The 144,179-nt window shown below is 40.4% G+C and overlaps 6 protein-coding genes and 1 long non-coding RNA gene across 17 annotated transcripts in view; 2 read left to right on the plus strand and 5 right to left on the minus strand.

The window, feature by feature from the left end:
- map3k7cl (map3k7 C-terminal like) overlaps positions 1-8,481 on the minus strand; it is a 10,529-nt gene extending 2,048 nt beyond the window's left edge. Inside the window, exons 1-4 of one of the 2 annotated variants that reach the window (XM_068716504.1) lie at positions 7,990-8,481; positions 7,005-7,086; positions 4,403-4,461; positions 3,038-3,153 (exon numbers count right to left, since the gene is read on the minus strand). In XM_068716504.1, the coding sequence (XP_068572605.1) occupies positions 3,038-3,153; positions 4,403-4,461; positions 7,005-7,080 (251 nt within the window). In that variant the 5' untranslated portion in view covers positions 7,081-7,086; positions 7,990-8,481. Of the gene's footprint in view, positions 1-3,037; positions 3,154-4,402; positions 4,462-7,004; positions 7,087-7,469; positions 7,510-7,989 lie in introns of those variants that run through there. The other variant, XM_068716505.1, reaches the window with a different exon arrangement.
- Positions 8,482-8,535: 54 nt separating this feature from the next.
- On the plus strand, positions 8,536-13,516 carry LOC137876827 (uncharacterized). Its single transcript, XR_011103466.1, has 5 exons — positions 8,536-8,597; positions 10,027-10,116; positions 10,296-10,423; positions 10,543-10,644; positions 13,371-13,516. It is a non-coding gene; the product is annotated as an uncharacterized lncRNA (long non-coding RNA).
- Positions 13,517-17,813: 4,297 nt separating this feature from the next.
- Positions 17,814-53,142, minus strand: grik1a (glutamate receptor, ionotropic, kainate 1a). Of its 3 annotated transcripts, XM_068715932.1 has the most exons (18): positions 52,767-53,142; positions 43,381-43,548; positions 42,594-42,851; positions 41,266-41,447; positions 40,738-40,791; positions 40,278-40,448; positions 40,016-40,159; positions 37,804-37,911; positions 37,417-37,461; positions 32,449-32,565; positions 31,208-31,411; positions 29,872-30,095; positions 29,524-29,642; positions 27,772-27,989; positions 26,191-26,416; positions 23,010-23,260; positions 22,020-22,188; positions 19,743-19,832 (listed from the first exon to the last, which is right to left on the minus strand). In XM_068715932.1, the coding sequence occupies exons 1-17, from the start codon at positions 52,846-52,848 to the stop codon at positions 22,063-22,065; spliced, it is 2,697 nt and encodes an 898-aa protein (XP_068572033.1). In that variant the 5' UTR covers positions 52,849-53,142; the 3' UTR covers positions 19,743-19,832; positions 22,020-22,062. The 3 variants fall into 3 exon arrangements, with proteins under 3 accessions (XP_068572032.1, XP_068572034.1, XP_068572033.1); XM_068715931.1 differs by lacking the exon at positions 22,020-22,188 and having other exon boundaries at positions 17,814-19,832; XM_068715933.1 differs by lacking the exons at positions 22,020-22,188; positions 37,417-37,461 and having other exon boundaries at positions 17,814-19,832.
- Positions 53,143-55,026: 1,884 nt separating this feature from the next.
- Positions 55,027-106,868, minus strand: LOC137876407 (rho guanine nucleotide exchange factor TIAM1-like). Of its 7 annotated transcripts, none has more exons than XM_068715935.1 (29): positions 106,661-106,868; positions 91,909-92,013; positions 90,103-90,764; positions 88,963-89,249; positions 87,541-87,813; positions 87,210-87,441; positions 86,316-86,488; positions 85,451-85,675; positions 83,733-83,918; positions 81,137-81,283; positions 80,806-80,880; positions 77,768-77,938; positions 76,653-76,757; positions 75,692-75,773; positions 75,332-75,418; positions 72,588-72,800; positions 71,218-71,351; positions 62,910-63,134; positions 62,467-62,535; positions 62,205-62,330; positions 61,937-62,045; positions 61,362-61,541; positions 61,090-61,208; positions 60,866-60,974; positions 59,696-59,754; positions 59,187-59,283; positions 58,061-58,148; positions 57,792-57,964; positions 55,027-57,682 (listed from the first exon to the last, which is right to left on the minus strand). In XM_068715935.1, the coding sequence occupies exons 3-29, from the start codon at positions 90,755-90,757 to the stop codon at positions 57,090-57,092; spliced, it is 4,992 nt and encodes a 1,663-aa protein (XP_068572036.1). In that variant the 5' UTR covers positions 90,758-90,764; positions 91,909-92,013; positions 106,661-106,868; the 3' UTR covers positions 55,027-57,089. The 7 variants fall into 7 exon arrangements, with proteins under 7 accessions (XP_068572036.1, XP_068572037.1, XP_068572039.1 ...); XM_068715936.1 differs by lacking the exon at positions 106,661-106,868 and adding an exon at positions 97,629-97,705; XM_068715938.1 differs by lacking the exons at positions 71,218-71,351; positions 72,588-72,800; positions 75,332-75,418; ... (12 more) ...; positions 91,909-92,013; positions 106,661-106,868 and adding an exon at positions 67,146-67,229.
- A 17,206-nt stretch (positions 106,869-124,074) lies between these two features.
- sod1 (superoxide dismutase 1, soluble) lies at positions 124,075-126,367 on the minus strand. The gene is made up of 5 exons (XM_068715942.1): positions 126,227-126,367; positions 124,962-125,058; positions 124,734-124,803; positions 124,496-124,613; positions 124,075-124,410 (listed from the first exon to the last, which is right to left on the minus strand). Exons 1-5 carry the CDS (start codon positions 126,296-126,298, stop codon positions 124,303-124,305), a joined length of 465 nt encoding a protein of 154 aa, XP_068572043.1. The 5' UTR covers positions 126,299-126,367; the 3' UTR covers positions 124,075-124,302.
- Positions 126,368-127,166: 799 nt separating this feature from the next.
- scaf4a (SR-related CTD-associated factor 4a) lies at positions 127,167-137,825 on the minus strand. 2 transcript variants are annotated; one of them, XM_068715945.1, is made up of 19 exons: positions 137,679-137,825; positions 136,282-136,365; positions 136,112-136,156; positions 135,854-136,015; positions 135,565-135,697; positions 135,162-135,298; positions 134,779-134,964; positions 134,500-134,579; positions 134,314-134,389; positions 133,829-134,005; positions 133,581-133,654; positions 133,262-133,452; positions 132,999-133,099; positions 132,756-132,869; positions 132,499-132,655; positions 132,157-132,284; positions 131,425-131,578; positions 130,939-131,094; positions 127,167-130,651 (listed from the first exon to the last, which is right to left on the minus strand). In XM_068715945.1, exons 1-19 carry the CDS (start codon positions 137,706-137,708, stop codon positions 129,495-129,497), a joined length of 3,342 nt encoding a protein of 1,113 aa, XP_068572046.1. In that variant the 5' UTR covers positions 137,709-137,825; the 3' UTR covers positions 127,167-129,494. The 2 variants fall into 2 exon arrangements, with proteins under 2 accessions (XP_068572046.1, XP_068572045.1); XM_068715944.1 differs by having other exon boundaries at positions 134,773-134,964.
- A 2,051-nt stretch (positions 137,826-139,876) lies between these two features.
- hunk (hormonally up-regulated Neu-associated kinase) overlaps positions 139,877-144,179 on the plus strand; it is a 10,102-nt gene continuing 5,799 nt past the window's right edge. The window contains exons 1-3 of the mRNA XM_068715946.1: positions 139,877-140,482; positions 143,142-143,434; positions 144,138-144,179. The exon at positions 144,138-144,179 is cut by the window's right edge and continues 14 nt beyond it. Coding sequence (XP_068572047.1) covers positions 140,243-140,482; positions 143,142-143,434; positions 144,138-144,179 — 575 coding nt within the window. The 5' untranslated portion in view covers positions 139,877-140,242. The remainder of the gene's footprint in view (positions 140,483-143,141; positions 143,435-144,137) is intronic.

A 144,179-nucleotide genomic window follows, 5' to 3' on the forward strand; every position in this document is an offset into this window, starting at 1 on the left:
CACATGCACAGAAATGTATGTGTGCAACATGCTTGTCATGTCCTCACGCTTGAGAGTGTGTGAATGTCAGTGTTGTATTACTGCTGGTAAGTGCCAAGTCACATAACAGCAGCATCAACAAGGAAGAAAAAGAGTCTCTATTCTACAATATAGGCTGTCTGTGGAGCTTTTATGCCATAACTTATTAACTAATATGACAGAAGATGACATATTGGTTTGAGATAAGCCCAAATGATTTAAAGGCCTAATACTTAATTTGGTTGAGGTAAATTTACACATACATTTGATAGGTTTGCCATAATTTTGAACACTTTCTCCAGCTGTGTTTATTAAAAGCACAACTGATTTAAACAAATGACTTAGGTTGAGTTTTGTCCAGGGTTTTCCCCAATATTAAAAATGTATTAATTTCAGCTTAATAGCGGGATGCAAGTGTTTTGAATTTTGTTAGTGGGGCTACTCTTTTATTTGGATCACAAATGAACCTTTTCAAACTTGTCTAAAACTACATGTTTGTCATTATTATTTGAATTAACTTAAGTAAAAAATACATTTACTTTAGAATTAATATGGTATGCAATATGTAATTTTCCTATGGATAAATGTACCTTATTGAGTCCAAAATGATGCATCATTAAAATTCAGCTTTCTGAAATAATTAACTGATGATTACAATGGACTATTCATAAGAAATTGTCTTGTCCAATGTCTAAAAAATGTGAAAAAAATGTTCAGACTATTCATTTCCTGTTAGACCAGAAAAAAATTGATTTAAATAGACATAACTGCTGAATGGAAACTATGATGTTTACTTCATCTTATCTTATCTCTGTGTATTTCCTCATCCACAATCTATTTTCAGCTTTTACACATTTCCCTAAGACTGGTAATTCCATCTGAGTTGGTAAGCATAACTTTATTTATCTTTTAATACTTTATGAAACACATGCAAAACACACAGATATGTGATATGTGGCTTCTCTAATATACCATTTTATAATCGTACATCATTTTACTGGTTTTAGGGTTAAATGACTGTTGTAACTCAAATTAAAAAACTACGTTTTGAACAACGAGTAAAATACAGTGTCATTTGCAGATAAAGATCAGTGATTGAGATACATTACTTTAGTGCTGAGTTTCTCCTTTCTTTATCAGAAGCAAGTTCAAACCTGTATGTCCATATGTATGTATGCGTGTGTGGGTATGCATGTTTATGTGACATAGGGAGCTTGAAAAAGAGGAAGAGATCTTTTTCAGTCCAAAAAATTCCATCCGGAAAACAAAAGAAGCCAGATCAAATCTGATAAAAATTGTACAGAACACCTTTTTTCTTATTTAATAAAAAGGGTATACATTTTCAAATTTGAAAAAATACCTTCGGATGTTTAAAAAAATTTCAAAACTTCGAATATGGATGTTTTATAATTCTTTCACAATTGGGGATTTTTCTTGTGTAATCTCTTTGTGTCATGATTCTGTTCACTGGTATTACAGGACTGATCGAACTGACAAAATGGATCGTTAACAAGTTTAAGTTCAATGTTACAGTATGCACTTGTTTGATACTGATCAAAAGTAGACTATGTGGATTTTGGAAAATCCCTCTGCAGTGTGTTAGAGTGTTGTTCCTGTTGTCGTCCATGCAACACTTCACTGTAAGTCTGAAAATCTCCTTTCTATCTTTGTGTAGTGATATGGGAAGTAACAAAACTGTCATTGTATCATGCCTCTCTATGGTCGATAACCAAAAGCTAAAAATATTCACTCTTCCACAAAATATATTCAATGTTCAAAATGAAGTATCGGTATCAGTCATACTGTACCTTAATTGCATTTTTAGTATCGGCCTAAAAGCACAATTGGTATTGTTGTCACTTCTGTCTAGTCTAACTTTACTTTAAGTGTGAATCTAACTTTGTGTGTGTCAGTGGATGTTGGCATGAGCTACAGTGTGAAAAAAGAGAACCAAGAGTTTCTACCAGCCTGACTCATCATGTTCTTATCCAAACTCAAGGCTATACTCATCACATCAGAGTCTGCGCCATGCTGTTCTCTATTTAGGAGCTGCCAAGTGGTGTAGGTTGTGTGCGTGATTGTGTGTGTGTGTGTGTGTGTGTGTGTGTGTGTGTGTGTGTGTGTGTGTATGTAGGTGTGGTGGTGGGGTAGCAGCAAGGGCCTTGAAAATCCTACTGCTAAAACTACCCACAGCTGCTGAGGGCATAGGGGACAGTGTGCACTGTGTGTGTGTGTGTGTGTGTGCGTGTGTGTGTGTGTGTGTGTGTGTGTGTGTGTGTGTGTGTGTATGTGTTATACACTTCTGTTTATGTGCAAGCACACACACACAGTACATACTCTATGTGCATTATAGCATACAGCATGTCTCACTCAATTACATCTGACAAGGGCTGCAGTGTAATATTCGCCACAGTGAAGATGTTACTTTTTCCTAAATACGATCCAGAATCAAACAAAGAAACAGCAGAGCAACCTTCACATTCACACTCATTGCTGTTTACATCACACATGCTTGATCTTGTTTCTAATTTTAAAGTAATTATAATAGTGAAGAAATACATCTGAAATCAAAGTCATACATTATCAGCTGTTCAAATATCACATTATGGAAAGGGCTCGCTGTAGATTATGTGGTAAATGCTGTGGGAAAGCTATAAACATGTGCCATCTGGTGGACATTTTGATCCAAAATGCCTTGTGGTCCTCCAGTACAAGAGTTGCAATTCATTATGGTCTAAGTTTATGTTCCAAACTTGCACTGATATTACAATAAATTATTATTATAATTATAAAAGCACATTCTTATTTGTTCTCCTTGAATCAATATTACCCAATAGTGTACCAGTAAGGAAATATTTGAATATTTCATTAAGCCAAGAAGTCGACAGGCACAGCTATGAGTGACACCAAACGTAATTTGAACATGCATCCTTCTGATTAGATGTGCTCCCAATGCAACCATTACAAGCTCCTGTTTGTTCTTTTCCATTTTTTTAAAAAGGCATTCACAGGGACTCACTTGCGGTCCTCAAGCACAGCGATCTCATGTTTGACCTGGTGGAATTCTCTCGCCATCCTGCAGTGCTCCTTGTACACCTGAACACTGTCTCTCAGAGACCCACAGGGGGGCACTGGCTGCAAGAGGTTAGAGAGAGATGCCATGTTAGTTTAGGGTCAGGCAAAACAAAACAAAAGAGATTATAATATATACAAATCTGGACCTGTTATTTGAAACAGCACTTTCCAAGAAGCTCCATGAAATTTGCTATAGATATCACTTCTGGTGAAACAAGAGATTGCTGTATGTGAGGACAACAATTGAGACCTAAATTAACTTGTCTCCATATTACTTGTACAAGACCTACAGATGCTTTTTTTTCACACCGTGGAAGGCCTTACAGTGGGAGACCTTGTGGAGCAATGGTAGCATGTCGGACGCCAGATAAGAATATTGCATGTTCAAATCAAGTTACTGTCATTAAAAATGTTTACAGTCCTATAAATTGAATATGAATATTGATTATAAAAAAAGCATACGTAACTACGATTAATGGGAATGAAACAGATACCTCTATTAGCCTGTGGTACAGTGCATGAAAGCTGTCATTCATTGGCCTGCTACTGCTGTTCTCATTTGATACTCTAAAAACCAGCATGCACTTTATGTGACCCTGGCTCTGGCACTCGTTGAAGGATAATTCAATGACAACACTAATAGCAGATTGAGCGCACACAGTAAAGACATTGATTTACAAGGTTGATAAGCTTAACCCAAGCTTCTCCTGATGTATACTCTGTTTCTACCGTCAACAGAATAATGCTTTAGAGGGAAATTTCAACATCACATACATTTTTTAGAGGGTTATGGCCACTTTAATTCAGGATTTATTTCATTATGAAGTACATTTTCAATATTTCCCTCTCAACCTGCCCCCAGCTCTTTAACAGTTAGTGCTTTCCAGAATAATTTCTCTGAGCTGGCTTTAGATGTAAAATAGTTGTACAGTAAAAGGAAAGAGCAATAATGACAGCAACAGTATAATTTATAGAGCAAAAACATTCAAAATCAAAGAGGGAATTCATTTGGCATTTGACTATCCATTAGATCCATAAAAACAAATAAGCATTAAAACACAAACCAGAGCTGCAAAAATTAAATGCATTGAAAATGAAATGCAAAAAGCATAAGAGTGCAGGGTAGGATTTTGACTTTTCCTTTAAAAGGCACCCAATGCGATCCTTTACCAGCGCTGTGGATTTAAAATCATTGCCATCTCTTCAATACTCTGTCTATCATCTCTTGTGCTGCTTTGCCAACAAAACAAGGTGTGTGTTCAAAGCAATGTGATGCCACAGTATGTACAAGTATAGTAGTACTGTATACCTGCAGTCGCTGTTCAAGATCCGGGAAAGTCTTAGGAAGGTCCTCCACATCTTTTACATCTATAGAAACAGAATGCAATTTTCAGATATGAACAATCAGTATAATGATGGATTTATACTGACATACCAAAACACAATATTGTATATTCTTAATGATACCAACTATTTAAAAATGTTTGGTTTGACATTACTACAATTTGTGTATGCTTTACTGCTTACTAATTTCCAAAGCATACTGAGGGTATTCAGATCTTCCACTTGATTAAAAGTAGCAGTAAACTGTAACTGTAAAAACATTCTGTTACAAGTGAAAGTCCTGCAGTTTAATTTAAGTAAATGTATAGAAGTTTTAGCAAAAAAAAATACTTAAAGTATCAAAAGTAAAATCACTTATTATACAGAATGATTCCTTTCAGAGCATCATGTTATTATTTATATTGTATTATTAGCTCATTATTATTGATGTATAAACCGGTAAGGGGCATGTTAATGTTGTTGCCGGTTGTGCTAAACACTTTATTTATTGGTGAGTATTCTTATCTATAACAATGCATCTGATGCATCAGATGATCAATATTGTTTCGTATAAAATCTTAATATGTAAAGTAAAGATGTCAGATAAATGTGGTGAAGTTTCAAGTAACAAAAGTTTAAAATACTCACGTAAAGTAAATGTACCTCAAAACTGTACTTTAGTAAACTACTTGTGGAAATGTACATAGTTACTGGACTCTCCACCAATAGTCTTTTGATTGATTTACTTTCTTCCATCAAAGTACTCTATGATAATCAGCCTGCAGAGATTTTAAACTTGTGGAAGAGAGATTATTTTGTCAAATGTAGGTCCAAATGATGGGGTGATCAAACAAGCAGTTGCTTTTTCGCCTCTTAAATTGAACCAAAATGAAACACTATAGGGGCCTCTTATACGTCCCCACTGCCACACGTTACTACACGTATAAATGAGCCGTGTCCTTTTACTATACAACAGTAATGAGCTGTCACACTGAAAGACATGAAGGGTATGAATACAAACAAACAAACACAGTGGGCAGAAAGAACAGACAGGCCAGATGTATGGACAGATAGGTATTCAGACAGACAAGCCGCCTGCCAGACATACAGACAGACGGAAACAGACAGGTTGTCTGGACCAGCCTCTGCCTCGCCAGTAATGTCCCCCTGGAGTTGTGGAACACATGTGGAGAATCCTAGGATGATGCAACTTTCTAAAAGCAGAAGTATCAGTGGGCCAGCCTACAGCCATGGGGCCAATTATGATGCGGAATAAATACAGTTCTAATGCTTAGGATTGACACCGTGTGGGGTTATAACTATGGCTGGCATGAAGTCATGAGAGCCCTAGAGGATGATCCCTAGATGGAGCACAGGTCTTAGTCCCCCTGCTGAGAAACACAAGTTCAAAGAGGCAACAACATGATCGTCCAGGGAATATCTAAAATTTGATCTTGGAGGGTGGGGTCAAATTGCCTGAACAGCTCTGGAAGCAACCACTGCCACTAAAACAAAGCTTACAGGCATGCTACCAACTAAAGCCGGCCATGTACAGTTACTTACATAAAATTAACCAGCGCACAACTAAACAAAAACACGTATTGGAAAACTAGGTGAAAATAAACTGAATCCACACAAATGGATGGTTGAGCTGAGAAGAAATGGCAAGATAGAAAACAAAAGTACACCAATAAGAATGATTAAGAAATGAAAAAGTGATTTCAGGAGGACATGTTGCCATGTGAGAATGACAGGCAGAATGCCATGGGGTTCAATGAATCACTGCTTCGAGTGGGATTTGAGTGTAGTTCCTGCTACAGCCCTTCATCTCACTTCCTAAGAGAAAGACAAGAGGGATCAGAGATGGGCGGAGTAGGACTGGACGTGTTAACTGCTTATAAATATAGGCCAGTGTTCTAAAAGCTGAACAGTGAATCAGGCAGTATGACACTGTTAGTATTAGAGGGGAAACCTGACTCTGCCATTGCATAGCTGCAGCTGCTGTCCCAGTGCCTGGCCCCTCTGCAGTGAAACATCCTGACAGACACTACCTTGCACCATAGGTAGGGTAGACCTTTGAGCTTTGATTGAAGATTAAAAAAATAAATAATACTGGTCCCATGAGCAATTGCTTGTGTGTGTGCATACTTGTGCGTTTCGCAAGTGCACAGCTGTGCACATGCATGTGTGGTCACTTTTTAATATGCTGTGGTCCTACAAAAATAGAGGGAGCACCTGTCTCCGCTACAGCGTAGAAGAATGAACACAGTTAAAGTGATAGGGTGTGAGGCGGGAAGGGGGGGGTGCCTGGTCTGTTTTGGTGGGAGGAATGCCGTGCATGTGTTCCACACATACTGTAAATGCAGTGAGAGTAGAGCTCCAAGCAACGTCAGGTGTTAAATGATCAATTGAGTAATAGGTGCAACTACACTCAAAATAAGTTGTTACCATAATTTTTGAGATGACGAGACACACGTGTACGTGCAGGGGCCTTAGTGTGTGAGGGGAGCACACGTATGGCTACAGTACGTGTGTATGTGTGTGTGTGGGGGTGTGTGTGCACAGTTTGCTACTGATCATGTGTTTACCTGATGTTTCGTCGAGGCTGAAGGCGATTCTAACTTCAGATTTATCAGGAGACACTCTTCTGGTTGAGGTGATCATTTATCCCTTCATGAGGCCACAGGCACAAAACAGAGCTGTTAGCACAATAACAAGGGCCTAATGAAAGACACGGGACGATGTAATAATGAAAATGATGTCGGATATTTTTACAATTGTGGTGATTTCCTACATTTCTCTGTTTTATGTGACTGTAAATTGATTATCTCTGGGTTTTAAACTGTTGCTTGGACAGAACAAGAAATTTGGAGATGCCACCTTAGCTTCTTTGAAATTATGAAGGGCACTTTTGTCACTATTTTATTTATGGACCAGACAATCAGCAGATGAATAGTATAAGTCCTAATTTGATGTGTAAGCTAAGTATACCATTTTGTATTCCGACCCAGTGCATTGTTGGGATTTTATCCACTCTTAACTAAATACTTAACTCAGCAGGTGCTGTTATCAGTTGGAATGAAAGTCTTGCTTTGATAAATCATGTGATTAATCCACACCTAGAAAAGTACAGGGCTTTATGAACACACACACTCAGTCTCCAGTTTCATCATGCATTTAGAGTTGCAGTGGGGTTAAATAATTAAAAAACTTTGACAGACATAAGGTCTGGATTTTGCATGCCCCCCTCCAGTACAGGCTTTTTATATCGGGGCATATGCCTGCTTTAACTCTGGTAAACCCTCTGTCTCACTCAACAAACCTCAATGACCTTCTACACCAGCAAATAAAGCCTTTTTATTTAGGCTCTTTCGGTTGCTGGAAAAGCAAATCATGCCTAATGCTGTCAAAATATAACATTATTAGTAGATGGAATAGCATAATAGTACACCTATTGTTGTCATATAATCCGCATTATGATGGAGAGAGACTACTTTATTACAGACATGGACTATCTCCAGCATATACTGGGTAACTGAAAATGAATCACCTGAGCCAACAAGTCATTGTTACCTGAAGCAGCACGAGCCCGACGCAGGAAATTCCGTAAAAATAAAGATTAAAATCAGGTAGAAGTCTACGTCCTCAATATTGATAGCCGCCTTTTCCCCGTCGGACCACCGCTGAGGTCTCTTCAGAAATAGTATAAGGCGTCTCTCGGCCGCACCATGGCATAACTATCTCTCCAAAAGTTGACCTCCACTTCCCTCTTGAGACTCCAACTATATTATTTAGAATTCAGAAGTTCTCCACCATAATCAATGCATCAGTCAGAGGGACTCCAGCAGCTCAAGTTTGCGTTGGCATTGACATGTTATCCACGGACTGTAGCAGCCATGCGGTGAAGAGCAACACAACAGGGCGCAGGCAGTCGAGGAATGTCGTCCTCTGTCCCCCCGTGGGGACCGGGGCCCAATTAAATGTCTCAGATGACATGACTTTAGCCCGCAAAAATGCCCATAGCTGCGGCACTGTTTTGAGTGACACGGTCGCCGGGATGGTCTTTGGCTTTGCAATAGCTGTGCAATGAGACAGTTGCTCAGAATGAACATCTCATGCTATAAATGCTCTGGAGGAAGAAGCATCCCCGACTGTTTTCCTGCGGGGAGGTCGTAACGCAGGTAATATGAGTGTTATACCAATAGGGGGAGTTTCTTACAATACATGGGCTACTTCAAAGGGTAGGCTTTTTAATGGGACACGGCGAATTTACACATAGATCAGTTTACTCAGGAGTACCTCTCTGTAGGCCTACTCTCTCTACCCTATAGGCTGTGAAAAATTGTTATATAGTGATGTCTGTGGCGCTGTAGCTTAGTCTAGAAAACATATTCTTGGTGATGTCATCAGTCCAAAAAAGATTAAGGGATAATGATTGATTTCCTTTTAAAACAAAGACAAAACTTGTGGGTGGGAGTTTGAGAGGTTGGGAATTTAACGGGCAGGAAGGATTTAATGAAAGTGTGAGGTACTCAAATGTCTGGTCACAATTTGTGGTTAAAAGGATTAATTTGTGTACAAAGATGGACATCATGACAGCTCCCCTGAGGTGCAGCCAAAACGTATCGACCGCCCCCTCGTGGCCGTTTGCAATATAGGTCATGAACCCCGCCCCCTCCATGTAAGCGGATGTAACCATAGACTGGGATGTACTGTAACTAGTACATTCAAGTAAACTTAAAACACATTTCTCCCAATAATGTTTTCTGTCATTTATGTAGTTCTAATCACGATGATGTTTGTTCAAATGTTTATTCTGCTAATAAATTTGGTTGTAATTAGTTATTTGACGCTACAAAAAGGGGAATTGACGTCATGATAAACAGCCGGGTTTCTCTCGGGCTAACAAGCTGCGGATATGTCCCGCTCCCGATTGCGAGGCTTCTGCGCGGCAGCACACACCGCCCTGTGTGTATAGCGCCTTGTGGCAGCTCCTTCATACGGGGTATTTTAAAAACATGTGAGACGTTTGCCTACAGGGGTTTGAAGCTCCCCGCCTGACAGAAATCTCCTCAAATGAAGGCAACAAACTTACTTGGTCAGGTTTAAGAAATCATCAAGGTTTGTTTTAAAATATTCACATTCAGCCCTGAAGGCAAACTTTCCCCATGTGCAGGTATTTGGGCTGCACTTCTGTACAGCAGCAGTATGTTGGGATGTGTACATGTCAATACAAAGAAGACCTTTTTTTATATGATACAATTGGCCACAAAGCCTGACTATTATTCCTATAATTGTAGGCAGATGCAGAGTCCCAATGTCACAGAAATGGATCATTTAGTGTTTGTTAAAAATACACTTTCATACAAGCTTAATTGTATTACAATTTTGTGGACCATTTCCTACACAAGAAAAAATATGACAAAATAGAAACACTAGTGTGCTCTTTTTTTAAATTTGCATCTGGAAAAATGTAAACAGTTGCAAGAAAAATATTCTCTCTGCAGCATCTTAACATTTAAAATCAACATCAGGGAAACATTGTCCATCATTTTGACGGTTTACGCACCAAGCAGATGTAAGACGGGCACTTTTATTTGTCACTCGTAGATATGCTGCTTCAATGGATGACGTCTGTGAGGAGGAAAAGCGTTATACAGAACAACTTTGACAACATCTTCTCTGGGCTGAAGCTCTGAGGTAGGATATTTTTTCTCATTACCGTTATGTTAAATGTTGAATATTTCAAATCAACATTTAAAATTTAGTGGCCTCTCAAGCTTAATTACGAGCTTGTTGAAAATTCATGAACTTAAAAGATATGGTCTGTAATGAACATAGACATTCAGACATCATTCAGTGTGATTTACATTTCCCAGGAACATAATTTCCTCTGATGTCCAGCACTTCAGAATACCTTAAGCTGAAATTTAAGCCCATTTCTCAGAGAAAAACGTGAGGTGTTAGGGGGAGGAACATCAGACTGGATGAAGATGAGGACATCTCGGTGAGGAGAGACGGACCTGAAAAACACTAATATCTGCACACAGCTGGAAATTGCAACAGTCAAATTACAGGATTTTTATATTTGAATGATTGTGTGTCTATATGTTTTTTGCTTCTCAGCGCTCAAGACAATGCTGGAGGAGCAGCTGGGGAACTCATAAGAAGCAGATCAGCCACTTCCTTGAAGTCTAAGAAGAGCAGAGGGTGCTGGCGAAACTCAGAGTGAGGAAACACCAGCAAAGCAAAACATGGTCTTGATACTTTATTATTGTTTAAGTAAGCATAATATGCCACATATTTCATAATATAGTATGTCATGAACATCATGAAAACAGTCATAGTGTAGTATGTCATTAAAATGTCATAAAAATGTCATAGAATAGTATGCCAAAAAAATGTAATCCCAATTATATTTTATTTGTATCAATATCACAAATTTGCCTCTGACATAAAAAAGTGAAATGTCTTAAAAATAGTATGCTATAAGTCATCAACAATATATGATACAAAAACTATTTAAAAAAAACATTGCATAGTATGCCATAAATAGTAGTAGTAGTTTTCCATAAAAATGTAATACAAATATAGTATAACATGCCATAAAAATGTCATTGTATAGTATGCCTTGAAAGAGACTGATTTTCTTTATACATTCTTCATACATTCATATTCTTTAGACATTTTATTGACTTTTTTCGACATACTATACAATGACTTTCTTATATATATTATACTATGACCTATTAATGACTATTTTCGACATACTATTACTATTTCGACATACTATACTGATGTATTTTTTTTACTTCTTTCAACATACTATACAATTATTTTTTTGGTGTACTATACGATGACTATACTGATGTAAGATTCTGTGACTTTTACATTTTATTGACTTTTTTTAACATACTATACTGTGACTTTATTGACTTTTTTCAACATTCTCTACTATGACTTTTTATTTACTTTTTTTTTACATAACTGTCTTTGGTATACTATACTATAATATTTTTGTTCTTTTTTGACATACGACGTGACTTTTTATTGACTTCTTTCAACATACTATACCATGACTTTATATTGACTTTTTCAACATACTGTAATGATACTTTTTTGACATACTTTACTATGACTTATTCATTACTTTTGTCAACATTATAAAATATGATATAATATAGCCATTTCCACGTCTCCTGGCTTCTTTTCCGATTCCCTCGATAGCGCGATCGGATTTAAGATTAACATCCTCATTTTCTTTTCTGAATTAATGAATAGTTTAAATTCCTCTCTGACAACACAACAACTCGACTGCCTTCATCTGAACAGCTTTTTTTACGGCCTTAATTTGCAAACAAACGTTCTCCCACTACAAACAGGACTCCAGTCATCAAAATACATATCGTCATCGTAGTTGCCATCCTGATCCAGTTACAAGTGTATGCCAACCGATAGGTCCAAAGTCCAGAACAACTTTGGCAGAAGCCAAAAATGTATCCCGACAAACTGTTTATGCGGAAACAACCAATTTGAAAGCGCCGCTGTCTGTCGGTCTCTTCCGGTCTGACAAACTGTTTCCTGCCCTCGACTGCATTACCTGCCTCCCCTCACCTGGATGTAGCGATGCAGGCGGGGCTGCTGCTGCCAGTCATAGAAAGACAGACAAGGACCGCAGGTTTGCGTGTTATGACTACATTTCGTCATTGATTAAGTGGCATCATTGTGAATCACCATCAAATAAGGTCTGACACTCCTGGGCTATTTTTATGTTATGGAAGTTCATTTCAGCCCTACAGTTAACAGTATTTTTACACAGTATTGCTAAATGCCTTAAAGCCCAACTACACGGTGAAGCAGGAAATGTCCATGCCTGACATTTTCTCTGTTGTTGAAGAGGACCTTTTCAGAAATTCTGTGTTTTGTTATGCCCATCATCTAGCTAAAACTGTAATAGTGTATGTGATGGCTGATAGATTTCAATATGTTATGTTATTGAAAATAACACTTGTAGCATCAGTGCTCTACTTTACCTTTGTCTGTGCTCATCCTAAGGTCTTCTCTCTTTCCACCCCAGCCTCCAGTACTTACATCAATTGTAGTACTCGCTTTTTAAACTATGCAATACAAATACACGTAACAATACTATTTCTGTACTGCGAGTTATCATGATAACTATTTTTATATTGATGCTTTTACTATTTGTGATGTAGTATCGAAAGCCTACCTTATTTCAGTATGTAAATTTGTCTATGGGAAATTAAGCTCACCTTGAAAGATTTCTCTGGTCATTACATACAAAAGTCAAAAGAGAGGTATAAAGTTAGTTTTTTTGACTGTACTAACAAAACAATTTACAATTCATTCAAGTGTGTGACAAATCTGCAAAACTAGGTAAGAATAGTCAGTAGTTTATAGAAAATGTACTAATTTATTTTTGATCTTACTGTTTATTTCAAATTATTCAACCTGATGACAAAAAACATTCCCAATGTCTCATTTATCACATTCTTAAACTAAATATAATTTATACTCAGCTATAAATACAACTCAGCTTTAATATACTAACATATTTGAAAATAAGAGTGAAAATCTAGTAGGCCAGCTCCAGATGTTTCTGAATCTAGATCCTGCTAATCTTAAACTGTAAAGTACTTTTCAATTGTGTGAACTAGGGCACTGGGGTAATTTCAGCTTGTAAACAGTACATCTATCTGTTTCTCCTTGAATGAATGAGTGAATGTGTTCTGGTGAATAAAGCAACAAGTTGCCACAACAAGTTGTGGCTTTGCCACAACAAGTTGTGGCTTTGCCACATCGTCTAAACACGCAGCTATACTTGTTCACCACATGGTGGAGTAGTCAAACACCCTGAAGGAGCAGCAATATACTAAAAACAATAATATAACACTCTGGTTTCTCAGCTTAAACTACTGTCACCGATCTGTGCACAGGCATCCATGCACACCTTCAGCTCTGTGAGAAGTTGGATTGTGGTGTCAGAAGCCGTAGACACTCTTCATACAGGATGGAGGCACATTTCTACCCATTCCGCCCTGAGTGATGTTGGGAAGCTCAGCGTTACAGTGTCAGGGGTTTCAACTGCTGGTGGCTCTGTGGCATCTGGGACGTCATGGACTGTTTCATCAACATCCTCAATGTCCTGTCAGTGCATAAAAGAAATTACATGAAAATATGTTTGTGTTATCTGTGAAAACGGATGCTCCTTGTCATTTAAAACTCTGAAGCAAGTGCTGAAGCACATACAAAGTGATAATGACACATGATACTTGCCATTCTGTTTTTTTTACTAGATGAGAATGTATGTTTTATGTTCATGCAAAAAGCATTGTGTATAATACCCACTTGGTCTGCTAAAAGTAAACCGCAACTGGACATCCCAGGGACTGGAATCAAGTGGCGCTCCAGTAGCGTGGAGGTCAGTGGTTGACTTGAATCATCCCTAAACCATTATCATCATGAAAATATAATAAGCATATTGGTGACCAGAAGCGTTAGCTATTCAGGACGAAGAGAGGAGGCAGTGCAAAGCCCTCACCTTTCTCCAAAGAACACGTGCCAGCTGTGGTAGTATAGGATAATTAATATACTGTGTACATTGTAGACTAGCTTTTTACTGCCTGTGGTGGTCTCACTTGATGGAAATGGTTCATATCTGCTGAGCAATAAATATGTGTGAAACTTTATTGTTTTAACACAATAGAAACAATTTGAATTTGATCCCTAAGTGTCGAGTTGCTGAAAAAAATCTTCATCTTCAACCCTACATCTGGTCTGTTTATAGGCTGAATGTATATGACAATACTTCAATATAGGCCTAAAAACCATAATAATTATAATGCTAAACTGACCTTAAGCAGCATTGATCAGGCCTTCGCAACTTCACGCACATCAAGGGTACTGGCTGGACTCTGGGTGACGCGGCCATGCATTTCTGTGACCATCATACACCGCGTGCAGGAGTTAGATGATATTTCCTGCGTCGACCAGCAGCATAGCAAGACCATGTTGCCAGGTCTTAAGCCTCAAATGTTTTGAGTGTACCTCCGATACAATCATAAATGTAAGCCTGTTAAGATCATTAAGAAAATTAATGTGTGTGAATGCGCTTCAGTGTTTGTAACATAACAGACTCTCAGTTTACTGGGATGGGGTTCAACTCCATGCAGTGTCCTGCTGATTGTATTTGGACTTACATGAAAGTTAACAGAACAGTAGTGTCATTTGCTTTCACTTGAACACTTTAATTTAACACTGTTTTCATTTTAAGCTCTTCTATAACTTTAGATTGTAGTGTGAAGCATTCAATGTAACATTTAACCTGATTCTCATGTAGAAGCTCTGGACAGATCATTTATACTAATGCCCACTGACATGGTTTAAGAACCACTGTTGTCTAACTTTTGCTCTCCAAACATCTTAGTTTGCACATATTTAGATCAGAGAAGTCTTTTTCTCATGGTGTGCCCACAAACCCTTTTAATAAGTTCAGTGTTTGGGCCGCTGTAATTATAGAATCCTGCTTACGTCCGTGGTTGCCAGTAGGTGGCGCTATGACTATGAGTTAATATTGGCATGCAGAAGTCCTAAAATCATGACGGTAATCAAGCATGTCAAGTTTGGGACAATTTTGACAAAGTACAGTTGAGTTACAACAGCTTGATGGATGATGGCGAACCATGTAAAATGGCCGCTACACCAACTCCATGTTGTTCAATGAAACCTCAAGCTTTTAGTAACTTTAATCACTAAGGTCTTTAGATTGTTCTGACCAAATTCTAAGATGATTAGATTAATTCCCTAGGAGGAGTTCGTAGTACAGCGCCTGGAAATGGACAAAAAACACGAGAAATTCATACAAAAAATGACTGACTTCCGGTTGGGTTTAGAGCATGGACCCCTCCGAGTTTTTTTATGTCTACATGTGATACATGTGATACATGCTTACCAAATTTTATACATCTAGGTGAAACGTACTGCGAGGGCTGCATCGTCAAAATAATTTTGAAATAATACATCAGAATGTCCTGTTTTTTTCTGAGTGACACCTTGAGGTGTTCTGCTATTAACCTGAAGTGAAATGATGTTGTAATTATGCAATGTTTCCTCTAAAATCAAATCTGAAATTAGACAAATTGTCTCATAAATATGATTTGAAGTTCGCTCATGCATGAGATTTTGAAGGGTATTTACTTTGAAATGCTACATCAGAATGTCCTGTTTTTTTCTGGTGTCACTCAGAAAAAAACAGGACATTCTGCTGATTTGAAGTTGGCTCGTGAATAAGATTTTGAAGGGCTTTCATTTTTAAATGCTACATCAGAATGTCCTGGTTCTGTCTGAGTGACACAAAATTCAAAATATATTAGGGGGCGCTATCGAGCAGACTTGCCACTCTGAAGCATTAAAATCACATCAGATAACTACATTCAGGATTTTAAATGTGTGTGATTATGTTTTGAGTATTGTTAACCCCTCAAAAACACTTTTGTTTTTCATGACGAAGAATGCATCGCCACAGCAACGGCCTTTCACGAAACAACAACTTTTAATCACTAAGGTCTTTAGATTGTTCTGACCAAATTCTAAGTTGATCTGATTAATTCCCTAGGAAGAGTTCGTTAAAGTACAGTGCCTGGAAATTGCAAAAACAACACTAGAAATTCATACAAAATAAAAAATGGCTGACTTCTGGTTGGATTTAGAGCTTAGACCCCTAAGACCTTTTTGTAAGTCTACATGTGATGCACCAGCTTACCAAATTGTATACATCTAGGTGAAACGTACTGCGAGGGCTGCATCGTCAAAGTATGGTAGGGGGCGCTATCGAGCCGACTTGCCACTCTGAAGCATTAAAATCACATCAGATAACTACATTCAGGATTTTCAATGTGTGTGACAAGTTTGATTATGTTTTGAGTATTTTTAGCCTCTCAAAAACACCTTTGTTTTTCATGGCAAAGAATGCGTCGCAACGGCCTTTCACAAAACAACAAGCTTTGAGTAACTTTTAATTAATCACTAAGGTCTACGTCGGTGCTCGGGCCCTAATAAGGCCCTCCGAGTCTGTGAAAGAATTACTGTTCAGGGTTTCCCCATGTTCTGATTTACTGCAATATTCTGAAGTTATACATCGGTGAGGCCAATTCACCTACACACCAGCAGATGAGAGCATTGCCCCTGAATTATTTACAGCGAGGATTTCAGATGGTAGACAGAAAGAAAGACACAGAGAGACAACGGAGAAAGAGAGATAAATGATGCTCTGCACCTCCCAGAGCCCTCCTCCTCCTCATTTGTCTTCATTGACAGGCTGTTGACACAGACCTGCCTTATCAGCCCCAGAGACTGTTCATCTCATTGTGATGGATGGGACACACTCAAACGTCTGCCACTCCTTTACATTGTCAGACTTGACAGGTTTGAACGATTTCTATGTGATATTTAAGATGCATATGAGGTAGGAATTCTGGAAGAAGGGCTTTCTGATGTCAAATGTATTGCTATAATGCAGCTGGTTTTATACAACAAATGTAAACAGACTAAATTGAACTCTATTGAGATTTTCTGTCTGTTGCTGACCTTTCCTTCAAGTGAACGCAATAAGGGCAATATACTGCCCATTTTGGACATGTTTAAAATGTCAACAACGGGCTCTTTGAGCTGTCTTTTCATCTTGATTGCTCTAGACTCTTCTCTCAATCTCTTTCTCGTCATCTGTGAAAGAGGTATAGAAGCATGGATCATAATCTCTGACCTTCTTGCTGACGGCACAAACGGACAGATGCCAATATCCCCCATATGTTTCCCATTTTTTCTTTCAACTCTCCCAACACCGCCAAGGCTGAGAGCTCTGCGTTTCAGGATTATTGAGAGAAAATAATCGTTACTGTGAGTGAAACAAACTGGATCATGAACACAAGGTGAAGAAAGAAACATTGTCCAACAGCAGAACGTTGTTCAGGTGGAGTAAGAAGGAGGAAAGTCCTGCTCAGCCGTGCAGAATGCCAAGGCCAGAGTTGTAATCCATGGCCTCATTCATGACGGATTATTTGATGATAAAAAAAAACCTGCCTTCGATTTTGATTAAGAATTATGGGGTTAGGAGATTAGAGACAACCAAATGCTATTACATTGGACTGAGCCCAATACCAGAATTAATCTGAATACCAAAAAAAATAAAACTCATTACATGAACAGATTAAGAAAAGCTCAGTCCAATTCTCTTAGGATGCACACAAACCAGTGCACACCATCCACCGGGAGAAATATCACAACAAAAGCTCTGACTCTAGCAATTTATAAAGTATTTATATCCATTTATTGCACTTTCCTGTTTGAAATGTCATGCATTTGCTGGTAAATGCTAGGTCAGCTTTGAAAGTCCTGACATTATTGATAATGAATTGTATTAAGACGTAATGCTTAGGGTGCACCATTAACATTTCCCACTACAGACATTGTCAATATAATTGTTTGTAAAGAATGATTGTGTTCTTAACCCGATTCTGATTTTATCAACGGCAGTATTTAAAAAATGTCAAGAATACTGAATTGCTTCAACAGGCTATTCCCAAAGAACACATTGTACATGTCAAGTCCATTGACAAGAGTACAAGGCAGGTGTACAGTAAGATTAAAGTGATTAAAGGGTTAGGCAAGAGGTGGCAGAGAGACAAAGAGGGTGAATCTTTTCTGATCCTTTTCTTTTACGCAGATATAGAGAAGATCCTAATGTAGCTTTATGCTCAGAACACAGTAGAAATGAGGAAGATGTAACAGACTTGTATCAAATCAAATATCAAAACATGTCAATAAAATAATAAATTGAGTATTGTAAAGGAAAATTGAATAAGAAAATTAGGCAAATAATACTACATTTAAATTGGTTCTATGGGGAACATTTTGGGAGGAACTTTTGTGGGAATTACTTGTTTGTCAAAAATAAAGGGATAGTATTATGGCTCTGTCTGTGGATCATTACAATTCCCCTTTAAATCTCCTGGTAGGTAGGCTATATAACACGTAAACTAAGCCTGTAAAGTACTTGCAGGGAAGCTTTTTACTGTTTTAGTTGCATACATCCACTGAGATCCACTGTCAATACTGGGAGACAAGATCTCCCCTCAGGCTTTCAAATTTGACAACTGCAAACAGAACAAAAATGACTGAATTGACTGATTGAAAAACAAGACTTCTACTCCCAGAGGAACAAGGAAATTGTCTTTGACCTCCTGAGAATTCATGCATTAAAAAAAATACTTCTCATTTTCTTCATCTCCTGATATATGGACCCCGTATCATGTCCTTTTTCTGATACACAGACAGCAATATGTCATGATCACAAGCATTTGTGTGTGTGTGTGTGTGTGTGTGTGTGTGTGTGTGTGTGTGTGTGTGTGTGTGTGTGTGCGTGTGCGTGCGTGTGCTGGGGAAGGAGGTGGGGTGTTTGCTGTCTGCCAATTTGGTGCTTGAAGGGTATAAAACAGCAGGTGTGTTCCTGACTTTCCTTAGAGGTCCTTATCTCTTTTCACTGTCCAGGGTTGGCTCAGCAATCCGCTCTGAAGCTACTTTGCTGCCTGCCAGTAGGCACACAAAGAAACATGCACACACACCACTGCCAAGCATAAACAACAAAAACAGCGAATCAGTCAATGGTTTAAAAAATGCAAAAATCTTTTTACTCTGAAAATCAGTGAAGTTGTTATACATTTACACAATGGGAAAATCTATAAAGTTTGCAGATTCAACTCTGCAAACTGCTCAGAAAAGGGAACTACAGGCATGGGGGAACAGCAATGGTTTACACTATGAGAGGGCTCTCATTCTCGTAGTCATCCTGTGTTTTAACATTATTATAATAATAATATAATATAATATAATAATAATATAATAATATTAAGATTTTTTACCTGTGACCTATTGCTGCTCTGTAACCTATTGCTGCTTGTAACAAAATAATTTCCCCTCGCGGGATCAATAAAGTTAGTATCTATCTATCTATCTATCTATCTATCTATCTATCTATCTAATGTTGATACAAGGCAAAGACTTTGTTAGCTAAGGTACATCTACAGTATAATTAATGCTTAATGTATTAATGTAGGGGTAGGGGTGATGAAGGAACATCTTCATATCATTTAGTGGCCCACAAACAAATCTGAGGAGTGAAGAGCGATCAGCTTGCAGTCTCTGATCAAAGTTCCATCAGTTTTTAGATCCAAGGCTCACGTGCTGGAGTCCCGTCGTGCTCCTTCCCTCTTTGCAGTGCGTTTTGGTTGACAGAGGACACAAGCTGTCCTTGCTTCGCCGTGGGGTCGCGACCTCCTCCGGATACCCTTGTAACACTGCAGGGAGATACCCAACTCCTCCATCCGGGAGCTAAAAGATACGCACTGCCAAAGAGAACAACAAGGCCTGAGTTAAGATACCAATAAAGCTGATTTTTCAAAAAGACATTATGGCCTCTTTAAACTTTGGCCATGAGTTTAAAGACTGTGTTAATGTGATAACATAAAAATTACTGCTACTGTATAATTGAATCAACTAAGAAATTATTTAAAACAATTTATTTAAACATCATTTATTGAAAAGCTATACTAATTTATACTAAAGTTATAAGCTAAGCTATACTAAAGTTTAAACTGAAGGCAATAACATTTGATTCATCTTTGCAGGAGCTTGCCTGCAGCTGAATAAAGTAAAGTAAGCAAAACGCCAGAAATAACAAAAACACACATAAAATGTAAATCTATCCAAAAGACTTGTAAAGGCTGCTGTCTCATCATAACATCCAAGAACACAATCAAGAGATGAAGGACAATCTTTGCAGTGCAACATCATAATGCAGAGAGCTATGCATTCATAATATGGTAATTATTTGAAATTATAAAAGAGAAGGCCATCTTAACGAGCCTAAGGCTTATTTGATTCTGCGGAATAATACATCGCATTGAACTCATTAATCTTCGATCATGTTTATTAGCCTTTTAGTTTGCTCTCCTCCAGAGACATTACTCGCAAAATGTATTTCACAAATTATCATTCGCAGCACAAAGTCATCTGGTTTTTATCTGTCGGTCTTTGCATCTAAAGACCATAGAAGGTCTTCCTCTTTCATCCTCAGCTTAAGGCTTTTCAAACAAATGTGGCTTCCTGCAGGGTTTCCCACGATTACCAGTAACACTCCGTATCAGTGGAAAACCTACCTGGTACAAACCTCAGACCGTAAAGACTGAGAAAGAGGAGCTAAAACTGCAGATTGAAATTCATGTATACTTTTGACTTGGTAGAACACATTAAACTCATAAATGCTTGGTTAATACTGACTCACCAAATAGGGACTGATTTAACTACTTGAACTATGATCTTGAAATGAATCTACATATAATATCCCATTATTGTTTCTTGCCACCTGGTAGTACCAGTGTAACTAAACCGAGATTCACCTTTGGACACAGAAACAACTCGGAAGAAAAACCTTGTTGATTCTGGTCATATCAGGGTCTCTATTTATTTAGTAGTTAACATAATTATCTTACATACACTGATGTTAAATACTTTAATATGATTAATTCTTCTTCATTGTAGTGGTTAATATTTTCTACAACCTACTGAATATTTTCTTCTTTTTTTTTTGTTTATTTTGGTGAGATTAATCTTGTGACTAGATGACAAGGTCAGTATCCCTCTGTGATCCCATCCATCATTACTTCATTTAAAATGTCCTGCAGTCAGCAGAAGTATCAGGGGACATCTAAACTTGACACGTTCCATCAATGTTATCCAAATTTCAGCCAACCAAACCAGTCTACCAACAAACTTAATGAGGAGGAAAATATTCAAATAACTTTTCCTATCTTTTGATTTCCCAACAGGCATTCAGAGTCTGCCTCTAAAGTATACACAAATGCCTACTGAGACTTCACTGAAGAAAACAAAACTTGTGGGACGGTTTAACTGGAGCAAGCGAGAAAGCAGCAGGGCAGCACTGCTGCAGCGTATACATGAACTTAAATGCCACATTTGTCAAACTATCCTGAGCTAAATGAATGGGTGCTAAAAAGGATACAAACAGACAACTTACATATGTCATATAATAACTTGCAACTTAAAAACAACATCTAGATTTCCTGAATGTTTCTCCAAATTAAAGCCCATATTGTAAGTGCTCCTTACATGCTCTATAACAAAAGCATGCAAATAAGAAGTGTTGTCACTTATGAGGCAGAGTTGACTGCATAAAGATAAAATGTATTCTCTTCATAAAAAACGCTTGTCAGTTCCTAAGAAAGTAGAGTATTTGACTGCTTAAATATACCTAATTAAACAGTACAAAACCATGCAGTAATCTCATTAAACGTTGTCATAATTTAATATTGGCCATAGGACAAAAGGACTTCATCTGAGGACAAAGTTTCAGTTGAAACCAGTTCAAACGATTGAAGGGAAGGAACATAGTAGTGTGAGCATGAGGGTCAGGTATTGGAGGTAAAAGAGTAATTAGGATTGGCTGACACAGGTGCAGATATACTGGGGTATTTTCAGCAGGGGGCAGAGGAAAAGGACAGCTAGTTACAAACCTATCGTCTAGAGTGAGTATGTGTTGTAAATGTGCTGCCATGGCTACTCTGTGTCATCCCCCAGCAGCCTGCCGCTCTCCAGATCAGTAGATAAGGAGGTGCCAGAGGAGGAGGTGGAGCCACGCCGCTGAAACTGATGGGACTGCACCCCATAAAAGAAACAGAAGGCCTGACACAAGCATGCACAGAAAAAAAGAATGGAGCAGAAAAGAGAACAAAACAGACATGTAAAAAACAAGAAAAATGTGACAAAGAAAAGAAAAACACAGCAAATAAGAAACAGAAGAAAAGCAAAGAAACTAATCATGTGAATGGTACAGTACTGCATCGCCTTTGATAACAGTGTGGAAATGGATGTTCTTGTTATCGAAAGCAGATAGAACACATGCTTCTGCTAAATGAGACTAATAGTTAGTCATTTTAATTCTACATTAGTGCTTGATTATCAGACAGTGAAGATGTAACTTGTTGGTGACATGAATGACATATGCCACAAATAATAGTGCGTGAATGGTTTAGTTGTCTGTCAATTTGAACTGCCAACCCATCACTTCTTTACTATATTTAACCCACTGTTTATTGTGTAGGACTGTCAGGCACTGATAAGTCATGAATCCATCTATGCACTTCCTTGATGTTTACACCAGCAAGTGCAAATATGCTTTTGAGTATTGAGTAATTACTTTTGATCAAGCAAACATCTAACAAGCACTTCCATAGTTAGAAAAATATTAATTAGCAAGTGACAAAGAAAAACTAAACAGAACATTGCTTGTCTCTGAAAATGTATGTGAGAATAAATTATATTGTAATTTCTTTCCATACTCAAGATTTTAAACAACCTAGATTTCATTTAACAGCATCTTTTCTTCCACGGAGCTTTGTTTAAAACAAAGATCTCCTTACGAACAAGAGCAGAGTCAAACCTTTAATCTGGTCATTTGCCATTATCACTCTGCACGAGTATAGCAGTTCCTCACCCTCACTCACCTCCTCTATGTCAGCGTTCCTACGAGCCTTATAGATGAACTCTCCTATAGCCACAAACACAGAGAGAACCAGACCAGCAGCCAGGACGATGAAGATACCGCCAATGTTTTCCACGCCCAGGGCATTGGCTTCCTTGTTGTCCTCCTCTGGACAGCCATTGCCTCTCCACCACTTCTCCTTCATCATGTGCAGCTTCCCTTCCTCCTGCAGCTGAAGGATGGCAATGGTCACTTTATCCCTGTATGGAGACCCTGGAGAAGGCAAATGAAAAGACATTATGCAATGACAGAGTATATATAAAAACCTTTAAATGACCCATTATTAAAATAAAGCATGGCAGCCCTGCTGAGGCACCCCTCTGTTTACTTTGTTTGTTTTAGAGAACAATTTTTCTACCATGAAATTAAAGCCTTTGCTATGAACACAGAATTAACTGACAGGAAACACAAATCTACATATATCCTGAGGATATAAAAGTTCCATTTGCATTTGTAATGCTTATCGTTATTTAAAAAGCATTTCAAGTAGCATCCTCTGCAACAAGCAGACCAGAGATCAGGTGACTGCAGGACACATTGATGGGGCCAAGGAGTTGAAGGAATTTAAATCACTTTTAATAGGTTTCAGAAGGAGGCTTCCACCCCAACTCCTCTAGAGCATTCCCCTCCACTATCCAATGACACTCCAGGGCCTAAAACATATGAGACATTCAAGCCTGTTAATCAGATAAGAAAAGAGCTGAATAAAGTCGGTTTCAGTGCAGCTCAGCCGAGGCATGGCTGGATCTGCCCTGAGGGCATCAGTCAGTTCTTAAGCTTTAACCTAAACCTGAACCTGTACAGAGTCCCTGCGCTGTGGAAAACATCCTGCCAAACATACACACACACACACAAAAAAAAGAAGCCATGGGGTATTTGGAGAGGTAAAGTCACATGAACCTCAGTTAGATATAGCTCTAGAAGATGGCATCATTTTCCTGCCTTGCATGATGTTTTTGGGATTTTTGATTTGGTTTTAATGCCATATCACCTGCCCTGCTCTGGACTACACTCATGGACACATACTGTAGGTAGATGCTTCGCTTAGTGTCATAGATGAAAAATCATCCGGGTGGTCAGCCACAATATGTACCAGGTGCATCGCAGGTGTTCACCTGTCTCCTTTCTTGTTCACTCTTCACAGCTCTGCCTTCAGATCAAGCTTGCTAGCTCTTCTTGTATCAAAAAGAAAAGAGGCTGAATACAGACAAATGATGTGGGCTGAACCACCTGCAGCTCAACATTAAATTTGACTGGATGAGCAACCCCACAGCTCTCTACTACCCTCTAACCTTCTGAGGAGGATCTGGTCATTTGCCATCTGCAGTACTATGCCGCTGATATTCCTCCATCATGTGGTGGCCATCATTACATCCTTTAGTGTTAGGGTAAGAACAGCCGACAACCCTAGAATTAAAAAGCTCATAGGAAGGTTTGCTAGCTGGTGAGAGTGAAACTTGAGGCTCTGGTGGAGGTGTGTCAAACTACAGAGAATAGGCAGTACCTCTCATCACCTGCATGCCATATGTCTGCTTGAATATGACAGGAAGCCCTATGTTTCTGAAGCCATCAAACTGTACAACTTCTCCCCGTGCTGCTGGGAAGAGAGCCTTGCAACCTTTGAACTTTGGCTTTTGTTTGCGCCGGACAATATTGCAAAAATCTTCTTTCCCGCATGTTTTCTGGTTATCAAATATAGAAATAGTCAATATGAAATAACAAATGGAAAAGCCTTTTTTGTATAGTCTTGTGTGAATTAAAGTATTTTCTCATTTAACTAAGAACTTTAGTGCAAAATGAGTGAGATCAAGAATCAAGTGAGATTACAGAAAGAAAAAAGAATCTATACACTAACTATCTTTACATGCATGCACACAAAATAAAGAGTTATCAGATTCTAAATTAGATACAATAGTTTAATTTAAGTACACTGGGGTATTCCCATTAGCAGAATTCATATCAATTTAGATTTTCTGAGAAAGTTGAGTTAGTATGTGCCTGTTTTTATCAATTTAGACGACAAAATTGTGTATCACTATAACTCTATATATGACATCATCATAATATGATAACATTGAAAGATTATAAATGATCATATTGAATTATCGCCCAGCCCTAGCTTTTCTATATACTTTTAGAGAACTTTTGACACACTTACACTGCACCTTCCTCGTATATGAGTAATTCCAATTATTTCCTTTTAGAATAGATTTTCTTGTATGATTCCATAGCTAGGCAAGAATAGAGTTGATAAAGGAGGTAATAATTGCTATGTAATAATATAGAATATATAATTGTCATAGGTACTGGCAGCCAGCGAACATCTCATGGTAATTATAGAAATTAAGTGGATAGAGGATGCCATACATCTAAATTAATGCCCTGTACTTGCCAAATTATGTAGTATGTTCTTGGCAAAGACAAGTTGTGTTTAGAAAAACTAACCCAGTTTAAAAAGAAATATTTTAACAGGCTCTGCATTTCTCTTTTTTAAAACATCTCAAGAGGAACAGACAAGAGAGACACAAGATGTTAAGCACTGCTTAAGTAAACATCAAAGAGTACCAACTGCACAAACGATCCAGCAGGTTGACGTGCTTCCAGTTTAAGTGCTCTATCCAACAAACTGGCCTGAAACCTTACATTTACATTTGCACAGCTGGCAGAGCTTTTGGATGGAAGTGCACTTGCATGTCGAGGATACAGCAGCTCTGTACTTTTATTCCTGAAGAATGATTATTTCAGAAGGCCCTCAGTATATTTCTACATTCTCAAAAGTCTGCATAAATGTGATTTGTTTGTATACTTGGCGATGGCTTGTTTTCACTAACTTAAAGGCTAAATGTATACAATCTACCACAGAGAACAACCAAGGAATGTTTATGCAATCTTAAACAAGTCTCACTGTATTGAAGTTACATGGGCAACTTCAAACATTTATCTCAAAGCACAATGTCAATAACTGTCTGCAACGAGACATTATGTTCTCATTTTCAATATGAGTGGAGTATTGAAAATGATTGTTCCATTACTTAGTAAGAAGACATTATATATGTTTTCTTGATCGACAGTTCTTTGGGGCTTTTCATTCTCCACAAACTGACAATCACTTTGGCAATCACTTACATTCACATTCTTCTTACCAATAGGTGTTCCCACTCCATAACCTTTGGAGTCTATGAGACCTCCAATTTGTGTGAGGTTGCAGTTTCTCTGGCTGATGTATTCGATGCTGGTGGACTCCATCAGCATGGCGTAGTCCGTCGTCAGGACCCGGGTGATGCCTTCTCTGTTGTTCTTAACCAATGCAGTGTTCTTCCTGCTGCTCATAAACGCCCACATCTTCTCATAGGTGGAGATCTTTGATTTCTGCCAAATTAGACAAACAGGCAAAAGTATGCATTTGTATTTTGTGTGACTGTGGCTACATACTGTATACACTACATGTACTTAACTATATTCAAAATACTATCATAAACTCATAACAGTTTAACAGCAGGATGTGTGGGACTCCATCTTTGTGATAGCTCGTGTATGTGTGTATGTGTATGTGTGTGTGTGTGTGTGTGTGTGTGTGTGTGTGTGTGTGTGTGTGTGTGTTTCTCCATGCTCAGTCAGAGAAAATGGGACAGCTGTGTTCTAAATCTCCTCCAGCTGATTCAATTTGTTCAAGCCATCAACACAGCCTGCTTCTTCCTATCCAGGCAGACGTAATCACTGGCTGCAATCTGGGAAGATAAAGCCCTGCATGGATCACCCCTGCTGAGCCACCAGGATGCAAGCAGAGTGGGTGGCGGTGGGGGGAAGGAAGTGACAGCCCTGCCTAAGGACATCGGTACAGCAGTATATTATATAATACAAACTAACAAGTTAACATATGCCTAACTTCAAGATAGACAGCCCAAAACCCAAACACAAGTAGTCTTAATATGCATCTTCTCCACTTCCCATCATATACTCATCTCTTGATGCATCTACGTTGCCTAATTAAAGTAAATGCTACTCTTTTTCTTTGCCTCCGTCTTTAGATTTATTTCTCTTTCATGGGATGTTTGGCAAAGATGCAGGATGATGGAGGGAGCAGTTGAGGAAACCGTCATGACTGTACTATTATGGAAGGTACTGTACAACTGATTCATACTCACATCTAAAAGTATGACAGAGATGTCAATACAAACTAACTGTTTTTTGAATTCACTTAAATTACCAGACAAGAGTAAACTTCAAATGTATCAGAAGTTTAGAAGAGGTTAATTTGGTACTAAATAACCCAAGCTATTTCTGTAATATATTAAAATACAAAAACACAGCAGAACTTTAACTTAGGATACAGAAGTAATCACAAGTTTAACTAATTTGAAACGAGAACTATTTTTTGTTTGAAAACCTGTTAAGAGATCTAACGTTCAGTGAAGCCACAGTTCAATACGAAGCATTTCACAATCTCTTTTGCTTAAGGTGACTTCAAATAAAGAGCTGTAGAATTAATTGCCTTTTGCATGTTCTTGGCGTAACTAAAAGACAAACATTTTTATCGAACAATGTAATTCAAATTAAGCATTTAATTTGGGGAAATTATACTATATATGGACTATATATGGTCTTATGACCTCTGCTGCAATACTTAAATTCATTAATGTGTGTAACATAATTTGACGGGATCTACAACTTGACATGAACTTTGGAAAAAGCAGACGCTAATTTAGAGCTTACACCAGTTGTACCTTGAAGAAGGTCATGGTGGATCCATCCCTCACTGCCCCATATTCAATCCTGGTCTGCTTTGCCAGGTCGTCTGCTGAGTCGATGGGCGCATCCATTCGTTCCACCGTTAGGAAGGCAGCCAAGTTGGCCGTGTAGGAGGAGATGATGATTAAGGTAAAGAACCACCAGATACCCCCAACTATACGAGTGGACAGAGCCTTAGGCATCAGCTCTGAGCCTGGAAGCACAGCGATGGGGAACAAAAGGTTAAAAAATAGCTTAAATGAATATGTGACAACCAGTATGATACAACCAGAATGGTAACAAGTGCACTTTGTGTGTGTACTATGTGAAGACGCTCAACTAAAAAAAAAAACAATGAAAAAACATTTCTCTTCTTCCAAAGCAAAGTCAAGTGTCATGGTCATTTTGGGGTTATCTTAAGAGTTGGATTCACACCAGAGCTCTAATTGGATTTGCACCTCAGCCCTAAATGATAAATTGTGCACCTCTTAATACAGTTATTTTCTCTCTCTGCACTACTTGTACCATGTTGCAAAACAATTAGATCCTTGTGAAAAAGTAAACATAATAGAACTAAGTACAACTTAGAAAAAGCAATTGTTACGGACAAAAAAAAGCTGAATACGAAGAAAATGTGGGAACACATGCCAAAAAACGTAATGAATCATAAAACTGAAAAAGCAGAATGAGCAACCTTCTTTATCTTTACCTCTCTGTGCAGAGAAAAGAAGCAAAGAAAAGATGAATAGGATTGAAGAATGCATTTATCACAATTAACGTGTCAGGTTTGAAACACCTGTGCCTGTTTTTATACCGTTTTACTTGTAGTGGGAAAATACTTCACTACACGTGTAAAGTAAAATATTTTCGAGGTTTGATTTAACGACCATGTATGTAATGAAGAAGTTACTCTCAGGTACAGTATCCCACGGAAAGCTCAAGGCCACTGTTAACCACCTAACAGCTTGTAATATACACCACACATATTCCACAAAATAAACCAAAATCTAAAGGCATCCAATTGTTTATGAAAGCTTCACTTGCTTGTCTCTTCCTTTATCAATACCGTTACATTTCTGAAGATCTGATAAATTTGATGACTGTAGCTTGCTGTCAGCAAAACTGGAACATTTCATCAGCATCACCATTACTTGGACTAGTGTCGTCATTAGGTTTGTTGGCCATCCAATCAGGCATGTCGGACTTATCCTGCCCAAATCTCCTGCCTCGAGGGAGGTCAAGTCCCCATGAAGTTCAACATGATTGTTATTACACGCTATGGTTGCAATTAATTGGGGACTGGATCCAGGCTATGTGGAAAGGGCATTCGCAGAAAGTAAGAGGCAAATATTGATGTTTTGAATTAAACAGCTTAGAGCACAGTTTACAGTGTTAGTACAGTGTTTACTGCTGTACAGAGTTTAATAGACAGCTCTACAGTATGGCATTTGCAGCCTTTGCTGTTATTACCTTTTAACCTTACTTTGTTGTCCTTGTTTTTATTTATTTGTCTATTTCTGTGTATGTACGTTGAGAGCAACAGAAAAACCAGAGTCAAATTGTATGTACTGTATACACATACATGGCCAATAAAGCTGATTCTGATTACAATATTATTATATTATATTATATATTCTGATTACAATAGGTTGTCTTATAATTTGAAGGACTTTTTGGAGCAACTCCTTTCACATTCAAGAAGCCATTTGATCCATTGCGAATATACAAATATTGATTGAGTTAAATACCTTGCCGCATAAGAGCTCCAACGCCAAACCAGAAACTGTTTAATAAAGTGAAATTGTTCTGTATTAGAGTCGAGGACGGGTTGCATGGATGTGGGTTGTACCACTCGTATGGAGTAAACCTGCAAGACAATAAAATGACAGAAAAACAACCGTTTACCGTTTTCTTGTCTGTGCAATTTCAAATTATTAATGAAACAGTTTGTAGCAAACCCTTGCTGTGGACACCTAGTCCACTAGTAACAGTCGCCATCTGTATATCCTACAGTATATCCACAGCAACCTCAGTGTTATTGTTTACATCCCATCATTCATCATCTCATTATCACAAGCATCAATCTATCCTCTTACCTGGCAATTACAAAGAGCACACAGCTAACCCCTGTGCAGGCTAGCAGCACGTACATCCAGATGTCCGGGGACAGGGGGTTAAGGAAGGAGAACACGCCTGGATTGGTGCCGTTAGGTTTGCGGTACAGGATGCTGATACCTAAGGTCATGAAGGGCTTGGAGAAGTCAATGACTTTCTCTCTAACATATGTGATGGTCAAGGGGGCCACAGCAAGGTCTGCAACCTTTAAAAGACAGAAAACAAAGTAAGATGCTTCACGTCTTCCAGTATTTGTTTCTGTCAATCGAACAATCAAATGTATGCGATATCCTAATAACATATATATCTTGTTAAAGGCTTTTTAACCAAGCGGATAATTCTAACTTTCCATTGAAACTGGAATCCAATGCATTTTGTGTACATATCTAGAAAGACACTCGTACAATGAGGGAGTTATATAAACATAACTTTGAAATACTACTGAAACGAACAAAAACAAGATTTCAGAAAATGGTCAACACGTAATTTCATTATCAGGCCACATTGTGAATAACAGTCTTACCTAGATTTCTCTATCTTATTCAACTGATTCCCATATTCATACCCGAGACAACTAGACAGGTTCATTTCATTGTTCAACAGCAACAATTCAAACCTCAGGATGATGAAAATGTATATGGAGGTTCCCAAGAGGACAGGGGGATTGAGTCTGCCTAACTTCATCTGTTACTACTCGCCTGAGAATATTGTAAAACGTTTACATTGGGTATCTACATATGAGAATAAACTGGGCCCAGTAAAATGAATTCATAATTCATGACTATGGCTTACCTGTTATTTGTTAAAAGCCCTGTTTAGCCAAAAGCTAAGACCATTGATTATGCAGTACAAGACTGTATCTTGTATTCTTCTGGTGCAACATGATTCTTCTGGTCTGTATATACATCACCAAGAGGAACACGAACAGGCTTTGTTACCATCTGTGAACTCAATTATAGACTAATTTATTGATTCAATGCGAATGCAGGACTGCCTCTACCACCTCTTTCTCTTCTGCCCTAACGTTAGTGTTGTACTTCTGCCGATTGCATTCACACCTTATAAATCATAAAGTGGTGATCATTTGTGAAGATTATCTTGCTAAACAAAACATGTAAGTATCATGAACTTGTATTTGCCATGGAGCTTCTTTTCGGCATTAATCCAAATACCGATGAAAAAAATCCCATTTGCTTTTTGTTGAGGGAACCAGTAAGATGCTAAATTCTGGGGTTGGCCAACAAAAATACATCATCCCTGCAGCCCTCTATAGACCTGTGAATAGAAACTCCTGTTGTGTGAATGCAGTTAACTCACGTGGTCAATCAGCTCCCGCACCATCCCATTCCACTCTCCCTTGTCATTCTGGGCGCCGTATTTCCCATCAGCCACCAGTCTGACTTCATATGTAAAACCTAAGATGTTGGAAAGCTCTTTCAAAAGGTCCAGACAGTAACCCTCAAAACGATCATTCCCAATCAGCTCCTTGTCTGACTTTTTCTGCATCACATATGGATTTTCCTGAACAGCAAAAGAAAACATATTTCACTGTTTTTCAGGCATATTCCTTTTTCTGATTCAATTATGTTTATGCAAAGTGAAAGGCAAATGAATTTGGGGTTCACCACTTCATTACATCTCAGAGCTGATGATCCTTAGCAAAACATCCGAACAGCACATCCAATTGTCTTTGAATGAGTATGTCTGAATATGACTGATGAAGCTCCTGAAACACATTTTCTACTATGCTAAAAAAATTTCTGTGTATATGCATAAGGATAAAATTGTGAAAATACAAATTCAAACTATCCATTTTAGCAACAATTTTCCATTCCTTAACACTTGTCCTTCTCATAATTTCCTTTTCCCTTCTCATGGCTGGTCCAATACCAATGTCCCCCCTAAGGCCTTAAACTCCGAACCCTCAGGGACTTAACTCACACAACCTAGTAAATGTTTGAGTGGGAGAGGCTGCAAGGGCTTGAAATGGTATAAATATGAATGGGACTGCAATTTGCAACAACATATCACATTTGATGACACCAAAACATGTACAATTGTCTGTTCTTATTTTACGTTTGTTACTGGCGGATTTGAACGTCTTCCAGATTCTTGCCTTAACTAGACGAGAGGTCAAATAATCTATTTACTTATTTTTTTTTACCAAAATGAAAATAAATGGTTGATAAGTAAACCAGGTGTATCATATAGTCTATGCTTGCATTCCACCCTGTGTTTAACATCACAACGCTATGAATTGTAGTTAGTTCCCTTAAAGTAGAGTTGCTTAAGCAAAGTACGCAGAAATGCAGACTTGCGGAAAGTGTGCTTAAAGGGTGTAAAATGTCTACGAGTAAGACCTCAAGCAATCAACGATTTGACAGTGGGACAGGCCTAAGCCCTCATGGACTTTGAAGAAATGCATCTCAAAGTCTGTGAGTGTGGACATTGGGATTGAGCCTTTTTTTACTCTGTTGACCACCTATCTGCGCTGTACACATCCCATATATCCCCCTTCCCCCTCCCTATGATGTCCTCTATTTAACCGTCCTTCTCACCAGTATCGTGGTGACAATAAGAGTCCTGTTAGCCAGAGAGTCTGTCACATTGTTATTCTTCTCTCGACTGGACTTTTCCGTCAGGTTCATCCCCCTGTACGAGTTCCACACAGCAATCTGGAAAGGCAAACAGGTCTTTAGATATATTGAGCCGCATGTTCTGCTTTGACCAGAAGAGGTAATATGGAAGACAATATTTGAAGTGTATAGACATTTGCTTCTGTTAAACTTTGAATTAAGCTGTGAATTGATCGACACTCGTTGCTGTTAAAGGAAAGAGGCTGATTGATTATTCATATTTTCTCTGACACCAAATATACAGAGCCAGATTTAGTCTATAGGTCTTAACAGGAAACTAAATTGTTTAGATACATTACATATTTATAATATTTTCTGATTTGTCAAACAGAAAAATAAAAAAAGGAGTGTTGAGGTTGAAAGACCTGGCTTATTTTCAACCTTCTCCTCCATTCACTATCCTTCAACGTTTCCCTTTGTTCGTCTTTGCTCTGATGATTCTGGGCAAAGCTCCATTTTATGTACAGTGATTATGCAAATGAAGAAGTAGTTTGCTGCTGATTGTGAGAGACTTTTCTGGAGCAAAACAATATCATACCTGTTGTGTGCATCAGGTATTGAACTGAACATTGAATGAACAACAAAGCTGTTTATTTAATAACAAATGTGAGAACAAAAACTTCTTTATCATAAATTATTGCTTTGGATTGGCATGGAAATCTATTAGCATTCATATTTCATTCTGTTTTTATCTAAAAAAATACACAGACAGTGTATATCAAAAATAGCAAACAAGTATTACTTACAATAACTGTTATAACTCACTTTTGTGCATATTATAACTCAAATATAGAGCTGAAACGATAAGATGATAAATCGATTGAGAATCTGCAACTATTTAAATCATTTTGTAATTAATACATTTTTAGGATTTACTGATTTGTTGCTTATTTGATACTAAACTGAATATCTCTAGGGTTTTCCTGCCAAATGATTAAAAAAAAAATCCACAGAGCAATCAATAATGAAAATAATGGTTAGTTGCAGCCCTACTTCAACATGATGGTTAGGGATTGGAAATTACAGCAGCAGGGACAGTAACATGAATGAAGGGCAGGATCACACAGGGTCAGGGGCGGATAGAGAACGGCATAGTGTTTCTCCTCCATACTGTCACAGTAGCTGTAAATGAGAGTGTCCGGTTCATCCAACCAGGCGGTATAATCCAGATAGTTATCAGATTAGAGCAGGCGTCTGGCAGCTGGATTTTGACCCTTTCAAATCTCCTAACTGGTTAAGAGCTGAGCAAAGGTCAAGGGGGCTCATGCATTAGTGCATTAAATGATCAGGCTTCATTGTTAATAGAACTGAAGCTTTACTCATTTTGCTGCTAAGTCTGGGAAGAAAAAAGTAATGAATTTGGATATTGTTTGTCAGAAACAATGGCATTCACTGCACAAGACGATGAGTAGTAGTGAACGCATCAGTACCTCTTATTAAACTGAGTACTACAGTCTGATTTTGCACAATATATTTTGCACAAATGGGCTATGTGGGATTACCTATTGGAAAAGATAACATGCATTTCACTCCTCATTACATTCTATCTTATTCTGTTCACCCAGTCAGACAGACACAAAATGTGCTCTCTTTTAACCTTGCTAAAAGCACTATATATCTCCACTGTGGCACTTTCGCAAGGGTCCACTCTGTGCAGGAGTCCATTAATCTGTCTTATCTCTGGACACTGCAGATGAGGAACACAGTGAATGGGGGTGGATTTAATTAATTGTTTTGTCCTCAATCTCAAAGATAAATGGACCTAGTGAGAACAATATTTTTGTTAGTGTGGAGGGTATTTTGGTCTCAGATTGTGCAGTTTCACACAATGTAGCTTGTGTTGTGTGTTGTAGAGCTGTGTTATTTTGGGAAATATCACACTATATTAAACATCAACCACACGATTAGTCAGTTTGTAGTTTAAGCAATAAAGTAATCTGAGCAAGCCAATGAAATCAATGCTAAAATATAGCCTTGGATGACTGCACAGCATACAATCATCATCTTTTAAACCCCATAGTCAAGGATTTACTGTGTATAGCCTTGCAAATGTATCATGCATACCAGAGCAGCTTCCAACAACAAAGTGTGCTATAAAACTGACAGGAATTCTCTCTTATACGCTGGGAGTAAAATATTATCTGTGAATCCTAAAGCTCATCCCCATCCAACCAAATCAGACTGGAAAACCGTTACCACAGAGCGGGAGATGTACTAAGCCAGGCCAAGAAAGCTGAGAGGGGGAGAAAGTCAACAACTTTAAGGGAAAATACTTTATTTCCTTGAAGACTCTCACTATGTATAGTCCCATCATCCTCTTCAGAGTGTATTTTACACTCCAGTGCCCAAGAACTTACACGACTGCAACGGACTGATAATTCATTTTTCATGACCATCAAGTGAAGCGTTTTATGTGATGTGCTTACTATGTTGTGGTATTTCCTCTGAGGGGAGGCTTTTGAGGACTAAAAGTACTGAATGGAATTAAAATTACAGTATGAATCACTGCTGCTGCACCTTGACAGTTGCTGCCTGCCTGTATACCTGTCTCTCTGAGAACTGAGACAGACAGAGAGGAAGAACTTTGCCAACTTCTGACAGTAGAGTATTAGTTTAGGGGGATGAATTAATTCAAAATCCCTTCTTTCACTCATCAAATACCTGGTTTAAAGCTGATAAACCGAGGTACAGTTGTGGTCAAAAGTTTACATACACTTGTAAAGAACATAATGTCATGGCTCTCTTGAGTTTCCCCGTTATTTCTACAACTCTGATTTTTCTCTGATAGAGTGATTGGAACAGATACTTCTTTGTCACAAAAAACATTCATGAAGTTTGGTTCTTTCATGACTTTATTATGGGTTAACAGAAAAAGTGATCAAATCTGCTGGGTCAAAAATATACATACAGCAGTGCTAATATTTGGTTACATGTCCCTTGGCCATTTTCACTTCAATTAGGCGCTTTTGGTAGCCATCCACAAGCTTCTGGCAAGCTTCTCGTTGAATCTTTGACCACTCCTCTTGACAGAATTGGTGCAGTTCAGTTAAATTTGATGGCTTTCTGACATGGACTTGTTTCTTCAGCATTGTCCACATGTTCTCAATGGGATTTAAGTCAGGACTTTGGGAAGGCCATTCTAAAACCCTAATTCTAGCCTGATTTAGCCATTCCATTACCACTTTTGATGTGTGTTTGGGGTCATTGTCCTGTTGGAACACCCAACTGCGCCCAAGACCCAACCTTCGGGCTGATGATTTTAGGTTATCTTGAAGAATTTGAAGGTAATCCTCCTTCTTCATTATCCCATTTACTCTCTGTAAAGCACCAGTTCCATTGGCAGCAAAACAGCCCCACAGCATAATACTACCACCACCGTGCTTGACGGTAGGCATGGTGTTCTTGGGGTTAAAGGCCTCACCTTTTCTCCTCCAAACATATTGCTGGGCATTGTGGCCAAACAGCTCGATTTTTGTTTCGTCTGACCACAGAACTTTCCTCCAGAAGGTCTTATCTTTGTCCATGTGATCAGCAGCAAACTTCAGTAAGGTGCCGCTTTTGGAGCAAGGGCTTCCTTCTTGCACGGCAGCCTCTCAGTCCATGGAGATGCAAAACACGCTTGACTGTGGACACTGACACCTGTGTTCCAGCAGCTTCTAATTCTTGGCAGATCTGCTTTTTGGTGGTTCTCGGTTGACTCTTCACCCTCCTGACCAATTTTCTCTCAGCAGCAGGTGATAGCTTGCGTTGTCTTCCTGATCGTGGCAGTGACAAAACAGTGCCATGCACTTTATACTTACAAACAATTGTTTGCACTGTTGCTCTTGGGACCTGCAGCTGCTTTGAAATGGCTCCAAGTGACTTTCCTGACTTGTTCAAGTCAATGATTCGCTTTTTCAGATCCATGCTGAGCTCCTTTGACTTTCCCATTGTAGCGTTTGTGGGCGTTTGTATCCAGTGAGCCCTATTTAAATGGCCTCAGAGAAGTCACCAGTTGTAGTCACTCATAATCACTCACAAGAAGTTAAGAGGCCATGCTATGAAGCTCATTTCATTGACACAACTTTCTAAGTCACCAAAATTGCGAATTCATGTTGCTGTATGTATATTTTTGACCCAGCAGATTTTGTCACTTTTTCTGTTAACCCATAATAAAGTCATGAAAGAACCAAACTTCATGAATGTTTTTTGTGACAAAGAAGTATCTGTTCCAATCACTCTATCAGAGAAAAATCAGAGTTGTAGAAATAACTGGAAACTCAAGAGAGCCATGACATTATGTTCTTTACAAGTGTATGTAAACTTTTGACCACAACTGTAGTTAAGTAAGACTATTTAATTTGCAGTTAAGTATTTATAGTATATTGTCTGACTTAGGATTTAAATTGTCCCCTTGCCTCCTCTTGCTTTTCAACTTCAGCTGTCTTCTCCTTTGTTAACTGGATTCCTCTAGGCTAAAATTAAATACTGCTAGTGAGTATGATTTCCATGAAAGTATGAAGACAGTCTAATAGTAAAGCATATTATTAGTAGTGGACTGACAAGACTCTGCAAAAGTGAAGGAACAGTATATTCCCTTATTTCTTTCTTATTACTCACAGGTACCAGCTGTGGGACGACACTGCATCATGTGGAATTGCAGGACAGGAATATTTTTTTCTAACACTGCTGATAAAGTTTTGACAAGAGTCAAGAGCAATGCCTGGACTCAAACACGGGTCAAACTGAATTGTCAAAGCCATGGCATTGCTGTACACAAAATCAGTGAAGAGAAACAAGGTTGACAAGGCAAAGAGCAGGGAAGTAAATGCATGGCATACAGAGTGAGAAAAGAAGGGGGGGGGGGGGGGGGGGGCAAAGGCTTAGACCAAACATGGCACTGGCACAAACCTTGATCCACCTTTTCGTGAGGCGACTTCCGCCCTCCACAATACCCTTTTGAAAATGTGAAGGCAACATGAAGCACAGACAGTGTGGAAAGAAACAATCAGTTGTTGCAGCGTTATTAATATTCATGACCGGACAAATTTAAACCAAATAATAAATGTGTGGATGGATTATGGAAAACAAAATCTCTACAGCAACTCTCTCTCATTCACAAACACACACACACATACGCACACACACACACACACACACACACACACACACACACACACACACACACACACACACACACACACACACACACACATACATGCCTTAATGGAATGAATCAGCCAGGGTGGAAGCAGCATGAGAGTGGTGTAATTGGCTGTTTCGGGCCCCTGTGCTCACCCTGGCAGTGCCGTCCTCTTTGAGGCTGATGATGTCCAAATCAAAGTCTCTCCTCAGGCCATCGGTCTTATTAAGAACAATGTGCCCCGTCAGTCCATCCCACTGTGCCTACAGAGCAGAGAAGTAGAGGGAGAAGGAAAGAGAAGTGGGGGATAGTCTCAAATGCTGTCGAGTTATTGAAGCTTTGGAGCAAACTCCCAGGAGGAGAGTGAAGGGGATTGAGGCAGAGAGAGGGAGTGAGTGTTGACAGACTGCTGGAAGACATCAAATGAAGACTGGAGGGCATTTATAGGTTGTTTCTGTGGTACAATCTCAATATGCATCAAAGTTTATGTTCATGATAGCAATAATAACTACATTTACATGCATCTTTAGAGTAGGCGTATTCAAATTGATCATTTGATCATCGAGATGCATGCATGCGTGTTGGTATGCATGCATCTCAATACAGTACATAGTTAAAAAAAAATCCCCTTGGGCAGTTCATTTTCACATCTGTACATGACAAGTCAACTATGCTTCACAACTAAATGGCTTATCTAAATATGACTGGCTGCCTGTAGCCATGTTCATTTCAAGCACAGGATTTCACGTCCTGCATAAAGGGACTTAATTTAATTATATTGTTTGAACACATAACAATTTTAATTTTTGTACTTGTTGTATACTGCATAGATTGATATTCTTATGCTTAATACTGAAAGAGAGTAAGGGAGGTATACATGAACATAAAACTTAAGTAGTACCATGTTTCACCAAGCCACTGATAATTGATATTGTTTATGAGTATGAACTCAAATTTATGTAATGCTGCAAACCAGCTTTCCCCTTTGGAACAAGATGCCTCCCGAGATGCTGCTTAGGATGGGTTATGTATGTACTTTTATGTTAGAATTGAAATAAGGTATTAATAAAGTTTTTAAGAAAGTGTTGAACCTGAACAAGAAGAATTTGTTAAAATGCCAGATTTGAGGGTAGATATTATACACTTACTATTACATAACAACATTAAGATTTATTTCTCATGTGGAAATTGAGAAAATGACAGATCTCTTGTCTGTGCTTCTCTCAATTTTAGAAAGCTAGAAGTAATCAGAGTTCCTCATGACAGAAAAGTGATAAATATTTCTGTTAAATGTCTGAGTGAAGAAATATGTCTTGCAGTACAGACATTATGAAGTTAATAAAGAAATAGAACAAAGAAACAACTTTTTTACAGTTGTAGAAATGTACATTCCTATAAAATTATAAAATGATTAAAGGTTAAAGGTTATTAAACATCTGTGTTTCCTATCATGACAAACGTGTGTCCACATATTTCAAATAGAATTCAGTTATTTTTGTCCACAGAAACACTCATTATTGTGCAATAGAATAACTAGAGGGGAGTGAAAACATGCAGGTTATAGTGCCCAGAATTTAATTTCAGCCATTGAAATGAAAGCTGTGCCCTCCTATTCTGCACTCTCCTGTTACAAATGTTTTTTTAATTGAGTGCTGTGTTAGACCTTTTACTGGTTCTTGCAATCAAAAAGGCTCTTATCTAGTGATGAATGCACAGGAGGACAGATGCTCCAGAGGTTGGGCAATGGCAAACAAAACAAAAAGCAGATGAGGAAAGAAACACTGAGATGCAAAGAGAGAAAGAGAGAGAGAGAGAGAGAGAGAGAGAGAGAGAGAGAGAGAGAGAGAGAGAGAGAAGGGGGAGAGAGAGAGTGAGAGAGTAGGATGGGGGCATGAAAAAGAGTGATGGGATTGAATGAGAATGGCAGGCAACGGCCCTCTGCTGGATTTAAGATTTATCTTAAGCAAGATGAATACAATCATGCATCAAAGGCCTCATTTCTGTCTGTAGGCATCCAGTCTGACAGTCAGGCCAAACTACATGCGTTCAACTTTTAAGTACATAAATACCGTATATTTTCATGTTGTGTACTTTGAGAAGCAATGCATGGCTTGTCAGAAGGGACCTATGATGTAACATGTCATTGGAAATGATCTGGCATGCAGTTTTGGTCAATTTCATGCTTACAACATTACATGGGAAATTTGAAGGGTCCTGCACTCACGAAGCCTTTTCAAAACAAACTGAAAAACATTGTGAAAAATGCATAGTGGTCAAGCTAAAAGCAACAGGGGTTTCTTAAGTCATGCTGCTGATGTAACACGGTTTTGGAGTTGTCTGTGATCCAAGGCCTTATCTGACACCGACCTCTTTAAAGAGGTTCATGAAGCGAGGTCCGAAGCGCCAAGGTTTGTGGCGGTGACACTGCAGGGAGCTGACGGTCATCTGAGTGGCCCGCTGCGACGCAACGGCAACCATGAACACTGCATCATACATCAAGGCTGCGTCTGTCTGTGGAGGAGGCAGTGAGAGGAAGACACAGCATACAAATGAGCATCATTGGCTATCAGCAGAGCAGGTGTTTGTATTGTCAGTGCCCTGTGATGTAAAATAACAATACGGTGCTTACAGTCATGATTCCATCCATCAAGCCACTCTCTTGTTTGGGACCCTGCATTCTTTCCATGGCCCACTTGTCCATGGTGGAGGCTACCCACGGGTCATCAACGTTCAGCAGTCGGAAGCCTGTCATGTTGACCCCGCTGTAGCGGTAAGGCTCCAGGTCCAAGGCAAACAAATCCTTTGAGGGGAGAGAGGAGCAGGAGGGAAGGAGAGATGTGTCGGTTTGTATTTATGAGTTTTCGATGGGGAGAGAAAAAGAGCAGGACAGAGATTTAAGCTCTAGCACAGGGTGTAACTTTCTGAGCCTTTTAATGTGAATCGATGAGTCACAGCAATATTTTTTAAACAATCCTAGTGAATTTACAAAGCCAGTTCAAGGCCAAATGACCACAGAAAAGATGAGCTTGGTTTCAACTTGTCGGGTATCTGCCATAAAACTACTTTATTCGTACAATTTTCTAACTCACCAAAGTTGTGAAGAAGAAATGGTAGTACTCTGTCATCATTCCCATTGATGAGAGCTGCAAATTGAGAAGAAGAAATAAAGTAATAGAAGACAATGTCAGGCCATGTTGCTTATATATGCTAAATATGATGAGTTCTCCAGTGATTTTGTCCTTGGAAATTGTTATTGATTGACAATATAGAAAAAAAAACATGAACAAATACATAAAATGTAGTTGTACAAATACTACAGAAATGGACACAAGACTTTTTACCGCTCAGTCCATCAACTGACACAAGACTGGTCACAAACAGTCTGTGTAAAATTAGCTAAATAGTAACAAATGGGAAATAAGTTGTGCACCATTTAAAATGCTGATTTTGATAAGGGAAATACTATTTTATCCTATAATTACCATATTGTTTTATGGTTGTCATTCAAAGGTAAGCCTTAGTAAACAAGGTATGTAGGTGTTTCCCCCAAAGGACACATACATGTGTTGTAAAATCTGTAGAACAAATTAATGTAAAGATGCTTAAATCAATTAAACCTGTTTGAGGAGCTCCGAAGCCATGCGATAGGAGCAGTCAAAAAGAATGAAAAATTCTTTGTCTTTTTTCAGTTCCTTAAGCAGCGGTCGGGCATCTTGGTTACCCGGGGTCAGCTGACGGATCTTGATCTTCAGGTTGAACTTTGCAGGAGCTTTGATCAATTCCTGCATCCGCATCAGACCTACAAAAAAATTACAAATTAGACGGTTAAGTTACCCCCTCTTAAACATTTGTGGAACCCTTCAGCAGGGAACATGCTTGCTCTCATGGAGACTTGGACCCCTATCCTTTAACTAAGGAATGTGATCCCTTTTCACAGCATCACCTTGTTGCCCAACATCTTGCTTAACTTCTTGCATCATCTTCTTCTCAGATACTTTGTTCTTAAACCCCTCAAAGGTATAAAACACACCTGTGTTGTATAGCGTATATATAGAGTATGTATCATGTGTGTGAACAACAGTGTGTAATTACACAGCTGTGTGTCTGCGTGACATTTCAGGAAAATACATTTCTGATCGAAAAAAAAAATCTATAAACTATGACATTTCAACAGCGGCACTTCATACTCTCTGGGTCGTTGGTAGGGACTCGCTCTATATTGGACACTGCTGGATTTGAGGCCATCTGTGTTGTGGTTTGGCTCTCTGCAGCGTAAAGGCAGAGTGCAGGGTACTATGGCAGCTGTTTGATATGAGGCTCTCGTGCCTTGTCACAGATTGGGTACACTAGCCAGTGTGAGGAAGGTGACCATGGTAGACAGTGGAATTGCATTTTGTGAGTAATCATTACCTTGACATATGAATATAGTGGTCCACAAAACACAAGCCAGCCCTTTTGACCTCTTCTCCCTCACAATTATTCCCTTCAAATGTCAATGTTATGACAGATATCCAGTAATTCAGTGGGAAATAAAAATCATTAGCTATTGTGTTTTCCTGGTCTCAAAGAATACATTACAGATTAAGATGCAATTGTTCTGTTGTAGATGAGAGAAATGATTTCTACTGTTCATCAGATCATCATATCCACCATTTTCTTTGTCAAATCAATCTCTTGTAGGTAATATATTCTCAAAGCAAAATTGTTCACACCAATATATTTGGTCAACAAATAATTTAGTTAAATTGATATCACCAGACTCCATCCGGCTGATACTACTTCTCTTCTGAAAATTTGCTTGTATTTCCACATGAAAGGCTGACTAAATAAAGTGGGCTTGCCTTCCATTATTTCCCTTTTCATGCATGGCAGAATATAATGATTTTTTGAAGTAAATCTGTGACTCAGTTTTGAAAATTTTACAATGAAAAACAGTTGGCCCTACCTGTGCTGTCCTCATAGACCACCGTCAGCTTCCGCCATTTAAAGAAAGTGACCACGTCCAGGATGGCCCTGGCGATGGCGGTATACTCGGGATACAAGTTGATGAAGAAGGTGTCTTTGTTGTCCACTGACGGGTGTTTCCAGCGGGTCTGAATGTGAGGGACCTCCAGAGCGTTGCAGATGGACTGAACAGCACTGACCGAGGAGCTGTGAGAAGGGCCGAACACTGCGACCACCCCAAGAGCTAGCTGGTCACACACTAGTGGTAGGAACACAAAGTCAGACGGTTCTTTGTACAGGTTGTTGAGATAGTTTCTCAAACAAAGTCCATTGTAAACTATTAAAACAGAAGCTATTTATATAATTTACAATACCGTGTTTTTTTTTTAAGAAACTGAACTAGCCTATGAACTAGCCTGAATGCCGACATTAGCTTCAATTCATGTGATGAAATGCGATAACAGAAAAATACACCTTTTCCAATGGTTAGTGTTTTATATTTTATTTATGGAATTAGAAACTTAATACAAATAATCCATGTTTGGAGAACTTAAAATGGATATTTATCTATCTTTGAGATGTGTTTTTGATCCCTTATATTCAGAAATTAATGTTAATCCTATTTATCCAATTATTTCACATATCTACAAAATGCATGCAGAGATATTAAAACGACATGGATTTGTTCCCCACTATGCATAAGAATGAAAATAGTAAAACAACCATTCAAAAAAAAGTAACCCTTAAACTCTAAAACTTAACATATACGTCTCATAATAATTTCCTACCTCTCCTGGAGGCCTCAAAGCCATCAAAAAGGTTGATCCTCTGAATGTCGTAGGTGAGAGTAGTGTTGGGCATCAGGCTCTTGTTGCGATTGATGTTATTTACAGCAAACTTGAACGCCAGCTCATCCATACTCACTAACTCGCTCTCCCGGGTCTCAAAAATACCACCTGCACAGGGAGATGAAGGACAAAGACACTGTCACTGAAACAGTCTCTGTGATAACAGAGATTAAATTAATGAATTCTGTGCTCCTGTCTGGGTTGAGAAATTCTACCAGCTTTGGTTAAATGAAAGCCTTTCAAAGCTACACAAAACACAAAAGAAAAACAAAAAAAGACAGGACTTCCAAAGCATCTCATGGTATTATTTTAAGGATTGATCGAGTGGTGGAAGGAGAATAACACGAAGGCCGAGGTAATCTTCAACCGGTGTAGTTTTTAATTGAAGTTTACACCAACAAGCAGTTGAGATTGGTTTAGGTGAGGTCATGAATATAGAAAATGAAAGAAAATACACTTTTCTTGAGAACATAACGAAATCCACAAGTCAACTAAAGACAGGTTAGGCTATTGGCAGCTTAGCCTGACATTAGGTGTGCACCTGAACTGAACCAACCTAGATCCCAACAAAGAAATAACTTTGAGAAGCTTCAACACCTTGATTTTGAACAAGAAGCTCCTCCCACAGACAAACCAAATATACCCCATAATCTGCTAAAACAATAGAATAACATTTCTTTGTTAAAACAACAAAACTGTGTCTTCATTATTATTTCAGAATATTTCATAATATCATATTTTCCAAACACAGATATATGAAAAACATAGAACATAAATAGACAACCCCCCGCCCCCTGCACTCTACTCAAATGGTACAGTCTGAGTCCCCTCCTATTAACTATAAAGCTCATTGGAAGCTTTGTTTGGCAGTGTGAACCCATGACCAGCAGGTAAGATGAATGAGAGCTCATGCAACATTTGATCAATCAAAGTTCTATCAATAAGTGAATTTAAATGTAATGATGTATCAATAAATGAATTAAGTGGTCACATTTCATTAAGAATGTGAAGAATGACAGTATACTGAAATGACCAGCAATTAGTTATGTTAGCAGGTTAGCACGTTATACCCACATGTGCTTATTATGCTAACATTTCCCACAGAATCAGCAGGTTAGCACTGTTACTATCATGAATATACCTTTTCCATTTAGTAAACAGGAAGCTGTACTTGTAATGGTGGAAGTATGATGAATAAATGAGTGGGATATAAAAGTGTTATGTTAAAAAGGAAAAAATGGAATTTAATTTGAATAGAGTAAGATTACGTGTGTTAAAACTAAAAGGCAGATGGATACCAGAGATGCTACTGTATGAACGTGGAAAATATCAAAATTTGTTGAATTTGGTAATAATATCCCCCAATTATTGGACTTCTGATTCAAATCAACAAGTGGTTGATTGACCCAGGCAGGTTTGAAACAGGAAAGACACATGTCTGTGATCATTCAAGTGCACAAAAACAACTTGTACTTCATTAATAAACGCTCATGGTTTTCTCACTTTTTATGAGACAACAGTTAAAAATGTGAACACAGTAAGTCGTTAAAAAGGGTTTTAATCATTAAGCCTGCAGCTGTAAATTTTGTAAGACAAATTAAAGTTTTTTAATTGTATCTGTCAAAGAGATTTTTTACAAGCTGGCAACCCAAAAAATGTTTAGAGAAAGAGTTGTTAAACGTTGATGTAAACATAGTTACAACTTATAACTCCTTTATAAAGGATGTCTCATTAAAAATCAGAAAACGTAGTATTCATCCCATTGGGCCAGACATGGAACAGATACACAAGAACAGACGCACAAGTCTTCAGTAAACCAGACGAGGTGAGCAACATCCATATATATTTGTTACAAAGCAGCACTGCAATCTGCACAATCTAAAATTACACCAAATGTTCTCTGATTTAATGAGGGTCAATTCAAATAGTTATTTTTATGCAAACCAAATCTCCTGGCCATAAACAAATCCATAAATAAATTTTGTCCACAATAAAATACATCATTTGTAGTGTCTGTTTGCAGCTTCAATATTCTACAAGAAGAGAATTAATTATAGGAATTCCCACAGAGGCATGCAAATGAAGATGAATATTAAGTACTCAAAGATGAACAATCATACATTGTCTCCAAGGCATGAAGTAAATTCTCAACACTTTGTTTCTAAAAGAGGGGAGGAGCTGCTCTTCCACTATTCTGACTTTAACTATTTGGGGACCCGGGGCCAAAAAACAACTCGCCGCATGGACCAGCTGTCAGCAGGCTTTGAAGGAACAATGCTATTCAGACAGACTTCTGAAATTGCCCTGAAACTCTTCATCAACATCCTGTCATCCGGGTGCAGAAGATGTGAAGTGTGGACTCAAAGGCAAGATGAAAAGGAAGTAGTGTAATTGCTACCGCAGTGTGAAAGGGCAGGAAATAAAAAGGCTGTAAGAGTTTCTCGTGGAGGTTCAAAACGGTCTTATGAAAGGCGAGTCAAGTCACATCAGTCAAGAGCAAAAAAAAGAAGAAGAAAAAAAACACTGGACAAGTTATTGTCTGTCTTGTAGTTACATTTTTCAGGGTAGTTTTCTCCGCAAGAAACAGCAAGATTTTGCTCCCTTACTTGTTTGCTCAAACTGACTCAACTCATAAACAACTTTTCTGTTTGTTGTTTTTTTTTTTGTTTCTAAATTGGCTTTTTTTTGTTTCTAAATCTAAATTTGTTCAGATTTAATTAAATACTTCCCGTCTGTCCTCTGCTGCTGATGTGTTATAGTGAGCAAAAGATAGCAGTGAATTCACCAGCTTGTACTTTTATAAACACTTAGATTTTAATGCTCTGAAATGATGTGTTAGGACAGAGACAACCGTACAGAAGATGTTTGGTTTGCTCAGGAGCACTACAGCAGTTAAGTACCATTGAATTAATTTACTCTAGTTCTGGTTCTAGTACAGATGCATTGGCTCATAATAATATAGCTCACAATATACTGTATAGTAGTGTGTGAATATTGTGCATGTATAAGGTGTTTCTATAAGGATGTAGCTTGGCCCAGGCCAAGCACAGATTGAGCTTATTCAAAGCCAGATAGGTTAGCTCATGCAGTACATTTGTTACTGTGTGAGTAGGTGTTAGACTTCTGCACATCCAAACAATTATAGTACACTATGGCTGAGCTTTAGAGCTGGTATCATATTTTTATCTGATATGATACCAGATTATAGGCATAAGTAAAAAAAATTATATCTTAATTGAGGAACGTTAACTGTAAAACCTCGTTTTTTTTGACTAAAGAAGACTTAGCATTTCAATAATTAAAATAATTGTTTTAATGTACCGACTTGGATTTTTGAGCCCAACAAAGTATTGAGGTTTAATACTCTGACCAAACTGCCTGACTGAAAAGTGCAACACAGAACGGGTTAACAAATCCAGTGCAAAGACTATACTTGCTGGATCTGCACTGCTTTTTAATGAACCTGGCCCCTGCAGGAACACTGTAGAGTTCTTCAGGGATTGTGTAACTGATCCTTTGAAGTATAGCCCAGAGCCAGCTTCTCATTTCCACAGACAGACAGTGATAACGGTCCAGAGGAGACATTTGAGGCATTCGGACTCATTGGGCAGCCACAACAGGTGGACGATTAACTGTTGCTTACATATAGCAAGACACAATAATATGGGAGGCAGAGGAAAAACATATCAGAACTTTGTATGCACTTAGTAACAACTGCTGGTCAAGTACTATACATGTAGTACAGCCGGAGGAGCTCCATGTGTGGTATTGAGATTAGCAGTACTCGGTCAGTCAGAGTGCACATCTTGCACACAATATAAATTACCAATGTAATTTAATGTTTGGCTGTGTAAATTGGCGAACATGATCAATAGTTGATACATGTCAATCCCTCAAAATTACCTCTCTGTTAAGTTTTGATTGGTTTTCTATGCATACTTAAAGAATATTTATTTGATTACAAACGCCGCAGACATTCATGGATTCAAAACGCACACACAAACGTACACTACCAGAATTCAAATACATAGGCAATTAGTAAATATAATCAAGAACCATTAGGCATTTAACATGAAAAAATAATAAAAGAAATCTAGTTTCTTCTGCAATTATTGAGATTATCAAATACATTGCTGTAACTAAAAGAAAACTGTGCCATTAAATTGTGAATATGTGCTACAGTACAACGGATGGATGGGAGATTTATCTCCCTGCTGCGGTAGGAGGAAAACATCAAATAAAAAGCTGAAGAACAACTCTGAGCTTTGTGCCAACCTGTCACGCAAACCTGATCAATCTCTTCCAAAACCCATGGAGAGATAAAGATGTTTGTGTGTGTGTGTGTGTGTGTGTGTGTGTGTGTGTGTGTGTGTGTGTGTGTGTATGTCACCCCATCCATCCGTCACTTCACTATTTAATTACAAATAATTATGTTTTACATTAGTCATGCATCATCCCTTCATGCTGAGCAGCTTGAACTTTACTGTGGGTTGTGACTGCTGCAATCATAAAAAAAATTCTTTTAAGCAAGGTGTTTTTTCCCCCATGCAAATTAATTAACGTACCTCTGAGCACTAAAAGCATTCATTCAGCTACCAAAATAATGAGGAATAATTCGCCCCAGGAACACGCAGCATAATGGCCTATCAGACAGCATAAATGGGCGCTAAAGGTTTCAGAGGACCCACAGAATTCCGTAAATGCCTTTTAACATGCCTTTGGAGTTTGCAGTGCAGGTGGAATTCATTTACATAAAAATATAAGCACACTCAAGATGCACTGAAGCTGCGTAAAACACAGGATGGCTCGTTATGGTCAAATTGAGGACGACTGCAATAAACATAAAATCAAAGTTTCTTTTCCATTGGCCTCAGTGGTGATTGTTGCGTTATATTTGTGTTATTTAACAATTATTTACAGTATTTCCTTTTAATTAAAAGTTTCAAAAGAGATGGAGTAGCAGTGATACAGAAAGGAGAAAACTAACATGTTCACAGTCAAGAGACGGACTGAGGACGTCACAGTTTTGTGTTTTAGTGAAGTGCACCACTGCACAATTCTGTATTTTGACTGACAGATAACAACTTGTGCTAACCTGCTATTTGCATAGAGATTACTGAGACATTTAACATCCTGCCACTATGTGGATACAAGACCGTGTTGACGTTGTCTCACATCACTTTTCATCATTAACACTCAGACTGCCACAGCCCTATTATGCTACATTAACACATTACTGATTGACAATAGAATGATTAGTGGATGATTACGTGTTAATAAGGGGCATTTGCATGTAGGTTTTATATTCCTAATTAGTTTGCCACTATGTTCCACTGACTTTCACACTTTGAACAAAAGAAAAGGAATTAAGTTTTTTTTTGTGGGGGGTGGAAAAGAATGATTTCTTCTTCATCTGTTTAACCTCCATCTTTTAATTAGCACTACATTTCAGTGGAAGACACATTAAACTGTCTCTTAGTACTTGAGATAGAAAAAATGTGGATCATTCTAACAGTACTTGAAGATCACCGGACAAGAGACTTCTCCTTTTTGCTGACAGTGACAAGAACTCCTGCCATCTGTGTCTCTCTGGAAACAGGGATGTGCACTTTGGCTCCAGGCAGGAGGAAATGCTTCTGGGAGGGTGGGGAAAAAAGGGGGTCTCAGGTGTCAAGCGGAATGACAGACTTTTCACTGCACCCTGGCTGAGAAAACACAAGGGAAACGTTTTGTTCCCGACAACAACTCAAGGGAGACGCACAAATGGGCAAACAAGGCAAAAATACAATCAGGGATGTCGAAGGTGAAAAACAGAAAAAAGAGAGACAGACGGAAATTGAAAATGACTGCAAGGGCACCAAAAAGGCTAGTGGTAGTATCTGAAAGCCAACATGTCCTACATCACTATCAGTTTTCACTTGAATTTGTGAGAGTGATGTACAAGGAGAATCATTGTTATAAAACAATGATTTTGGTCCAGAAGTCTATGCCAAATGCTATTCAGCACAATATAATTATCCTCAATTGTAGCATTTTGACAGAATTATCTCAGCTTATTATTTAACAACTTGACCATTTTCGCAAAAAAAAAAGCTAGCTATTTGTACAATGAAAGCAGTCTGTGTTGCAGTTGCAATCAGGCTGGCAAAAGAAACACAGCTTCCTTTCAGGTTGAGTCTCTCGCAGGATCCAAAATGATTTGTTATGTGCCACTAAATCAGACAAGAAAAAGGGGCATAGACGTGACTCTGTTTTTCTCACCAGCCTGAACTCAATCTGCACGTCACAAGAAAAGCCTCACGATCAATACGTACAAATTGATACCTGTGTTATCAATGCAATCCCATGACAAACTACAGCTCCCTCTCCTCTCTCACAACCAAAAGTGCTGGGTTTCTGCCAGCATGATGAACGATCACGCTACTGAGGCAGCCAACTCCACAGAATATCTGTGTATATATCTTCAACAGAAGTGAGGCCAACTTTCCAAAAAAATCCCGGCAATTTGGCTGCGGATTTGTTTACCTAATGGCCAGTTGTTGGATAGAAAGGAACTAATGAATAATATTAAGAAGGCGACCCTCATAATAAATGCAGGTTACATCTCCAACTTAACTTCCATTTAACATAAGGTGAAACCTGGAGCCAAACTTCTGAGATTTCTCTCACTCTCTTACACACTCACAGACACATGCATGAATGCACATGCACACACAGACACTGATAGTGTAAGTCTTTTAGGGTTGAGGGAATTTCTGGACTTGCGTTGAGCTGAACCATCAAAGCTGAACTTGGTCTTGAATGGTCCTGAATATTAATGTGTGACCCAGAGCTAAACTCCAGATCAGAAACGCTCTGCATGTGCAACTGTGGACCAGATAAAATGAACAAATGCTGCTCGTACTAAAACGAGATCGACAGGCGAGCGTCCATCAAGATGTTATCAATATATGCAACCTATAATAGAATTCTTATATTCTGGATAGAACAAAATATTTTTCCTGAATACCAGTTTAGAAAAACACTGAATTTTAAGCGATCACAGATATTATATATATTGATGTATACAGTATGTCAGCTGATAACTGACAATCAATTGCAATACAGAAACATCAAGATATGTTTGATGTTGTTAATGTCTTGATTAATCTTTTAACACAACAGTGACTAACTTTTCAAATCAGTAATAAGCACACATGCAGTAATGTGCTTATGTTAAAAAATCTGTTGGGTTGACTAGTTGTGAGCTACGTGTTTGGCTGGTGAATATATTCTGTAATTCAGAGACCTTTTGTCCTTTTAGCAAATTCTTTAAAGTCCCCCTCCACTCAAAATGTGTTTCAGTTATTGCTGCTTCACTTGGATGTTTGGGCTTCACTGTGCAGAATGATGTATGTGCAGAGCTTGTTGTGTTTCTTTGTGCTCTTCTTAAATCTGAGTTAAACATGTGCGTACTAAGCAGGATTCAAAACATCATAACTAGTTTGTTGTGTGATGTGGATACTTTGTGCACAAACACAGAGACATTCAGTGAACAAGTATCTTGTGTCCAGCAGTTAGAACTTTTAAAACGTTTGCACATCTGGATTTTTCAGTGAGGGAGAAAGGGTAGCTCTTAACTAGGGGATTGAACCTTTTTTTGTGGAAAAATCATATCAGACACAAATAACGAGTAAATATAAGTATTATATGTTATTTGTTATCATAGGTATTTATGTTATTAAAATGTGTATGAATAGAATCTTCGATTTGATCAGAAACCCTACATCCTACATCTTCGTTCTCCTAATCCTCCAAGCCAAAAATGGCAAGCTACTCTGTCACAAGGCACCGCCAACGGAGGGATATTTCACCTAAATGTAGACTCACAACCCAGAACCTCAAATTATTTAGGGTCATAATGGATATACAGTATGTTACTGCACCGTCATTATCAGATGCCTCATTGGGGATTGGCAAACATTATAGACTATATGGTAAAAATGCAAAACCATGGTTTCTAGTGTAAAAAAATAAGATAAAGCAAGGACTTGCATTTTTTAATTCTATCTCAATATAGTCTGTATAAATTGTTGCTGTATGATATCTGATCAAGGACCAGTACTGCATGTGAACCTCCTCTATACCTCTCCAAGATCGGAACAGGTCGCAGTGACACCAATTCTCAATTTATTCAGTCAATTACGTCCACATATTACAGTTGGACTCTGGTGTGATTCAGAGCCTGAAAATGAGACGCTTGGATAATGAACACAGCCCACAGCGTTCACCAGCCTCCTCCAGTCTAATCAAGTCCAGGTAAAGTTCCCTCACTCCTTTTAACTACACGCCAGATGACAGCAGGACTGATGATTACATCGCCCTCGCTGCCTGCATTACATCCATCTCAGGGATGGATAGGTTTCATCCGTTTGTAAAGATCAGCTGGGGAATGTATTTTGAATGAAAATGCCCCAACAGGAGTGTCCGTGGCCAGAGGAGTCTTCAGGGAGGAATCAATAATCTATTACTGTCAGCTTTTTGTTTGTCTGGGTGTGTGTAGACTTCTGTATAATGTAACTTGAAATCATATTTAAAATTTAAATGATTTAAATCAATCAGACAAACCCTCTGATAGCAAAGCTCAAAGTTGAGACAGTCATAATAAAGAAAAACTTTCCCTTTATTGATGGCATTTTTAAGACGTTTTGATAAAATTATGGTCACCAGCAAGACTCAAGACTTCAAGATTATGAATTAATCATAGTGAGTGTTTAATTTATCAGCTCAGAGGGATCTTCTACATATTTGAGCTCTTTGTGATTTTAAATGAATTTCTGACTAATGTTCCGACCTTTGTTTTCTGCATAGTAATTGAATTTGTGGACTGAATACGGAGTGATAGATGTTAACATGTATTTCCAATTAACCAGTCGGGAGTGAAGTTGTCAAAGTGTATTTTGTCCTTTGATGCAGCCAGGTAACCTTTTCCTCTGACAACATCCTCACTGACAGTATAACGAAGATAATATTAACAGCAAGCAAGTAATGCCATAATCACTTTCATAATAAGGCACGAAATACCTCGGAAGTGATACCAAATCTGATGAGTGTGTGTGTGTGTGTGTGTGTGTGTGGGGGGGGGGGGGGGGGGGGGGGGGGGGGGGTAATTTAATTTATAAATTAAAAACAACTTTAAGGTCACAACATCTGGCAAATACTTGGAATAGGATGTAGTGACAGATGCTCTCCTATTTCTGGTAGAACATTTAACAATTCATATACAGAACGCTTGGTTCAATTCAGACACGCCAACAACACCGTGCGTAAACAGCTGTTGCGCTTACCGATTCTGAGGACTTGTGTTGAGCTCAGACAGAGCTGCGCTGCAAGGAGAAGATAGAAGAAAAGTCTCTTTCTGTCCTCCATAGTGCTCCAGGCGAACTCACCGCGGGTATTGACACCATGACAAAAAGAAACGGCCTCTATTCAAGCCCTGGAACACCTGACGCGCCATGCCAGCGCGCAACACAAGTTGTATTCCCAATTCGATCCTTTGCACTCTGCATCACCCCGTCGCCCCAGTAAACGAAAAAATGATGTCTACCAGTTACGTGTATCCAACTTTCCTGCACAAAATCAATCCGAGTCACATCTTCTGAACAAAAACAGGCGGCGAAGAAACAGCGAGGCAGAGTAAGCACGTCCACTTTTACTCACTAGTCAGGCAGGAGCTGGGGAGAGTGGGAGCGCGCGGATCTGTACCACGCACGCTGAAATGTAATTGATTTCCGGTACGCCTTTTCAAAATAAAAAAATATATATTTAAGTAGGTGAGAACAGGGTTGGTAGTTACACTTTGTTCTGTATTTGGATCGCTGAAAAAAAATGTTTTGATGGGAAATAAGGGACTGAGTTATTGAGTTATTGTTACTGAAATCCAACAACCAAACGCATCTCCTGCATAGGGAAACATTATCAAGAAAATTAATTCCTATAAGTGCATTTTTATCCTTGAAGTAAAAGCCCAGAACAGAAACAGAAGAGCTGGGTATTTAGATTTTGGTATGACAAACAAAAAGTCCCCTCACCTCAGTGTCAAGTGTCTTACTTCTGAAATGTTGCATATATGTAGCCTACTTATGCTTAAGCTGTCCTTCATTGCATAATCAAACACCTTATTTTGACTTTATTGAATAAAGATTTGCGCTGTAACAAGAATGGTAGTCATCTATTTAGAAATGTATCAAGTCATGTTTTTTTCTATATATTTCCCTACAAAATAGATGTCTTCATTTTTTTTTTTGATAGACCAGTTTTTACACTAAATGTAGCCGTGGTCTAATTCTGGTTATCTCTGGATAGTTTTGCTCCATTCGGTTGGGATTAAGGAGCAGATGGATTGGCAGCGGCTCTCTCCACGGTCATGATGAGGGGAGAATAATCTTCAGGTTACAAGGCAGATGCCAGATTATCTCTCACTGCAGACAAGCAAGGTCTTTATCAGACTGGGTCACTGAATGCCTTCCCATCCTCAAATAACAACAACAGGACATGGGAATGTATTTTAAATAAAAGAGTCACCTGATGTGCTTTAACATCCACCTTCAGACATGAACATATGTAATCATCTTTATAGAACTGACTAAATACTGTATTTTTAGTATTATTTTGTTATTGGAGTAGCATAAAACATCTATTCACTGTTGAATTTCTAAAGCTTGCCAAGTCTACACTATTGTGAGATATGACATTTGAAAAAGGCAAAGATTCCAGGTGCCTGCCATCTCACAGTCTTGCTCTCCTCAAGCGAATTCTGCATTACGTCAGAACTGACATTTTTTTTATCACAATGTTTCTGAACTCTCTCAAAGCTGGCAGCCAAAGAGAAGTGAAAAAAACCTGCCAACTTCAACCTGACAAACAGCCTATGGACAAACTTAATTAACTCAGAAAATGACCATCCAGCCTCTCCAGAATGAGTCCTTGGGCAAGAGCCTGAACACCAAACTTGCCTGATATGAATACTGAGCAGAATTGTCCCTCTGTAACACGTCTGGTAAATACCATGCATGTAAATGTCTGCTTGAGCTGCAGAATGAGGACTACTTCACATTGAACTAAAGAATACATTTTAAAACACAGCATTTTCTTTCAAACATTATTGGCCCATACTGGTGAGTCAAATTTAATTTCAAAGAACTGTCTTACTTTACTGTATTTTTTTTGTCTAAATTACTTTGAAATGTATATGTGATGTCTTTAATTTTATATCATGAGCAGCTTTACTAAATCAAACCTCCACTTCCTTTTAAAGTTTCAACTGCCGCTACTTTCAGAATATTTGTTCAGTTATCCATCAAACCTGATTTGATCCTTTATTTTTTTGCAATACCTGGAATTCAACAAAATACAATTTAAGACAGCAATTGAATCTGCAAAATCATCTCTCGTCATCTCTCATTTTTATTTGATCAACTGAATGTTATCTTCCCTTCGAAGGATAAAAGTGAGTTATCTCTGCATCCGTGTTGTAGAAGAGGGAAGCCCTTTGGCTTCAGTCACGTGAGTAAAAAATGAAAAATAACTAGCACCATCACACAAAACTAAATTTAGAAAATTTATTTTAAACAAAAATGATAATACTCCACAGTTTTATGTACGAACACAGTTTTAAAAGTACAAAGGGAGGAGTCAAAGGGGTTCTCACAGGATTTGCCTCCAAGGCCAGGTGATTGTGTCTCACAGTCTGAGCGTCCATAATGGGCATCATCACCCAGAAAGCTAAATTCTAAGAAACCAGCATCATAATAAAAAGACAATAAGAACATCCAAAGTGTATTATTTCCCTCCAATGACCTCAAACTCTGAATCAGAGTAGCTATCAGATCCCCCCCCCCCCCCTCACATTAGGGTATTAAGTGCATGTTCAATACATCCATTAAGGTGTGCATGAAGGTGTCGAGCTCTGCAATCAGGGTGTTGTTGTGACGACATAGTGAAACAGCACAGCCTGGTGGAAAAAAGGAAGAAATGCAGGAGGGAGAAAGTGGAAATGTAGTAAGGATTGGCGTCAAATGTCATGGATGTAAAGTCTCTGCCAGCTTGTCCGTGGTTGTGATGCTTCTTGACATGACAAAAGGTCAGAGGAGCTGGAGAGAGAGAAGCTGAGGATGTCTGAATCGGTCAGAGGCTGACAGGTCAACTGCATGATTGACCTTCTCTGTGGAGTTACAGTGCAGTCCCTAACATGGTTCTATTGAATACCTCCTTTCAAAACAACAAAGAAAAAAGTCAAGTAAAACAGGATTGTTGGAGGAATTATTATACTATTTTAAGGATGCAAGGTATGGCATATTTAAGAATATGGGGCATGATGAGATCATGGCCTCTGGGGCAAGAGTGGATGCAGTACATTAATGACATTGATGAAATCCATTAGTTATTTGAGGAACTACATTAGAGACTGGATAGTTATGTGAAGGGCACAAGCGTTGGCTCTCTCAAGCCTGTTTCTGGCACCAAACACACAAAAGGTGGTTTGTAACACTGGGCAGCAGAGTGTGGTGTAAACATTAAAAATTACAGTAAAAAGGCAATAATTAAATAAAGAATTTGCAGACTACCTTGTACAAGAATATCCTAGGAGACAAAAGTGAGCTTCAAAATGTTTCATAGAAGAGGTTAATGGCACTCTTTTGTACTCCTGACTATACACTAATGTGCAGCTGATATTAAGTTAAAACAATAAAAAGCACAATAAAGCTAGTTATATCATCTCACCATCGTCTTACACAGCAGTCATTAAGCTAAAAGCCCCTGAAGAGAAGTTCAGTAACACACAGCCCTTGAGTGTTAAAATACAAACACAGTTTCTGAGTCAGAAAAATATAACACCCACATTCCTGTGTTGAAAAATAGACATTTTAGCCACAAGACCACAGATCAGTGATGATGTCTCTTCAGTACTACAGGTGCACAGTACAGTAGCTGCCTATAGAGTCTCTGTGTCTGTGCTCCTGTGTACTTTATGCATGTATACTTACAGTGTGCGCGCGCACGCACGCGCACACACACACACACACACACACACACACACACACACACACACACACACACACACACACACACACACACACACACACACACACACACACACACACACACACACACACACACACACACGTGTACTTGCGTGCACATGCAGTGCTGTTGTGTTCATATGTTCACATACAATTCCACAGGTGTGTGTATTGCCTGGGTGTATGTCTAAAACAGTAAGGACCATGTATTCTTTTGGCTTCACTTTTAAGCAGTTCGGGATGAGAGTACATTTTACTTTTTCTTACTCGCTGTGTTTCAGTACTTTAGGATTGTCAGCACAACGCAGATGCAGGTTAGGTGGGAAGAGGAGGGTTGTGTAGTGATACAGGGAAAACTGGCTGAGGTTTAATACCTTCTGTACACAAATACCTCAAAATTCTACATATTTAAAGCTTGTAACTAATCTCTCCCCCTTTTTATTGCCTTCCTACTTTATGTATAAAGTGGAAGAAGCCACCCTTTGTCTCCTGTCACCATCTGGTTTTCTATAATTCGCCAATCAGAAGACGTCACTGTTGCACCCGTTGGCAAAGTCGTCCCGCCGCACCCAGATGACATCATGGTCGTTATTTGTGGCCCCCCTCCACAGCACACTGCTTCAAGGGGGCAAGCTTTAGATTCGGGGTTGCACAGCGAGACAGAGAGACACCACAAGAAGTGAAGGAGTCTACCAAGCCTGAATCATCACCATGCTTTCTTCGATCAACTTCCTCCTCCTGCATGACGCTCAGCATTATCTCACTTCCAGACTCCACTCGTCCGTTCAGGTTGTGGCTCCTCAGCTCTGCGACCTTAAGGTCGAGTCCCTCCATCCTCCCCTCCAGGTCGGCCGGCTCTGCCGAAGCAGCTCGGACAGACTTGCAGTACTCATCGTCGTCGCTCAAAATGTCCGTCTCCTTCATCTGCCCCACGTCGATGCCCTCACCCCGTTCTTCATAGCAACCCAGGTCAAACTGCTCCTCCACCCAACGGTCCGTGTCCTCTCCTTGAGGTTTGTTGGATTGAGGAAGAGCATGCTGGGATAGAGGCGGGTAAGAAGACTGGTGGGACGTGTCTGAATCGTTGCCGTCTTTGTTGCCATGGAAAACCAGGTCGGTGTCGATGGTGAAGCGGTTCCTCACCAGTTTCCTGCGGGACAGCGTTCGTGATGGAGCTGATGCTAAACAGGCAGAAAAAAAGATAAAAGAAGCCGTCTTGTTAATGTCATGTACAAACATTGTAGGCCCTTCTTGTCCCGTGAACTAGAAGCTATACTTAAGCTTTGTCACCTGCTCTGTTCATGGCGGGCCGCATTCCTTTTAGGGCACACAGTCGTTTGCCCCCAAATGGGACGTACTGCTGGTTGGGTGGCAGAGTCTCTGTATTAAGAAACTGCCGGCGCTGCTTTTCCCTAAGGATGGAGTGGACTGCTTTCAGGAAGTCCTTCTTACTATCTGGAGAACTGCAGATTAGACAAAAAAAAATATTTTTAGTTCACATGATTTCAATACATGTGTACAGTTTTTGAAAAAAAAAAAAAATATAATAAAATGAATACCTGCAGCACAACTGGAAGGTTCTCTCTGGTCTTCCTTCAGATTCAGATCTTGTGTGAACTATCTCACACACCGCTGTACCCTCAGAGTCTGAGAGGTGGGGAAAATAGAGATGTTATCTACATTCATTTTAGCATTCAGTTAATTTCCGTCATCAATTTCTTCCCTCTTAAACAATAGGCCATTTGGCAGATTAAAACCACACACTACCAGGTAGTGATTTAAGGTTCATCTGGAACAGAGATTGCATGCAGACATATTAATAGGTATCCATTTGTTTTGCTTACAAAGGTTATCATATATTTTGTGGGAAAGAAAACCAGCAACACTGAGTGGACTCCAGAGCCTTTGAAGCCACTGTCAGAAAATAAGAAGTCATCACAATCAACCTCTGTGGTTTGGATGACATACTCCCTCACATGCAAATTATCTTTTACTGTGCCCTCAATATAGAAATGCTGAATACATTTATTCCTAAAGAACAATATGCTCAAGTTATAAATGAATCTATTGGGGAAAGATGCAATAATCTAGTTCAGGCACAAGCAAGATGCTATTTGTAAAGCCCAGCGCTTCCCTTGTGAGGACATATTAACTTTGATCAATATCAAAGAATAATGTGTAATACATTCATGTATTTATTAAAAAACACTATCTGTAGCCCATGCAAAAATCACCGCACAAGTTTCCCCACTTATATTCTGGATGAATGACAATATCAATTATGAGATCTTTGCTTCCCAGGCAAGACAAATTAAAGTCTCCACATGGCGCCTCAAAGAGCTTATAAACATTTCAACTCTTGTCAAATACATATCTTTTACTAAAGACCGAATAATTCAAATGTTTTGCTAATGGTATTTGATCGTACAGATGATCTATTCCAATTATGTTGGAGCTTTTTAGTCACTGATTATTTTTTTAAACACAAGAAAAAATAGTATCAGTGAGTTGTCTCCTACTCTTTATGTACTTCTTTCTTGTATAGTTTAAATACCTAAATCAATTTTCTTCAAAATCAAGTCTACTAAGTTGGGGCAAAAGAAACAACCACTCCTTAATGAGAAATGGTGATACAAGATTGGAAAATGGCATTTTCTGCACGTTACTGTATTTAAATAGACGTACTTGCAAGGGCACGGACTTGAAGCGAGTCCGTTGCGATCATGTGACGGAAACGGAAAGGATCTTTGTCATCAATCACAGATCCACGATGAGATCCAACCTGAAAAAGAGGGACTGGTTGGATATCCAATACATAACTACTGCAATACATCAAGATGACAGCAGAGAGCAGAAGAGTGCAATGACAGAAGGTTGGTTAACAGACACAACCATCCACCATACTGTACTTTATTGTAGTGTGCAAGGGGAATAGAAGTCTGCATATAAAGTCTCTTCAGTCTATTCAATTGCCAAAAACTACCCTCATTCAATTCAGTCTATTGTCCCATGATGAAAGACATTAACCTTAATTCCTTTGTATTCTCAATGTGCCACCCAAAACAAAACAAAAAGCAATTTAAAAGAAAACCACTTAAGAGAAAGCCCAGAGCCCCAATCCCCACAATACATCCAACAACAAAGTGTTTCTCTGACTGGATTCATCAACAGAAAATTGGAAAAATAGTACTTACAATTTTTTTCCTGTGCTTGGAGCTGTCTTTGTACACAAATACAACTGCTGTTTTGAACACTAAATGACGGCAAAGGAAAGATGGAAACCATTAGGAGGGGTCTGCTTTCATTCATCGCAGACATCAAAATAGACATTTTATTCCTCGATTTACTAGAGTGGCAGCTTGATGCACCATGTCAGTGGACGCTTTTAGTCCTACCTTTAGAATAGCCTCAAACTACTGGCATGCTATATCAGCAGCACCAAAGATGAATATGGACTAAAAGCCACGACATTGCAAGCACAAAGCAACCACTGCAACTCACTATCGCCTTGCCAGGAAAAGCCCTTATACCATGTACATGAAATATTTATTGCCAAAAGTGTCTGAGCAGAGTACAATTTTAAGACACAGGACACTTTTGGGTGTGTGAGAATTTCAAGCAATCCCATTAATGAAATGCTGCATTTCACATGAAAAGTAAAAAAATATGTTATATGTTATATGCCCGACTGGGTTTTTCTTTTAACAAGTCTATTTCTTCACCGTCTGAAATAGCACCCAGCCTCACACTATGCATGGCAGTATTATGCGGGATACAGTGAAGTGTCGCGTGCCTGCAAGTGTTAAGATACAGTATGCCGTGTTTCTTCAGGGCAGAGAACAGTAGACCTACAGTAGCATTGCTCTTTTGTTGCAGAGAAAACGATAACTGCATATCCAATGTATATGGAAATATTTGTCACAGTGTATTAGTATTTAATACACAGGGATGAGCGCTTTGCAGATCATGTGTCATTTGAAATCCTGCAGATGTGACAGGATTTTCAATGTTATATAATATATTGACCAATCAAATACATAAAAGTAAAAAATGCATGTCATTGTTTGAAGAGTTTGACTTAAAAATGAAGACTGTGGAACTTTTTGACTCAATATAACTCTTAAATGTACATCAAGTGGAGCTGCAATGCAACCAAAACTAATGCAATAAATTCTACTTTTAAGAAGCTTATATTATGTCTTTGGTACATCATTATACTATGTTAGGTGTCTATGCCCATTAAAGAGCTGAAACTTTTAAAATTTAAAAAAAAGATTTCAATCCCCCAAAAAATATTTTATAAGAAAGACTAGTAGAGGAGAATCAATCCTACAATATAATCCAAAACCCAAATTAAGCCTTACCAAAGGCAGCCATATCAGGGTCCTTTTTGCTCTTGATCAAAAAGGCTGGAGGGTTGAGCCACATCACAGTAGAATGTAGCAAAAGATCCCCCATCGAGAGGTCAGCCACCTGCGACATTTGGAAGTAATTCAACAGATTGTAAAATATTCATTTAAAATATTGGATAATCTGTTGGATTCACGACAGATCCAGCCTTTAATAAAATGGGCATGATCATGTTTACCTCTTTTTTATCCGCAGTCTGATCATTGATGAGCTGGTCGAAAACAGCTCCGTACTCCTCATGAAGCTTTTGCATCTCGTTGATGTGGCTCGCAACTTTATTCATGGCCTTCATTGCAACTGAATTGGACAAACATTCATCATCTCCAAATCACAATTACCATAATTTAATGCATCTTCATTACATTACAGTTCCATGGGTCTGGAGCTGATATTATACGGCTTCACAGCAGTTAAAAAGTGAATATTAATAATAAAAAAACAATGGCTTACCGTCCAGGTGGTAGTGTTCCTCACTGTCAGGGTCAGTGAGCGAGTAGAGCTCCCTTAGCAGCAGCGGGTACTTCAGGACCCTCTGGATGGGTTTGATCAAGTAAGACTCCAGAGTGGATGAATGTTGCTGTCTGGGGTTTCTCTCAGCCAAGAAAGCCTTAAAATCTGGGTCGGTTTTCGCTGGAGGAGCAGAAATATGAGCATTTGTTCATTTTGTACAAAGGGCAAGGAAACAAACAGATACAGGCAGCTGCATCTAAAAGATGAAGCCTCTGTACCTGTAAATAACTTTAATCATAAGATTCAAACCTAAACAGGTGGCCACTGAAGTGTCCGTCAAATGCCTCTCAACTCAACATTGTAAGTCTCAAGTTTATGCCTCACTGTGTGCCGATACTAGTTGCAGCTTGCCTTTCATACTGCAGGGCATGGAAATAGAACAACATGCTTCCTGTACTACACTAGCCCCTCAGCTATCGCATGCCACTGATGGTAGAGAGCAATGAACTACTGTACAACTTTCACAGGAGCATGTGGTGGCTCTGTTCTTGATGCCAGTCGATGCATGTTTTTACCTTTAGCCAGGACCTTGGGGACCTTGGTGTGGCTGGCGCAGAAGGCGCTGTAGATCTTGAAGCGATCAGCATAATACAGGAATGAACCCCCCAAGGAGAACAGCACTTTCTGCGGAAACACACAAGCATTACATGCTATCTCAATAGAAATATCTTTGCTCAGAAATCGAGGCTGCACTTTAGCAAATGGGAATTTTTTTTTGTAACAAGCAAATGTCGTCGTGAAAAAGTGAATGAACAGATTAAAAGGAGATCAACGTTCCCTTACCTTAAACTGTTCCACCCTTTCCAGTCTGTCCAGATCTGGCACCAGTCTGATCCCATCTTCCAGTGTCCGGAGAAACTCCACCTGGAACTCCACCATCTCCCCGAGGTTACCGAACAAAACGTCCAGCTACAACACACGCAAAGCATCGTTCTGACACCGTTACCACCTCAAGAGCAATGTCAGTGTTTCGGGTTATGTAAATCTACAACAATTGGTATACAGTTTTTTTATTCTTGGATTATACAGATCAGGTAGAAGGTACCTCATCCTGTGTAAGGAAGCTCTCTTTCTGCAAAGGTGTCAAGTAGCACTCTATGAGGCAGCTCAGGTCCTGATAAAGACAAGGGATAGGAACAAGATTAGCCTGTGATCAGATGTTGAAGGAAAAATGGGGAAGAGCTTGTGTGGGCGTCTATTGAAGTCAAGGCTGTTTAATTTGGCGTCTTTACTGAGGATTTTAAATTTAAAAAAGAAATCAGCTCCCTCAGGCATGAACATAACCTACCATGACACGAAAAGGATGTTAACAATCTGCATGCCTATTACAATGATGATGACACTTCAAACAAAATGTTTAATATAGTTTTACCAGCAACAATACGAGATTGAGTGTCCATTACTATCAAATAGATACAACTATGACTCACTAGGCATTGACTTGTGTAGTAAAGATTGTCTTAACGCTCCAGGAGAGCTTATACTGACTTTGACGTAAGTCTTCTCCGTCTCCACAAGTTCATTGATGACCTTGCGGAGTTTGTCTGCGTGGGAGAGCTGTCTCTGGGTGGCAAAGCCTGCTGTTGGTGGTAGAGCTGACACAGGGCTCGGGGAGAGGGATGACGAGGACGACGATGAGGAGGATGACATAGGGCACTCCAGGGGATTCATGTCATGGAGACTGCGGCAGAAAGCAGTGACCTGCTCTGTGCTCTGTACAGAAAGAGACAAAGAACATGTCACTCATCTGTAGGATTTCTTTAAGGGTGATTATACATATCAGAGAAGACTGCCATTAGTGCATTTTTGACATGATACAAAGTAGAGCTAAGCGGACGAGGAATTACAACACAAGCAAAAACAAAAGAAATCATGTAATGGGTGGAGCACAAACTCGAAAATATGCACCACCAACAAAACGTATAGTGTACAAGCTTGCAAAACCTGCCATAACACCACACCAGGTAAAAATGCCAAGCATGTGCAGACCTGCCAGGTCAAGCTGGTACCGTAGGGGGCCTAAAAAAAAAAAAGTAGAGAGCTCTTCCTCTCTGCCTATCTCTGGCTTTACACACCAATAGCAGTTAAGATTTGCTGCTACTCTTAAAAACTAAAGACTCCTACATTCCTTATTCAATACCATGCTTTGCAAAGTGAGGGTCAACAACTTCTGGAAAAAGCTTAGATGAATTTTCTTCCATACTGAGGTGCAACAGCAGTTTGAGAATGACAAACTGGAACCCACGCAACAACATAAATAGTTAGGATCAAGAGGCTCTGTCCACATTTGACTGTTTCTTTCATAGTTCCAAGGATGCGAAGGTGATGCAACAGTGCGTAGGCGAAGAAAGTGACACAGGAGCGTTATCTAAAGTGAGGCTGGATGTGCAAATCTGAAATGCACTGTGAGTAATACAGCAATAATTCCTACAACACCAAAAACAATTACAAATCGTTCCAATGTCTGTACATACAACCTAATAATCTACTTCTTAAGATCTCATATTCCATTCTCTCAGTGGATTTATATGAAACCTTGGAGAATCTGTGGTTTCATGGGATTGTTTGCGGGCCAAGTCCAAGCAGGTCTGTTATGAGACATCTTTTCACTGTCTCCACCCAGCCAGGACTAGTACATTAAAATGACAATTAGAATAAATAATCTCCTTGAAATGTGGAGGAATGAATGACTCAGCCCACACACTGAACACTAATTGCAAAAGATTTGTGTTCCATGTCTCATTTAATTTGACTTCTGTCTAAGACCTCCACTACACGCCTAATTCTTGCCTTTACACAACCCCCCCCCCCCCCCCCCCCCAAATTGTGTGACTGTCTTTTATCAAATAAACCTTTAAAGAAATTGAAAGCTCTGATCTGGTTAGGCAGGACAATCATTAACAATTCCCTGTCTTGTGAGATGTCTAAGACTCAGTGGGACATTGCAGTGGAACTCTGTTGTGTACAGCTGATCGGGTGATCTGTATCTGCAGAAAACACAAAGCAGGATCTGATTTTCAGCCATCGTTTTGTTTGATGAAACTAATGGTTCTAATTCAAAACGGCAGTCATCAGTCTTATAAATAAAAGTACTGTTGCAAATGTATGTCACACAAACATCCCACATCTGTGTGAAGTCAGTGAAGGTGTTTATTAATTGTAATCCGTGACAACATACAGCGCCTGCTTGTGTGTTTCTACTGACTGATTTGCAGACAGCTGGTCAGCTGAAAGACACGGCTTGTCTTTGCTGATTTCATGGCTGGTCTTCTCTTAAGCTGCAGCGATGACAAACACAATTTTCCATTGTGGTATTCAAACCAGTTTTGCAACACTGCTGGGTACACACGCACACACGCACGCACACACACAATTTGACAGAAATGCTGGTACTGAAATTCCTCTCATCGAGTCAAGATGAGCTCCTTACGTCACTAAAACGATAACAACAACAACAACACATGCAACCAAAAGTGTGTAAAACAAGTAAAATAAAATTAGCCAGCTTATCATAAACATAAAGCCTGTCCAAGTCATTCACGCTGCATTGTGAGCATCACTCCCAGAAGGTGAGTCATGTAAGAACATTGCCGACAATTTAAAACTCCTCCTTAAAAGAGACAAACAAACAATGTATTATTTAAGTTGGTTAACATTTAAATATGCAATTCCTGTTAAAAAATATATATTGCAGAAAAGAAATTGATGCATGGATCAATGTGCAAGAAACACTGATCAAACCTACAGTATGAATGACCCCACACCCACACACACCTTTCTAATCGGCAACCTATGGGTAGCATCAAAAAAATAAATTGTACAGATAATGTTGATACACGTCAGTAATTAGACTGATTTAACCGGATTCAATTTAAGATAAACAACTGAGTATTATCACAACAAGTGATAATACTTCCCGATTGTTAGATTTGCAGCACAGAGATGCTTTTTTAATGACACAATGAATAATGCTTTACTCATTCTATTGAAATATAAACAGGGGGATATGATAAGATCTGAACCCTTAAGTTATCACAATGTGTGATGAGTCAAAAATATTCCATTAGTTGTTAGAATGGGTTGCTCTGATGGGAATAGAACCTCTAACCTCAGCACTGTTGGTACCATCACAAAATCACTGACCTCTGCAGGATCATATCCAAAACACAAGGGAACACACACACACACACAGACACACACACACACACACACACACACACACACACCAGCTGTAACATATCATAGATGGATTCGGTCGAGCGTCTGGAGTTCCTGCTCCTCCTAATGGCTGACATGCTGGCAGGTCAAACAAAAAGGTCAAGGAGAAGTCAGGTGTCCATTTTCTGTCCCGCTTTTCCAGTCCAGGTAGCTTCCATTCTTCCTTCAATGCCTCTCAGAGCCAGGAGGAATCATTTTTACAGTATCTTCTGCCAAAATGTACGACAAATACACTGTGCAGGATGTATGGATGTTGAACGCGTCTAGCCAAACTAATAAAAAAAAAAATTAATTAAAATTTAAAAAAAAAAGTGTAAAAGTAAATACCTGCTATTCAGCTTTCACACCGCTCTGAAAAACACTATTGCTGGTAAATTCATTACCATTGCAGCTGCGCAAATAGTCAAAACACTTGAATAGAACAGATTGCAAAAAAACAGCACCCTCATGTCACTTTATCCTAAAGAGTCTATCCTATCAGTCTCAATCCCCCTACTGCCTCTGCATGTTTCCCGGTCATCTACCCACTCTCTTTTCTTCTTCTCCCGCTCCCTCTCGCTCTCTGTCTGTCCTTGTTGCTATGTCACTTCTGTCCAGGTGTTCGCGAGCAGCTTCAACGGAGAATACAACATTAAATAACAAGATCAAACATCACACGAGACATGGAAGCAAAGAGGGGAGGAGAAAGGAGGGAGGAGAGGGGGTGAGAAGGCGGTGGGTGGTGAGAGCTCAAACACAGGAATACAGGAACCGCACGAAAAGACAACAGGCATCTCTCTCTCTCTCTCTCTGAATGCAACTCAGAGACTTATATCATCACCGATGAGAAACGACAGCAGCCTTATTAAGCGATTAACGCAAATGGTATGCATGAGCTCCATCTCCTCTTTCAAAATTAAATGAAAACATACCCAGCAAAATAAGAAATGCCCTGATGCACTAAACATCTCTTCCTGGTAGTCAAAGCAGCTTGAAGTATATTCTACAAATGATATTTGTTCCAGATCTGACTGGAACTTCAAGTTCTCATGCCATAATTGCTTCCAACTGAAACCTGAAATTCACTTGTCAATCAAGTTATGGCTAACCATACCACACCTGCTGCTCACTCGTCTTTTCTGAGAAACAAGAGTTGCCTAATACATGGAGGAATACGGCTGTTTGTTACACAGTTGTTAGTTGAAATAGATCTTTGAAAAATCTGTCAAAACTTCAAGTTACGCAACCTTTTGACCAATGCAAGTGTGTTTTTTGTGAAGTCTGTTAAAAGGACAATCAATCCAGCAAATGAGCATATGTGTGCTCACGCAGTTCTACACACATGCAATGCAAAAAACTTTGACCTCAGACATGTGGAAAAGACAACAACTTAGCAGAGAATATATGAACAAAACAATTAGAGGCAGGCAACAAGTAAATAAATAAAACCCCCGGCAGCAATACCTTTTCTATCGTCAGTCCAACACATGCATTTCCTAATCATTTCCAACAGAGAGGAATTCTTACCCTTTCACAAAATGTACTACATCCCAGACTCGCCCTCGATCACAGAGAGACAGGAGTACAGCATGAGGGAGGAGCGTGGAGGCAAGCACAAACCTGCTCTCACAGCCGTCAGCTGAAACCACGAACAGTGAGAGCCAGGATAAACAGATTACACATAACCTGCCGCACACGCACACACACACACACACACACACACACACACACACACACACACACACACGGTGTATTAAATCTTGACATGTATTATACACATGTATAAGTATATATACACATTTGGATGGCATACACTTGTCAATGTCAGCGAACAGAGAAAATGGGGAGGGGAGGGAGGGGAGTCTTGAAGTTCAGTTTCATTTGAAATCAGGGAAACATGCAAATCCATAAATCCCTACGAGGAATGATGGGATATACGCCATGACACAGAGAGAGAGAGAGAGAGAGACTTTAATCATTTAATCTGAAGCTAAAGGATGTTATGACACGAGTCTTCACCAATCTACAGTATGCATGAACATTTAGACTTTGAGGCCGTTCATTTGCAGACTGCAAGCTTCCTGCTACAACTCTGGGAAGTTAGAAGGGAGAGGAAAGTGTCAAGTGCAAGGCATTTTCTTTCCTACCTTAAAACAGTAGTCACCATCGGGCATTAATAACAGAACATAAGAAAATGTATTTAAATTAATCTAAATTGGAGATCACATTATCATATATATATTACACACAAGGAATACAATCTATTGATGGCTGAATACTGAAATATTCCAATCAAAATTGTTCATCATACTTGATTAATTTTGAACCAGATCTGTTGTTATTGGTTGCATGCTTGCATGCAACATTATTGTTGTCTTGCAGTCTTCATGAGTCGGCACAGTGCTCCCTCTAGTGGAAGACTTTGAGAAGACAGTAACAACTGGGACAAAGCTGTAAGGCCCTATTAGAGGGCAGTAAGAAGAAGCAGGTTGAGGGACAATTTAAAAAGAAAAAAAGAAAGAAAAGATGATTTTAAGGCTCAAGATACACAAAATGTATGTATTCTTAGCAGTCAGTAAGTACCTTAAACAAATGCACTGACTGCAAGGAGCTAATTAACCTGAATTATACCATCAGAAGTTAATCAAAACAAATCTTGATGGAAACTGTCCCCTCCACCCTTCACACAATGAATAATGCATTTCCTATTTCAAATACCCCAAAGCCAAACTGATAGAGGTTTGTAAATTATAACCAGCACTTGTCAGTGATGATGACTACACCTTGGAGAACACTATAATCACAGTCATCTCCATTATCGCTGTTATCGCAAGCAATCACCGTCATATTCTCCAGTTGGTTTTTCATATCGAGGAGGTGGCTCTGTGCTTTGTCTAAAATAATGAACCTCCCTGTTTCCTCCGGCTAGCCAGACACTCATTTATCTCCACTAAATGATGTGAAACACTGTGGAGAATGAAGTAATTAGAATGTGGGGATAATTAAAACGGTCCCATTTTGCCTCCTTTTCCTCAATCTTGCCACCATGTGACTGCAGGCGGTGGGTGAAATGAGGTAAGACGCAATTTTCAGCACTTTGGAGGCTTTCCAAAGAGCAGAGTGTAGAAACAAAACCATGGCAAAAAATGGCAAACCAAATTGAAAAAGATACAGAACATGTTTTTTTAAGTTCCCAGGGAGTCTGTGGCAAGCTGAACTGATTTATTTTAACAAAAGTTAGCATCCAAGTGCTTCAGGTTCAGGTCAGGGCCCACAGTCGACTGGAAAGCTAGGGAGCTGAGCAGTTTGAGAGCCAACAGCAGCCTCATACTGTTTATGTTAAGGAGCAGCAGGGTGTTAGTGAGGAGGAGGAGGGTAAACAAGGAGAGGAAGTCACAAGAAAACTGGGGAGGACAGGAGAAGAGAAAGAGCGTTCAAACCAAAGATAATTAGACAGGATTATCTGAAAGGACAAATGGGGGAAAAAACACTGAGCTGTCACATCTGACAAAGAACATGGTCACATTCTTGTACTGAATTATATGGACAAAATATATGACAATTGATCAAGTAGCCAAGGAAAATGAAGGGTAGAGAGAAAGGAGGATGAAAAAAATGATGCAAAACAGACAGCAGATGGAAATTAGGAGAGATACAAGACAGCACACGTTAAGACTGGAGCAGGAGGTGAGACACTGAAAGGTGAAGATCATAGATTTCCAGAGCTTTGTTAATAAAATTGCACTGCTCTGATGTACCGTTTTGCCCTGTATTGCCTTGCAGGGCTTTTCTTCTTCTATTTGTATGTGGAACAGCATCTGATAATAAACCAAGAAGCCCATGACTAAGCATTAAAAACCAAGGGACAACATATTATAGACTTGGGTAAGCAATATCCTAGTCTCAAGCCTTACTGCATTTCCAAAAGAAACTACATTGTTTCACACGATGGATCTAGTATCATCATGAACAAACCTATTGGTTGATAAATGATAATATTGTACTCATTTTGTGCTGACTGAAGACTTGACCGTTTTTACTTCATTTGCATATACACATTTTGCTCTTGTTTAGTGGTAATAAGATACTACAATGAGTTTCTTTCACTATAGAAAACAACATATAGCTAGTCTGACACAAGTGACATTGCATAATCTTTAACACATTAAAATGATTAAACTGCACACTTTCCAAAAGGGGTTTATATAAAGATTGCATGCTGCATTTTGTGTTTCCAAGTGTTTCACTTGTTAGAATAGATTTGAATGGATTTCTTCTTGCATGTCGAAACACTATGAGCTTGGAATAGCAAAATCCCTTTAAATGTTAATTAGAAGCTGTGCGGAGGTTCAAACTATTGTAAAGTTTAACAAGTTTAGAACTGCTGGATGTTTTCCCCACATTAAGTGCACCAAATGAGACTTAAAGCCTCTCGTCCTTATTCAGCCATCCTGGCAACCCTGTCTGTCGGTATTTCTCTCATCTTCGCATACTTTGCGTCAAACAAATAATGGCACATTGGAGTCACAGAACCACCACTGTCCAACCGGACTGGAGCCGGCTCTGACCTCACCCATTAGTTTGCCCTCGAGACTGAAGCTCACTGACACATATCCGAGACAGAACACAGCGCTGTCCCTTCCCTCTCCTCTTTTGTCCATGTCTGGGCTATCGACAGAGAGGTACAAAAAAAAAGAAGAAAAAAAAAAAAAAAAAAAAAAAGGAAAAATGTTTCCTGTGGTTACTGGTTATCAGACATTGCCATGGTAATGGAAGTGACAACCGTATCCAAGGGAGACCGGCTGGCACACGGCGTGTCCCAGCAATCACTGCGCCGACCCTGATCAGACCCGACATAATCTTAATTAGACAGTGATGCCGTTCACTCACTCTTTCGCTCACCTGTCTGTCCTCATCTCTGTGCTCCAGAGTGCACGCACACACACACATCCAGTACATACTGTGCACACATCTGTTCATGTGCTAGGACTGACACACGAGCTATTCAACACACTACAAAGTAGTCATGCAATATGTTGTCTGCACTGTATAAAAACAAATCTGTTATTTATGTAAGAATATGATAATGGTTACAGTATGTTGTAGGTGTTAACAGAAATAACAAATGAACTGCATGACTTAATCATTTACTACAAAGCAACTTCAAAGCAGTTATGAGTGTGTGAACTATGGCTGTGTGTGTGTGTGTCAGATCTTTCAGTTCCAAAACAGTCTTTGTGTAAAAGGTCACAAGTATCGCATAAGAAAAAGCCTGTGAACATCTTCCAGCTTTCTCGCCACACACACACACACACACACACACACACACACACACACACACACACACACACACACACACACACACACACACACACACACACACACACACACACACACACACACACACACACACACACACACACACTAAAACCTGCCAGAGGGAACTGTTGATCTTTGTCTGCAACAACACATGACACTGACACGTTGTTTGATAGTGTGTCAAACTACTCTATTGATCCCCTGCTCTGTTGCATGCATGTGCACGTTTGTCGTAGTGTGTATGCATATCAAAGTTGTGTCTTTGCACGCCATATTCTACCTTTTGTCCAGTCCCCATGCATGTTTTGTCTTCCTGATGATCTCCAGGACTCTGCAGGGTCCGCCGAGATCCTTCCTCTAAGCTCTGATCTGGGCTCTCCACCGTCAACCCCGACACCTCATCCAGGATGTCCTCTACAGACAGAGACAAAGGGAAAATTGTACATATACGCTGTGTGTACCCAAACATCAGAACCTTCTCCCTAATGCTCAGTTACAGATCCTTATGTACAATTAATCTGTTCTAATGCATTTCATTTTCTACACTTCCTTTAATAGAAATCTGAGTGTTCAGGTGTCCTTCTGGATATATACACAATACACTTTTGTTATGAAAAACTACCCTGTAAGTAGTCATCCCTAAATTGCAATGATAATGACAGCAGTACAAACATCCCTATAACACTTATTTTTCTTGTTATGATATGACCGTGTCGTCTATTATTCCCAGCCACATCTGTGAGAAATTTAAAATTGAGTTCCTTTAAGTTGAAGGCCTCTTGTGCACACACCTCTTAAGCATGATATCATCGATAACCTCCATCTGGCTGCTGAAGTGTTTTTATTCTCTGTCTGGCCCTTTGCATACGGCATATCCTACACAATGACAGCTCTGCACTGCTGACGGATTCATATTAATATTCATAGGCCTCCGAGTCCCTGTATAAACAATGCCAGTTTGTCAGCCTGTGCACTGCAAGCCCCCAATTTATAAAAGGAATACAAATGGTGCCCTTGCACAGATGAAAAGAGCAGGGCAGAGGAAAGCTGGCGGCTGCCTGCAGGTTGGTTATCCGACAGCATAATTAGCAGATCGCCCTATTCACCCTCTGCTTTAAAAAAAAAAAAAAAAAAAAAAAAAAGCACCATCTGCATACTCCCTTTTTCACTACACAAAGTTGGGGGTTTAGAGGATTTATAATGGAACAAGACAATATATCATTTAAACTAAAAAAGTCAATTAAATTTAAAATTCCAAGAAAAAGGGTAATTTTATTATGTTTTGTTTCTTTCTAACATGCTGTCAAGCTACAGATATAATTAGTTTTGATAACCCTGATCTGATTTTAACTCCAACAGAAACACCTGTTATATAACAACATGAAGAGTTTGATAAGACTGATACCTGATGGCCCTCAACACACACACACACACACACACACACACACACACACACACACACACACACACACACACACACACACACACACACACACACACACATATGAAAAAGAATCCCCCATATTTGTCACAAGAGGACACTGTTGATGTATACATCATAATGGAAAAAGCCTTTGTTCAAAACACAAATAAGGAAAACAACTTAACCCATGCCTCCACAACGTTGTTTATGTGGGACAGGAATCTTACCTTGGCTCTGGGAGAAGATGTCTGTGGCTGGGTCCTGCTCCCCATCGGAGCGCCGCGGTGGAAGGGAGCACAGCACACGAGGGTCCAGCTGGGGCAGGGTGCTGACGCTCAAGGTCAGTGCTTGGTTTATAAACGCAGCCCTCATATCATCCATTTGGAGGGCAGATGCAGGTTTACCATTCAGCAACAGAATCTCATCACCTACTTTCAAACCTGGTGGAGAATGAAAGGACACATAACTAAGTGAGAAAATCAAGTTATACAGGCTTTAATGTAAAAAAGAAACAAAAAACTAAACAGTGATTGCATCCTTTAAAGTAGATTAAATTGTGGAGAAATACATTGCAACATAAAAGGCTGACAGTAATAAAAGCAACACACAGTGAGTGAAAGGCAACAACAAAGCACCATCCAACACAGCAGCTTTCCTGTAGGCCATCAATTCCAGAGTGCTAATGCGAACAAATGATCTACACAAACAAAACTTTGGTGCCATACTTCTCAACAGCAGCTCTGGGGCTAACCAGACACGTTGGGACTCTAATGTCTTCCAATACATAAAAAATGCATCCCTCTATGCATATTCGCTTAAGGCAAATGCAGATCTAACAAGACTGGATGGCTTTAAGAAGGAGGATGCAATGCCTGTCTATATCTGTCCTGTCATCGTGTATATCATCTGTATGGTACTATATATAAAAACAGATTCCATGGACTTCACTGCATCACAGCCTCAGTTTGAGGCTTTCTCTCTTGCCCCTCCCCTCAACCACCTGTGCCCGGCTCGGCTAATTGAGAATTAGCACTCAATCAGCCGACCAATTAGCAGACAACCTCCCCCAATAAACCTGATTGGTTGTGACAGCTGTTTAGTAGATCTGACAGCAGTCTCCCCTGCCCTCACTGCAGCATTAAGTAAGACAAAGGGTTTTGCTCCTGTTGACACAGTCACACTTAAGCACATGGTTGCTTGCTATTTTTTCTTAAGTCTCATTTTGTATCGTCTACTGTTATAGAAACAGCAGGCATTCTGTGTTATGGCTTTCGTAACTCACTGAATGCTACAGACACATGCAGGCACACACAGTTACATATATAGACACACAAAGCACACATTTAGCCCTAAGATATGACCTAGTTGTCTGGGATGTGAAATGTCAGCTGTAGCAGAGTCTTTATTGGACAGAGAGATAACCCCTCTGGCCATATACTGCTGAGTGTATGTGTACTTGGCTGTGTGTGTTGCATGGATGTGTCTCTGTGTGCCTCTGTAGGGGGAGGGGGAGCAGGAATTATAGTGAGAGAGAGAGAGAGAGAGAGAGAAAAGACCCTTTGGTGCTCCTTGTCCAGAGATGGCCTGGTTTCTGCGTATACCCTGCAGAAATTGAAGCGGGATTTCGTTCACTCCCCATTCATTCTTCTCACTCTTCGTAAAATGCACGCACACACAGGCTAATCCCAGCGTACACATGGACCTACAAATGTTGTGCCTGACATACTTTATTCTGTGATTCAGCAAAATATGGTGTAATCTTACAAAAAAGATGCATTGTGTTGTCTGGATGCCACAAGCTTTCTCTAGCTCTACTCGCCTTTAGAGGTGGAGAGTCAGTACAGCTGTATCCTCTGGCTGCTGGCAGCCTGCTAAGCTAGCAGCTTTTTAGATTGGTAATACACCAGAGGACACAATCTCACACTTGAGTAACCTTGGTCTCACCCTGGGGCGCAATAGTGGGGCATGTTATTTTCTATACATTAGTGTTGTATCTACAGAGTGGCCGTGTGTTTCTCAAACCCATTAGGTCTCTCTGGCTCAGTTAAAAAATGAGGACTAACGAATGGGGGTTGATCTCCAGACCCGGCTGTTCAAATAGCAGTCAGACGCAGACAAAGGAAAGCTGATTTTCTTCTCTGCTCTCAGGAAGGAGAAAAAAGCCACAGATTCATAGCTTCTATGCAATCTTTTTATTTTTTTTGATCAAGATTTTGGCACATCATACCTTTTTCAGGATGAAAGCCAGTAATCGTCAGACAAATATAGTGTATAGGAAAGGTGATTCAACTCGTTTTTGACTTATTGATGCAAGCACACAGATGTTTTTCCTCTTTTTGGTTGCTGGTTCATATCATGCGGCCATACTGACGTTGGAGGCCTTTCTTGGCTGTGAATGAACTCGCTTTGGACTCCATTTCTAAGTTGATGTTGATTGCCTTGTAAATCCTGAAAAGGGCAAGATGTGCCAACATTTTTATCCATATAATATAAAATAAAAAGACTGCATTAGAGTAATGCATTTGCAGCTTTCCCCTCTTTCCTTTAACCGGCGAGCCAACACCTTTCTAGACAAGGTGTTCTTTTTCTTTATCTCATCTCTACTCTGTCCAAAACCACCAGGCTTCTTCCTTACACATAACAGATTTAGCTATGCTAGCTCAGAAGCTGACGCGATGTATTCACACAAAGCTGCACTGATAAGCTGTCATGTGGGATCAGGTGTTTCTCAGGTCAGGTGTTTGGGTGTTGAGTGTGCAATGACAATTCAAGAGAAAAATATGTACCCAGCTTTCACAAACCCTTTACATAATCCCTGTTGTTACTGCACTCCGATCCAACTATGGTAACACTCCTGGATTTTTGTTTTGTTTGTTTTGTCTTCTTTGCCTAGATATAAACTCTCAGGACACTAAACGTACTATACAATACAAACTTCATGTTTGTTTATTAATTAAAAAGGAATATGTACCTTTAGCCGAGGCCAGTCCCTCTGCTTTTACGTCAGTAATATGGAGCTGCTGCATCCCCTCCTCATCGATAACTGCCACGGAAAAACCTGTAGACAAAGATAATAAGACACAGAGAGAGATTCAGCCATTCATTCTTTAAGTCCTCTTTGAAGAAATCTCAATTTGACAGTGTGCACTGCTGACTCATAACTACTGAGTGATTAAATCCACTTTACAAAATGCACTCATACTGGGTCACCCCCCTTGAGTCACTAACTGAGCATGACTCAATGAAGTCTATTAAGAAATCAATTTTATACTGAATTCGACAGTGCGACAGAAAAGGGTTCAAAAAGGGGTATTGTCAGAGACAAGCATACCATAGCCGATGGTGCAGGACTCTGCTTTGTCAAACCGAATCACCTTGGTAGCTTTGGGGCAAACCTCAATCTCTTTGTAGAGCTGCAAACACACAGAAATTATATTTAATTGGCAAAAAATTGATGGATAGCAGTGTCGTTGGATGGAGAAGGTCAAGGTCATGTTATCGCTCTTAATAAAGAATGGATAGATTCATGTATTATTCAGGCTCCTTAACAGAGCAATCTCAAGTGAAGGTTGTGGGGTCAAAATTCAAGTCAAGTCTAAGAAGTGAGTTGGTTCTCAGACAAGGGCTTGACCTCACAGCGGGCGAGAACATAGACACAGCTGTGTGTATGAAGCAACAGACAGGGACAGAAGTCTGCCGTCTGTAATTCGCCTCACTGTGGAGAAATAATAATGTAATATCATAGACTCAGGATGAAAGAGGGTGAAATGAGTCACTGATCAAAGCAGGGAGATAAAAGACCTCTTGAGGAAAAAGAGTGAGTTATACAATGACTTTACTTTGAGACAGAGTTCAGTGTATCGCCTACAAAGCACTGTCGCAAAGAGAATTCATTTTGGGGTTTACAGCGGCTGAATAATGTAGAAGTGAGGTCTTTTTCAATGAGAGTGATTGTTTATATGAATAATGGTACATATAATACACTCTGAATACTATTTTGCATAATTTATAGAATATGCGATGGTGCTTCTTTTGCATCCTGGGAATTTTGTATGCATTGCAAATCAAATCTGTCAACCAAGTCATAAAACATGCACAAGCTTGCACCCAGATCTGCCCGGAATGAAACAAAAATGAATTAGTAATAAGGTGAAAAACCCCAAATCCAAATAAGACATTGTGTCTCAGCTGAGACTGTAATACAAAAAAAACACATACAGTGAAAAAACTGAATTATTCCCTCCATTACATCACAAGGTATTATCACAGTGCTTCAGTGTGTGTTTTCTCACCAGATCAGAGATATCGTCTTCAAGTTTGGGAACATAAACAAGCATTTGGTTGTCAATCCACATCTTCAAACGCAGGTAGTGTCCGGAGGGGTCTATTTTATGGGTCTGGAGGCAACAAGACAGGAGGGCAATGAAGAAAATTAAACCAATGTATTCAGAGACATAATTTCTGTAATTATTTGTGGGGGTTTTTCTCCCTGCGATTTGAAGCCAAGCCTGTCTTCACATGTAAGACATGGGTCATATTTTAAACTCACCTATCAAAACACCATTGCCTTTACCATTACCACACTCTATAGCTCATGACATCCCCTGACAAAAGGACACAGACATACATCTATCCAATCATGTATATAATCCACATATATCTGTCTGCATGGAACACACAGGGGCCATGAATTAGATGCTCCAGTTCCTTGTGACATGCTTATAGCATACATGCACACAAACGCCCACACACACACGTCAATCAGCTTTACCCATGTGTTTCAACAGACCCGTAAGTGGAACGTATAAGTATCATTAGGCATCATTATTCCAGTGTGTCTCTGGCTGAGACCAATTAGGCAGAAGAGGAGATGGAGAGCAAGGAAAATTGAAGAAAAGATCTTTGAAACCGTCAGTGGAAGTACACTGGTGACATATAAAGTGTTCACTTTTTTGCCTTCCTAGAAATACCAGAGACAGTCTCACATCTCAGCTATTCTCAGATTTGTTTTTAGAATTTAATTCAAGAAGACAAGATTTTTTTTTAAAGTTTACTTTCACATGTCAGCTGTCAACAGCTGAAAATGTGAAATGTCATTACACAATCACAACTTTTGTAACATTATGTATTCTAAACTCCCATCAACAGAGCTGTGTGCAATTTTATGAGACTCCTTCCTCAAGATTGCATGTGTTTGACAAATCTGTTAAAATGAATTATTTGCATGCCTAACAGCTGTTGACTGTTACCAGTTTTGCTACCACATCTATGTGTGTCTTTATGTGTGTGTGCAGGCTGATGTGCAACAAAGCAAAGTGCAATGTGTAATTATCACTCTTAAATGCCATAAATTGAAGAGCGTGCACTTTTTGCACTGCTTTTTGCACCGCTATCAGCAATGACCCACCTTGCAGACGGTGCTCAGGACTTCCAGCGCTGTCTCACCGGGCTGTATGATGGCCAAGACAGGCTGATTGTTCGGCAGACACACCCAGGAGGGAGTCAGGTAATCAGGAACCCAAATGTCGCTGTCTACGTTTTGCTGAGGAAGTGTTTTCACAGAGCCCTCTCTCTCCTTCTGAAAATGCAACAAATACACACACATAGACAGTTTATGCATCTTGGAGTAACCTCTGTGCTCAGTGAAAACAGAAGGCACCCCATAATAAATTCAGTGTTATCATGAAAACCTTTTAGTTCTAATTGAAATTCTGTTGAGTGAAGAATGAGAAAAAAAACATATTTTATTACCCACAATTAGAAATTGCTAAAACCGTAAGTAATCCTCCTAATTCATCATTATTCCCGCTCACGTTCACATAACAAACACAGATTTGCTTAGATTGATTTGAATGATACGATGGACACTGGTGGTGGCCTGAAAGCAGCAGGAGATCTGATAACAAAATCTAATCCATTTGTGTTGATGAGAGCCTCCTGATACAATTGTCTCACTGCGTGGGTATGCGTTACATATCTGTGCGCATTCTGTTCTAAGCAGAGTCTGTAACCTTTAAGCCCATCAGTCTGACCTCTGACAATCTGGCAGCCATGTCAGCCTCTCTCCTCTGTTTGTCTCATCTATTCGACCTCACACTGTCTGTCACTGATACCTTATCTCCTCCTATCAAGTAACAGATTCCACAAACTCCTTTATTCTTTCATTCCTCTATTGCAACCCCCCTCACACTAATCATTGCCTCTCCTTCTGGTGCCCCTTCCCCTCTATCTGCACATCGCTCCATCATCTCCCTCCTCCCCATCTTTCACTCACGCCATACAATCTGCTGACTGTTAACAATACGGGCCGGTGGTCCCTGTTTAAATGAACTATCTGCGTGTGTGTGTGAATCTATGTATTGGCTAGAGTGAAAGTGAGACAGAGAAAGAAACAAAGGGAGCATGCTGGATGCAAAAGCACATTTTTGTATGCACAACACACACACTCATGTTCATATGCACAAACAAAAAAATTACTGTAATGTAACAAACAAAATACAGACACACACACAGTTATAAAGAAAAACACACACATTTTCTTCAGACAGACAACAGACCGGGGGCCCAAACAAGTACCTCCCCCCAACTCCCTGATCTCCCCAGCCCTGCTCGACACCATCTGGCTCCCCTCCTGGCCCAAGTAGGATGCCACTGCTGGAGGGCGGGGGTCCAAGGCGGCACACTAAACTATCTTTCTCTCTCACTCCCTTTTTCTGCCATCAGTGGGATTCCCTAGAATAAACAGATAATTAAAGAGCTGGGAAAAGCCCATCAGATGTGAACATTTGGAACTACATTAATCTTACTAGAGATTCTCATTTCTACTGATGCAGCATTTACAGCACTATCTTAGAACCAACTGAAGCATGTTACTTCCTATGCATTTCTTCACTGTCATCCCATACCCTGCCAGCTGAAGCTGGGAGTGGGTGGAAGGAAATCAATCTCCCATGGAGCCACTGGGGGCCTCCACAATCAGAGTGGGTTAGAGTTTTCTTCCATCTACTGAGTTCACACAGAGTCCCACTCCCCTCCCCATCTCTGCTGCCTTCTACCAGTTCTCATAAAATATGGAGTTGGCATGCTTGTCCTTGCACAACCCATGGGTAATTGGACATTTTTCCTTACAGTTCATCTAAATATATCATCCCCCAGCCCTGTGATAAGGTCCTCCCGGAAACCTACATTCCTATGGTAGCCTTGGATAATCTATTTTTCTCTCTGAAGATATTATTGATTATTTGCAACTGTCTGTAAATTGTGGTCAATATGACAGACATACAAAAGCACAGATGGTGTGAAGCTGCCGGGTCTTTTGGTATCAAATGTCTGCATAATTTGTTGAAACATCAGAAAGCTAATCATCAGAACATATCAGATCAAATTTGTCTCAGAGGGATTAGCAGACAGAAATATCCCCCCAGTCGAAGCCAATGATGCTGATAGAGTTGAAATTGCCTGGAGCACATGACAAGAAGAAAACGTGAATCTGTCAACACGGATCTATAAATGGTGTTTAACATGCAAAAAGATGGTAGAGAAGAAGAATAATGGCATTATTTCTGGCTGTGACGCAGAGTCGTTAGTAGCAAGAAAAAGGAGAAAGCAGTAATAAACTATAGTTAGTCCTGCAAAGTCTGGTGAAGCAAATAATTTGATGAGTGGTGCAGGAGGAGAAAGAGCTGTGGAAGATGAAAAGTGTTGTTTATCTACCACAAATAAACTCAAGAATCATCCGATAATATTGAGAAGAGATGAAATTCTGCAGCTTTCAAAGTTTTAGAGTCTGCAAATTTCTCCTTTCACTCTTCAGCTAGGAGAGAAGTGGATGTCTGAAAACATTAAAGCAGGAGCATGAAAATGACCTCAAATAAATGCTCATTGGTGCAGAAGGATGCAGGGATTTTGTGCTTCCCCCAGATAACCTACCAAATAAAGAGCAAGAGCACCAAAAGGATTTCAGTTAAGTGAACGGAGGTGGAAAATCCAGTGATGTTGCTAGCCTCGGGGTCTTAAGAAGCCAGTTATCCATTATACAAGTACAAAGGTTCATCAGATGCCCTAGTGATTTTTAAGTTGGCTTATGCGAGAGGCAAATAGCTACATTTAATCTGGTTCTCTGTAGTGAATGCCAAACTAGAAAAGGAAGGAGGAACTTAGCATTTAGCCTGAGGAAGATTATTACTGTATGGACAGAAACAGTCACCAAATTGGAAATGGTGACAAGTTGGGCCAACATTTGTTTAAATCTTACCTCTAATTTTCAGCAGCAAACATTTTCCAAGAGTTAGTTATACGTTTTTTATTTAAAAAACATTTAAATAGGGCAGATATAAAACAGCACACATCTAAAATGTCAAAGAGAACGCAATTCTGTTATGGTCCTTAATATGAAGTTACATTTGAGTCATGTTGGTACTTTTGTAAAGATTGCTGAGCTCTTACAGATTTCTCACTGGCAGAGTCTTCAAACATGCGCTCCAATGGCTTTTTCACTGGCTCCATCCCATCAACGAAGACCTGCAACCATACAGAGAACAGGACATTGCAACTGCATCCAAATATGTCACAAACATTGCAGTTAATACATCTACTAAAGTACACTCTTTAGAAACATTTATCCATCCTGAAAACCTGCATTATGTTTTTGTTGTTTTTTGAGCATTTGTATTGCATATTAAAAACCAACAGGTACCATCATATCATTTTACGACTTCAAAAGCTAAAAACTAAATTCAGTCACAAGCTAATAGTATGGATGTATCACTATGGTAACCTGGTTGATTGAAGGATGTCCCTTGGTCTTCCTCTTTGAGGTGGTGTCCAGCCCCCAGAGGGATGAGAAACGGCTACGACGTTTACTGAAGGTGCGAGGCATGGCCTGGTTCCGCCTCCTGATGCTGCTTTCAGTGCGAGCTGACACCTGTGACAGTGATTATTATAGAAAACATGAATCAATGCAAAGGGTATATAAACATGAATTAGTTGTATGAGAGTCTATCCAAATTGTTATTTTAATTCAATCCATTAAGGTTTTACTTGGACTTGATATATAAAATGGCACATACTGAACACACAACCACTCATATCTCAGTGACCCACTACTCATTCAAAGAGAAACCGCCTTTGGCATTTCTGGGTTAATTCACACATGAACTGCTGGGCTATGAACAGCTCTGACTGACTATGTGGTACACGAGTGCATACTTTAACGCACATGTATGTAATTTATGTACATACTGTACTTGTGTGGTATTGGTCTCCTCACCAGTCACTGCTCATGAGACACACACACACTTCAAACGTAATAGGTCAAACTGTCTTCAAGACTCTTCTTATATAAGCTGAGTGCAAGAAGCCTTTTTACTGCCTATTCCATTACAATGTCCTTGTTGGCTATGGATAATAACAGCCCTGATGAGTAAAAAGAATTACTGAAGAAAGTAACAAAAACATTAGAGACGTTCCTTTTGTGAAAGAGGAAAAACACTCAAGAGTTGAGAGTGAGGACAGTTATCTTTTGCTATAGGCAATATGAATTGATTCATTTTAATGTTTTTGTATTTCATTATTTAATTACCAAGATCTGTCTTTATTTTGTTAGTATATTTCATTTTCATTTAGTTTATTAATACAGCAAAGTATATAGTGCCCATTTATAGCAGTATTTGACTAATGCAATTATTCAATTTTAAATGTGGGAGAAAAAAAGATTTGATAATGAACTTAGAGGGAAAGAAGACGGAGAAAAACAGTGACGGTGTGAGACATAGAGGAGGAAAGGATGAAGAAAATAAGGCAGATATGAAGAAGGAGAGACTAAATAGAGACGGAGACAAAAGAAGTGAGGGTGTAGGCAGTGGGGGGGGGGTCAACAGAGCAGAGAGTGTTAAGCCTGTTTGTGGGAAAGCGCCTCAGGGATGGCAGCTTACTAACAGAGTTCGTATTGATCCACCAGTCACAAAAAAACACTATCAACCTCAGATGTGGTAAACGTGTGTGTGTGTATGTTTGGTGTATCCGATGGCCTGCTTGTATGAAACTGGCCTATAGAGATATAATTTGAACCTCTTTCTCTCCACTCTGCTCTTTGTTTCCTGGATGGTATTTGGCAGAGCACACAACAGCATAATACACAACAGCGTATAGATCATTCCATTTATTGTGCAGTTTTTCCCTGTACATTCTTGGAGCTCTTGAGGTGACAACGCGTGCACGGTTCATAGCTCTGGACAAATGACTTGGCTTTTAGCTTTAGGCTAAAACAGTAAACATCACAGCTTGTGAAGAGAATGATCTGAATGTGTGAGGTGAATGCAGTGTGTGCAGATATATAAATGCAAGCATGTATCTACAGTAGTTTCCTGTATACTTACAGGAAGCAAAATATCCATGAAAGAACAAAAAAAATGTTCAAATCTCTATAGTGAGGGCAGTTGTGTTTGGTTCTCCTTTTTTTAAAGGACTAGTTTAGATTCAGGTTACACTTGAATTTTGGGTTGAAATTAGAAAATAATGTTAAATAGCTATATCATTGATTTTCAACTATATTTGAAAATCTAGAGACCAATTATGTAACAGTTGCAGTGAGCTTTTGCTGTGGATTGTTTCTGATGAAATCAGGCATAAAAACCTCTTCAGAGATAACCCAAAGAAACAACCAATGCCAATATAACCAAAAGGACAATTAATTATGCTACTTATCAAAGTATATTAACTTTTAAATATTTCTATAGCCCAAAGCTGTGCTTCTTCCCAGTTAGCCAGACTCCAGCTGTGAGTCAGCACACTTGTGTTCTGGCTTTTGAAAAGTAAATGACAGAAAGCTTTGGCCCATTTTGGGCTGCAACATTTGGGCAGTATTTTGGTATGGACTTTGGTCAATTTATTCTAAGAATCAGCTACACAAGATTGTTAGACTTTCCCAAAAAGTCTAACATAGCAGCTACTGTGCAAAGCTAATATAGGGATGTTCACTATTTAGCATTTTCCATTCTGCTTGCTCCTAATTAACCATAGTTAAATTTGAGTGTTTTAACCTCAGGGTACATGTACTGTCTTTAGTTTGCTGATTTGTCAGGCAAGCAGAAATTCTTTCAGTGGGCGTATGTGACAAGATGCTCACTCTAAGAGCCAGATAAACACACCCACTCAACAAGCTGGGCTGATATTGAAGGTCAGCGGTAGGAACCTCTCACGCAATACTTACTGGGAACATGTAGAGACATGTGGGACAGAATTTGAGTTTTGGATTAAGGAGCTTTGATTAGGTTTGAGAGTCAAATTACAGCAAGTGAGTGAGACAGAATGAATAGTCACATAAAAAAACGTGTGTTCATAAATCTGAGTGGGTGCATGGACATTTTTCATACCAGTGCATGGAAGGAAGAAACAGAGAAGATGCCCAGTCGTCCCATGGCCAGCTTGGTGGGACGCGATGCAAAGCCCAGCAGGCGTTTGGGGTTGGGGGGTTCTCCGCCCTGCAGACTGGCCAGGTAGCAACGGCAGCGAAACAGATCCATGTGAAACCGCTCCAAGTTCTGCTCCCACAAGAAGATCTGACAGAGGGAAAGATGAGTTGAAAGTGAAAGGGATGGCTAGTGATTATGCAAGATAAGCAAACTTTGCGGATTAGATCCAGATTCATCCATGGAGTTGCTCCCGATTTGGTCACGGATGAAATTTTTTAATAATAATAACAGAATATGCATAACATATCACCCTTTGTTAGATGGTTATTTGGTCATTTCAGGAGGAGTGAGATGTGGGAGTGCTGAAGCCCCTGTGGAGAGGTATTACTCACCAACACAACCCCCACCAGTCGCCGACCTGCTGTGCTATGTGAAATGTATCACAGGGTGGGCCGTGGGAGGTGGAACACAGGAACACACACACACACACACACACACTTGCAATGAAACACAATCTAGGCTTAATTTGCACTGGTTCCTACCTTCACCTATTTGTTCCAGGACTTAATACAACTGCTCTTTCTTTAAGTCTTTAATTCAACGTAGATCCCAGGCCTGTCTGTTTATGTAAACTCATTTTGTAGATTAATGTTGCTCCAGATAATGATCTTGAAAAAAGTCAGACAATGATGTAATCAGCCACTCGGGTTAAGGCTTTTTCAGTGCTTTGATCCCACAATTTAGTTAATGTGCCTTTATAGTAGGCAATCAAAATCCTAGTGGGTTCTCAGAAATGGGACATGTTCTGCATGGTTGAGATTGACTACTTCCTGGTGCTTTTTTATGTAATATTGTTTTCTTTTATTGACTATCAACCATGTGCCACACACATACAAAGACACAGAGGCTTGCTCCCACAAGGAACCCTATTGTTTGAGGGCACATTCTTCAGCTCTCTTGAAATGTTTACATGCAATGCTGCTTTAACATTCATCAGCAACTCCAGACTTGCATGGAGTTAGAATAAAGCCACACGCGATGTTCCACTGAAAGTAAAAAAAATCTGATCCTAAAAGAGCTTTGAAATTCCAGCTGTGACTTGTTTCAAAACAGCTATTAAATATGGAAGTATTAGCAAAAGATTGCATGCTCACCTGCCGACTAATAGCATGCATTGCATGTGTTTCAACACGTGTTATGAACATTCTGCATTCTGCTGCACTTGAATGTGTTTATAAATGAGCACCGGTCAGAATATTTGTCGGAATATTTGTCATAACACATCTGTCGTTGCAAGTACTCCTTAAGAACATTTTGTCTGGATGACAGCATGCAGTAAAGGTGATTTCAGTGTGTGAGAGCATCAGTGCAGTTTCAAGGTACAAAGATATGCATCTGTAAAGCGCCTTAGGTGTTTTCACTCAACTCAACTGGAGGTTAAAGAATTCAGTTGGGTGTTCAACACATGAGATCACAAACCTGGTTCACATCAGCATCACATGGACATAAACTAATTTACAGTATGAAAATATATAAAAGCATTTTCACACTGATAATGATTCCTCTGTTTTTGACCATGCCTGTTATTACTGTATGAAAACAGGCTTTAATCTATTTGAGTACTTTCAGAGATCCTGACTCATAACTCCCTTTTGCCTCCTTCCGTCCCTGCTCCATACCTGCTCAAGAATGGTCTTCCTCTTCTTGGCGTCAGTGACAGTCGATAGCTGCATGTCTCCCATCTTCTTCATCTTTTCGTCCATGTCGATCTTCTGCTCCAGTTTACGGATCTCGGTTCGCAGCAGTCGCACCGTATCGTCCCTGTGGTGCTGCCGAGCCAGAGCAGCGGCGCACGCAGAGTGGATCGCCGTGATCCAGTTCTCCAGTTCTGTCTGGCCTGACGTCTGACAGGGGAGGAAATAAGGGAGAAATAATAGGTGACATCTCTGAATAATAATAATAATAAAGAAATCAAGAAGTTGACAGCTAAAAGAATACGAGCACGTGTCCCATTATTAGCCTCTGACAGAAGGTGGTCACAATAATCTCATCATCATCTTATTACTTATCTTCCCATTCATTAATTGAACGTCACTGTGGACAGCTGCCATGCATATAAATAGACACATTTTAATATTACACAATGGTCACTGTGGTGGATCACTGTCACAGTATGACAGTGTGGCCTTTAAACATGTCAGACATAAAACAAACACATGGACACTGTACACTGCACTGGCTTATCTCCCACACATGGCTAAATGTCATGTACTTGTGTGCCACACACACACACACACACACCAACACACCCCAAGAGAAATTAGATCTCTTCTTACCACCATCAATCTCTGTCTCTCTTGGTGATCTGTCACTTCATGCAGTCCCAAAAAATAATGAAATAACTGAAAAAAGTGTGGGCCCAAATACAGCTGTTTCAGCCTGAACTGTATGTTTGAGTATAGTACTTTACTTCTCCCTTTGTTTTTCCAAGAAGATGCACTGTAACATGATAATGGATAAATTAAATAACAGTGTCTCTTTTACCTGGAATAGGAAAGCGTCTCCCACTGAGTTGCTGAGGCAGAAGACAAAGTCTTTCTTGGGGTGTTCAGGTACGGCCTGGACAATGCTGTTTTCCACCCACAATGCATGTTTGGGAACGCTGTTATGGTCGATCCCCGAACGACCGTCTGACTCGTACAGAAAAAGAGTGCAGCCTGAAAGAATACATAAAAAGAAAAAAGACAGAGAGATTGAAAAGAAAGTCAGAAAATGTTCTTACTGGTGTTCTCTTAAGAACTTTATTTAGCATTATATTGAAATCAATTATGAAAACAAGGCTGTTGACCACTACATTGCAACGATCTAATGTATGTGAAAAATACCTCATAAACTGCAAAAAAATAAATAAACAAACATATATTTTATACAAATAATGTATTTAATCCCTCATTCATCATCTTCAAGCAAAAAATGTATTTTAATAATAAAAATCATGAGAGCTCGTATAACATGAGGTCAGGATGAATACTATGAGACAGTCGGATTTATTGTTAGGGGGGTGGATATGAGGACAGGAGGCAGGCAGAGATGCAGCTACAGATGCTGTATCTTGTGAATTTCAAAAGGACGAGATTGGATTCGACACGGATGCCGCCGTAAAATTAAATTGTGATGAGGCCGAGGGGAGGAAACGTAAGGCCACACAGAAGAGAGTGAGAGAGGACAATGGAGGTGACAACCAAGGGCATGGACTGTGTAAAGACTGATGAGATTACAGTCTAACAGGAGAAGGAGGGAGAGAGATTAAACAGGTTGCGGTCAGGATAAAATGTTTATCTGAATGTGACATTATGGCTGCACGACTTTGTGTAAAATCTAACACCAGTAAAAATCAGAAGAAATTTTAGACATAAAAGTAGGGGGGTCTATGCTCACCTTTCAAAGAGACCCAGTATTGTTTCCACTTGCGCCTCGTTGCAGGTTCCACCTTCTTGCTTTTCTTATGAACCAAGAAGTTCTTCACAGCCAGAGCTCCTGCTTTCCTGACTATGCCTTGTGCACAGCCAATCAGAGTGTCCGATGGATACGCACTACCGAGTGTGCAGATGCTCTGCTCGTCACTCACAGCGGAGCCAGCCTCCTCCGTGCAGTCCCGACCCAGATGTGTCTGACGAGAGAGTGACGGAAAAGTGTAAATAATAACAAACACGTTGGATCTATTATTAATACCTGTATTTTAAAAAAGACACATATAAAAGTAACCAACCCAGGCTTGATTGTCCAGCTCCTTCCGGAAATTCTCATACACTCCTCCCCGGCCTCCCTCGCCGGCTCGTCCTTCCCCTCCTCCAGCACTGCTGCTCCCGCTGTCGCTCCCGTTGAAAACGCTGCTCTCAGCAGCCGAGTATACTGAGAAAGAGGCCGACATGGCCTTACAGCGGCGTGACACCAGCTCTCCGTCCCCGTCTATCTCTGTGGTGACGCCATCGATGCCACTATCGCCATACTCACTTCCCTCGCCCAAAACACCCGAGATATCCTATGAGACAAAAACACTAATGTTACATAAACTAAATTTATGTATACAGTTACTAATACATTACATAGCCAAAATACACACAAGTAAACACAAACCAGCTTAGGCTACACAAGGAGTTTCTGGGTTTGCCTTTGTGTTTGTGCCTTAGTGAATCAGAATGTGTTTGTGCACAAACTACATTTATGGATTTCTGCTCAAAGAAAGCCTTTCACTTTGAGTGAGAGGTTCTCTGTGCTTTCACACTTTTCTTTCACCAAACTGAGACTCCTTGTTTTTCTCTTTGTTTTGCTGTGTTGTAGGTCTATTTATATCCGGTCTAACAACCCCCTAAGCCTGGCTGGATGAATTTATAATAAGCACTTAGTGTGCTCTGCTATCCAAGGGTGCTTGGGGGTTCTGGGAATGAGTTGAAAGAAAAGCCTGGTTCGCTATTGTAGTGATCCTTCTTATTTGGCAATTTTTTTTAATCAATGACACATGGAAATTACCAAAAGCACATGAACATTCTGTATTCTACAGATGTAGTTTTGTTTTGTCCACTGAATCTCTTATTAATTGGCTTCTTGTTGCTGCATAACAGTGACTTTGCTTCCTCTTTTATCCTCTGGGTGAATCTGCTTTTTTAACATTGTATAAAAGCTTCTAAATTATGATCAAAATATCTTTGCGTGCATATTTATACATGTTATGACAGTGTGTGTGGTTAGTGAACAGGGCATGGCAGATATTATGCTTTAATTTCTGGAGGGGGAATGGAAACCAGGAAACCAGGCCAGTGTTGAACAAGTAGCCCCACAGCAACATTCTATCTGACTCCTTGTAATCCCATTCCCCACTACAAAAATATACACAGTATACTTGGATGTATATCCATGCACACACACAACTGCACACTACACACAGGAAACATCTCTAGTTGTCAACAAAATGTTAATTGCTGTCCTCTATCATGTCTGTGAACACTCTGAACTTCCTGGATACTACTGGTAAACAAAGTCCTTTATCATTCTGCATTTAGGGGTCTGTATTTCAGAAAGGAGAGACAGAAGAGACAGGATACCACAGAAAAGTACAGAAAGAAGACTTAACCTGATTAATGTTTCGCCTGCTTTGCATATTTATTCACATATTCATAACAGATAATCTAACCTGAGTAGTTTGTGCACGACGTCCCTGAAAAGCAGGGCATGGTGCAGCAGGGATTCCGAGCCCTGCCAAGCCCTCTGACAGGCAGTGGGAGCGTCGGCAGGGGAGCGTGAATGCTCCATACCCGCCACCATCCTCCTCGGAAGGAGACATCAACCCCTCCCCCCCTTCTCCGTCTCCATCACATTGGGCTTCTCTCCGGTTTTTAGCGTAGCGGCTCCTCTGCCCCCTGAGGCCAGGACTCTGCTGGCTGCACAGATGGTCCAGAGACGATGCCCTTTCAGCTGCGCCTGGAATATACACAGGTGGTTATTGCAGGGCTGTGTGTGAATTTGTGTGTGTGTGTAGGTGTGTGTGAGTGAGTGTGTGTGTGTGTGTGTGTGTGTGTGTGTGTGTGTGTGTGTGTGTGTGTGTGTGTGTGTGTGTGTGTGTGTGTGTGTGTTTGAGCCAGGTGAGGTCAATGTTTTCTGATTACTGTCAGTTACTTTCAGATTACTCTGCCACATTTGATGTATGAATTAACCTTTTCCATTCGTGTCTGTGTCCTTCTGTGAATCTGCATGATTTTTGTGAGTGAGCTTGAACCTGTGTGTGTGTGTGCGTGTGTGTGTGTGTGTGCAGCAAGCCCATCGATTATTCTCAGCGCTGAGACCTTCATCAGTTACCAGCTACTGACTAATGTAGCCGTGATCTCCAGGAGCTCCTGCCCAGCGCCAGGAAAGCTAACAACCCTGTGATCAACTGAACTACTGCAACTGATAAAGGGCAGTTAACCCTCAATCAGTTGATTTTTTCAAATCACTTTTCGCTACTCAGTGAGTGTCTTGGTGCAATTTTTCCCACCTTCCTCCCCCTCATCACCTGTACAATGAATCAAATCAAGCTAACACCCCGTCACACACGCACAGATAAACCTTTTCCTCAGTCATCAGAAACCAATCTTTTGAAAATTATATTCTGAGTAAAAATTCCCAAAACTTCAATATCTACTGTATCCATTCAAGACAAGAAATGTTATTAGTACTTCTATTGACAATGACGATGGTAGTCTTTGTATCTCTGAATGACTCCATGAAAACACCGGACATGTATTCTGTAAGATAATAGACTGCATTCATGTGAGTGGGTGTTTACCATCCTCACCTGCATTGCCTCTGGGGTGTGTGAACTGCTCCTCCTCCTCCTCTTCTCCTCCATCTATCATCTCCTCAGTGCTGGTCAGATGCTCCTGGCTCAGGTCTGACAGAGAGAACTCCAGGCTGTCTTCTCTCCACATGTCCGCTGACTTGGACCTCTTCTTTTTAAAACTCCCTCCCTCCCGTGGACCCTCAGTCATTCGCTGGAGGTACCGCTCCTCCCCAACAACGTCTCCCTCCTCGTCCCCTTCCCCCATGGAGTCCTCTTCCCCAGCTTGAGCAACAGTGTCCGCCTCTGAGGTTTCAGGAGTCGGTGTGGCCAACGGGTCGTCATCTTGTTGATAGGACTCCGGCCTCATTGTCATAGCAACGCGCTGTGTCCAGTGAGGGTTGATGCCAAACTCTCCGAATGCATCTGTGGTGTTAAAAGGTTCCAGTCCGTTCTCTGCCAAGGATTGTGGGATGCTAGGGGTGCTGGAGGAGCGAGTTGAGGCATCAGAGTTTCTGTGTTCCTGTTTCACTGAAGAAGAGTGGCGGGAACGTCGGGTGACCGGCTGCTTGCTGGAGATGCGGAGTGACCGAGACGTGTGCTTTCGTGAGAGATGTCCCGCCACATCGCCGTAGAAACCACTGTCGCCATTTTGACTTTCTACATTTCCCATGATTTAACTGTAGATTAAGGATGAAACACATTCTTTAAGCTTATATATATGAGGATATATATTTTTTTAAATCATTGAGAGATATGTACTCTGCTTTTAAATCATTACCAAATTGTACACTTTGTCCTCTAATGGCATTGGCACGTTTACTCTCTCCCATTTATAGCAGAAAACCAGGTCAATCTCTGTGCTGGATGAGTGAGTAACATTTGATGACCCATTAACTAATGGTGATACGTCAGAGGTATCAAGGATCTCTTTGAATGTCTTGTTGAGTTCACCTGTCAGGCAGATGACATCAAGGATCAGGTATCCACAATTGAGGGGGAGGTTCCCTTGCTAGTTTTGGGCTACGTAAACTGACCTGAATATTTGGTAATTTGCTCAGCACGACGCACTTCGATGGGGTCGCACAGGGACAACAGAGTTAATTAAAAATTGATTTAGAGGGCACAGCTAGGCACAGCTAACATTTCACAGAGGCTTCCTGAGGGTTTTTTGCTGTTGTCCCATTCATTTTAGTGACTACAAAGACATCTACAATTTTAAATGCCAAAACTCCTTGTCTCCTACTTTTAATAGTTGTATTTTAATTTAAGTTGTATAAATACACATTTTGATAAATGTAAGTGTTTGAAACTTTACAGTGCACTGCAGCAGCATGGCTTGGTTGATACAAGGATGGACCACCTGATACTTTCTGCAGCACTTCTCCCCTTCAGTGGTGTTAAAATGATTCATTAGCCATATTCCCTAAACAGTTGAATATGTTTTCTGCTGATCATAAAGTTATCCCAGCATCCTGCATCGCCTCATGCTCTCTGTTATATAAGCTCATGAAGCTGCTGAGTCAAATGCTGTCAGATCAGTTGGTCCTCTGTGAGTCACACATCATCAAATCCACACCATCAGGTTCTCAGTGTGGGCTCAAACTGCAGAGAGTGACTACCAAAATCCTGTCTAACAAGTATAACATCTGTTTTTAACAAATCATTTAATCTTGTGTTGAGAATCAAAACATCTAAGAATCTTTCTTTTCTGTTAATTTAGTAAAAATAAAGTAGCGCATTAAAATAAACTCTATAGAAAATTGAATTACTGTTGCTGTGCTTTTTTGCAGTTAGAGACCAAGGTGTACAAACTGTGGTTACCTGTGGTTGAATAGCCGCATCATCAATTGCTCCACATCAGCACAGTGTCATCTCTCACCGACCGCATGATCCTCCACACTTCCTCAAACGCCGGTGTCAGATTGCCTTGAGAGGAACAAGAAGGGAGGGAAGTGTTTCAGTGTGAGCTCTCACAACTTCAAAGTGACCCGATGTGTCAAACGCACACAGAGGAGGAGAGGGAAGACGAGGAGGGGAAGGTGGTTCTAAAAACTACTGCAGAGCATCTGTCAGGTACGGCACATAGAGCGGGTGAAACAAAGTTGAAAGGAAAGCCGTGAAGCACACTAAAGAGGAGGTCTATAGGATAAGAGACATCATGCAGGATGAAAGAGAATAAAGGACGCTGTGGTCAGTAAGCCTGGAGTTAAGATAATGCAGTGAGGCAAGTAAGATGAAGGAACACACATTTAAATACACACATATACAAAGTCACAGATCATCAGAAAAAAAGAGCAGAGGTATTGTCTGAGCCTGAGGGGGTAGAAAAAAATCACAAACAACTGCAATTTCTTTGAACTGCACCCTGAAACTCATTGCCAACCTGAAAGCATACAGGCATGTACAGGCATGTGCACAAATTATTTTGGGATAACACCCCTTGTTTCCCTGCAGACAAAGAGATGTGCATGCATGCACACGCACACACACAGACATTGTGGGTAAAATGACAGAACATGAAAGCAGCTATGCAGAATGATTTTCTGCTTAAGACTCAATTAAATGATCCTTTCCAACACGACCTAATTTTCCCTAATAACAGCCCTGAGCTGCTTAGAGTAGACCAAGATTTCCATAATGTGCTATCTATAGTGTGAAGGTATGCAAGTGCACTCATTGTGTGTCGTTTTGCACATATTTTTAGTTCAGAAAAAGATTCTGAAAATGTAGTTTATATTTCGAACGAGGCAGATATAACTGATGATCCTTCTCAGTCGGCTGGCGTTCAGAGGTCGGGAGACTGACTGCTGATCTCATTGCTGCAAACACTATTGTCAGATTTGTTTGTGTTTTGATAAGCGTACAAGCAGGAAAATAATGGAGGATTAATCATTTCACTGTCATGCAAAAAAAAAAATGAGAAAGCGAAATACAGCCTTTATCAATTGCAAAGCAGATGTCAATCTGTACAGGGTGTGTTTAGATCCTTCACATCTGGTGAGTCATTTTAGAAGGCCAACAAAGCATTTGTTCCCTAAAGTCCACAGTGCTGGTCTGAGTATACAACTTCTTGTTACTTTCACTACATTTTGCCTACAGCTGCTGCTCATAATATTGTAAATAATAAGATAACATACTGTCACTTTGTTTATTCTCTAGGGCAGAAATACAATAAATCAACCGTGTTACAGTTCTGGGAAAAGACACAGAAATGAAAGTTCAGAAAAGGAGAACTGAAAAGGACAATAAGAGACGTGATGGCCATTGCTGAGCACGTACATAGAACACATACACAGTGTTTTGTTCTACTGGTCAACCTGCACCATGCCAGCATGTGTGTTCATGTATTTAAACTTAACTGCAGCACATGTCTTCTCAGCTGTGGGAAGCAGTTACATAAGCTTAACTTGACCCTGATACTTTTCCTCCTCTTCCTCTCCCTCTACCCTTTATTTTTCATCCCTCCTCCATCTCATCCGGCCTGATGAGATGTATCCCAACCCACATGCTGGCCACCTACCCCCCAAAACACAGAAACACACAAAGTACAATGCACACTCAATGCATGACAGGTGCTGGATATTTATTTTGGAGCTAGTTCTGCTTTCCTTTTAAATCTGGCATCAGTGTAATTATTTTTCAATAAGTGCAAACACAGGACTTGATATCTAAAATGTTTTATAGATAGATGGCACATACAGTGGGTGAATGGAAAGCAATAGAACTCACTCATAAAAAATAGCAACAAACAAAAATACTGTTGCCAAGCCACATCGTTCATCTATACGTCTATCTGTCTGAGTTCAGTGTGAAAAACACACACACACACACACACACACACACACACACACACACACACACACACACACACGCACACACGCACACGCACACACACACACGCACACACACACAGGCTGAAGAAACAAAACAATCCTGTCTGACACAACACATGGGAAATCTGCCTTTCCTCTGGCAGTGTACAGTCTAAAATGTTTAGTCTCTTAGTTTCTCCTCCTTCCCGTGCCCTGCAGCAAAGCACGGAGGAGAGAGAGGGGTAACAAGGAGAGGAAGGGGCTCTCTGCTAAACCCACGTAGAGCTGAGAGGTGAGGCAAAGCTGGAGGCAAAACGCACGATGAGGGAGGGTGGTGATGTTGGTGCAGACACAGAATGGAAAAAAAGAAAAACACATATTGGGAGTCCTGCGCTATGAATAGAAGTTTGATATGGAAAACTGTGAAAACAGGGGAAGGTAGGAATGAAGAACGAGAGAGAGGGAGAGATAGATAGAGGCAAATTTGGGGGGTCCTATTGTTGCCGAGGTTTAAGTGGATAAGTAGACATGTGCTCTGGCTGCCTCTCTTCGGGCTTAATTGAGGGAGCCGAGACAAAAGGGGAAACATAATTATTCGCTCTCTTTCTCTCAGTCTCTCGCTCTCATTCTCGCAGTATATTAACACATTGCGAGAGCGTATTAATACAATGGCCTGCGTAACAGCAGCCAAAGCATTACCAGGCAGACAAGCCCAATAACAGACGAGCACACACACATACACTGAGAGGGGACAAAGAACAATGTTTATTTAAAATAAAATGCCATACTGGTTAAATGTCTTACTAAAAACACAAATCCAAGTCCATTTGTTCCATTTTAAATTCTGTATTTGATTTTTATTTGCTGCATATTTCACAACATCTACACATCACAATAGCACATCTGCTGTTTTCCGAGCACAGCGGCAAGTTCTTCTGGTTGAGTATATTGGACATAAAATCAGACAGAGACAGAGACACGGCTGAGCATCTTACTGGGGCTGAATGTGCCACTTAACTACGCCGTCAGGTACAACTCTGTACTGGAGCTGTCAAACTCCTATTGCCACAGTTGCGTTGGAAAGATGCTCAACACCTATGTGCTCTCACGTCCATCACCTAACACATGAAAACAAACACACACACACACACACACACACACACACACACACAAAAGCAGATAGTTTCCTGCAGCATACAATAGAGTAAAATATTACAAAGGCAGACATGCTTCCAGTCACACACACCTGCACAATCCCAGGAGAAATTTTTAGCAGGTCTTTCCGACTCACACATGCTCTCACACTCTTTGGAAAAATACCAAAGGCCTGTCAGAACAGCCATGGAGCAGGCACACCCTACTCTCTCCCCCCCCCCCACCACCAATCTTTTTATCTCTGCACCTGTCTCACAGCTCCACCCTACATGACACACAACTCAGCTCTCCAGTTTCACACCCCACATGACGTGGATGTGCGCTACTGTACTGCACTGTACTACGATTGAAGCCAAACAAAACCTGTCTCACTGCTTTTATAAGCCTGTCATTGTCTAGACCACATGGAGTGGTTGCTGAAATCAGACATCAAATTATGAAATCGACAAGCACATGAATTACATCCCCAAAATATAACAACCCATCACAAATGAACTTGCTTTTACAATATACTTACAATTCTACTTCTACTGACATAAAATTTGAATTCGAATTTTGCACAAGAGCGCAGTAAAGATGGTGGCTGGAATATGTGTGGTCTATTATAAACTGTTGTCTTTATCAACAACAAATTACCTGTTGCAAATACATGTATCTAACATGTGAACAGGGTCCCATCAATTAATAAAGCAAGTCATCTCCAGTTTAAAATGAGCTTCAATATTTGTAACATTCAACTTCTTTAATTTGGTGTGTACAGTATGTTTTATTGTTTTGTCTTGGAGTTATTCTATTGAAAAGGACTTGTAGTTATTCTTAGTTATTAGCTGTTGGTCACAGTGTATTTATTACGCAAGAGGAGCAAACACTGATCACTTGTGATAAAATCAAATTAATTCTCGAGAGTCCCATACTAGTTTAATTATAGTTTCTGATTTTAAATGCACAACGGTTGATGACACTAGACAGTCTTTTATGGCCTTAACATTTTGGGGACCATAGCAACATAGACAACCCAATAAATGATTCAAAGTCAATAGTCCAACCCTAAAAGAGACATTATAGGCAGCAACAGTAGTCTGGACACTTCTGTAACCAGAGAAGCTCTTAGCTTGACTGATATTCCCTCACCTTTCTCTGCACCTTCGAACCACGACCACCCCACCACTTCATCAAACATTAAAACACATGATGCAGCCGTTGGACTCACCCTTCCTTTAGGCCTTTTTCCCGCACCTTTTACATTCCTCAAATGGTTACCGTACCCCCCACCTCAGGGCAGGGACTTTGTGCCCTGCTGAGGTTAGGGTTAGGGTTCGGGTTAGGGTTAGGTTACGCTCTCTCTGGGGGGTAAATAAAGGAATTTTCCTGATGGAGCACACGTCATTCCAAGCAAGTCAAAATAGAACACCATGGGAATCTGGGAGATATTTTTATCGGAGCCCCTCCATGCACCCCGATTTTGCATACATCTCTGCAGAAATACACACAAACACACCTACATGCATGTACATCCGGCTTCCTTGTTGTTGTTTACGCTGAGTAAACCTGCTTTGAAAGATAACAAACACACCGTGAATAACATGTGATTCAGGACTGGGTGCAGGATCAGTGGTCCAAACAAATAAGGATCAGTGATCATTTGTGAGTGCCTGACTGTATGTGCACACCAGTAGGTGTGTATGCATTGTTCATATTTGAAGAGGAACTATATCTACCCAACGGCAAGATAACGGTCAGATATGCTGTGAAAATATCCTATTGTAGAGATGGGAGCGCACACTCCGCTGCACTCCCACAGTCCCGCTGAGACGGGGCTGTCTCAGACATCACTGGTAGAATTCCCTGGAAGAGGGAGATTAGCTTCTTATTCATCCTTTCGGGATCTGACAAGACACGCGCCACATCCCCCCTCTCTCAGCTTAAACACACACGTGCACATACACAAACAGCTTGCCTGCAAGCATTGAGTCTCGGCTGCTGCGTAATTCAAACATTAATTTTTCTTTTAACTGGTGAGAGACAAATTATAATTCCTTCCTGAAGAGCACTTTCATTTCGAGGCCACAGAGGAGGGCAAAGCATAAAAATGACAGGAGAAAAAATTAAGACGATTACTATTCATTTACTATGTTCCCCTCCTTCTATCTACAGTGGAGGAAAAAAAGAGACAAGAATTAGGATTGCGATGATGGTGGTCGTAAAGCAAATTCACTGCCAATTAATCTTTAAAAAAAAGTGAGTGAAATAACCATGCTAAATAAAATTAAAAATATAGATAACAATAAAATAAAAACCAGAGGAAATAGATACTGCACAGTATATCATGTGCAAAATGACACATATAATGGATTATAGATTTTGGGTCAATGTCTGTGTGACATTTGAGGATCAAGTAGAATTCAGTGTCAGCCAATCCACTCCACTTCACTCCTCAAGTGTCACTAACTTCATTAAATACGCTCCTCCGTCTTTCTAGGAGCTTACACTGTACGCTCCTTAACTCAGATTTCAGAGCGTCTTTGCAGCACGGTGCAGTCAGGGATTACCATATTTTAAAGAAAATCCTCCTACCACAAGTCCCGCATTGAGTGTGAGGCCCGGGAGAGTCAATGAGTGTGTGTAGCTTTTGACGCTCCACTCTGTAGCTGCTGCTGCTGCTGAGTGCTAACTCAGCGATCCGTGAGTCCCTGTATGAATTCAAAGACAGGAAACCCCATAGATTTAAACCTCTCATTATGATCTTTCAAGATGTATACTTTAATGTGAGGCCATTTACACTGGATGATCAGAGCACTCTATTCTCCTGCTTGTTCTGAGATGAAGGAGGAGATCAAGGCACGTAAGCCTAAATTAAATCCATCCTGGACTTCTGTTGCAGGTTACTATGCCACTTGAAATCCTCTTGTCCACAGAGTACATTCATCAGCAAGCAGCAGGTTGCATGACAAATGGCGAACTATCATTTGCTTTTTGTTAAATCCTAATGAATCATCATCGTCTTTCTGCTGTTCCTCAATCAACGCACCCTCGTTCTTCATAATGAAATAGTGATTGCACAGACAATCGCCACCCAGTCATCAAAACCAATCAACTGAATATTCATGTGGTGATTTGCTGCTCCAAATATGTGAGCGGCAGTACAAGAAGTGTTGTTTAATTATCCAGGAGGAGTGGGACGAAACATTGACTGTGCTCCAGATTGAGCTGGTAACCGTAGAAACCCTGCGGGCAAGACGCAGCCTGGGGGAGGAGCGGCTGAGAAATAAGATAGAGAAAGCTGTTACAAAGGAATAAGAGTACTGTGCGGACGTGGCAGCGTATTTGAATGTATTTGAATTTCTTGAAATGACACCTGAATGATATGCTTCTACAGGCTTGATGGAAAAAGAAACTCCAGGAGTAGAAGAGAAGAAAATGTTTTGACCCTTATATTTGTTAGACTTAACGAGGGTTTTATTAACATATAAACATATATTGTTGAGATTGCCTTTATATTTTATAAGTTTAAAAAACAACAACACTGGGGAAGGTAGAAATCCCAGCAAACTTATCACTAACTTATTAATCAATTCTATATATTTTTTTAGTTTTATTACTCCTGCACTGTAGCACACACTGGAATCGTGCTGTTTGTGGGACCTGATTTTTCTTTTTCTTTTCTTTTATTGTGATGTGTGCAAACTATCCTGTTTTTTCCTGATTTATCTGAGTCACACTGAAACAAATTCCTCTCAGCTTGGTTGACATGGCAATGAAGTAATGAAGTGGGATAAGACACACTTCTGTAAAGAGCTGATAAGCCTGAAATAATTGAGTAGTTCTATGGCTTGATTCCTTAATTCTCCACTTTTCCCCTTAACTGACCTATTGGGGGGAAGTTTTGTTTTTCTTATCCACATTAAAGGTCTAATACTTTAAGTATTGTAAATAAAATATCTAAAATCTTTTATTGTGAAAATTGCACTGTTGAAAACCCATTAAAAAATTATATTACTTCCTGTGAAAGAGTACCCCAATTACATTTATTTGAGGCAAAAAAACGGCCAAGTTTAAATTTAAACATACTTAGTTTTGGCACCATATATTGTCAGACACTGACAGAGACTCGCAGACAAACACAGACAGGTGTGAATGGAGCCAAATTGGCGGGTAATACTTCCTCTTCCGCTCTGTGCGGCTGAAAGGACAGCGAAATAACAGGGTGGGTGAGTGAGCGAGAGAGAGGGATAAGAGGGTTTTAGGCAAAGGTAGACTGATTGAGGTGGGAGGTTGAGACAGGGGGATAGGATGAGAGAAGCTTGAGGGTCTGAAAAAAAAATGATGGTGTTGAAAGGGGACGAGAGGTTGTTAGAGCTGGTGGAATGGAGTGTTGGGCCACAGGTAGAAAGATGAATGATGTGTGCTGAGGTGGAAGAAGACATAAGAGGTAAAGAGGTAAAGAAGTGAAGTGGTGCTGATAGGTCCGGAGGGGCTGATAGAGATAGATGTTGTGTCAGTTCAAAGTAGGGCACATGTGAACAGGCCCGATTTGTTGTCAGTAACGATATGGCTGGGCTAAGACTATCTGGAGAGGGTTATTGAAGAGGTTATTGTGACCAGATTGTCCGTAAGAAAGATAGAGATAGCGTGATTGTGGTTTTACTGCGACAATGCAATATGCAGGTATTAGCTTCCTCTGGTTTTAATCAAATTGTTAGAGTGATGCAAAGACAATGTTATCACTTCATTAATTAAGATTTCTGCTGAGGCTCAGCAAATCCTTTTGTAATACTACATTACCAGGGAGCAAGAGCGGGGCTTTGGCCTGACCGCACAAGGACAGGTAGGGAGGGAAGGAAGGAAAAAAGTGGAGAGGGTACTGTGGGGGAAGAAAGAGGAGAAAGGAAATGAAAGATTATGGGTGGAGAAAGAGTAGAGGAGACACCATGACAGTATAATCCTGACAGAGGTGAGTAAGCAGGTAGTGTAAAGAAAGAAGTTAGTGGCAGAGGAATGGGCAACACAGAGGTGTACTGCAGAGAGAGGGGGGAGGGGGACAGCGGGAGGTGGAAGGGGAAGTTATCTTAGTGGATCCCTGCAGCTGGGTCAACAGCAGCGCTTGCAAACAAAGTATCCCCTTGAAGAAGAGACAGGAGACAATGCACTGCAGTGAGGGATGGGGGTAAGAAATGTTCAGCAAGAACGTGACAGACAGTATGTTGTGTCTCTGCCTCTCCAGCCAACAGAGGACAGAGACACTGCTGGGGGGGGTTAAGATAAGATACGTTTCAAACTTGATGAAGGTAAAAAGGTTTCTACTGGTCAAAAAACTATAGCAATTAATAATAACTAAACTAATAGCTACAACTATAATAGAAGCCAATGTCCGCACTTCAAACATTTATACATGTATAGTAAATGTACACTCAAGCATGCAGAATGTACAAATTTGCTAACTATACTTATCACATGATCACATTTTTTTTTGTCTGCTGTTTACCAAGAAAAAAGCAAACCCTCCCTCTTGCTACCTACTTCTTCATTTGTGCATCGCACACACAAACATTGCAGTAAGGTGTGACAGATTCAGAGAATAGGAGTGGACCCACACCCAGACTGTTGCATCACTGTTCTGCATATTTCAAGGTCAAGACATCCACATACATCCTTTAAGTTTTAGGTTTAATTCTCTTCAGGAAGGCAGCCCATACCTTACGGATCAATAGACACACACAGCACATTATTGCAATATTTAATACTTCTGATGTATAGCAGCACCATAGTAACTGTTGTAAAGTGAAAGAGTAGAAAGAAGATATGGAAACGAGTTCCATCCTGTGATTTAGTGTCAAATTACCAAATGACCTTCAGGTTGTGATCAACATAAAGTCATTTCCAGAAAAAAAAACGTAATTTCCCTTTTGTTTCCGAAGCAGTATTTTCCTGAAACTGTTATTCATTTTGCATCGTAAAAACATAAGCTAATGTAGGTAGACTTTAGTCACTATGAAGGTTATAAAGGTTGGTAAAACGTAATCAGCTCCCCGGCTACAAAACAAAAGACCCCCGGATTTCTGCCAATGTTTAAATGATGATGGCAACAAACAAAACTATCACTGAGACAAGGATATCAACAACATGTCAGCAATGTGGCGTCTCTTCAGTGGATGGGGTTGGATCTAGGTCAATGGGTCCATTTCCTGGGAGTTGAGCTTGTGTGCGGACACGAGCTGGGGGTTATTGTTTGGGCTCTGAGTGGCTACGGTGAATAGAGCCTCTCCTCTCAGTGCATTAGTGACCTGTATAAGCTCCACACGACTCACTGACATCTGAGTGCAGGCCTGAGGAGAGAGGACAAAGGCAATCTGACCACACATGCACACACATTCACGTGTCTAAAAACCAACGCACCAGGAGGCAATGACAAAAACACACGGTCTGATAGGAACCTTATACAGCACTCACCACAGGGTTTTTATCAAAAACCAATCTCAATCCAAAGAACAAAAAGAAAAGCCATGCAGCTCTGCCCGTAAGCCTTCATCTTTGCGTTTTTTCAACTCCCGCTCTCACACACACACACACACACACACACACACACATTCAGACATATTCACATATACATATTTGCACATGCACACACTTACAAATGCACATACAGGCTTTTGAGACCGCCTTGTACGATTCCACTGCATTACTTCCAGGTCAACAAGCAGGAACGTGAAGTGTGACTATGTGATGAGCACTGAGCTGCTGCTGGTCAGCACTCTCTTTATGTAACTAATGTAATGTGGGGGTTGGAAAAAAGCAGGAGGAGAGGAGAGACAATGGTCAAGTGTCTTGTTTCCTCTGCTTTAATTACACATGTGGATGTAAACTTGGACGGAAACACACAAACACTGACACAAAAATGGGGTGTAAAGATTTCCAAGCAGATGAAAAAAAGGAAATCCCGGGAAGGCCAAATCTCCTCAGTGCAAACAAAGCATAAAGCCTATCTTTGAAGACACTCTTTGCACTCCCACTGTAATTCCTCCTTTAAATCCATACTCAGCACTTCACACACAGATGTATTTCCACTCTCTCACTCTGAAGTCTCTTACACCAGCTTCCTGTTCAGGTAACATTGTCTCAATGCATGGACTTCAAATTGTACTTCTTTGACATGACTGCACACATCCTTTGTTTCCTCATAGCTCAGAAAACAAAACTATACATATTCACCTTCTCTGCTTTTTTCTCCCACTGTTCCTCTGAATTGAGGGCACCCTGGAGAAATATGAAGATCTAACCTTGTGTATATCAAATAAGATGTAGATCCATGCACATAAGCACAGACACATGCATTTACACATCAGTTGGCAGCCAGAGCGATGTGTGGGCTGGAACGCAACACTGATCAGAGATAATGGGCAGACATGACAGGGATGGCAACGCCGTCACACCAAGAGAGGAAGGAAGGAGTGATGAGATAGCAAGAGAGACAAAGAAAAAAAGAGAGAAAAAAGGGAGGGAGCAAAGGAAGGAAGGAAGGAAGAAACTCCCAATTCATCAGTAAACACAGAACAGACAAAAGATGGGAAATGAGTGAACATGCCAGCTCATGTCAGCTCTGAGACACCCCTCCCCCGTCTGAACCCCTTCAGAAATTACAGGCATCCCCTACTGCTTCTCCCACTCCCTTTGCATCTTTTCCCCCTTTCTTCTCATCAGGGGGTTGATGTTGAGGAGTCTAGCACAAAACAAAAGTTCTTCACCTGATGTTTCCCACTCCCCAGCAAACAACGCTTGTAGTCCTGCTCAACCAGACGAGTGACATTACTAATGGACACACATAAGCAAACACGTCAGTGTGACATAATGTTCACACCGTCTCGTTCAGCCTCTCTTGCGCAATTCCTCATATTTTCAAAAGGTTATGCAAAAGGCCGGGAACAGGGAATACAGACACACAAACATGCATGCATGTATGAAATCCCAGTGATTTCCAGCCTATTTGAGAAAAAAAAAAACAATGTCTCATTATAATCAACAATAGCATGGTTTATGACACCAAATACTTTTTCCCCGCTTTCCTGTTTTCAAATCATCTCACAACCCGTCAGATTTATCTTGTCACCCCTTGTAAAGCATTGCCGACACTGCAAAGGGATTCCCCCCTGCTATTGAATGCAGCCATGACAGAACCGACACCTTAATTAGACACACTCCGTGAAACCATAGATAAGGAAAATCATTTTAGCGTCCCTCCACCCTTAGCTGTCAGTTTTGTCTTGGTTTTCCCAAAACAGACTTCAACGATATCTGTCTGGTACTGGGCTGCAAGTGACAGCAGCAGGGACTCGGGAGACTGAGAGACAGGCACACAGAAGACAGACAGACACACAGAGAACCCACAGGCTCACAGTCAAACACAAACATTTAAACAGCTTGATTGCATGTGGGGAGATGGGCACTGGGGGCTGCATAAGCCCTATATTTGCGTAACAGCAGAAATAAGTAGACCTCTGAGGAAGAGAAGCATTTTTCCAACAACAGTTAGAAGATGAGAGAAGAAGACGGACAAAGATGAGGGAGAGAGAATCCCTTTCATGTTAATTGCATCATCCCTTTATCATGCCCGCCACATGCTCATCAAACTGCATCTTATGTACTGTATCTATAATCATGAGAGGGGGCGTCCGTCTGCTCTGCCACAAGGTCAGAAGAGTCGTAGTCACTGTGGAGGATAAAGATGTGAGAGTATTTGCAACAAGCTGGAGTTCCATGCTGTTGATGGCGGTGACGGTGATTATTATTTCCATTTCTATAATGTATTATTTGATGCATGGAGCGCTGTATGAGCTTTACATGTGCAGATCAAAGGATGAGTATGACTTAAAAGCAGGGTTGGTAATCATATTTCTGTTGAAATTCTAAGTCCATCCTGACAGCAATCAAATGCTCTGACCAAAAAAGAAGAAGAAAAAAAACTATCTGTGGCTGTCGCAGGACTGTAATAAGCTCGTCCAATCATTTCATTCGGCCCGAAAGTGATGATTGGACGGGTTACCTGCCTGTCTACCTGCTCGTTTTCTGCTGATGCACTCATTGCTCATCATCGGAGTCTTCCACAAACTGCTAGCTTAACAGCTGTGACTACTTTCAATAGCCATGTTCGTTGTTTGTGTTCATTATAATATGTAAACGTTCATGATGATAATTTGGGGCAAGTGGCCTTGGAGGGAGGCCTGAAGCGACGAGCTGTCAGTGTTGGCGACGTGGCAACTTTCTTGCTAGATTTAGGGACTTTTGGAGCGTGGAGGCAGTTTAAGGCTGGATGTGTGTAAAAGAGGATATGTCTATACCTATAACTGCCTGTAGGTGAGCTGACTTAGCCTGAAAGCAGTGTATCAATCTGGGTCAGTACACACACACACATACACACACACACACACACACACACACACACACACACACACACACACACACACACACATACATACACACTATACAAATACACCCGCACACCCACAGGGCTCACTTAGCGGAGCCCCATCCCCCCTTTCACGCTCACATACTATATTAGCTTACTGTACACAGATGGAGCACATGGTTGTGTGGATGCACACATATTTGTCCTGAACACACACTTGCACACATAGTAAATGGACACACACATTCAAATAAACCTGGATGAGGGGTGTGTAAATGTGTATGAGATAATGGCTTTCCCCCCATTTCACATCCCCAGGCTTTCGCAAGGTCTTTGTCAATTTAAAAAAAAAAAAAAAAAGAGTGTGCGCACACACACACACACACACACACACACACACACACCAGTTTTTATCTGCCACTATGAATCCTTTCACGGATCACTTCCTCAAAACACACTGACAATATTCAACTTCCTTATAGCAGCAACTGAAGCAGTGAATTGTAGCAAGAAAGATAACATGAAGAAAAGATAACAAGAAAGAGAAGGGAGAGAGAGGGAAAGAGATGGCTAGTTCTCAATATTAAAACAAACACTGAGAGCAAAGTCTGTGGCAAAATCTGAGTGCAAATATTCTTAAAGAAATCCGTTATTCAGTATTCAATTGAAGTTGAAATAGTTTACTGACTTACTAAGTAACTACTAAATTGTTCCCAGTGGTTAGGCCAGTCCAAAGCATTGTAGCAGGCTGAATGAACAAGAAACTGCAAAGCTCTTTGGACAAAAGCCAAACATTTACCAAATTACAGGTATTTTGTCTTCTTATTATGTGTTATCGGCTCGTCTCAAACCTGGATTTGGCATGCCACAGCAATATTAAGCAGTAAACTGTAAACACTATGATGAGTGGTAAATATTCCTTCTGCAGAGAAGCAGGAAAGTGATGCAGGAGAAAGGACAGCGGAGACACTATGCTCTTTGACCCCTCATAATTCTTAGTCTGTCTGGATGCCTACAGACGACCCTCTGCACCGCTGAGAACTAACATATCTACTGACCCACGCACATTTGAGGGTCAGATGGTAAATACGTCTGAAGTAATAAGTAGGAGATAAAAGTCCACATTTGCACACTCTCCTCCTTTGATTTTGTTGCAACTTGTCCCTTATCCCCTCTCTCTTTTACACTCTCTCTCTCTCTTGTCTTGTTGGCTACTGTCGCTCTCTGCCAAGTCTTCACTGCCTTTTTTCTGCTGTTTCATCGTCTCTAAGTAGCTCTTAGGTCTTCCTTTTTGTCTGTCTAGTGTTTCCTCTCGTATTATCTATTAATATTTCCACACAACACAACACAACACAGAACGCACACATACACACAAAGTAGGCTAATGTCTTTATCAGATCCAAGCGCGTTAGCGTGGATCACACACTCTCTCTCGTCATTTTGCATTGTGAACCTTTGATGGCACAACCAGACATTTTCAGGACTGACCTGTGCTACAGCCGTAAGTACCACTTGAGTTTTTATCTGGAGTAATTACATCTCTCCTTTTTCTTCTTACGTAAAAGCACACTGTCAAATATGCACATACGTTACTTTGTTTGCCCTTTGAGCTGAGCCGTTTGTTCAATGGCGGGGAAATGTCAGGTGGTATCAGTCCAGAGGGCTGTTAGGCTATTTTGTTATCACTAAATTACCTCGGGTAGGAAACCCGGCAATGACCCAGTGAGAACATTAATGATTGATAAAGTGCTTTCATCAACACACACACACTGGACCACGCAGATTGGTTAGTTGAATAAAATGTGTCAAATGCTTTTTTTCTTGCAGTTCTCTTGTATCATATATATACTGTATATGAGTGTTTGTGTGCATGTGTGTGAGAGAGCGTGGGAGAGCCCCATCAAGAGAATAGAGCCACCACCAAACAGTAGTAAAGTGTTAAATTACACACACACAAAAAAGATACATTATGTAAGAAAGCATACAAAATATGTTGGTATACAGACATTGGCACACATATATGGACCATGCAGTCAGATGCACACATTTGAACTCCTTACTAGAACTTCACCTCCGCTCATCCAAACGGCTAACAAATCATCTAAACACACACAACATGAAGTCAGTTATCTTCAACACCCAAACAACTCCATCTCTGTCACTCACAAAGCCCCCGAACACATCCTCAAAACATGAAAGGAATCTTTACCTTTACTTAAGCTCCCAGTGTTTCCTGTGTGAGTAACAGTTAATTCCCTGAGGTGGTTAAAACCCAGTCAGCGCGTATCCTCTCCGAGAGCAAACAGGGGAATCCTTGCATCGGTGAGACGTCTCCTGGACTCCAGCGCAGCGTTCGACTCTACACACATGCGCACACACATGCACACACACACATTACAGCACATACTCACACATGCTGCCTCTTGCACGCTTAGACCAGACTGAAGGCAGAGGAGAGGGTGTGTGTGCGCTGGCTGAGTCTGAGCCCGCCCTCTTCTCTCTGGTTCTCTTTTCTCCCACACGCACTCACCCTGCCCTCCTCCTTCCTCCCTCTCCCTCTCCCGTCTCCCCCTCTCTCTTTCTCTCGCTCCCCCCCCCCCCCCCCCCCCCCCCCCGCTCCCCCCCGCTCTCTCTCTCTCTCTCTCTCTCTCTCTCTCTCTCTCTCTCTCTCTCTCTCTCTCTCTCTCTCACTCTCTCTCTCTCTCTCTCTCTCCAATTTCACCTCCCCTGGCTTGCCAATTGACTGCCAGCATGTATGCTGGGTCTGTGCCTCTGAGCTTTTAGATGTCCCAGTCCTCTTTTTAATTGCTGGCTCTTTGGCCTCAAGTTACACAAAAAATAAAAAGACACACAGATAAAGTTGACAAGCACAGTCATGCATAAGCAGATAAGGATACAGACATAAACACATTTGTGTTATGGATTGACACAGTACATTTGAGGAATTTTTGAAAAAGATCATAAATCATACAAACCTACACTCTGAAAAGTAAGTAGGAAATGTCATCTTAAAAATATGACCCTCAGCTGAGGTGCTGGAGCTATAGACTATCACACTTAATGAAAAAAGCATCCACATACTTGAATCTGTGCACGAATATTCTTGCCCTGAAGAAGGTCTCCAACCGAAAAGTTAAAAAAAAAAAAAAAGAGTGTGTGGATGTTGGTTTTTTGTGTAAAGGAAATGTCATCCTAAAATGAGTAACTTCTAAAATCGTAAAAAGTGCCAGAACAGAGATGTGGTTTGAGCAGAAAGGTGCAGTGAGGTGTACAAGAAGAATCCATCTCATTCCTTGGAAACCTTCCATGAGAGCAGCTGAAGCTTGTGGTATGCTGCTGCTTCACATTTCTTTTCAGCCATCTTTCCTTTACTATCTTATAACCCACCTGGCTTTTTGCAACAGAGGCTTTGAAAAGAAAAGAATGAACCCTCAAGTAGTTTTGCTATTTTTACTATTTTCTCAAGAAATCAGCACCTGTAGGGTTGAAACCGCGTGGAGCCTGTTCTTTTACTGAGAGTTAGCAGTCAGCTTGGATTCACAACAATTCCAACAGATTCCAACAGTGACCCAGTTTTATAAGAAAAAAGTATCAAGATATCCATCGAAACTACTCAAACCCTTCCTGCAGCACCATCCCCTAGTCCAGTCTATTCCTCATTCCTCAGTATGTTCCAGACACTTTTGCTAAGATGGGACATACTATGGGTAAATTCAAGGCTTCATATTGTCACTTGTTAGCTATTTGCTTTTGTCATCAACATAAGCAAACATAGACGCATGTGACAAAGGTAAATACAAACAGTGTAAAGGTTGACACAATTGGAAGGGCCTTTGAACCAAGACTAGGACAATCATATTACAGTGAAATGTGTTTAACGATATATTTATGTTTGTAGTCATGAGAATAGTTTTTGCTACCCAGTATTTCACGTTTGACCATGTTTTCTTTTTTGTTATTGGTGTAAACTCTGTATATTATAACACATTGTTGAGGAAAATGTACTAATTTAATTTCCAAAAGCCTTGTATTCCTTGTGCACCTTAACACATTAAAAGACAAGTGTGCAGAAATTCTAATGTGGGTTTTACTCAGGCAATAGAGGTATCCTTCAGGCATTTTTTTAAGGAATCCTGTTAATGTGTGAGTTGAGGAGGTCCTCAAAACAAAACAATTCTCAGGATCATCCAATAGTTTACCAAAATGTTTGGCTTGAGGATAGAGGATCTTATTGGAAAAACAGGGACAATTACATAATATGCTGATGATCCCCATTGTCTCTGTCGGCTGCACTGTGCAGCTCTTATAATAACTGCTGTTTGGGAGTATTTAACATTTATAGGGACAAACATGTCGGGACAAAGGGCAGGGAAGGTAACAGATCTCCCCAACAAAAGGATCTGACACAGCCTCCACAGGGGAGACAGTCACAAGTGCACACTGGTGCATGAACAACACACACACACACACCGACATTCACAGCTTTTTCCCCGCAGGCAAATGATGACATTTCAGCACCTAACTCAGACAATGCCACTGCATCACAATTCTTTTGTGCACACAGCATGTGTGTATGTACATGCACGTATGCCGTCTGTCTGACTGTCTCCTATCACCTGTCTACTCATCAGACCTCCTTCTCTTCCCAGTCCATCCACTTCCTTTCTGTTTCCCTGTTTGTTTCTCTCTGTGTTATCTAACAAATTAGCTGGAGAAGGTCGTGTCCTGTTAGGAGCCGGCTGAAACCGGAAATAACCAATCCAAGAGAACAAACAGCAACTTCAGACGACCTGTTCCCACACTCCTACCCAAACATAGCATTATTGGGCCGGAATGCAATTATTCAAGGAGCGGGGGAAGAACTGGTTAGCAGTTTAAGGACAACCCAGAGCAACGACTGTGATGGCATGTTGGCACAAGCAGAGCACAGAGGAGGTAACAGGAACAACAGCAGGTGGAGGATGTTATGTAAGGTGAGAGGAGGGCTGGAGAAACATCAGGGTTTCCTTTTTTGTTTGCTTGTTTTGCTCTTACTCATCATCTGGCATGCTGCTTTTGAAATGTGAACACGCTCCTTTTTTCATTCTCAGCTGTGCAGTTAGGACAGCGATGAGTGAATGAATCAAAGCCCATTCAGCAGTCGTGTTTTCTGTTGAATAAACACACTATTCGGTAGCACCGCTGTGAGAGTAGCCGGTTTTGTTCTCCTGGCTTCCTACACACCTGAGCTGGCCTTTCAGCACAATAGACTCCACCTTTCAAACCTTATCAGACGTTATCGCGGGGTTTATGTGTCGGTGGGGGTGGCAATATCAGTGAAGGGCTAAAGGGATGAGAGACAGATTGGTTTCCCATTTCATGCTTCCTACCATATCTGTTGCTAAACATATCATATTGAAATTCATGAACATACTGTATTGGAAAAGAGACAAAAAAAAGATATGCACATATACACGGTGTTCCCCCACCCAACCACCCATCTTGCCAGATTTGATAAAATCATTATCACCAGCCATGCGAGCAGAGCTGATGAATAATGTATGTAATGCTCGACCACAATAGTACATCCCTTCTGGCCTGCTACCTTTCTCTTAGAGTCACAGCAGCTACCGGTTGCTTGGGGCCATATCAGCTAATCCCTGTCTAGCGCTATTGCATTTCACATTAGCATGGGACAAAATTATATGTGCACATGCACAGTGCCTGGTATGCACACCAAATCATGTGTCTAATGCACACATTCACACACATTGGCACGCTCCAGACAGGGAAATAAATTGGACAGGTATATAGACAGACACGACTGCGCTCATTAATGGTGACGACAGACGTGCTGACAGACCCTCAAACTGGAGAACAAGCTGGCATCAGGTGTTAGACTGCAACCCTTCATGATCGACATCAAGCCAAAGCGATGAGTTTAATTAATATTCATGTGGAGGTTAACTCATTACCTGTAGTTACCAAACAGGAATATTGTATATTGTTTATTTTGGTCAGTCTTACATTGCTGCTCCTAAACCACTGCTACACTGATGTTGTTTAATATCGTCTTACAGTTCTTTCAGCCCCTTGCATTTGGCGTAAGAAAAAAAAACAAGAGTTGGTCATTTACATCATAAACGTGTCGGATTCTGAGCTTTGCTGTCTGATCACCACAGATTATGCATCGTCACAGAGAAGTGACATCAGATGGGTGCAGTGGAGAGATCTGAGAGTATCTGCATCTTGTCATTGGAGAGGAAGTGGCAGATCTAGAATTGACAAGTAACAAACAATGCACATGTAATTTTACCAGGAAGTCTGACAAACTGTTTTTTCAGCATTACCAGTGATAGACACCATGGCTGAGCTGCTTAGAAAATAGTTTTAACACTGTGGAACGTCACACCAGCGGTTGTTTACCACAAGACAACTTTCTTTCCGTTAGATAAAAACGTCTATTATGTAAGCTAAATATGAAGCTACAGCCAGCATCAGCATCTCCAAAGCTCACTGATTACCACATTGTAACTTCTTTGTTTTATCCACACAAAAAGAAAGACGATAAACCGGAGTGACGCTCACAGATATGCTTCAGTCTAACTCACTGAAACACATAAGTAGGCAAATGCATTAGCAGCATTGTTAAGCCAATAATCAGAAAACACACTGAAGTTGCATTTGGTTGCTCACCCACAGCACAAACACAGGAAATGATACCCCTGGAGACACTACACCGAACTCACAAGCAGCATATATCTTTTTCTAGCTTATGCTGAGATCAACAGAAAGATGAGCAGGCCAAGAAGCAGCACCACTTTATTTCAGCTGGGGTTTAAGATGAAGTCCAATGTGGGTTGAGATTAAGACTAAAATAGGCAATAAACAATGCACATGTATTTCCAAAGGCAGAAAATAACACTTAAAGCATTGTGCAAGAGTCAGCAGAGATGTACATCTATCTGTAGGGGCTTTGTGCTAAACCCTTCAACAACCAACTCGCCAACGGTTTAGACTAATTACTGCAGAGTCAGTGTATCCACATGCTAATCTCTTAAAATGTCTGTAGTTATAGGAGGAAAATAATTATACATAGCAAAGGTGAAGACAAAATAAGTCTTTAAAATTGTTAGGGCTGAATAAAGTTGTATCAAAGCCAATAACGACAAAGACCAAGTCAGACATGTCAGTAATATACACACATCGTTTTACAAAGAGAATAGAGGATATGGGCTGACAAAGGCTCAATCAATTGGCACTCTGCATGTTTGGCAAGCATACCAACCATCACAGAAAATCCGATATAATCAGCAAGACAAAGTGTGGCAACCGAGTAAAAGTACTGTATCATACTCACTAATCATAATCCCCAATGTAAACAGGGAGCAGCAATAATTAGGGTGGTGCATTCAAAGATGACTATCTGGGATTCAAGCACATGGAAGGGGTGGGAACAGAGTATATGTCTCTTTTGTTTTCATGCTGCCGTACCTCCGCTCTCTGACGCTTATTTGTAAAGACATTAACAAGGAGTGGAAGCAAAAGGATAAAATGTGTGTTTGAGTGATGTAGGACGGCGTAGGATGTGAAGGAGTCATCTGTGAGGCAGATAAAGCCGTAGCTCAGACAGGACACCACACCACACCGACACCCTGACCTTGTTGCAAACTCATGCAAACTACAAAGCCCATTTCATTACTCGCACAGCAAAGTAACCCGCCTCGCTGGAGACACAAAAGCATGCACACACATACACACAAGCCATTCTGCTCTTTCGTTATTAAAGCGTGCTCGAACCCCTACAAGGTTTCAGCCGCACACATCAAAAGATTTCACTGCTCAGCAGAGACTCTTGGACAAGGATAAAAATGGATTCTGACATGGCATCCAGGAAAAAACACTGGCCTTAAGCTTTGATACCATGCATAAGAAGGCAAACACAAAGATACCAAGTCCTGCATGGCCCTGCAGCAATAATGGAAATTTGGATTATTGGGATACACAAATACGGATTACTAGCCACATAGTCGCAGTTCCACTATCATTCCCATATTTCCTTAAAATGAAAATATAAAATTGTAAATGTCTTTAATTTTAGTATCTAAATAGGTCCTGATTTCTCACATTTCAGCTCAATAAACATCGGTTTAGAGAGGTGAATTATGCATCACTGCATAACTATGAAGTTAACACTAACATGATTAGAAGTAAATTAGATTTAATCTATTTCAGTGATGATGTTGACTGAACAGGGATTCAACTCCCAACAACACACCTTAAGTTGTTGAGATATTTGACTCAAAATCACAAATGTGAACCTCATGGTGGTACTAAAGTCAGGGTTCATCAAAGTCAATCAAGCCGTTATCGTGGCTGTAGGCTCTTCATTGGATTACAAATGTTCTTTTTCTCAACCTCTTACTTCATCCCCTTCATACACACAAAACACACATACACACACAAATCCTCATGCACTTCCTGCTCATTTAAGAAATCTTTATCAATGGGCTGTTTCCAGGTCAAGCAGCAGAGACAGAATTAGACCTTTTCTTGTCCGCAAGTTGTGCTTGTCTCATTACATCATTCACTCTCTGTAACCCACAGTCATCTCAAATTTATGTAATCTATTTCATCCATTCAGTAGCTCTCATGTTTCCATGTACAGAACTAGACACAGTAAAGGGTTATATTAAAGGCATGAATAATTAGAATGAATTAAAGGAAATAATGGAGTGGTGTTGATGCATTTTATAATGAAGCTCACCTAGTTTAAAACCTCAGTTTTTAATCTCAGTTATTTTTAATATACATATTTCGAAACATGTGGGATAATGTTGTAATAATATGATAATAAATAATATTTCATAATTTCTTCTGATAACAATATACAGCAGCATTTCTAACTCGTCAGACGGGAGCTGTAACATCACAGTTTTTAACACAACCGCCGCTGAATCTACTGAGTTTCAGCCACTTCAGCTAAAAGTTGACAGCGCCAGCAAATAAAAGGGAGGGAGGGAGCAGAAAACGAGAGATGAGGTTAAGAGGTTGAGTGTGGGAAAAGGAGGGGAGAAGAGGGAAGAAAGGATTAAAGCTTTAGAAGGTGTAGTGTTCCTCTAAAAGATGACGGGCTGATGGCTGCTCCCACAGGACTGACTGGAGGAGTAATCCCACCAAATGGAAGAGTTTAACAGTTACCACCCACTGAGAAAGACACACAAACACACAGTCACACAGGCAAATGCATTTACAAACATCCATATATATTACAAATTTTAATATTATTGGTCACAAAACACACGTGCATGCTTGCATATTGTACACACGCATACAGATTTTGTCCGTGAACTATGCAAAAATTAAAAAGCATGAGCTAATAATTTTGTGCTGGAAATTATGGAATTTCAGTGAAATCCTTGAAGATAAATGTCTGTTGAGTGCACTGAAATACAAAAAAAAATACACACAGCATGGTAAAATCTTTCAGACTGCAGAAGTGGAAGACATTGTGGGGTGTCAGGTGAAGCACCTGACACCCCACTGCACTCTCCATCTCTGAATCTTTCTGTGTATATCAGCAAAATCAAGGTCCATAGTGTCCTGCTCTAAAGAAAAACAACCCAAAAAACAGGACAAAGTGTTTTGCTCTACACCAGTGTATGTGGCAGACTTGGACCAGCGTGACCCTGCTAATACATCAGTGCTTTGATGGGTTTATGCCGTGTTAGCTGGCATGCTGAAATCATTAGCAGCACAAACAGCCAGAAAGAGGTAGACAACAGGAGGCAGAGAAGGATGGGATTATGGCTGTTAGATGCTGCCAAGCTAGTGAAGGGTTTTAGTTCAGTGAACCCCACAAAGCCTCAGGACAACAGACACTTCATCTGGCCTTTGAAATAAACAGACAAGAAATGATTGTTAATCCTGAAGACGTCAAATGCATGTCCTACACTATTTACATAATTATTGAAAAATTACCCAAACCAAAAATGATGTTCAAATGTTTTCATGTAGGATTATTATTGTTTTAAATGAAACACATATTATACAATCATTGTGTAAATCTTCAAACAAAAAGTGTATGATATTTGACTACTAATACTCTCTTAGATTAATTCATTTGTTGATTTCTTTGTTGATGACATGTATAAAGTATTCATTTATTGTTTCATTATCAGCAGCCATCATTATTATTGACCTACATGGTTTCCATGAGATAAATGAACAGGACTGTTTACATTTGTCAAATTACCCTATTCTGTAATTAATATGGTATTTGAGCAGCCTAGCCGTTATTGAATTAGTAAACTGATTTTCAGAACACTGGTTATCTCAATTATACACCACTATAAATAGAGGATTTCTACCCCCCCCCCCCCACACACACACACACACACACACACACACACACACACACACACCACACAGGTATCCATGGCATTGGGTCATATGAGAAGAATAGAAGTGACCTTTAGGTGGGTGAGGTGAAGCAGAAGAAAGCGGTTCCCCCTCTCATTAAACACAAACTGTTTGTTCCTCTTCAGCCAATGGGACTGGTTTCCTGAATGAGTGACAAACTGCCCTCCTGACGACCTCTCCCCTTATTCTTGCTTTTGACTGAGCAAATTAAATGAGCAAAGATTTGAGCCACGACTGAAGCATGAAACTGGCTTCATGGTCACAGCTATAGAGCAGCTATTGATCCCGGTAAAGGGCATCAATATGTGATAGAAGGTTCAAAACTAAACAGGACAAGCACCAATCCTCTAACAAATCCTAAGTAGTGTGTATACTGGTTGTTCTATTAGCTGTTAGCCAAACAAGCCATCCAAAACCCTAAAAGTGAGCAAACTGTTTTTTCCTCCACTGGTGTCTCTGGGAGCAGAGTAGCGGCTATAGGGGTCGGCGATGCACAAAGCTGTGTTATCACTAGCGGCCTCTACCGACCGGGGCGGTTAAGAGTAGTGAGTGATGTGTCAGCAGGTAGTCAATAGCAGCCAACTGCTGATGGCAGAATAATCCCTCTCACTTTAGGCTTCTCTCTATAATTGCAGGTGTTGGTGTCTCACCTCCTCCGGCTACACCAATCTAATTAAGACAGGTTAACTGCTGTCCAGAACTAACAAGACCGAGGGCACCACAAGTAATTCATATGATAACTTTAAACACCAGTAAGAGCACATTTTCACTCATACATGTATGACCAACTTGGAATAATGGTCAATAACATCTGTGGGAGAACAAAGAGTTGGCTTTAGAGAAAGTATCCATTATGTCTTCAGTCAGCTTACATATTAAAGGATAATCATACATTACAGTATTATGGTTTATACTTATAGGCAAATTGATAAGAAGAACATATATGTGTGAAATAGCTTGTTGTTGTACACAGTGGGGGTCAAACGTCCTTGATCATCTGCCACCATCAGTGAGGTTACCGTTCTGGTTCAAAAATGGAAAAGGGGAGGAAATCTAAATCCAGTGATTGGTTGATTAATCAATTAGTAGATTGGCATAAAAATGATTGTTTTTGTTTTCCATGAATCAAAATACCTTTTGGTTTTGAACTGCTGTTTAGACAAAGCAGAAATGTGAATATGTCAACTGGTGTTCTGGGACATTGTGACAACCACTTTTTGACAAATTTCTGAGAATTTATAGCCCGAACGATTAATTGATAAAATAGTCGGCAGATGCTGCCCTCGTCTTCCTCATAATGTTCAGAGTACTTTCCAAAATATTTTCACAAGTGGATGAATAATTAAGCAAAATGTGGGGTGAAGTGTATAATTTTAGGACGGGTAATTCAAAAGAATGCAAAATATGCGCATATTAGCAAAGTAATTTCCTCCTTCATCTCAGAGAGTGTGGGGGTCAGAGCCCAGACACTCTCTGTTATCTGATATGTACAGAGAGGAGAATGAAAGAAGAGGAGAAGAAAAAGGAACAAAATCAGAAAAGTGAAGTGAAGAGTGATAGAGAGGACGGTCTGCGAGGGGAGGTTTAGCATTGGCCGCGGACAATGTAGAATTTATATTTTTTGAGAGATGAACAACAATGAAACTCTCCCCAAGTCTTTTCCTTCCTCCCAGACAAGAAAGGGTGTGTAGCGGTCTTCATTCTGCTGGGAACCGCAGAACACTTCACATCTGAGCACCACATCTCACACGTACATATCAGAGTCTTAAATTGAAATCTCACAAAACATACACACAAGGACATAAGAAAGAAAATAATCACAAAAGCATGAAAACTGCGTGGTGTGCGCATACTGAGAGGTCACCTTGCAGACAACAATATGTCCAAACATACTTGCTGTAGGTTAGTAAAGACGGAGCTCTGCTTCTGGTTGAATATGTACAGTATCTATGAACTGTGACACACCCTTTGCTACTCGCTGTCTTCCCTGCGGTTTAAGCCGACAATGTTCGGCAAACTGATAGCTTCTTTTTTATCTTGTTCACCACTTCCTCTTTCGGTAACTCCCTAAATATTTGCTTTGATAATAATTGGACAGTGAATGAATTTACATAATGGAATCCAGAGTTTGTTTGCAAGGGAAATATGCATGAACGGACTCTGGCTGAACAAAGAGGTGTAGAGAAGAGAGAGGGGTTCAAAAGACGGATCATTTCTGATCTGATCATTTCCGTAAACAATCATATATGACGATGTATGTAGAAGAACACCAATATTTTATTTCTTACATGAATATGGACACTACTGTATATTTACATATGTTTTAAATTGTGCATTTAAAGGTTTTTTTAGGGCTGCAACTAACAATTATTTCCATTATCCATACATTATTAACCCTAACACACTACTAGGTGGTGACCAAGGCAAACATTACAACTGCTTAACAGCATCTAAGCACTGTCATTTTTACTATGTTAGCATGCTGAAGTTAGCATTTAGCCTTACAGAGCTGGCTGGAGTCTTGTTTTAATTAATCAACTGATCATTTTTCCAAAGCCCAAAGTGACAAAATTGCTTGTCCGATCAACTGTCCAAAACCAAAATAATATTCAATTTACAAAATATATATTGTTTATATTTTTAACAAAGAAAAGCAAGAAAATAATCACATTTAAAGAGCTGAAAACAACAACTGGATGTTTCAAGCAGTAGTAGTGTTTATGACATGAGCCGACTGTATATGACATCCAAAACACAACAGTAAAAGTAGGCAGTAGCATTTACACAACTTACAACAAGCACACTATTGTGTAAAATCTGTATTAAAACAGCCATAAAATAAACAAAGAAACACAATGCAAAGTGCATCAGTCTTACATTTTGAAATGTAAACGTAAGATAGTTTTTCTGCACATGGGATACTTTGCTGTCACTTGTTTGTGATCAGCGTGTGTGATATTCCTGCCATTGACCTCTGGAATGTAACACAAAGTCAGCATCTGACAAGCTGCTCAGTTGCCAAATATCCAATCCCATCGCTCCTTCAAGCAGAAATCTGTGTTAAAACAGTGTTAAAAAAAAACACAGCCATTCATCCTAGAAAGAATAGTAAGCATCTTCTTGAGTAAAAGTGAGAGTTATGGTTGTGCATGGTTGGCAGGTCACTGAGGTCAAAGGTCAGACCCCCAGACTGCTGTTTGACCATGAATGGGGGGGGGGGGGGGGGGGGGGTTGCAATGCGTTAATGCGTAGCAGAGGCTACAGGACCATTTTCATAGTACAGAATCAAACATTTAAACTTACTTGTTTTTTCAAACTATGCCTATTAAGAGATAAGGAGTGTAAAATGATTAGTTAGTGTGTAACAGAGGATAGAATGAACAACAGAAAAGAGAGATTATCTGTCAAATTTGAGAGCAACGGGGTTTTCAGGGGTGTCCACTCTCATGATCACATGATGCGCAGCTCAGGGGTCAGAGGTTAGGTCACGGGGGCCTTGTAATTAGTCTGTCTACCAACCAACCATGTCTCATAGGACAAGCACCATTTATGGCATCTCACCCCTGACCTATGGCTCCTAGTCTCTAAAATATCCCCACAATGTCAGTGGTAGAGGATGTCCTGGAAGGTGAACTGTAACCCCAGAGAATAGAAGAGGGTCACAGGGGAGTGAGCACCAATACCTCAATAGGATCATTCAGGATAGAGTGCAGAGTAGGTTCCTGTGTTGGTTTCAAAACATCTATGTATCTGTGTGCGTGCGGTTGTCGTACTGTAACTGAGAAGAACAGTTGTACCCTAAATCACACACACTTGTGCTGACTGCTAATATAATTACAGCTGAAACAATTGGTCTTTTGATTTAGTCAATCAACAGAAATTCCATCACCAACTATTTTGATATTTAATTAAATATTTCAAGAGATACGCCAGAAATTTAGTGTTAAGTGTTAATGAAGTTGGGGGACTCAAGCGACTATCAACCAACAATATTTATCCCCTAAGAGAGCTGATCAGAGGTTTGTCCGACAAGCTGTCCAGACAAAGAGCATGATTCCGTAACTGTGCTCCTTTCTGTTTATTGCAAACAAACAAAACAGGTTCACTTTACATGGTGCTCTCTCTCTCTCTCTCTCTCTCTCTCTCTCTCTCTCAGGTGCCGCAAAACTGGACCGGTTGTGGATCGGTAGCGGTCAAAAGAAAACAATGGCTCCCTACCCTTCTCCCTCTCTGTTACAAACAAAACAACAGATAAACAGCATTTAGGCAGGTGATTATGATTACCCATTAGGCCCCATTAACAGTGACCTAGTGACAGGCATATAACCCAAAACACATTCTTTGCTCCTTCAGGTTGGTTAAAATGTGGAGGCCAAGATATTCTGACTTCAGCTCCTAGTTTGGGTCAAGCTCCAAAAACACGGTCTTGTCTAGATGGTCACCCTAGATTTGCGAGAATACTCTCACGAAACATGCAGCCCGTACACGATTCCTAACGTTAACCATTCATGGTCAATGCCTAACCTCAACTATCTCGCCAGAGTTTTGTAAATTGAGAGTTACCATCTTGACAATACCCCAAAACACTGGATACTACAGATACTACTGCATCTTAATAGTATCTTTCATTAGGCCCTCCCTAGCAGATAAAAGCCCACATCTTTCAGACTTGACATCCATAGTTGGTAAAGCAAGCTTTCTCTAATTTGTTTAGTCTTCAGTCTGAAATAGTTTTTCTCAAATGTTTTACTCAGAGCCACAGAAGACACCAAGCAACAGGCTGATCCTTTAAGCTATTTTAAATTCTTTAATGAAAGTAAATTGAAGCGTGTTGCTTTCGGACTTTTGGTCATATAAAAAATTTGAAATGGCCATTGTGGGCTTTGATATTTACAAGTGTCATTTTTCACTCTTTTCTAGTACTTTATAGATCAAACAATTAACTGCTAGATTGAGAAAATAATCTTAAGATTATTCAATAACAACAATCCTCCTGGCTGAGACCAACTACGTAATAGCAATTTAATTCCAAACCTGAACTGACAGCCAATTTCCATCCATCACATCTGTTAGGAAGCCACACACCTAAATGTGTTTTTCATTTTCCAAGTGATTGATACTCAGTAAAGCGGAAAAATGTTCCACCTCAGATAAATCAACATTAAAGGTTGAAGTTTGGGTGGGAACGTATTACGTATAGCATGAAGCTGTTAAACAAGTAAAAGCCTGCTGACTGTTCATGGGCCATACATCTACTGTTGCAGCCCTGCGGGGTAACGATAAGAAGCCACCTCGTGAAATGTGACCACACTGGTTCTTGTGAGCAGTGCTTCAGGGCGCAAAGATGGATGCGTATGGAAAAAAAAAACAACACAACACTGTAAATGCTCATAGACAACAACTAACAGAGGCACATAAATACAAAAAAACACACACACACACACACACACATCAGTAAAGTGCACTTCTCGCCACCTATGCAACTCATGCAACTTTTACACAAATCATCTTTAAGTGAAGGACAGTCACCTTTGAGCATCATAGTGCACATGTAGATATCAGCTAATAACAGGAAATGTTCCCTTCCTTTTATAATATGACGCACTCATGCACTCACTGGGGTTAGGTATGCAACAAAAGGACTGGACCCTGTAAGACTGGTTCACCATTGCGTTTGGGAGGAACACGCACAAGTACAGTGCCGTGTAAAACCCTGCAGCAGTGGCTATAAAAGGAAGAATACAGTTAAGCATTACCTTTCACCTGAAAACTTGTTAAGATGACAGTTATGCTCCAAGCCTTACGTAAGTATGACTGTTTTGTGTCAGATAATTCTTGGGTTTAACTTGATCTAAAGGCTGTGAAGGTGAAAGCCGGTGCTGACGTTTTTGGAATGTTTTTAGAACATTTAAAACGGGTTCCCTATAGAACAACTTAAAATACAAGGCAACTAATACAAGAGTCAGTACTTACACCTTGTGTAAAATCTCAGCAATTTCCATATGTAACCCTGTGTACTATGGACCTAGTATAAATTAAAAATCAAATCCAACAAGGTCCAATACATCATATATGAGACAGAAAATAGGGATATGCTGATCATTCATAAAAGTCCAAATATAAACAGCTGGCTAGATAATATTTATCGTCTTTCGCCTTCTATTCTACTATTTTTGATGCTTTCATACTAAGCTTTGTTGGACTCTCCTGCTGTCACAGCCTCTCTCCCTCACTGTCAGCAGCATTGGTAAGTCTGTATTATTCATCACCTCCACTCCCAGGCTATTTATACCAGCTTTTACAGTCAGTCTGTCTTTCCGCTCTGATGGCTGCATCTGTCTACACTAATACAGCTATTTCCCCTTGTATATGCAGTTTTGGGCTGCCCACGAGCTCTTGGTCTGAAACGGCATCACTTCAGGTGCCCAGGGAGAGCGCATATAATGACTTCTATACATACAGGCAAATACATCCTGCTACATAAAAAAAATTAGTCAAAATTATATTTTAATTACCTTTGCCACCACTAATGACCCTGATGAAAACCACTGGTGAGTTTTACTGACAAACAACTGTAGATTTTAATCTTACCAATAAAATGACTAGTGCTTACGGTTCCCTAATTCTTATTTGGCACTGCCACCAATTCTGCTGCCTGACTGGCCGCAAAGCTCAAATTTAAGAGCAGTAGATTATCAACTATTGAGTAGAAAGCAGAGGAAGAGACTTGTATGCCAATACATTTCTACATGCCTTTGCGAAATATATGATTATTCCACTGCACATTTTCAGAGCTAAACAGTTCATGAATTCATTTAAACTACACACACTCTGCAGCCTGCCTCTGGAACGCTCCCTGAGGTATTAACTCCATTGAAGGACCTCCAATATCTCATTTCCCCCGAGGAAAAGAGCAGAGAGTGCCAAGTCACTTCACATGGGAGCATCCGCCATTCCCATGAAAAGAAAAAGGCTTTAAGAGCATGCAATTTCTACATGCCATGTGCCAGCTACATGTAGGATGGGATGTGTTTGAGAGTGTGTTTGTGTGTGTTACTGTGTGTGTGCTGGCCAGTTCAGGGCACAGCTGTTCAGTTTAATATCATGGATGAAGACCAAGAATCCAATTTCAAACCAAAATGTCCGATCACAAACTGTTATCTATATTTTAGTAGGGTGGCTCCCATGGCCTGTCTGAGATGTCCATGATATTTGGTTTATTTATGTAGCCTATGTGCAAACGTTTCCAGTAATAATTGTTTCCAGCGCAGAATAACTAGGCCTGTGTGTGATGACAATGTTAACAGTAGGGCTGTCATGATATCAGATTTTCACGATTATCGTGACCAAAGGAATTCCCGATAACGACATTATCAGGATATCTATAGAAAATTTTAAAGTGTTAAATAATAATGCTATCATTCAAATTCATCTTTTACTGTATTTATTGCGCGGTTTGTCTCTTTACTGGCGAATTAATTAGCCTACACTCAAAATACAAGTGTAGGGAGGTGGAGATAACTATACAAAAGAACAATTACACTAATCGATAGTGAAACTGCAACCAGATGAACTGATAAACAAAAAAACTTCACAAGGCCCAACATCTACCATCACTACAATATCACTGTAATCTGAAACAAAATGACCAGTAGGGAGCAGCAGACAGAGATTTACACAATATCATCACATGTGTATTATTAATATATCAATATGTTATTTTAAAATATCACAGTTATTGTCAATACCGGTATATCACAACAACCCTTGTTAACAGCATTAACTTGTGGACATTTCCAGCCACTGGCATGCATGGGTTCAGCCCTACAATGGATGTGTGATGAATGCGAATCCCCAGCAGAACATTGATCCATATGTGATGGGGTATCAGACTTGTACTTTTTGAGTTATGAAGAGTAGCAATGCCCTCTTGAGGACAATGCAATGTAATACACAGTCCAGATAAAAGCTGATCTAAGTCTTTTGCTGTCAGGACCTTCCAGACATTCCCTACCTGACAAGAGCTTGCATCACCACCTAAAATTGTGTTTTAAATGCTTGATGGTAGTCTTTATTATGTTATAGGTATATGTCACAACATCAGGTTAAAATGTCCTAAAACAAGGAAACGTAATTCCAATACTCGACACTAGAAGTAGTGACAAACTAGTAGCTGACAGTATATAATGTAAATAAGCCAAATAATGACTTGCCTTGTGTTTTCCTCTGTCGGATGCGAGCCCCGCCTTTGGCCAACATGTCCACGACCGGTGTTCCGACTAAATCTGTGATTCGGTCGATTCGGTCCCTTCAGGTACTAAGTGGTGCAGGCGCACGCAGCTCACCAACGACATCCAATACATTTTGCCAAAACACAAATGTATTTTTCATGTAGTATTGCCTACTAGCTACTAGCCTACCTGGTGCTTTTCTGTTCGCTAGTTTGGGGTAATACAAGCTTCATTTTTTGAAAATGCACCATTTTAACACTGAAAAAGCAAACAAAGCCACAACCAGCTACACTAACGAGGGCTCCAGCCATTTATAGTCAGTGCCATACTTAGGCACGCAAACTCTTCAGGGGTGAAAAGGTGACCAAGTTGTCACACCCCCTCACCCCTGGAGTTTATTTTTGAAGGTGCATTTGGGCCAGCATTTTATTTTTTTATCCCTGGCAAAGGCACCAGTTTATGGGCGAAAAGTACTTCACTAAATAAAGCTTGTACTTAAAATAAAATCATATTTTAGATTAAATATCTGCATTTACCTTTAAAAAGGAAAGCAGAATCTACAGCCGTTAGTGAAGAAAATTGGTAAAATTCCTCACTTTCATGTTAACAGTGCGATTGCACACTGACCAATACACTAGTAGTGAGTTTTAAAGACAGAGTCTTTCAGCTGGGGATCGAAGTAGCATTAGCACAGTCAACTTCGGTAAACTATTAAAAAAAAAAAAAAAAAAAAAAAAAAATTTATATATATATATATATATATATATATATATATATATATATATATATATATATATATATATATATATATATATATATATATATATATATATATATAAATTTTCTTTTTTTTTTTTTTAATAAAAGCATTTGGAGTTTGCGGGAGGAACTTTAGCATTTAGCAGAAACACTTCAAGCTCAAATAGACTTTAGTTTCCACTTTTAATTCCTTGATTGCCAAGCATGCACACAGGTCACAAAAAATGACAACTTTAATTGTTTAGATCTTTTTATTACTTATGAGATACCAATTATAGGGGACCAAAACTAAATCAGAAGACACATAAACCATACATACAATTGTCATGAGGAACAAACAGGGTATTGCATGGCTCATCTACTCGCTTGAATAGTCAACAAAAAAGGACAAACTGTCACATTAAGCAGCTATGTTGGTCAGTAAGTGCTGTGGGTAAAAGTTGTTTCCAGTGCTGGGTGATTACTGGGCGATGCCAATGACACCACACGCCAGACGTCCACCAGCATTGCCCGTCTTTAGACTCTCGTCGTTGTCTCCTTTTCCCAGGTCATCGGCCTTCTCATGGATCTAAACACAGGACAGGAGACAGTTTTTTGCATCACTTTATAGCCTAGATGCTCAATTCCATGCGCAATAAGGCTCTTTTACTTACCACCATGGTTCTGCCAATGATTGAGTGCTGGCCAGTGAGGGTGATTATCTTGTCTGTGATGTCTATCGTGGCAATTTTATCATCCGTAGCCGTCACATTCCCCAAGTCTCCAACATGCCTGTTTACATAAATTAATATTACCTTTGTTAAAACCTATCACTAACCAATCTCAACATCCCCCTTACAACCTGATAATAATTTCTGATAAATGTCTACTCAGACCTCAGACTGGACTCACCTCTGGTCATCATTAGGACCTGCATGATTCTTGCCATGGGGATTGAAGTGAGGGCCTGCACTGATGCACCCTGGGGAAGGGGGAAGAAAAAAAAAAAAAAAAAAAAAAAAAAAAAAAAACAACACCTTTAGCATGAAAGACTTCAGATTAAGTTGCAGTATAGGTGAACTAAAACCACAGAATGCAGTAATATTAACCTGCTTAACACAACTATTGTCAGATGCTCACCGTTTGTATTGTCTCCAAAAGAATGGACGTGGAAACCATGCAGTCCAGGACTGAGGCCTTTGATTTCACCTGTCAGCTTAACAGCCGCTGAGTCACTCTAACCAAATCAGGATCACAAGATTCAACAGAATACAAAAGACACAGAAGAGCCGTCAAAGCCAGCTGGCAGGAAGGCCTTGACTTTACAGTATTATTTCCATGCAATTTGAAATCCCCAGGCAGTCACTCTTAGTAACACAACCCTTTATGTTTCAGAGTTAAATATAATTTGCCAGGCCGAGCACCCATGTGCAGTCCTCTTTGTTTACCTTTTTTCACTTCTCCATGCAACCATGTTTAAAGCCACATTGCTATGAATTGTGGGCAATTCACTTGAGCCAACTACAAAATTAATGTGAAAACTCCAATTCCGCCTTTCAGTTTCAAACTCAACTCTCACCCCCTAGACACACGGTTGCCCAGCCTTCCACCCTTAACAACGCACATACTCGAGGCAAAGGCAACAACGAGGGCAGGCAGTGACTCAGCAACAATTTTATATTAAGCGTTAGTGGTTGTAAAAGCTACCATTGATGATGCAACTTTTGACTGCAACTTGGATTTCAGCAGAACAGCTACAAACGGAAGTGATTCAACCTCATCAGACTCGTAATGTTAGCGTTAGAAACGTTGGACTTATGCAACAGGCGTTTTCACTACACGCGCTGTAGATCATCAACAAAACACAGGCCTTAAATGTCCAAAGGTTAAGACCGTTTATGGCACTGTTATACTACTAGCTGGATACACACACACACACACACACACACACACACACACACACACACACACACACACACACACACACACACACACACACACACACACACACACACACACACACACACACACACACACACACACACACACACACACATGAGCAGCCTACTTGTAATAAAGAGTGTTAAAGCGTGCCACTTTTGACTGCGTGCGCACTTAACGCTAACTGGTGCTTTGACGTTACACCGTGTAGGCTAACGTTATTTTGCATTAAAGCGCGTGCATAGTTAAGATAGCATGAACATATGTCAGTGACGCATTGTCGTTCAAATGTAGTAAGTTACGTTAGCCAGCTAGCTGGGTCACTCCCGTAAACCCATCAAACCGGCTTGTGTAGGGAGAATATAGCTAGCTTAGCATTGGCTCGCTAACGCTCCCAGGAGCCTGCATGTCAAATGTTCCTTGTAGTTTAAATAAATTGACTAACTGGACGTCGCACGCCTTACCTCCTGCTCAAAATAAACGATCCCGCTGGTGTCTCCAGCTCCTTTCAACACACAGACAGCTTTCACAACCATCTTCGCAGTAGTTTTTCGAAGGACGCCCAAGTTTCTGACAAGCTTGCTAGTCAAACCGTGAAGACAACCAACTATATGTAAGGATCGGATGGGCGGGCGTATAGTACAGACAGCCAATCAGAGTCAGATGTAATCAAAAAAACGCATTTTGATTGGTCACTGACCATGACCTATTAAGCGGGTAAACAAATCCATAATAGACTTTGCCCAGGCCCCATGGCATATTTATATCAAATGTTAATTTATAAAAATGCATTAAATGGTAGACAAAATGTTTAATCTATATTAGTACTATCAATCAAGGACCTAATACTTGCATCATCTGTCTTGATACTGTAGGGCTACACTGCTGGTAGTTATGTCAAATGCGTGATAAAGATAAAAACTAAAACATGTTAGATGTTCCTGCACAACCCACAATCTATCCAATTATTATCTGTGTTACATATACAGTAACTAAAATGCAGGACAAGACTGTTTTTAGGCCAATTCAAATAAGATTTAATCTCACAGCAACAGTCACAAAGACCATGACCGAACTATATACTGTATGCTGGTCAGTACAACACTAGTTGAAAGCTAATCTGAAGCCTTAATGGCTGGTATTTCATATGAAGATGGACATTTTAAAGAAAGGATTGTGTGGACTGCAAAGTCAGCTGTTACATACACCTTTTGTTGAGACATAGACTTAAATAATGATAAATCTTACCTGTTTTACTTCCTCATCATGAATAGTAAAGGTCAACCTGTAAATTGAATGACTCCAAAATCACAGTAAATATCAGGCCTGCGGCATTTAAACAGACCATTATGTGTACCAACAGTGGAGCACGGAATATAATTTGGACAAGAAAAATAATTTGGTACAAAAATAGTTTATTAAAAACAATTTCCTCTGGCTGAAATATTGGAGATTGTATGTCCATGTCTTTTGTGTTATTAACAAATCATAGAAACATATGTCAACTTTCAAACCATTAGGATTTAAAAAATGTTAAAGCAAGAGGCCTCTGTTGTTCCTTCCATGTCAATGTCCTTCTCTACGATAAACGAATCACGGATCATAAACAACAAATACCATTACACCTTTGAATCGTCAGTGATACAAGCATATTTACAGCAGTGTGACCCAAGCAACCGTCTTCATTTCATCACCTTAGTTTTGCACTCTGTGTTAAAAAAAAATGTCAAGAGCAAGAGTTGGGCTTGGAGAAAATGGGCTTCAAATGTGAACAACTTCAGGTACAGCATGTCTGCAGTGAAACAGACACCAAGTTTAAAAGCTGTGTTCATCAAAAATAATTCATCTACAGTTACAGATACATTTTGTATCTTCTTGTGGCCTCTTTTGTCTGATCTAAGAGAATTCCCCATTTTTTCCATACGCATGGGAAAAACAAAAGGCCCAAATCATAAAGCTCATCAAGTCTGCCTGCTAACTTGAGTAAACACAATGCTCAGCCAACTGGCCCCTGAATTGTTGCACAAGTGCAATACTTTTAAAATAAACCTGTAGTTTATTCTTTAACTGTAAAAAAAAAAAAAAAATAATAATATATATATATATATATATATATATATACACACACACACACACACATGGTGTGAAATTTAGACAGCAGAAGAAAAAAAAATACACATATCGTAGAATTTCAAATGGCTTTTTACTTCCACTTTGATGTAATGTTAGTTCTGAAAACGTGCCTGTCAAAACAGAAACCAGGATAAAAAATCTGCTTAATCAGATTTTCTTGTTTTTTAAGTTTGTTTTCAGCAGTTTTGAACAGTTCATCTGGGTGCAATTCTTTTGCAAATGGAAGTACTCGTACTTATTTTTGCGTACCAATATCTCTATGTCTAGATTATTCAAACTTCTGAAACAAAGCCCAATTATATAACGTCACATTTCTTTACATCCATAATTTTCCAGGGGAGATATATCACGATAAATGTATCTAGTTTTCGTGCACGTTACGTCAAAATGTCTTATCTGAAATCAGTCACAATGTCCGTCAAGCTAAAGAAATGTGATTATGGCACTGTTAAAAGTCCTAGGTTCTGAGCCCCCACAACATTTAATGTTTGCCAACAAAAATTATGTATACACACACAAAAAATTAAAAGACCTAAAGCGGCATCTGGATAAGTACAGTATGATCAAAGAATGGGAAGAATTATTGATTCCCTGAATCTTAAAATGATACGAGTGTTTGGTTGAATAAACCATGTATTTTTCTTTAAAGGACATCATGTATTTGCCAGTAAATGTGCACCAGGTGGCCGGTAGAATGAAGACAATACTTTATTCTTCCTGAAATTAAGTGTTTCAAAGGATCAGAAGTGGGGACATAATCAAAAGGAGAGCTCAACAAAGTAGCAAGCCTAATTCTCAGTGTAATTTACCTCCACAAGTCTTCCCCAATTTGTACTTTTCCCATCAAACACCTGCAACGTACTTGATTGGATTTTAAGGCCACGGTAGTCCTTTGAATGCTGTGCATTACTGGCTGTGATCTCGCAATGAAGAGCAGACATGAAACACAAGATGAGATGAAAACAAAGGAGAGTAAATGGTGCCTGCATTATCATAACAGTTGTTTGAGAAGATATTCAGTGTTTGACATGATATTTTGGCAGATTTAAAAAAAAAAAGTTTTAAAATGAACATATTCACCTTGTTGAGGAGTGCCTGCTATCACACAGAAAAGGCAATGAAGTAAAAAATAAATGTGTGTCATAGAAGTCATTTGTTACCTCCGTCTGCAAACCCACTTGAGTAAAAACATGAATGCTAAGCTCAAATGAACCTAAAATGGAGCCGTGATAACATGCAAACACGCCATTCATTCTTTCATCTTACAGGGAAAAAAACAGTTGACAGCCAATATTTAACGACAGCAATTTTACCAAACAGATTTTCGTGTGGTCATGCGTTTCCAGTAGCAGACGCAAAGCCAAATGTGACCAGAAGCCAGTCGTTTTACATAATGTCTGACGACACGTGTGGGAGATGTTTGTTTTCAAGACGCGTTACTGCCCAGAAACTGTCAATCACCAACTGGCAAACGGTGACGTGCTTGAATGCTTAAGCCAGGAGTTGAGGCTGACTATCATTGTGAAAAACACCTTTAACAAAAAAAAAAATCATTCAGTGGTTCACAGCCGTCTCTGGCTGAAGGAGCAGTGAGCCAGTCTATGATGCTGCTTCCTGTTTCGTTTCTGTGGGCTCACTTTGAGCTGAGGGTGAGGGTACAGAGGGCGTCCGCTCCTCTGGAGACGGAGCTAAAAGTTCAGAATCTGCCTTCTTTTCAGACGCTTCCACACTTGGTTCTTCACTGCTTTCCATAGCTACCACAGGAGTCACAGGAGTCACAGGAGTTTGCTCTGTTGCGTTAGAGGTCCGAAATCTCTCCATGTTTTCCAGTTCAGCCAATCGATCGTCCCTGTCCCATCGTGTGGTCCTCTCTTTCCTCTCTGACCGCCTTGGCCTGTCTCCTTCTTTTCCTTCAGCTCCTTTCCCTCTTTCTCGACTCCCTCCTTCCACCTTTCCCCTTTCTCCCGCCTCTCCCCTCCCTCGATCCCTATCCCCATCATCACTCCTCCCTCGCTCCCTGTCGCCATCCAGGCTGTTTCGCCTCTCCCTCCAGTCCCGTCTGTCTCTGTCTCGATCACGGTCTCTCTCCCGGTCTCTGTCTCTGTCCCATCCTCCTCCACGGTGACCTCCTCCATCTTCTTGCCAGCCTCCGAGTCGGTCCCTCCCATCCATTCTATCACCACCACCTCCTCCTCCTCCCCTCCCTCCATCACCAAAGACACGCCTTCCACCTCCAAAACCTCGGTCCCTCTCTCTATCCCTGTCTCGATCCCATTCCCTGTCCCTCTCTGGCTCTCGGTCCCTGAATCCGGGCCTGTCTCCAGGCCTGTCCCCCCTGAATGGCCTGCCTTCCATTTCTTCTGGCCCCTCTGGGCCACGAGGCCCCCCTGGTCTGATAAAAGGAGGCGGACCTTGAGGAGGAGGAGGAGGACCCTGCCCATGTGGAGGGAAGGGAGCCCTCATATTGTGGGGAGGCATCATTCCAAAGCCTCCTTTAAGTGGAGGGGGGTCGTGGTGCATCATTTGAGGGTGTGGCCCTCTGGCAATCATCTGCGGAGGCATAGGTGGCATGTTGGGGTGAGGGGGTCGTGGCCCGTGGGGTGGAGGGAAACGCTGCATGTGTGGTGGAGGGGGAACCGGAGGACGCTGCAGTGGGATTATACCAGGCCGTGCGCCAAGCAGACCACCAGAAGGGGGTTGGATGTTTCCAGGAAGAGCACCGGGGAGGGACCCAGGAGGTCCACCTAACTGGTTACCTGGTGGGGGGAAAAAATACAAAACACAGCTTTAATGTTAACCCAACGTTCACTACTGTTCAAAATCCTACCATGTATAAATACTATATACTGTATAATTATTAAATTAGTCAACGTTAAAATGTTTGTCAATCAACCAATGGAGTGATTAGGAACTATATTGTATCTAATAATACTATCTCACGAGAAACTAACAATTGACTAGATGCACATTTTATTTTGGGAATTTGATGGCCAAACTCCAGTAACACTCATTTTAAAAAAGGCAGACAGAAAGACAGACTGACCCATGAGTCCCATCTGATTGTTGAAGATGTTGGGACCCTCCGGGACCTCGTCATTTTTCCTGTTGCCCAGACCAACTGGGTCCAGAGGCGGGTCTTCAACTCCACCTTTGGAGGGAGGTGGGGGACCGAGAGGCATGGCACCCGGGGGAGGGAAACCTGGGAGAAGAAGAAGGGTGAAAGGAGTTAGGGTTCAGTTTGTTTAGGCTGGAAAGTGAGCGAAACTTTGCTACCACAAATAAAAATTTCCCTCCATAATGTCACAGTACAAGACAACTTTTCAACGCTTCAACCTTTTCGTCTCTACTCTTGTGATTTCTTCATCATGACATTATGACACCAGAGTGGATAATCAAACACATCAGGAGCAGTTGAATACTGCTTTAATGTCGTTCCTTCAGTACTGATAAACATCATTTGAGTAGGAGAAAGACACTGAGAAGAAAAGCCAGAGAGAAGTTGTTTGATGGCAGCTGAAGGAAGTGCTACCTGGAGGCATCTGCATGGGGTTGAAGCCAGGTCTGATGAAAGGAGGAGGGGGGATGCCTGGGGGGAACGAGGGCGGAGGCATGCCTATGGGACCAGGAAAAACAGGAGGCTGGAGAGAGCCCACACCGACAATCGGCTGCTGCATTGGAGGAACCTGAGAACATTTACAGGGATTTACTAAACATTTCAAATAAGAAAGTTATTTGTTATACTTCCCAGGGACACTCTAAAGAAACACAGCGAGCGAAGGAACTTCAGACAACAAACATAAAAGTCATATTTTCTAAACGACCATCTTTATTTTCAATGCAAGTATGGATCAGGTCACACCAGCCTATCATACTATAATTAATAAGTTGCCTCCATACCTTTACATGGAATTGAGTTCCATAGTTGTGTAAAAAAATATGAATGCACTTGGATATCTTGATATTATGTTTTGTTTTTATTCAAAGGGCAGTGTGTTCTTTACACTAGGACAGTTTTCTTAAAATTATTAATATTTTTTTAAATCACAATATATCGCCTTGTAAGTCCTGTATCACGATCCGTTTTGCTTCAGTCTTAACAATACACAGCTCTATCATACACACATTTGCATAGATCCCTGAAAGAAGCAGGCACATACTCCTAATGAATGATATCTTACCATTATTTAATCCTATAACAGTGATATATCACTATATATCTAATCCCAGACGTTTATACTGGTAACATCTAGCTGTTGTTTACCTGTGCAGGAGGAGCAGCTGCAGCAGCCGGGGGTAACCCTTGTGTTTCCTCTGGCTGCTGTAGCTCTGAACGGCCGTTGTGGTTGAGTTCTTCCTGGAAGCTAAGAGTCTTCCTCACTCCACTCCACTCTGAAAAAGACAGACACGATTTAGACACGTTAAAAAAGCAGACTTTGATACACAATAAGATCAATAACACAACTTGTTTCACATACATATTTCAATAACAGCATTCTGTGCAACTCCTTTCTCACTGAACTGAATGATTAAGTGGATTCCACATGTCTCTTATGTCTTGTTTGTATGATTTCCAAATGTTCAGGTGCCTGTCAAGACTTTTTACCTGGTGATAAGGTGTCTACATCCAGGATGCCTCCTTCTTTGAGCTCCTCCAACTGAGCCTCTCTGATTTTGGACCACGGTACATAGGTTACACCCAGCTCCACGTCCCAGTACTGTTTGAACTCAGCCTTTATGCCCTTGTTCAAAGCCCAAGCAATCTGGCAAAAAATAAACAAAAACAGCTCTTGGTTCGAGAGACATTCCTCCGTTTTCTCTTTAATTTGCTTTACTACGCAGCAGCCTGCGTTGCTCAATCACCTTGATGGATTTCTGGTTCACTTTGTGAGCTCCTCTACTAAGCTTCTGCAGAGCCTTGAAGGCATCTTGCCTATGTATCATGACAATATAGGCACAGCCACGAGGAGGGATCATCTTAACAAGGGAGAAAAAAAAATCAGTATTTTTCATATTTGGTTTGGAAAATACAAATGCCATTGTTACAAAGGCACGACGTGGTCCCAGTGGGATCACTGTAACTGATCGACACATGTCAAAACTTACATTGATGGACTCTATCTGCCCAAACTCTTCCAGTAAAGAGGCAACATCTTGCTGTTGTGTTCTCTTGTCCAACTGGCCCACCCAGAGAGTTGTACTGCAAACTGCCGAGGAGACAGAAAATAAAATAATGAACAACAATGCAAAAACACTTGGAATCAAAGGGAGGAAAATTATTTATATGAACCCACTGAAAACTGCATACATTTAACAGGTAATGTCCGTATACTTGAATAAATATGGCCATAAATAAGAGTCTGACTCACTGCTTAGTGTCTCGCTCTTGGGCGTTGGAAGGCCTTTCTGCCGTCGCTCCCTCTCCTTCTCTCTCTCCCTGCGCTCCAGCGAGCGAGGGCGCGGGGAATGGTGACGTCGCTCTCTGGAGCGGGAGCGGGACCGCCTGTGCCGGGATCGTCGTGTACGGGAATTAGACCGCGACCTCCTCCGCTTTGGAGACCTGGAGAAAAGAAAAGAAAAAGACATTGCAATTCATGATATGCTCAAAATGAATAAGCACCGGTGAAAAGCTTGTCCATATAAAACAATTTACAATGCTGATGTCTGTTAGACACATCAGATGCTTACCTGGAGCCTGAGTGTGATCGTCGACCATGTCTGCCATCCCTCATAGATGAATGGTCCATATCAATTGACAAATCCTGATATGATATGGAAAATAAATGAGTATGATTTGATGCAAACATTTATATTTTTTCGGGCATCAGATTTCAATGCAAATGTTAGAAAATACTGGAAGTTCACTTTACCAACCGAATTGAACCTTAAAAAGGCTTGTTAGATGTTAAATATCCTTTGTTCTCCTTTAAATCTACCTGCTGTTGCTGGGCAGCATTGTGGGGGGGGTATTGCCCTGGGAAGCCTGGCGGCCCAGTCGAACCAGGGGGGGGCTGCCCGGGCAAAGGGTGCCCCAAAGGAGACATCATAACGGGGAAGCTTTGTCCTGGCTGTAAACCATAGGTCTGGAGCTGGCCATTAGGAGGCAGAGGGACCTAACAATGACAACGGGAATAAATAGTGTGTGCGTACAACACGTTTTCCTAAAATCTAAAATTAATTTGAAAGAAAATAATTTGTACCTACCCACATTTTTATATGTATGACTTATTTCTATAAAACGGTTGTTTTCCATTTAAAGAGCATAATGTACATTGTAATACAAGCTAAAATTGTTAGTAGTGATAGGAAACTTAAATTTGATAGCATTTAAACGTTTAGTGTAAAATTGACAAAAAAAAACAAAATCAAAAAATTAGACGGCTGGAGTTATTTTACAATTAGAAATGTTTGTGCTTATTACCTGTTGTGAGAGGTCTTGCAACATGTTAATCATCGGCGGTTTAAAGTGCTGTTGGAAGGCTGGAGGCTGCTGCATACTGTGACGATAAAAATACCCCATTAGCTTCACAGCTTTAAATCAATCAGAGAGTCCCTTCTCTTGGCATTGCAGAGCTGCTGAATTATGCACAATAAATCAAATACTTACAAGGAGGCATGTGATTCATCCTTCTTTGTCTCCTCTCCAACTTCTGGTTCATCATCATAGTCAAAACGGTCCAGCAATTTCTAAGTGAGAGGGAATGAATGTGCACAAATGTTGATGTATTTAACATGGAAGAGTTCGTACAGCCTTAAAATACTTATACTCAAAGCACTGTCCTACAAAATATCTAAACAGTGCCTGACTTCTGAAATGTTGTTTGTTGTATATTAAGTAGTAGTATATTAAGTTGTTGATGGCATAAATACAAAAACGCACTTCCACCTTGTCAAAAGCTGTCTTCTGCTGGGCGGCTTGGGCGGCATGCGTGAGCAGAGGCGGTTGCGGGGCGGCCATGGCCAGGCCAGTTGTAACGCTTTGGGCCTGTGTTTGACTGGTATGGACGGGAGGCTGAGTGTTGCTGTCAGGCTTCCCAGGCTGCTGCTGGAAGTTCTGGAGCATCTGTTGAAGCTAAAATGCCAGTGAAAGAAGAGGTATTAGTGAGGGTCTGAGAGAGGTGCAAGCAGAGATAATAAAAGCAAAATGACTGTGGTTCAAATCTAAAAAACAGTCTGCTCTGGTACACACACACACACACACACACACACACACACACACACACACACACACACACACACACACACACACACACACACACACACACACACCTGCTGACCCTGCGTGGACTGGAAGAGCTGTGCCACAGCAGCAAAGGCATCAGAGTTTTGCAGCTGAGCAGTGGATGGCATGGTGGAGTTGGCCGTTACTCCAGTAACTGGCTCTTTGGCTGGAGGCGGGGAAGAACCTGAGTGGAGAGACACAGCATGAACATGTGTGTAGGGGGGGCACACAGATGCATTCAAATGGGAGCATACTGATACTCAAGCAGATCAAATATTACATTGTTATAAGCTACAAAGTTAGTTTGCTGTCATTCTGCAACATATGGTCGCACAGCGAAATGAGAGTTGTTGTCCAAGAGAAGAAAAAACACAAAATATTTTGCAATATCATTAAGCAAACTATATCATGGTAATTACTACTGCTTTTATGTACAAACACGCAAATTACCTGGGTCATCTGAGCCTGTGTAGGGGGCAGCAGCACTGCTAGAGCCAGCTGCCATGTCCAGGAGGGGTTGAATAACCTCGATCTTGAACACCCCGTTCTTCTGCCACAGGTTCAACACCCGCACGATCTTACTCTACAAAAGGACAGTAAGAGAGCAAGGAAACAGGTGAAGGACAAGGAATGATAGGAAGCTGATTTAGGTCCCAATTTGGTACTATTTGTGACTACAACATTACAGTTCACAACATTCGTCACAGTGAATCTTTTCACCATCTGTTCATTTTCTTACCCTGTCCTCTACTGGGCAAAGGCAGAGGTTCTCAAAGGTTCCTGTGATATTTTTGGTGAACCGTGGGCCGAACACGTCCTTGTCTGATCCAAACTGGTGTCTGGACTGACGAACAATGGAATCCACCACATACAGGCCCGCTACCTTGTACTCAGGCTTACACTAGAAAGAGCGGAGGGAGAAAACAGATATTGGGTTAATTCATGTTTGGTGAGACGGAAATGTGTGATAATCAAAATGTAGACAGGCTTGTCTCACCTTTTTGATAAACTTCTCCACAATCTGGACCACATGTTTGTAGAGCTGAGAAAGAGAGGAGCAAGTGAGCATGTTATCATCTCGAAAATAAAGGTTATAGTACAGGGAATACCATTCAAATAAATATTGAAGTAGCTCTCAAAATGAAGGAATGCCAAACTATTTCTTACTTTCATAGCTTTGATGGCCGATTTGGTGATGGAGATCATCTTTGCCCGAGAGATTGGGGGCTTGGAGTCCATCAATGAGAATAACTAGAGACAGAGCAGATGATAGATGAGGGAGATGCCAACACAGAGAGCAGAGTGCTTAATGAGGTTCAGAGGTGATGCCAATCATTTCTACTCCAAAAATGATTTCCAAACCTTCGTCTTTCAAAACCAAAGACACACATTTTGAATGTTTAGTGGAAACAAGTTGCAGAATAAATCCTGTTATTATAAGCTTCAATGGATCCTAATCTTAACAGGTTTATTGCCAGTTAATAACTATATATAGATGATAACGTTATTTGTTAATTAGATCATTGATCTTTTATTGGTTGCCACTGTTGCTGATCTGAAGGTTGGTGCTGTGATTATTTAAGTGGACTTTTTCACAGCCTCTGTATCCTGCGAAATTGTTGTATTATGGACTATTCTCTGATGGAGGGATGGGGATGAATGCGTTGGTGTTACAGTGCATTGTGCCTCAAAAGACAGCGAAGGCATGAACACTTTCCACCTTTCTGCTAACCACTTGCATTAAACTACACAGGGTCGACAGGGGTCTGCTTTTGAGGAAACTACAGCATCTTCATAGCTGTGTGGTTCAATAGGCTATTTATAAAAAGTTCCAGTATTTGAGAGAAACTCATTTATACAACACTGACGTACAGGTTTGCTCTCGTCATACGTGTGGAAGTATACTTTGACATATTTGTCCTAGCATTTTATATCACGGGCATCCATAAACAACTACTTTATCGGTTTGTGCCAGACATAAAATGCTATATTGAAAGTGGAAAACATTTTATAAAAACCATAATAAACAGCTCATAAGGTTTATTATGATTTGCTACAACAAACACATATTAGGACCAGCTCGTTATGATACAGGTTTGTTTATGTTTACCACTCAGCGGGCCCAGCCACAGTTACTGTTACATTAAATCATAATAATACAATCAGCAATAGGATAGTGTGTTTGCAGGTAGCATCGTTTCCAACACAAATGTTAGTAAGCATGCTCTCACGCGCTAACATAAACGTTGGTCTTACGAACTTTGCGCAAGGTTAACGTAACTAGAACCGCTGTGGAATAACTGTCGTTGCGTTAGCTTGCTAGTTAGCATACATTCCTATGATTTGTTTCAGTGCCAGCGTAGCTTGCGCTGCAGGTGTATCTACAGTACGAACGCTAACTCGGTTAGCCTAAAAACAGGTACGATGGACAATTCCAGCTAGCTCGCCGAGCAGGCCCACTGGTCAGTCCAGCATAGCTAGCTCCACAGCAACACAGCGCTATGACCAGCGCCGCCAGACTCGGTGCCTTCGGGGTCCTCAGCGAGCCCTGAAGGGCAGCTTACCTCGTGGTTAAAGGCGTTGACGGCATCCATGATTGCCCAACGCTCCGAGCCTTCCTCTTAACTCCCGATTCCCGGCTAAAAAGCGATGTTTATTCACGCAAGGGTCGGTACAACATGTCCGCCCCCCGGTAGCTAACGACAGTTAGCTTAGCATCGGTAGCTCTTGGGTCGGCGGGCACGGCAAAGCATGATGGGATTCAATTATGTTGTTCTAGGTGTTGGCCACTAGGTGGCGGAGTGCTTTAATGATTGAAAACATGGGACACTTGTCCACTGTTGTCCACTTTTAGATATGGTCGATTTAGCCCATCAGGACCCCCAAAATGAGCTTTGGGCCCCCAATGACTTTGTGTAACCATCGTCCGGTAACGCACTGTGCAAACCCAGCAGAGTTATTATCTTTAACCTACTCCCATAGTATAGGCATACCAATCAATATTAGGCCTACTATGCCGAAGTACTACCTCAGACTAAACCATGAAACCAAGTTGAAGATTTAAATTATAGTTGTATTACTGTGGTACACAATCACAACAACAATAAGTAGCAGTACAATATAAATTCAAAAGAAGCAGTAGTCATTTATATTAGCCTCATCAATGCCCAGTGGTTTTGGGATGAAGACTGAGCAAATTACAACATCTACCTCTGAAGTATCAAAAGTTACAACGTTGAAGGAGTATTGGTGAAATAATCTCTTTTATTGTGTTGTGATGCTTCTCAAATTCAAAACATTACATGTGCAACTTTTCCATTTGGAGGCCACTTGTAATAGAAAATAATCTCCAAATCATTAACTAATTCCGTCACAAGGAACCCTTGCACCCCTATGTTCCCCGCCTGAACAGATCACCTTTATGGATTGTATATTTGTTCTACAGGATACTGTTAACTTACAAGGATTAATAGACGTCATGCTTTAAATCATAATTAATTAAGAATGAATGGCAATGAAGACCAATAAAAGCTCAGCAGGAAGGCAAGGCTTACTCATGTCACCAGTAATAGGAGTGACTGTCTGTTCTTGTAGTACAGAATTACTCCAATAGATGGTGGTATACTTGTACTTTTGGATCCATGCCTGAATGTCTGGTTTGCTGTCTAGAAAGCATGGTCCAGTAGGCAAGTCAAACTGTGCAGGTGTATTATTCTCACTCCTTCTAGGAATCCATACAAGGAGTGAGCAAAACAGAGCAAACCTGTGTATACAATTAAATCTGATGCAGTAACACCACAAACTGCAGCCTTATAAAACACCGCAGAGTTTCATCAACACCTCTCTGACACCTCAAATAAACAAGCATGTGCTTCACATTAGTAGAACAGTAGTTATTATTATTATTATTATTATTATTATTATTATTATTATTATTATTATTATTGCAGGGCTATTGGATTTCATCATACTGTCAAGAGTTTCTGTTATCGGATTAACCTGAGCTGAAGACAAGTACGGGAAGAAAAATATGTCTCAAACTGTTGCCCCTCCCTGCAGATGTCCTCATCTGAGTGATGAACACCATGTTACTTAGGCTAGTGAACACCTCAATGAGCGAGGAGCTAAAGGCTTCTTTGTTTGCCGCGGGTCTGTACCGTACAACTACTGTTGGCAGCACTCCAAGTTCAGCAATAACCAAGAACACAAGATACATAATTGGCAATAAATAGTGATGGAGCACCTTATATGAAATTTACCATTTCACATTTCATGATCATTTATTGCGCTATGTGCGCATTTTTATGCCCGTGTAATTAATGTAAGTCTGCGTGGTGCAAAGCACATGGTGTACACATTTGAATGCTTTACACACAATTCTGATAATACAATTACAACGAAGACGGCCAAAAAAGAAAACCATGTGGAAAGAAGTACTATCTAAATGCTTGTAGCGGCAGTGTTATTGCATCTCTGTTCCGCCTGTAAATGTACTCTTTGTTCACAGCCGTCTACAGCATGAGCGCACCATGCGGGGCAGCGGTACCGGGTCGAGTTGTCCCCCTTGTTCTCACATGTGCTCCGCCCGCCTCTGTTGATTGGATTGAAATATACCCTCGGCTACCACTACCGTACGAGGGGCTGTGTGTTGTGTTTTTTTATTTCACCCTCACACTAAGAAACGCCCACCCATATGACCGGTAAAGTCAGTTCAAACTGAAAAACACGCTGCCTGCGCGCAGACTATTCAGGAGACGTTCATGTGTGGAGCAGGGACGCAGAGTGAGAGCCTACTCTTGACTGAGCTTCTTTCTTTTTTAAACCCTCACAAATATGAAGACAGGCTGCATCAGTTTACAACTTTCCATGATTGAATCTGACATTTTTGTTCCTGTGTCGTTTAATTCTAAGCTGATACACTAATCGAGACTTGTGTCAGAATCTGCTGAGTGCGCTCACTGGATGCTTTGGGCGAACAGGTGTCGCAAACTCTGGTTGCCTTAATTTGATATTAAGGACAAGACGCAGGCACGTTAAGCATTTAATACCCGCCTTCAAGGTGGGAGAGGGACGAGCTGCGTAATTTTTCCTCCCCTGTTAAAACGGGGCACTGGACAAGGGAGCTGTGATGCCAGTTGCAGACAGCGACATGGTAGTAGACAACAGCCACGGGTTCTATGAGGGTAAAACCCCAAATAGTGCCGGGAATGACAGCATCCTCCCGGCCTCTCTAAGCAGTCCTGCGGCGGACATCCTGAAGAACTTTTACCACACCAAACGGGTCGGGAACTACCTGATCGGGAGGAAGCTGGGAGAAGGATCGTTCGCCAAAGTTAGAGAAGGTCTCCATGCGTTGACTGGGGAAAAGGTAAGACTTCACTAAGTGTGAATGTAACATGGTTTGGTTGAATTGTGTGTAATATATTTTGTATTATTATTATTATTATTATTATTATTATATTATATTTGTGTTTTCCTTGGCTTTATTTAAATGCAACGTGTGATCCTATCACATACCATCCAAATTAAAGTTAATTTGGTCCTTGTGATTTCTTGCACTCCAAAAAAAACAAACTTTTGAAAAGAAAACCCACATTGTTTTTATTTTAGAAAACTATGTGAGTTTGTTCTGACTGCTATAGCCTATAACATTTCAGATTGTGTTAAATGGTTTCACGTTTCATTTCAGTGAACACGTCTGTTGTCACTTAAGCTCATGCATGTCAATCAAGCAAAACTCTTCACCTGTTAGAATTGACAGTTTAGCCACACGTTGTGATTTTGCATTGCATCTTCCCGGTTCAGTAATCAGTTCTTAGCTTTCTCAGAGAAAGTGATCAGCCCAGTTTGCAATAGGAGGCTTTGTTAATGAGCTCATGCGGCACCACCAGCTGTTGAACTCAGCCATATGCACAGCATGGCTTGTTTTCTAGCCAGTGACAATATTTACTTTTTGTGTGTGAGAGAGAGAGAGAAAGAGAGAGATATAGTGTCCCGTCTTTCCCCCCACATGTGTGGAATAACTGTGTTTTTCTGAACCTCTTCTTTGTCTGCTGCTGCTGCTGCTGGTGATCTCACTGCTGTGGGCGCGCAAGCCTGTTGATAGGCACAGTGGGGGAAATTGTTCGGCCTATGAGAAAGCAGAGCTGCTACTTGCATATCAAATCATGTCGTTGATAAATGGGCCTCGGCCTCATTATGATTCCGCCAGCACAGGGCTTTGATATGGGCCACCATTGGCCACTGCTGCCTTTGTCTCTCCAGGCTGTTTTGAGGGGCAGCCAGGACATTTGCATATTGAAAAACAAGTAACCCCCCTTTTCCTTAAGTGTCCCTACACGCAAACCAACATTTGTTTGTAAATGTGTATGACAGAATATGTGCCACTGAGATTCATATTTAGCATATTAAAGCATATTAAATATTAGCTTATCCTGTGGTCCCCCCCCTCGGATTCTGTTTCTGTGAGGAGAAAAGAAAGCGCTCCTCTCCTCTTCCCTTCACTCATGCTCTTTGTTGAGGATGATGCAAACGCTGGCAATCACACAACCAAGCAGAGCACATGCTCTCTCTCTCTCTCTCTCTCTCTCTCTCTCTCTCTCTCTCTCTCTCTCTCTCTCTCTCTCTCTCTCTCTCTTTATTTTTTTAGCATCACTAGAAAGTGAGTTTGGAAGGATGAGAGACTGTGTGTTTACTGGCAGGGGGTATGAAAGTGAGGAGAGGTGAGAGATGGTGCTGTCATGGTCAGGGGGCCTGGGAGGTCACATGCATGTGTTTTTGATGTCTGTAACCCACTTTCCCCTCCATACTCCCCCACTTCCCCCCTTTTTTTGTCTGAGGGGCGCCTGATAAACAACTGAATCCTCAAGAAGCCCCCTGGCTGGGCACACCCCTCCCCCTCTCTACATATAGACTAGCCTACTGTAAATACAGTGCCCCACCCCCCATACATACCCTACACCCCTTCTCCTTTCCACACTGCCTGGCGTAAACACGGGCCATCTATAACTGTATTGTGACAGCTCAACACACACACAGACACATGCAGGCAGGTTTAATTAGCAGCTGTAAAAAAGGTGAATCAATTATCAGAGATGAAAGGACAAAAGTATAAAATAAAGACAAGCTGAAGGACAGAAGAAAGAGAAGACACACACACAACCACTTTGGCCCTCACCATTTCATTAATGGATATGGTGATTAGTTTCGCCGGTCATGCCTTTCCATGTCTGTGGGCTCTCCTTGAGATGATTTGCTGCGTATGATAGCCATGCTCTTGAACCCCGTCTAGACGGGATACAAGGAGAAACAGGGCAAAGGATGAAATAAAGTAGATGGGTACGTTATTGAATGTAATTAGCTCAAGAGGGAGGTGTTTGTCATAAAGGACATGTTCTGTGGCTTTTATGAGGAGACTGCAAGTTTATTCCCCAATGACACAATAAGGGCAGAGAAACACAGAAAGGAGATGCTGGTGGGTTATTTTATAGAACATTTGTGAATCTGTTCTCCTCAAGTCTGTTAAATCTACATCAGAAAATGAGCCCTACTTTAATCTTCCTCAGCCTCCTCTCTACATTTGTTGCGTCTCATGTGTGTTTAGCTGCGACTAAACTCTGTTGCGAATGGGGGAATATCAACTGTCCATTTGGCCGTGGCGCCTTCTCAACAGAACATTTGCTTTTCCCCTAATTTATGATGGTTCAGTAACCCCTCCAACACACACACACACACACACACACACACACACACACACACACACACACACATACTTCCCCTCTGCAGCCTCAGGGCCCTATAGCGCCTGGGTTGCCCCACATTGGGAGCAGCTGTGAGGGAGAGGTCAGTGTCGAGATGTATACCCTGCAATGGAGACTGAGCAGCTTGTCACCTGTTACCCTGCAACTCTCTGAAAACCTCTCTCGAAGAGTCTCTTGGGTATAATTCACTATATCATACGGAGCGAGAGCCAAACTTTAGCTGCTAAGTCAGTGCTTTGTCTAAAATGAGTCTCTCAATTTCTCCAGGTGGCGGTGAAGGTAATCGACAAGCGGAAGGCCAAGAAGGACTCATATGTGACCAAGAACCTGCGGAGGGAGGGCCACATCCAGCAGATGATCCGCCATCCCAACATCACGCAGCTGCTGGACATCCTGGAGACGGAGAACAGCTACTACCTGGTGATGGAGCTGTGTCCCGGCGGGAACCTCATGAACTGCATCTACGACAAGAAGCGCCTGGATGAGCGGGAGACTCAGAAATACATCCGGCAGTTGGTGCTGGCCGTTGAGCACCTGCACAGGGCAGGAGTGGTGCACAGGTAACAAATAAAAATAATTAAAAACCCACACAGAAGCACAAACACACACACACATACACTGCTCTTTAATGTTAGAGTATAATTTGTATAAATGCCTCAGAAAATATTGACAGTTTGCCGTTGATAGCTCAGAGAGCTTTGTTCCGTTTATAACTTAAAGCTGACTTTAGAGTCTGACATGATCCTCTTTCTACAAGTGTGGGGTCAGTCTGAATTGTGTACATCTACAAATAACTGTATTTCCCATACTTTAAGAGGTTTCCAAGAGAGCTGCGAAGAATTTCTTAAAAGATAAAAACAACTAAAAAGATGTATACAACTGGATTTCCATGCGCTGTGTACAGACTTTGCTCCTACAAATGTTGTTAAATCTTATAATAAAATTTTTGATTTCATTTAGGGGAGAAAACAAACTAAACTGCTTCCAAATCAAATTTCACAAAGCCCTTCCCGGGAATATTCAATTCTTTGCCGCTTAGAGCCTGGGAACTAAATTTCTATCATGGCGACATGGCCTGTGTAGATAACTGTATAACAGGATTTCTAAGACTGAGGAGGGATCTGGAGGCACACATAGACCCTGAAAATCAGCCAGCGTGACCCACATTGGGAGGGGCTTGGGGGGGTTTGACCTCTCCTGCTTGTGCATTGTGTGATGATGATAAGGAATCTAATGTAAACACTGCCACTCTTTGTCTTACAGGGATCTGAAGATAGAAAACCTCCTGTTGGATGAGCAGAACAA

This window comes from Cebidichthys violaceus, unplaced genomic scaffold (assembly GCF_023349555.1).
Source record: "Cebidichthys violaceus isolate CVI_PGR_0920_01 unplaced genomic scaffold, fCebVio1.0.p SCAF_20, whole genome shotgun sequence".
Taxonomy (NCBI): domain Eukaryota; kingdom Metazoa; phylum Chordata; class Actinopteri; order Perciformes; family Stichaeidae; genus Cebidichthys; species Cebidichthys violaceus.

Coding starts and splice junctions, on each gene's coding strand:
- LOC137876407 (XM_068715935.1), bottom strand. CDS start 90,757: ATGGGAAATGTAGAAAGTCAAAATGGCGACAGTGGTTTCTACGGCGAT. Junction 62,046..62,204: donor AAAGGGTGGAACAGTTTAAG/GTAAGGGAACGT, acceptor GTGTTTCCGCAG/AAAGTGCTGTTCTCCTTGGG. Junction 59,755..60,865: donor CCCTGATATGGCTGCCTTTG/GTAAGGCTTAAT, acceptor GCCGTCATTTAG/TGTTCAAAACAGCAGTTGTA.
- grik1a (XM_068715931.1), bottom strand. CDS start 52,848: ATGGAGGACAGAAAGAGACTTTTCTTCTATCTTCTCCTTGCAGCGCAG. Junction 40,449..40,737: donor ATTTCTTCTTCACAACTTTG/GTGAGTTAGAAA, acceptor CTCCCCTCAAAG/GATTTGTTTGCCTTGGACCT. Junction 29,643..29,871: donor GTGCTCTTTGTAATTGCCAG/GTAAGAGGATAG, acceptor ATTGTCTTGCAG/GTTTACTCCATACGAGTGGT.
- scaf4a (XM_068715944.1), bottom strand. CDS start 137,708: ATGGATGCCGTCAACGCCTTTAACCACGAG. Junction 134,965..135,161: donor AGTCCACGCAGGGTCAGCAG/GTGTGTGTGTGT, acceptor CTGGCATTTTAG/CTTCAACAGATGCTCCAGAA. Junction 133,655..133,828: donor ATGCTGCCCAGCAACAGCAG/GTAGATTTAAAG, acceptor ATATCATATCAG/GATTTGTCAATTGATATGGA.
- sod1 (XM_068715942.1), bottom strand. CDS start 126,298: ATGGTTGTGAAAGCTGTCTGTGTGTTGAAAGGAGCTGGAGACACCAGC. Junction 125,059..126,226: donor TCGTTTATTTTGAGCAGGAG/GTAAGGCGTGCG, acceptor TGATTTGGTTAG/AGTGACTCAGCGGCTGTTAA. Junction 124,411..124,495: donor TCATTGGCAGAACCATGGTG/GTAAGTAAAAGA, acceptor TCCTGTGTTTAG/ATCCATGAGAAGGCCGATGA.